Source organism: Mya arenaria, chromosome 12 (genome assembly GCF_026914265.1).
Source record: "Mya arenaria isolate MELC-2E11 chromosome 12, ASM2691426v1".
NCBI classification, from domain to species: Eukaryota; Metazoa; Mollusca; class Bivalvia; order Myida; family Myidae; genus Mya; species Mya arenaria.
In genome coordinates this window covers 17,032,104-17,156,845 of record NC_069133.1, presented here as the reverse complement: position 1 = coordinate 17,156,845, position 124,742 = coordinate 17,032,104, and the positions used below count along the sequence as shown (strand labels likewise).

The window sequence follows — 124,742 nt, the reverse complement described above, 5'->3', positions numbered from 1 at the left end:
GATATTGTTGCTCTCTTTAATGATTTTTACAACAAGAAAATATACGCCAAAACGCACCTATCAAACCTAGCTATGCAAAGTTACCGGGGGTGGGGAGCATGCCCACGGGCCCTCTAAAACGTGGCCTACACATATATTTTCGTCAAGCTACGCACCTGACTACTGGTTGACGTTACATTTCCGAACAGGGCACAAATCCCGAACACCGGCTAAAACACGCGTTTTTTTACTGTGATCGATTATTCGATGATCAAGATCAATACAGAGGCTTGCCTTGACTACACTTGCGAAGTTTCATCTTGTTTTGTTAAGTAGTATTTTTCTAAATAAAATGTCATTTAATGTGTATACCTTAACGATCAAAATGTAGTACATGGGGAATGACATCAGAGGGTGCACGCGGTTTTGCAGTTATGTTGACCTACATTCAAGGTATTTATAAATAGAAATCATGCTTTACATTTGAATTGCATGTTTTGAAAAACATCGGAAACAATAAATAACTTTGCAGTTAAGTGTTTATTTAATATAGCATACTTATTAATTATAATTGTATGACCATGTATTTGCGTTTTTCAAGTGTTCGGTATTTGTGCCCTCCATGGCTTAAATTTAAGGTTGATTTACTGGCCATAAAATGAACAATTTTCGACATGAAATTGATGAGATCGTGAATCTGTACTTTGACAGATATTGTCACATTAACCAAGGATGTTTCATACGCAATTTTTACTTACTGTACAAAATCTCTCCAAGATAATTGTGAAAACCTCAAAAGTGTTCGGATTTGTGACCTTAGCCACGGGTATAATTTTGCCTTCTATTTTGGAAAAACCCGATTGAATTCTAGCAAATTTTGCTCTACCACTACATCGTCGCTTCTTATAATTTGGTATGTTCCAATCTAAATAGGCATTTGCACCCTGAATATCTCAGATGTTAATAAATAAAAGACGAAAAGATACAAATGCCTTACATTTTGTTTGTCAATGTCATGTCATTCTCTTCACCGATGAACAGAACGAGCACTATCACCCATTCGTATTGTGGCTTTTTGCATAGGTGTTAAATTCTCATATTTGGTAATAAATGAAACAATAAAATATTTCCCACACCTGAGTCCTCATTCTGGCACAGTTATGCACCAGTCAATTGTAACAACGGCCCCCCAGGTCTGAGTTATACCCGGGATAGAAGGGGAAATGGGCCGTTTTGTTACCTTCCAGTCGGACCCACAGGCATCTGGATTATTGTTTGTCACTTAAATGTTGTTTAAAACCATTTTGGGTACATACAATGAGATAAAAACACATCTGAAGATATTTAGTGTCTTTGATATACAAAGAAGAAACAAGGGATGTAACTCAAACTTACCCGATTTCACGGTAGAGTCCAGTTTTATGCAAATTTCTCAACCAACATAAAAACAATCCATTTTTAAATAAGTGACATGGAAAGAAGAGTCGATTACCTTTAAAATGGTGTGCGATATGTTGGTGTATCTATAATGTCTTTAGACAAACAAGCATAATTCAATGTCCAATTCTCGTGTTTTTCTTTAGTCGGAAAGAGTACAGCAAATTCAAATCTTAAATTTTCCCCGTGTAAACAGTACTAATGACAGTCCTATTGAAGTTATTTTATGTTTCAGTGTACAGATAAATTAATTCCATTTCTTAATATCACCATAAGACTAACACCACAGTTTAAGAAACAACTGTGTCAGTCTTCAAATAGACAAAAAGATAACAAACAAACACGGATGAAACATTTGAAAAAACAATAAATTTCTGTTGGTTTCCATTTTCTTGTTCATTTTTGCTTGAAATTATTCTGCTTGAATGTGATTATTGTTGCTTAAATTAGAACTTAACACTTTGTGTATATTTAAGGAATGCAAGTGTTCAGATTGCTCATTATTTCTTGAACACTAAATACTATATTGATTGATTGATCGTCTAAATCATTTATAAATTCATGAATATCTTATTCAAAGTGTTCTGCATAGACGATATGAATTTCAGGTCTGAAAATGTTATGAGTTTGGAAAATTACGGGTTTTAAAATAACAGTAACGCACGGTCGGCGCACCGTCTAGAATCTACGTCCGCCATTATCGCCAAATCTGGCGCCAATGGATTGTGCCGGTATTCCGAGAAATCAAGAGTCAGCTTAGAGGACATCGTTTTAATTTATTCCATCAACTGCAAGTTAATGTGCATACAGTGATTTTTTTTACTATTTAAACAATTTGACGCCGAATATCGGCCTTTTCACAATCGCCAAAAAAACGCTAAATTCAAAAATATATGAAGAAAAATTCACAATTCCCAAGAGCTACTTCTGAACAAATGTTTTTTCTATTAAATCGGCGTAAAAACTGGTAAAAGTTGTGTGAAGCTTTGACGATTTTAGTGAAATATTTACCGATCGGCGTTGTGAATTCGCATACACATAGAATACCGAATGACGGCTTTTATCGATACCTGATCAAGTAGACGCACGCACCTAAGTAAAGCGCTGGCCGTAGAGCGCTCGGTCACGCGGAGCAAAATGACAGCAAAATTTGTAAACAATTTGTGATTTATCGGCAAAATGTCAAGAAATGGCAAGTATTATCAGAAAAAAAATATTAAAGATCCACGCTGCCGGTACATCAACAATATTTTTCTCCTTTAAACAGATGACATTTATCTGTAACTCTTTGCATTTAATAAATATGCAATTATCTAAGTTTCATTGTTGTCTATTTTCATCGGTCGGTGGAATTACTGTCTGATACCTATCAGTAATGACACCCCGCTGTGACAGATTCTTATCGTGCGGTCAGTACTTGGAACCATGTGTCACTGATGACTATAATACGATGTGTATTGAACCCCAATGGCGGTCAGGTTCAAAACGGGATGCTCCTGTGAACCAGAAATTAAATCTTGTATTTACACAAAGGAGTATTAGAAGATCAACTTTAAATATTGACTTATAATTATAATAGTTTTGTTCATCCTCACCTGATGTGAATATTTTTTTGAATGTATTTATGATTCTATTTCATATTATGTATAACCTATGTCCTACAATGTGTTTGTTTATTTATTATTCATTTGTGGTTAAGAAGATGATGTACGTTGTACAAGTCTTAATAAAATATCTGTTCTGTTCTATTTACACGAAGGTAACAAGTAAGAGTACGCGGTGTATGAGAGCAACATCTGAAGTCGGAATATTTATTTCTTAATGCAATGCAGTTCAAGAGTACATTGCACGTCAGTGTTTCTATTTATATATATATGTATGTTTTATCAATTATATTCGTATTGTTTTTGGTATAATAATAGTACAATATAGATTTAGTGAATACATTTTAAGAAAAGCGTTGTAAGCATTTGCTTTTAAAAAGAAAGGCGAGGAATATTTGGGTAAGAGTTGAAAGCGAATATGGATTTTAAAATTGGCTAATTAAAGTCGGAACACCTTGAGAACGTGATATGTTAAATTTCACGTTTGGTAAAAAGGTGTGAATTCGCAGTACCTAATGAAAGCGCTTGTTGATATATCAAAGTTAGAACCGTGTATTGAGTGTTTGTAGCAGAATTAACACCTTGGCATGGCTTGAGCACAATCGTCAGATTGTCAGTATATATAAAGGTGTGTTCAAATATATTGCATGTATGTTGTGTTCACTCTTGTTATTAAAAATGAAGAAAGTTGCAATTTTCGGGGACAGTCACGTCTGGCGACTAGGCGCATTCTGCAATGAGGACCTCAAGGTGCGTTGTTTTTTCATGTTCACTCATTATGTACATTAAAACCTAACTTCCTATTTAGTTAGCTTACATCGGCGATTTATACGTGTTTGTTTCTAGTTGTTTCTAGTTGTCATATGGCGACATGCCAATATACTCGTACTAAAAAGTTTTAGGATGGTCAATCTGTAAGATAGCAGCTTGTAGACTTTTTGTAAACACCTACTGTCCGATTTAATGACTCAACCTAATTAAGAGTGCTTTCGGTATTTACGGAGATTTCGGGATTTCGGTAATTCCACCGACCCTATTTTCATTTTTTGTCTATAATGTACAGACACTAAATCAGGCTGTATGTACGAGTATAACACTATTGTATTTCAGAATTAAGATTTTAATGTTTTGTTAATCTTTTACAATTTTGAACTTTAACGCGCTAAAATTTCACAAAAGAAAAGGCATGGGCTGTTTTACAAAAAAGTGAAAAAAATCACTGGCATAATACGATATCCACGTTTTCTATAGAGTGGTATTCGAATATTTATAGCAGTGGATTACGCGCCATGAAAAGTGTGTCAGTGTTGGTGGTAGATACTTCGAAAAAATGTGACGCTTTTATAAGCGCAACGTCACCAACGTCATTGGACTGCGCCGGTCGGGTTTAACCATATATCATTAATGCAATGTAATTCAGCAAATAAATTATGTATTGTTCTGAAAATCTCAGGAATTATACCAGGATTGTTTTATGTATTGTATGTGACTTTTCTATGTTCTATGTGAAATGATATTTGAATTATTAAAAAGTCCACGTAATTTTGGATCAACCCTCGTACACTGCACTTTTTTGTTAAGCATTCATCCAAATCATTTGGGTCAATATTGGCAGAAAAACTGCTTTTGGATTTATACTGGTCATCAAAACCGGCACAGACAAAAACATAAGACGTGTTTAATGAATGTGCAGGAAGGGTATAAAGGTGTCGGCCCACAACGAAATGCTTCTGGGTCGCAGTACCCCTTCAAGTAGTTCTTGAAAAAAAATGATTCTCTGAGGTAGCATTTGATTATGTGTACATTGTATTATTGTATGTATTTTCAAGTTTACACATGATTAATATCATATTTAATACAGTGATGTGGTTTTGAATGATATTTTGCAGGACGTCTTTCTTGGATGGATGGATGGATTAAGAGATGACCCCAGAGATGCGGCCATGACTTTAGCACATGTACATGTACGTTATAGACTTTGCTAGGCTTTGCAGTGTTTAGTAGGACCGCACTCACACACCTTTACAGCCATTGATTTATGGTCTCACACTCATTCACTTACACAAACTCACACTTAATCAATCAATCAATCAATTTATCAATCAGTCAATTAATCAATCAATGCACACCTACCTGGAAAGGTATGACATCCTTTGGAAGAGATGAATCTTGCAGTCTGGTAGACGGTTGCTGACTTAACTTTATTGTCCCAAGCGGCAACTGCAATTAGAAAAAACATGCTGATGTTCGCACTAAAACAAAGCCTAAGTATTGAGTAAAATTAAACATTCAGCTTGTTGGCTGGTGTAACATATCTATATCCCCAAATAGATGATCAGCGAAACATGAATTGCATTGCGTGTCCGAGGTGGGGGTCCCAAGGATATCTTGACGCAACTTACCATAGCCGCCTTGCGTTTTTGTTCACAAAGCCGGCACACACAGTTCATTCTTAAATTGCATGTTGTGTCCAGCTGTTCATGACACTCTTCAATAAACCTATCAATGAATTAAACAAATTAACAAATAACTACCAGGTATTAAATGGAAATAATGTTATTTTTTACCTGAATTATTGATAAATACAACTTATATTGCAGTCAAAATGGATAAAATATTAGAAAAATGTGTCCTGTTCCAAAAAGTCAGGTTTTGAAGTTGCAGACAATAGTCCAAAGCCCAAGAATTTAAGTGTTCAGACAGGGGCAGGCAAATCTTTAAAAAAAAGTCAAAATTTTAAAATTTAAAGAAAACTAAAATTATACAAACATTGGTAAAAACCCTTTTAGAAGCTAGGTGCCTATACCCTCAGAAATTTTGTGTGAAATTTCATTACTGTACACTGCATATAAGCTGTGATATTCCAAAATCTTGTTTTCACTTCTAGGTCACGGTCCATAACAAATTGTCCTTCTTGTTATATATATGTAAAATCACTCCAGCTTACCACTTTTTTTTTGAATTTGCAGAATAGATTTCAACTTTGACACTTTTTTCCGACAAATTATGAACACTTTATTGTCAGTTAATTTAACACCAGAAAACCATATCAGATAGTTTCGTTTTTCTGCTATCAACATTTCTTTACTGTCACTATTTATAACCGGTCCTACTAAACACTGCAAAGCCTAGCAAATCCTAGCAAAGTCAAGCAAAGCTGTGAGTGTGTGCATGCTTCATATATTCTCCGTCCTGGTTGGCATACAGGACCGTCATCAGACATTCTGGCATGAATGTGAGAGAGTTTAAAGCCATTTCATATTTTTGTGTTACTATATTGATGTTTGATTAAATTTACACCGCCGTGTTACTGAGTAACACTTTGAAATAGGGCCTAAATCATCAAGCTAGAGCTTGGCATAATTGTTTACAAACTTCTGCGATATTTCTGCCCTTGAAAATACAGTTACACTTCGTTCAGTATTTGAAAGCTTTCTGATACACTTTTGTTTATTTGAGATATTAATGAGGCTACTTCTAAGTAACTAGATGCTCAAAGTAACTAGATGCTCTGGGTGTTCACTGGGTGACAAAGGCTACCAAGTATTGGTTGTTTCTTTTTTCTGAAAAGATATTTCTAGTGAATTGCCCAGTTGCAGTGGTTTTGACACCACAGAACCAGCACAGCTCCATGACAGATATACATGTTTCGTCATTTATGTCAGTACTGCTGTATTGGAGGCGTCACAATTTCTGTGTGGAAATGTCATCTGATGCACTCATAACGTGTATTTCTAGAATATCTTTTATAAGTGCATGGCCATTCTCTGTCATTTTCAGACACTGTGTTGTGCGAGGATAACAAATGCAGAGTGGTACCACAAGTCACCTAAGCCACCATTCCCCTAACAGACGAAAGGCTCATGGCGACAGTTTCTGCAGTTTACAGCAAAGCTCCCAATTGTAGCCCTACGAACTTCAGGTAAGCGATAAATCTGGGCTTCAAGATATCTCTGTTTTCGCTTTAAGTTTATACTTGATTTGAACAAACTCACAATTTCAGCATCAAAATCCAGGTTTAGATTCCAGACCAAACCTTGTCTCTTTCATAAAACTTAAGTTCAGATGTTCTATAACCCACATACATGTTCACTACTTATGACGGATAAGAACTTTCGCAAATTGATTATAAATGCGTTTTCCCAGATTTACACCCTCCTCTTGCAGATACTGCCGAGGGCGTAGCTTGGGTGCACCGGGCCGGTTTTCCAGCCGTGTGGAATCAACATCTCCAGCTGAACTGGGGCCGGGAATTATATAAGACTCCTCAGCAGCACGGTGAGCTTTTGCATATTTATTTCCAGGCTGGTATATCCGGCCAGACTTCCTGCGTTTAAGCTTTCCTATCGTCATTGTTTTAATAACGTACCTCAAGTCTTTCAATGAAATCACAACTGTAACACCTTTGGAGACTAGATACAAATTAAGGAACCATTATGTGTAGAAAGCCTTTTGGGTGATATAAAATCAGATAAGTAAACAGGATTCTCATGGTTATAAGAGGCCTTGTGGACCTTCATTCTTTTCTTGGGTAAGAGCAGATTAAGTATGTAAGAAGGAGGGATACAGATGTGATAGTAAACAGTGTGTTTTTAGGTATGTTTGTTTTTATTTTATCACCATTTTGAAGGTAATGATTGTATACCTACAATTTAAGGTAAAAATAGTTCAATTATCATAACTTTTTCATTTTTTCATGATTCAAATTTGGAAATGCATGATTTTTTTAGTTTTTTTTTCATATTTAGCTCTAAAATTCACATTTTAAATGGTATGAAGGGACCAAATCAGGGATAAGTAAGAAGTGTTACACAAACACTGCAATATGTTCTTTATTTCAAGTTAATCTATAAATTTATCTCTGGAGAATTTAGTCTGATCTCCATTTCTCAGAAAATGTTGCTGTCCGAGGGCCTATTCCATCAATGAGTATCACTGTCTTTAAATTGCTGTTGCGGTACAGTTTTACATTGCAAAAGTTTTATGGCCCTGCTTTTTTGCAACTCCTCATTCATTTTTGTACAGCGAGAAAAGTAAGGGAATTCTAGAGATTTACTAGAATTATGGATTGTTTTTCTTGAGTTACACAGTACATAAGGAGGATTAAGTGTGTACACAACTCCTCATTCATTTTCATATGTTGTTTGCAGACTTTATGAACAGAAAATTCCTGCTTATTATTTATACATGTAACATAGAAGTGTACAAGACTAACATTAGAAACATGACATAAAAGAGATCACTATGATTTATTTTCTCAAAAAAAGATATTGTTACTGTTAAATTTAGAACTTTTACTGCATAGTAAGAAATGTCTTCTGCTCATCTTTATAACATCATTACATGGAATGATGTTAACTTCCCAAGACACATTTCCACATGGCGCAGCTCATTTATATATTTTGTTGATGGGTTTAGAATGGGTCAGTTTTAACTGAACAGAATGTTTTAATCACCATTTTACAGAGTGCTAGCCAGTCGTTGCCATTCTTTACATTGTTGAGGACAGTCCTGCCAACATAACAGTTCGTTCAATAAGAGGTAAAAAAACTTGTCTCGTTTGCATTTTCGATTGCTAACAGAATTTTGTGTGCACAGTTTGAGATTATTAAAATTATTATACCTGACATCTATTCAACATATAGTAAAAACTCCAGGACAATATGTTCAACTATCACTTAACATTATCACCCTCTGCCAGATTATATAATCTTATATGATGATAACTCCTTTCTTCACAATTGTTGTTAAATATATAATGTTTAAACTAACATAAAATGGAAATTATGCTCTTTAAACCCAGAACCATTATTAACTGTCAGATACTGGTAAGTGAACTGGTCTTGATGTACTTTTTGTGAGATAATAACTATTTGCATATTACTACTTTTGTACATTCAATAGAACATCGTCTTGTTTGTATGGTTAAATGGCTTTATTATGTTCCCCCAGTTTAAGACTAACAGTGATATATCGAGTTTTATCAGTGTAATAACATGATATTTTACTGTTTCATATCCATCAAATATCCTTGTGCTATATGATAATCCTGTTAGTAGTATAACAGGATTATTGATCATTAGCCATTCACATAAAATCTTAATAGGACAGAACAGTTAATGTAAATCATTTCGAGAAATTATGACATTAGTGATGCCTTTCTTGTTTAAATTCATTTTTGTATTTTAAGGTAAAGAACGGGTTGATGATTTCCTGGATATGGCAAGACCCACTCGTTGCAGGGATTAAGCAGAATAGAGCAGTATTGAACAACAAGAACAAAACTTTTTAATGAAAACAAAACACTTTGTTAGCAAGCACAGAAGAAAAAAGCAGCAATGACGATACACTGAAGTGATTGGAGTTTCACCACGATAAAATACTATAAAGAAAGTCATTAAGTTGGTCGGTTTTGCACGAGGTCTGCAAAAGTGCAAAAAAATATTTGGACTAAAGTTTTCAAGATACTGTCTTTGAACTTTAAACGTATGTTCGCATGAAGTGAAGATGTATTTGACATATTTATGATATGGAGCAGTCCAATATTTGTTAGAGGGGGAAAGGATTTGTAAAAATTTCAAGATGCAAACAAATAATAATTCTCAAGACAATAATGAATTATAAATATTTAAAAGATACATACTGTGGAAAACTTTTTATACTTATTCACATTATTTAAGAAAATTTGGACTCAGTTTGATCTGTACCTAGCAAGCTATAATATGCAAATAAAGTAACTTTATTATTCATATAAATTTAGTCTGATGCCTTGATTAACAGGTGTGAAATAAATAGCACAACAGCTACCTATTTGTTTGACTGACCACTGTGCACACACTATGATATATAGCCATATCAAAGTGATCATTAAAGCTGCACAAATTGACAATTTTGGCCTTTTTTTATTTTTTGGTCTCAGAATCTATATAATCATATTATGATAACACAATTTAATAGGTATTTCCAGAATTAGTGTGTCACTGTATGTAAATACACATGCAAGTATAAAACTGACAGGACATTTTGGATATTTGCTCAGTAACCACAACATAATGTTATTCTTGTTGTATTCATCAAAAGCTAATGTAGCTTTAAAATTTATGTACAATTTTCCACCATTCTGTCAACTGCATGCTGCATTTTTGCTACAGTTATAGTGAATTTTTATAAAAAATGAGATGAGACAATACATAAATCAGTCAACAATTATTAAATGGAGTTTTTTTGCATTGATGAGATATTGTTGCACCAGATCTAGAACATTGGAGCCTTAGGCCATAATAATACAAAAACCATCATTCAATATAATTATTTTAAGAGATTTGGTAACATGAGTGCTTAATTATAACATTGTGTCAACGTTTGTGAATGTTTGTTCTTTGGATGTTCAGTAAATATTTCTAAATATATTCCGGTATTTATTCTTTCTAAAACCAAAATAGGTTTTCAACTGGTATGGACAGGCATAGACTAGCATAGTATGAACAGTGACCCAGTATTTTCCATAACCCTCAGATTTACTTAATGTTTATAAACATAATATGATACAATGTAACATGTAGCATAAAACAGCATTAGAGCGTAATGAAGGAGTGAACTGTACAAATACAATTTCACTATAAGAACAAAAAGTTACTGCCTGGAAAGTTTGAATTTATTTTAACAATACAATGTAAGTTTATATCAGTTCTTTTACCCCCACCAAAGGCAGATGGATATTCTTTCAGTGTTGTCTGTCCGCCCCTTCTTCCCCCTGTTCGTCCGTCTGTAACACTTTTTCATTTGTCCCGAGCCATATTTTGGTACTTGATAGTAAAAACATTATTGGAACTTTGAATGAATGTATATTTGATAAGGGAAATGATGTGTTGAGAGATTTTACATTCCAGTAATGTATCGCAGATTTATGGCCATTTGGAACCGAATAATAGCTATTTCTTTAAGGAAAATTTCCACCAGGATCCATATACTTGTGGGTCATATATCACTTTCCATTAGGTAATATACAGGAATGGGAATGATGCATGTCAAATGCCGTCAAAATCTATATAGTAATGTATAGTAGAGTTATGGCCCTTTGTTACTATTATTGAAACTTGTCAGAAAAATATGGAGTCAAAATTAAACAAATTACTCAAAACTGAATCGAACATTACAAGTATTTCAAATCGAGTGACATCTTTAGAAACTAGAGTTAAAAGCGTGGATGAGCAAGTTATGGAAATGAAAGCTAGTAGATCGTTCGACAGACAAGTTTGCGAAGATTTAAGAATGAGTCATGAACAGTTTGAAAAAATACTTAAAGCTGAAAAATCGCAAAATGATAAAATTTGAACGATATTGACCAATTGAAGCGTGATAATGATATTTTACGCAACGATGTTATTGACAGCCAATCTCGTTTAATGCGTGACTATCTGCTTTTTTTCAATGTGCCTGGAGAAACAACCCATGAGGCGCGTATATCTGAGAATTGCCAAGCTAAGGTAATTCAATTTTGCAAGAATGACCTTTAAATTCATGATGCCGAGACACGAATCAAATTCGAACGAGTACATCGAACTGGCAAATTCGAAGGGGGTAAAACTCGTCCTTTAGTCGCTAAGTTTCACTTCTATGGTGACAAGATGGAGGTGAAACAACGTGTACGCGATAAGCAGGCGTACCCACACTATGGTCAAACCCTTCCAATGATCAGCGATCAGTTTCCGAAAGCAGCCCAAGAGCGCCGTAGGAAGATGATTCCATATCTCGTGCAGGCCCGTTACGCGCATAAACAAACTGTTTTAGCATATGCCACTCTATATATCGATAACCAGAGGTTCACAGCTGATCATCTTCCCCCAGGCCCAGACCCCGGAACTCCTGCCGCGGCAGCCTAGGAACCAGGCTGCTACCGCCAAGCGGGATACCCTCCACCCCCGTCTGGTAATAGTGCTCTACGTGCGGCCGCTGTTCAACATAACGCGCCCTACCCGGGACTGGCGGCACACCCAGACACGGACCCAGGGACTCTGACGGACCGGAATCAAGCCCTGGGACTCCAAGACGGTACCCAGAGCAACACGGATACAGCGTAGGACAGCTGTGAGAAGCAGCTCATTTTTCTAGTTTGGAATATTAACGGTTTATGTTCAAAACTTGATGGTAATGACTTTCTAAATATTCTATTAAAGTATGACGTATTGTTCCTTACTGAAACTTGGAATCATAAACACAAAAATGTTAATATAGAAAATTACGAAGTTTTACCCTGTCCGAGACCAATATATAATAAAAAAGCTAAACGGTATAGTGGGGGTGTCGTCATATATTATAAAAGTAAATTCAGTGGTCATATAGAGCTCATTAATCTAGATGAAAAAGGTATATTCATGAAAAGAGACAATACGATTGGTGGTAAGACACTGCCCCGTGTTCAGCCATCGGCTGTTCTATTTTTTCTAAGTGTTTTCCCTTTATTAATACTTCATTTTCCTGGACCTTATTAATACATTTAACGTAGGTATACCAAACTCTTGGACCCCACAATTGTAAAATGCTAAGATGATGTCGAATAGTACTGACACTAGGCATTTGTTGTGAAGCCAATTGGCTGTTCCTTAACTTTCTTAGTGTTGATTTTAGTAGTACTCTATTTTCCTGGACTTTATAAATAAATTTATGCAAGTTTTACCTCTAATTCATATTAACGTAGCTATATCAAAACTCTTGGACCCCACAGTTGTACAATGCTGAGCTGATGTCGATTAATACTGCCACCAAGTATTTGTCAAATTTTGCCCTTTAACAATCATGTTCCACTCTAAATATTTATGCAAAAAGCTACAGAAACAAGCTCAGTAGCATAAACCCGGTTTAGTGGCACTGGGCACAGCCAAAGACAAAGAACACAAAATCACAATAAAGAAACTTAGAAGAACAGCATAAAATCCCACAAACAGCACAGTCCATACATACTATATATATAAAAGATAGGTATGATTATCAAAAATTGTTAGGTACCGCCTTGGAGCGGTCAGTAAAATGTAAAATTACTAGGGGTTAAAACCAGTTTATGTGCACAAACCTCACTCTTGATCAAGATAAAACGCAAAAGGTAAATCTTATCAAAGTATGCATTAACTTGAGGAAACTTATCAACAAAACAAATAATAATAAACGTATAGGCAAACCCCAAGTACTTCTATGATTTGAGACCCCAACCCCCAAATCTGCAGACGGAGGGATACAATTCAGAGCACCTAATGCAAAATCTTTAAAGATACGATGCAGTCATTGTTTGAAACTATGAAGATCCCACGCAGTTTGCCTCATAAAATAAAAGGTACTAGTACTAGACTAGTAGTACTAGCAGTGTTTGTTTTGCAGAAGTATTTTTCCAGAATGTCTAATGTATGGCATCTTCACTAGGGTCGCAACTATTACTATTAGCTTGTGCTTTATTTTAGTTCAACCGTATCTGCATTACACTAAATATCTTCCTTGGAATGCCTGTGCTAATTACATCACTTTGACTTTTCTTGTTCCTGTTTGTTTTCATTGCTGTGTTGTGTTTGTTAATAGTCACTACTGATCTTTTCATAATGTTTTACTAATATGTCTGGCTCATCTTTGACATTTTGTATTAACTTATCTCCAATTTTCAATGGTGGTTAATCGGGCCAGTTCCATTTACGTTTCGTAAAATAGCTCCTTAGTGATTGTTGTACAAGTAAACAGTAACCAAGAGTCGTTAAATAAATAAAATGTGACGGCCTGCGAACTGCAAGCACCTTAACAGGTCGTTGCGGCAGTGATGCTGGTATCACTGATGATGATAACTGCTCTAATACGTTTCTCCGCTTGCGATTCTTTCAGGATTTCGATCTTAAGCTATCTAAAATAGCTAAGGGTGATTATTTCAGCAGTAACTGAGTCTTTCAAATCATGAATACCGTCGAATGGTTTTGCATTCAAATATACTTTCTGCTGGGTATAAATGTCAAATAATAAATGATCAAACGTTTGGTATTCGAATGTCAAAATCGTTATTCGAATATTCGAAAAAAAGAGTAATAATACTAATTCTCAATAAAGAGAATAAAAAAAAACTTTTGCCTACAACACTGTTGTTGTTTATAAAGTTCGTTTGTTTTGTTTTTACAACGACTGGCCCCTTCTGCCAGAGGTGTGAATGTGATGACAATACACTAAACACGTGTCATATGTCATTTATGGACATATCGTCGGGTACTGTAAATAGTCCCCCTACTGTTACAATATCTTACTAGGAATCGGCTTTAACACTAATGTTTTGTCTTTGCTGGAAATTAAGCTGTGCAACAAAGGTCAAATTGCCGTGATGATATGAATGCCATGTGCTACAATAATGTTGTTACATATATGTGCTTTAAACTGTTTTCCATGTTTCGATACAATGTTCGTGCTTTGAAATGTAAACATATAGTATAGCGTTTTAGGATATTTTTCACTATTGTTGTTCAATAGATGAGTCAAATCCAGATATGTATTCGTTTTATTATTTTACTACTTCCCGAGTTATTTGCGTTTTCCAAAGTTATATTTCGTCAATTTAGAGGTCAATCTCAGAACGAGGCCGCTTGTCCTACGGAAAGACCCTCCATTGGCGCAAAACGCTATTTGACTAGTTTGACTTGTTACACTTGGTGACCCGGTGAGAACCTCACTGAAGTCACATGATTCCACACACTGATAAAATAAATAATGTTTAAGCTTATACAAGAACGAAACGCTTTTGACATAGATGCTGCTTGTGATGCATAATGAGGCTTACGGTAGTGATTTTGGGGCTAAGACTTTTAACCGCGAATAAAAAGAAAAAAAAATATGTGTATGAAATATTTAACCGACTTGTGTAACAGTATTTTATATTGACACGCTCGATGTGCGACATAGCTTAGTAACATTCATTTATTCAACTTTATCAAACACAAGAAGGGACAAACACAAGGTAGTATTAACTATATAAAAAAACACTCTAAATGAGTTAATTTCTTTAAGACGACAAGCTTATTATATTGGTTCACAGATTCAATTAATGTTGTTGATTCCGCCAATATTCCGATCGTTTTATCATTGTAATGATCTTTGTTTTGCATTTGACAAACCAAATGACACTCTAGAAATTAATTTTATAATTAAACAAAATTTTAGATGTAAAAGAACTGTTCTTATTAAATTCAAAAGTCATTGTTAGTGTCAGCGAGAGATCAGAAATGTCGACTGGATATAATATCGGTCTCAATAACAGTTTGGTTAAGTAAATGTAGAGTATTTTGAAAATGAGCACCATGTATAAAATGAGAGCTGAAGTAAGATTGTTAATTTTTTAAAGATTTTCTTTGAATACTTTGTAATATTAGGTTGTGGCTAAGTTAAAGTTAAACAGCAAACAGCAAACGACGGTATTTATATTAAGTGGACTTTTGTTGTGACACATTGTGCTTCTCGTCCGTTTGAAATTTTCTTAAAAGGAGGCGACAAGATGAATCTACAAATAACAGTTCTTAATACTCAAACAGAAAAACTGTATTATGTAAAATATTAATTTAATTAATTCATGTTCCAGCTATTTATAAGTGCATTTTTTATCAATCTAGTTAAAGGAAAATTTTATTTGTTAACTTAAATTATCCACTGTTGCATTTTATATTTATCTTTAAAGGTCTGATATACATTAAATGACCCTAAGATTGATTCACAACTCGACAAGGAAATATGTCAGTACGCTCGCCAAAGTTGGCTATCTAACATTTTTTCTGAACTCGCTTAATGAAATTGTGTATAATATGACGACTCGTGACGGGTCGAATCTGTCTGGTTTAACATTATGTCAGGTATTGTTGTGTTTTTTTCAGCTGAGTAGAAATATACTTGGCAATGGCAGATTTTATTGTATATTTTATCAAGAACAATGCCCGTTTTAACAAAATACGTGTTATAATATGATACTCCTTAAAGAAAAAGTTTTTCTTGATGCAACTGAGAAACAATCTTAATTTAATTAAAAGCTTATTCATATGTGACACATGCCCGTCTGTATATATTCCAGAGCGGGTCTGGAAAAGCACGGGAAAGAGTAGTAACATAGCGGAACTTCCATGGAAAAATATGGTTTTCAATAGAATTTCCAGTGATTTCCGCAGATTTCAAAAAAAAATGTCCAGAGTCACTTCTGGAAAACAGTATTGAAAACTTCTGGACATTGTTTATATTTTCCACTGAAACCCTGGAAACCTGTGGAAACAGAATGGAAAGTTTTCTGCCTGCTATTCTCTGGAAAAATAACTTAGTCATTTTTCTACAAAATTTGGACTTAGCTTTTTTTGAGAAGATTTCATGAGTTTCTTCTTTAAGTTAGATTTAGGCATTTTTTACTAAACATTTTTGTGGAGCGAAATCGTGCACTTCGAATGGTCAACACAAACAAATCATAACAGCTCGAATTTTAAATTATTTGGAATGAAATCATAACATTGAAAACTAATAATTTCTACAAAGATTCTATAGTCTGAAATTGACAATTTTATCAGATTGTACAGTTTTATTCTTTTTAATTTATTGGTTTAATTGGACAACTTGTAAATGATTTTAATTTGATTTGATTTAAACATGTTTATGAAATCATTTTCCAACCAAAATTAAAGAAAATTCCTTTCCTGACAGACACTTTTTATGCTATCAAAATATTTTATAGAATCTGTCAAAAGTAGTTTAAATTGTAAGAACAAATACGATTTATTTGGTTTCAGATTTTTTAATAAATTTCATAGTGTAAATAGAGTTTAATTATGTTCAATATGTTCAATCTTCATTATAATTCAATGAGGACTAATTATGTTTCATTGGTGCAAATATAGAAGTTTTTCTCAACTCTGGGCATCTCTTGAATAAACACAAGATACCTTGTAGTGATGAATACCAGCTGTCTCTTATCTAATTACTAAGAAAACCGGCTAGTAAAAGGTCAAGGCAGGAAGTATAAAGATTAAGCTGTGTGCGCCAAAATCAACTGACTTCCAACTCCATTCAAACTTTTGAAAATAGCTCATGTTTTGTGATGTAAAAGTGGCTAGATTCTTAAGGTTGTACATTTATGAGCATTGGAATATCAAGTATTTTAAAGTTGACATGCAAGAATACATTTTGTAGCTGTGAAAAGGAGTTGTATTAGAATTAACAGTGAATTTCATCAGGTAAGTTTAAAGATACAATTTAGACATTGTGTCATTGTTTCTGCTGTGGCCATTCAATCTTTATAATGTGTAAATGTATCTAAAGAATGTAAATTATTTAACAAATCATACTTAGTATATTGTATTGATTGACTTTTTAAGCAACTGTGTGTGACATAACATAAACTTAAGAAATAATGGAAATATAAAATGCTACTACATTTGTTTTTATTTAAAGGTACTATGCAGCCTTATTTTAAACTTTTCGGTATAGGTTCTATTCGGCATCATATTTTGATTGGTAATTTTCTTACGAAAATTTACGATCATTTTACCTGTTTCCGAACGGTATATTACGCTACATTTCATACCTGTACGGAAAATGACGGAAATATTTCCGGAAAAGTGCGAAGTCGATGATCAGACTGTGACGTCACAGTCGTGAATCCAAAATGTCTGACAGCGAGAATTACACAACTGACGGAGATGAATCGATTGATTTTTCGGATACTAGCTCGTATGACGCTGAAAATAACATTGTTCCATATCAGTTTGAACCATTAAATAGGGATGATTTAATTGAAGACGACATTAATCGTCTAGATCTTCACGACGGAGATGATGGAAATCGAATTGGCAACACGAACTGGTAACCTAAAGTTACTAAACTTAATTTGAACTTCTTTATCTATGCGGAATCGATACCCAAAAATGTTAAAATGCAAATTCAATTTGAATACAAGTTTGGTTTTAAGTCATTCAGTGTCACTGTTTTTATATTTTGTAATTCATGTGACAATTAAGAATGTCGTGTAATTCAACATTTGTCAAAACTGAAATGTCTGAAAATACATGAACGTGACTATCTGTACTATAATATTTTCATAACTATTGCTTGGTTTATAAATTATTTTGTACATCAAATTTCTAATCTAGATTATCATTTATAATCCCATATCCAGCAAAAGAACTTGATTATAGTAATTTTGTAGTTTATTTGATGATTTAATTGTTTTAGGTGCAGATGCAATAGCTGTATTGCTATGCATACAGAGCGGGAATCGGTATGCTGCCGTGATGTTGAACAAACAAACTTCAAACTGGATGTGTTCAATGAAGAAGGCCATGACATTGAATGTATAACAGACCACCCCGGGTTTGGCACTGTTTGCCTGGACCGCTATGTGCTAGAGACTGCATACTACCAGTACAGACAGCAGTATGGAGTGCCGCAACAGGAAGATAATGAGTAAGTCTTAGTTGTATAAAAGAAATAATCAATGCATGTGGTTCAAAGTTTATTTACATTCTGTCAGTCACTAGAATGCTATCACATGATATTCTTAGAACTTCATTTTGTTTTAATATCATCAATATTATAACCGCATATAAAAATTAACCCCCTATAATTGGGAGTTACTTGTATAATTTCACATTGGTTTGACATCTTATTTTGCAGGCAACAGAGATATGTGGCATATCGCCAGTTTGTCAGATGGTGTTGGGGATATTTGGGAAGAGAGGTGCGTGTTGTACTTCCATCATGTGCAGTTCAAAGGATTAGGGCGCAGTTTCCATCACAGCAGTATGAGGGATTTCAGGACTTATAGGCAGTCATGACAGATGTTTGCGACATATTGTTTGCTACTTATGTGTCAGATTTCAATTTTACTATTCCAATATTTTACCACAAGTGTTTTGTGTTTTTTGTGATGAATCAATTGAAATAAAATGTTTGACAGGTTGGATTACTTTTGCATTTGTTTGAACTACGAAAATGATTCCTTAGTGCAAGGCCATGCCAATATTCAATATCCATCATATATGCATGAAGCATTTGTTCCATGTTGTCATGTTTTGGTCACTCCTTAGTTAAATGAGTAAAGCTTGTAATGACAACAATTAAAGGGTCTGTCTGACAAATTATTTACTAGTGGAAGTAATTTGAAGAAGAGCACTTTAACATATATCCTTCAAATAATTCAAAGTTGTTTGAGTCGCCCCAGCCCATGTGATAGGGACATAATGGCAACTACATTAAACTTTATCCATCGCAATGCAACAGTTTTAGCTGTAAAATCGACTGATCACTTTGTCTAATTTGACATATTGCCCACTATCCATAAACTGAGTTTCATGAACTAGCTTTGATACTTCTTGAATTATCACAGGAACATATTGGCTATATCTTTAATGTCAAGGGCAATAACTCGCTCTGATGAAAAAATAAACTAACGTGCATAATCTTCATATTACTATCTATCCACATACCAAGTTTCATCAACTTAGCTAGAGAACTCTTTTAGTATTCCAAGGACCGATAATTTTTCCATCAACAGCTATATTTTTATATTTCAAGTCAAGGGCCATAACTCGGCATACATTTACCTGAAGAAAAAAATAAACAAATGTGTATTATCTACACACTGCCCTCTTTCCACATATGTTTCATTTAACTTGGCTTTGATTCTTTTTTCCCTATCACAGGTTCAAATTGGCTATAGTTTTAAAATCAAGGGCCATAACTTTGTCTGACAAAAAAATTAAACTAACATGCATATTGCCTCTCCACTTACTAAGATCATTGACCTTTAATACTTTTTGAGTTATTGCCTGACTGAGATTTTTGTGGGCGGACTGAGGGTAAACCTTGAGCCCCGTCCGATGAAACCGGTAGGGGACTAAAAGAAAAATAAGATGTGGTATGGGTTTAGGTTTGTAATTTATATTAAGGATGATTGTTATTTCAAACAATAAAAGCACCAAATGATATGTACAACAATTCTCTGGCATTGAATTAACAGAAAACAAGGACTAGAATGGCAAACATGCACTTAACAAAGGAAAACAATCAATCTAAACTTTTGAAACCTGATCAAGAGGCTGGATAAGAAAAAAAAGGTATTGCTAATATTACACAGATACTATAAAGTTATTTTTAAGTAACAATATTCAAAACTTTAGTGAAAGTATAATACAAAAAAAACATTCCACTGTCACAAAGATTCATTAGATTATACATGCATATATACAGAAACAACCACCATTACAGGAAATAATATTCAATTAAGATACAGGTTATACATGTAGTGTTAAAAAAGGAAAATGCCAAATTGTTGACAAATCTTGGGATATATTCAAACAGTCACAATCTATGTTTTTTCTTATTTCCCCTACACTAATATTTCAACCTTTTGTTTTTTCCTAAACACCTTGTTACCTCAACCTTGGTTGGCTTTCTTTTCCCTGATGTGAGGGGAGGTGGGGCTGGGGTTGACAGTTTGTTTTTTTCACCACATATTTCTATACACATGTCAAGAAGTTCCTTTACATAACCAAAGGTCATTTCATCATTCACAAACTTGACTGAAAAGTCATCCTTATATTTTGGAAATACTATCTTCAGGTTGAACTTTCATTTTTTGATATTTTTTTACCTCTTTGCACATTTTCATTGAAATGTAGGGCCGCCAAGTATTGGCGACACATTTGTCCGTGGAAGGAATATGCTGTCATTTTTGGTGCAAAGTGATTGATTACACTGTGAAATGATTCCAGTGTTGACGTTTGAAATCCTGTGGACAGCTTTTTGATGTCCTTGCACAGTCTCTTGTTTAGCAGAATGTCTTCCATTTTGGCAGCTGCCTTTGAGCCCTTTTTTAACCATTCTCGGGGTTCAAGGGGACCATGGGTGCACTGCTGGTAGAGGTCACCATGTCCAGTGTGAATGTCTTGAACATGGTTGACCACTGATGTCCACTTTGCTGCAATCATGGAGCCTCCTCTCCCTGGGATGATGCGGCTGACCAATAAAGGTGATTGGTGATACTCTTCATCCACTTGCAGACTATGTTGCAGTCTTTTTCCTTGGACAGTGCAAGGAGCTTCTTTTTCACAGCTGAAACATAGTAAGAGTATGTGAAATATGTACTAAATGAAACTTTTGGAAAGTATCATAAGCCAAATGTTGGGTTTAAGTTTTTTATCACATGTTGGTTTTGAAATGATCACTAAAGAATAAAGTCTTCTTTATGAAATGAACAATGTTTTGAAATGAGATCCTTTGGTTCCCCATTGTGACTGTTTAAGCAAAATTTGGTTGAAATTAACCACACTTTGTCTGATAATGAACAATAACAATTGCTCATCTTTAGCACTTGTCAGAAGTAGGTGGGCTTTCCAACATGCTATTATAGCATTCATGAGACTTATAGACTGACAATCTAGGTCAATCATTATGATTTAACCCTAGATACGGTAATACATGTATGTTTCCACAGCTGAACAAAATATGTGTTACCTTTTCCAATATGCCACACATCAAAGGAATGGACAGTCCCAGGTAAATTCTCTCTAATCCACTTTTGTATTTGCAGATGCCTGTCTGTAATGATTTCTGCAAGGGACAGGCCACATCTGCGTAAACTGTCAGTTGCTCTCTTAAGGCCCTCCAACTCCATATGGTAGCTTGACTTCACTTCATTGGACTGAAAAAGATAGCAGAAATAAATAATTATCATGTTGCTAAATCACCGTGGTATCAATATTCATACAATGTAACTGTTAAACCAGTGAAGACATTTTTTACATAAACACCCTGGACTTTAATTCAATATATTCTCATGTAAACTAGGCAAAAAGGTAATAATCAAAGGCAGTTGTATGTTTATTTACCATCATCTTATTTGAGAAACTAGGACTAGTGCACCAGCCTTCACTATTATGTTATCAAGTTACAGAATGTTTTTGTTCTTGCCAAATCATATGCAATATTTTGTCAATCTTCTTTGTAGCACAGTGGATATGACACTGGACTGCAATTTTGGCCACACCAGTCCGAAACCAGTCTCTACCTCGATTTTTTATTTTCATTATGGTCCATTTTTTTTTACAGTTGTGTTATCTAAGGGTAAAACATTGTACCAAATTATTGACTTTGTGCTAAGATTCTTTACCAATCTGGTGTATAGTCCCTTTACAATCAGCATCTCGAATTGATAATAATTAGGTTTGTTTTTATTGGTGTCTTTGTTTCAAATCAACGATTTTCTATATGTACCTTTGACTGGATCTTAGCATCAGTACTGTGAGTTTCTAGGTCTTGTTGAAGGTTAAGGGCTGAGGCTACTGTTGAAGACTGGTCAACGGGAGGTGGTATTTCAGCGCTCTACATAAAAAACATTGATAGTTGAAAATGATATCAAAATATTTATTGCACACTAAATACAGTCATCGAAATAAGGCTTTTGGATGCACAAGCCCGAATTCACATATCACTGCTTGGCATTACATCTTTGAACAAGCTCTGCTGTATAAAACTCAGACTTTGAGCAAGCCCAGAAAGCATTTTAACAGTGCAGGCCTTGCTGGCTTGTGCTAATTTCGACCACTGTAAATATCAGTAATTGACCCTATAATCCTTCCTTTTTAAAGACAAGTGCCTTTAAATGATCATCACATAAGTGTTTGAATAAATATTACCTGCATGACAGTTCTTTTACTGTTGTCCAACTCCATGTCCATGTCTAATTCAACTGCGTCAACTGGAAACTCAGTGGATGGAGGGTTGGCGGTCATGTCACCCTAATGAAAGGAACAAAGTGCCCATTAGTATTGATAATATATACTCAATACAAATAGTTTTTAAGGAAACAATTACACACATGTACACTTCATTTCCATAAATGAAACTGCAATTTGATTTCATGGTGGGTGTATATGATTTAAGAGGGAAAAATCCCAAACAACTCTAGAAAATCCATTGAAATTTTAAACATCCTACAAATGAATACTAATATAAATACATACTAGATTAACAGGAGATAAATCTGGAACAGCATCTGTATACGTTACAGCAGTTGATTTATCAACTTGGCCTTTCTGGTTGTAGTCACTCAGTATCTGAAGGGGAAGCGATTTTTTATAGGTATATATATACAATAACCCTTTACTCAAACTTGAGATGTTAAAAGTCAAAACATTTATAAAGCATCTTCAAGGTTCTTTCACTAATACTTCTATACCATAAGTTTTTTTTATATATCCGCAATATAATCCAGTAAATGAAAGACAAATTATGAACCATACTTGCAACTTTACAACTATTTTAATCTTATAATATGCCTAAAAAACATGAGCAAAATAAACACAATGCGTTCATCATCCTTTATTTACAGAGCCTCTGGAAGATACAGATTAAATCAAACGGTAGCAGTATAACCCGTTTTCATATCGTACAGTCAGATCTTGCTTTTTCATGAATGTATGTCTATTCATGATTCATTTATATAAAAAAAAATATTACAAATAAGTCCTGACATACATGTTTTGCACATACATTCAGTATGCACTAATTTGTATACATTTTAAAAAGAGTGTTCTGCTCAGGTCTATTTACAAATACTAACCATCCAAGTTGAAGGGCTAAATTGAAATGTTGACTGATTAAGTCAAATAAACCTGTTAACATATTAAAATGTGCAACATACCCTCCTCACTTCTCGTTTGCGCACTACCGGTCTTGCTTGGACTTGGTCAAGGTTGCTTTTCCTAACTTTGTCGCCAAATAATGTGGGGATAGCTTCGTCTATTAAAGCAGTTCTATAGGCTAGACCGAGACTCCATTTAGTTCTGGTAGTCATCGTGAACATTGTCAACTCAAAATGCTCAGAACACACAAGCTGTGCATTTGCGGAACCGTTTTTCGAGGGACCTTGCCATCCGGCCCTTGAACACTCAGACCCAGTCATCTGAATTGAACGAATCCATTGTTTCCGGAGTTTCTCTTCTTTGGGAAATGTGTGCAGACTAATTCCATTTCCTGGCACATTGCTACATCCCCCAACACAACACCGAGACCGTCCCATTGTTTACACTAATTAATATTCCACACTTAAACTAACATCCGTGTCGTTCTTTTCAATGTAAATAAACAATATGGCGGAGACGAGTAACGACTCTGACGTCACGACGAAAATTTACGAATGAGAAACCGGACTTTCCCGATGATGGACAATATCGGAAAAGTACAATATGCGAATATGATTAGTCGGCTACTACATCGTAAATATTCGCAAAAGTTCGGAATTTTCAGTTCAGACGTTATAAATAGACATATCTTAAGCCAAATCAACGGTGTTGACATAGTCACTGCATAGTACCTTTAAAGAAAATTAAAGCTGTGGACTGTTGTGTTAGTATTTTGTGTGCATGTATTTATATATTTTATATTCTATTTTATTAAAAGAAAAAAAAACAAGATGTGAGACGTGTCAAGCTTCCACTGCCAACCTGCTGAGGAGAAATAAAAACGGTCAAGAATCTCTAGAGGTTTACAGAAAATACAGAGTTTCCTGTATTGTGACCTAAGAGAGGTTTGTGAAAATAAGTTTGTATCCGCCTATTTGTTAATTTATAACTGAATATCAGGAATTAACAAATATTTACTTGGTCAGACATCTGCAAATGGTATTTTCTTTTTTTTAAATGATTTTTGATGTCCTAGACATGCCATGCCAAGAAATACCAGCCAATTTTTCCACTTTTCATTTCTACACGAAAGTCAATTTCAGCTACACATTAACCCCTAATTGACCGAGAATCTGACCTCGTGTTTCCAATCATGTCATCACATCTAGTGAGTTGCTGTAGTTCAGGTCAAGATTTGGAAGAATGTATTTAATTTTGCCCAGAAAGACGTGAAGAAGTATCAAGTGTTTTACATAATTACTGAGTACTTAATTTAGTAAAACTTATTATTTACTTATTCTTAAACAAAAATATGTTGTTTTTAATGAGTAACATTATTTTCTTACAAATATGACAGATGTTAATGAAAATGGTATGCTTAACCAACCGTTTTATTTGGAATAAAAAAGTAACCTATTTTACATTACATATGAATCTGGCCGTCTCATAGGTCGAATTATATTTAAGGGTATGCTTTACTAAGCGTATGGATATTGATATTTGAACACACACTCTTATTATTCATTTTAAGGCTTTGTTGTTGTTTTCACTGTAAAAAATATTGAGTTCGTAAGTATACTTTTACACCATGGAAAATGGAAGACACAAACGAAACTTGAAAAATTACATCACATTGGCGAAACTAAATCTCCGAATGTTAAATTTACTTAAATTTTGTTCATATCATCATGAACACATTCGAGGCGTTTAAAATGCATTTTCGTATAACTGATTGCGATTTGTTTTTGCAATGTTTCAATCTAGAAAATTGCTTAGTTATGTGTTCATCTGGCATTGTCTTCATACCGTGACCGGTGAAAGAACATATTTTGACCCACATAAAATCACAACAATGGTCGCTGCCCTTGAGTGACTCCTTTTCTAATAGGCACGGTAGGCCCGGGCCTACACTTTGTTTCCAAAAATGAAAAATACAAAAACGTCCAAATCTGCAATAATAACTGAAAGATAAGGGGGTGACAGCTTAAACCTAAAAGTTAACACTACAGGTTAACTAAGCAAATCTTTTCTAATAGGTTTTGTATTTCCGTTCTTATATTGTACATCATAAGCAAGACAACAATAAAATTTAGTGAAGTGCAATATAAAGCTCCAGATATAAGCTAAAACGCACCATATTCGATCTGGAGTAAAACAAAATCCCGGCGGAGGTCCCCCAAACCCCCCTACCAAGTGGGCCTATACTTTTTAATAGGCAAAGCTACGCCCCTAAGTTATCAATATAATTCTCTTTAGCTGTAAGGAGGCCAATCGAATGTGAAGTACTACGGAGGCCTGTCCTGTATCCTACCTTACCAAAACAGACATACTATATGGTACTTATCTTATATTGAATTTCTAAAGCAGTGGGTTTATTTAACAGAAAGAAAAATTCCATATGTATATATATTGGAATAGGTGATACTTTTATTAGCTCTTATAGAAAGAAAAATACTGAAGTTTTGCCCTTGCATTGTTGCTGGTTGTATCACTAACATTGTGTTAAAATCCATTTATTATCAGCTTAACCTTATCATAAAATAGTTCAGTGTTTTATATTTAACTAAGTAAATTTTAACTTAATAATACATAAAATGATTATATAACTATTATACCTTCCATAAATGTGTCCCTTCTTTGTATGTTTTAAGTCTGTTGAACCGTATATCAGTATATTATAATCAAAATCCAGTTTTATGACGTCAGCTGTCCATGTCATATTTTTTGCTGGTCCGGATCTCGCCAAAAATATCAAGGTTGGGCCTGACCAGTAGATGATAGCTGAAATAGTAAAAACTCATACTCGGGCTCAAAACAACTAATCAATTGTTATGGTTTCGGCGTAACCGCTGAACCCCGAAGGTGAATGGACCTTGGCTAATGCAACAGTCCATAAACAACTTCACAAACTGACAGAGAAACTAATGTTTAGATATTGTTTTTTTTTCAGATTTCATCACAGAGAAGTACAGTGTTTCAACAGATCTGGGGAATGGAAAAAATATGGGAGGTTCTTAAGCCATCAAGAGTGTTGAAAATGTCATATTGAAGACTTGAAAATAAATTTGCTGTTTGTGCACCTGAGGTTTGTTTACATATATCTAAAGTAAGGGCCGTGTTGGGCCCTTGAATTACTGAAAATTGACATTTTTTAACCCGTGCCACCCCCTTTTGTGGGGCATGTGAGGGCATTTGTGTTCGTGGACATGTTTCTATTTATATATTGTTAAATTTGTAATGGCTTTAAATGAGATAAGTAAAATTCAGAACAATACGAGATTTGCATTGTTTAATATTCCAGATTTATTTGTATGTTTTTCCTTAAAAGGAATAGACAGGATTTTGGAAAGTCTACAAAAGTTCCATGGAATCCCCACAAGTTTCCGCACTTTTTCCGCAATGGTGTTTCAGGGAGACCTCTGGAAATCAGTCCGAGTACTCTAGATATTCCGCAGTCCTGAGAAATTTTCCATGGAATGTCCAGGGTATTTTCCATACAATTTCCAGAGTTTTTTCCGCAATACAAGTTCCGCAACTTTTCCACATATGTTCGCCCTTTTTTCAGCGTATTTCCAAAATAGGACTGCGGAAAGTCAGTCCGAATTATCCGGTTATTCCGCAGTCATTTTTTCCATGGAATGTCCATTGCAAGCCAACACAATGTACAATAACATTCCTATGTCTGTCTTGATCAACATTTTATCATTGAATCTCTTTGTCTTTGATAAAAACGGAGAAGGCTTTTTAAAACACACACAAGTTTTAGTACACTTGCAAGACACATTACCTGACATGCACAAAAATTAGGAAATGTTATTTATTTGATTTACAAACGAATGTTACAAGATTTTCTAAGTGTTTTTTCCCTTCTACTCATGCTAGCTATCGTAGTGAGTTTGACTAGTGATATACTGAATGTGCATGTATGTTGTGCAATATTCGCTCCTTTATACTGTATATTATTGTTTGAAATATGTCCAACGCGACATAACATGAAAACCTTATCTTTGAGTTTTCACCTGAACACTTCATAAAAACACACTTCTTACGCTAGGACATATTGTGTAGCCCTATTTCTTGAAAGCATTATTTTTACGACAAAATTAACACATAGACTGCAAAAGGCAGAAGGAAATCACTATCTTGGTTAATGGGTATTTATCATGCTGATTGGTATAAACTGTTGTAAACATTTATATGAATGCAATTGAGTTTTGCTTACATGCGTTAGGAGCTAAGTATTGTATGACTAAAATAGCGAAAACAAAAATTGAAAACGCATTCTGATAAAATGGAAACTACAGGTGGCTATATATTTAACCATGGGGCTGTTAAGAAGTACAAGGCTAAGGTCTAACAGCACCGAACGAGAAACACATGACGTCAGTTTAAAACAAAAAAAGACATCAACAAACCTTTATTAATATTTGCTTGGGTTACCGCCTAGCGGAAAGCAGTTCGCCGGGGTTCTTAACCAGGTTTTATTCAGCCGCACATTTGTCTCAATAATTATCAACACTTGATCAATAAGACCACTTGGAAAACAAAGACGACACCAAACATAACCACAATTAAACCTAGTTTACATGAATAAGACTTTTTTGCTACTAAGGTAGTATATAGAGGTACGTGCACTACTTCTACTACCAGGCTGCGATTGGCTCGATGGAGTAACGATTATTGCGCAATTTCGCATAAATATCAGAGCTTTAACTGGCTGTAAAGATTCAAGTCGTCCGCAATTTATCGTTCTTGATAATGGTATCAACCCGTTTGTATATCTTGTAATTAATGTCGAATACCGTACCTTTCTGACAAAGCATGCAGGGATAAATTAAAGTCTTTTGATATAGAGTTACACAGAGGGGCCAAGAGGCAGCACAGTCGCTTATTTGAGAAACAGGCTCACGACGAGGGCCATTTCTAATGACTTGATCATGATATGAACAAATTAATTAGACGCGACTAGTCAATGTTTTAGTCCAATATTTAAGGCATGTCCATGTTGCTTCTAACTAACAGATTTAAAGTACCTTACTCACCAAATATAATAATAATAATAATAATAATAATAATAATATAATAATAATAATAATAATAATAATAATAACAAAAATAATAATAATAATAATTATAATAATACTTATGATAATAATATAATAATAATAATAATAATAATAATAATAATAATAATAATAATAATAATAAAAAAATATTATAATAATTATTATTTGTTTCATACAATTAAATGTACATTTCCGTGACAATCTGGATGCAAATTAATGCAATAAAGCTTTAAAAAATTATTTCGCTTGATTTTTTTTCTAACTTCTATTATTTCATTTACTAATAAGTACATTTAATACATTTAAGTCTTTTTTTCATATTTAGATTGTTAACTACTGTCATTGACGCAAACTTACCGAAATCATTTAAAGATAAGCGTTTTGCGCGATCAGTCGCTGTCGAAATTGGTCCAGGTCTCCCCTGACAAATACCGAATATATATGACATTGGACCAATTGTTCGGAACTTTTTAAAAGTAAACAAGTTGTCAATTGCATCCCTGCAACTTTCAACTCTTTACTGCTCTATAAATTAAATGGATACACGTTGCAGTATTTCTTGCAAGATTTAGACAACTGTTTCAGTTGTACTTGCTAATATTCAAATATATAAACACACCAGCATATGTTTCACATTTAAAAGTTAACAACGATGTCGTTATTTACGTTGTTAACTTTAACAAAGTTCTGAACAATCGACCCAATATGTGTATGCCATTTTGACAATGTTTTAATGAATGTCCTTTGTCTAACTTTTAACATTTCGAGTTATTATTTGTCATTGATAACATATCTTTAATGGTTGAACAGCCAGAAAAAGTACGATCAATTGTATAATATGTTTCAGTTTATTTCTAAAGCACAATGATTAGCAGTTATATATGGAATCTAAATGTATGCACATAATTACACATGTAAATTACACTCTTTAAAATAAACTCATAATATTGTCTGTGTTCTTATGTCGTTTCGTTTCGTTTCTGAATTAATATCATTTATAAAACAATGGGAACAACAGTGACTAGTCCAGTAGCCGAACAATACCGCTTGCATCATCGACATAAAGTATTATCAGCTGAGTCTGAGTCTAAAATGGTTAGTGAATACGAAATTCAAAATGGTCTCAGCATAGCCTGAGTCTGAGTTTGGGTCTATAAAAATGCTGGTGAATACCGCCCCTGCTTATGGGACAAGAGTCAGGTAGTAGACGTAATGATACAAGCTTAAAACGTTTACATAAGATTATAGTTTCACGATGGGATCGAGTTCCCAATGTGTGTCCATTGACTTTTACTTTTAACAAAAAAGTTAAAACCTAAATTATTATTAGGTTGCAGTAAAATAAATATTTAAAAATACCAGTTCAAAATAGATTTCGAAGATCTCAATGTTGCAGTATGCTTGTTTGAGAAAAGAATAATCCTTAAGATGTGTATCATGTTGACATTTTTGCCGAGCATCGGACATATTTCCGGATTTCGTTCTCCGATAACGGAGTTCTACGTATCAATGCCTTTCGATGTTAAAACAGCCGGACATATGTTTACGCCATTTTCGAAGCAAGAGTGCATATCTGGTGCTTGTTAAAGCTTGTTAAAGCGCAGAGATATGTCAAACTCGGAAGTTGATGAAAGAGGTTGGTGCTTATAAAAGTGCAGAGAAATGTCACCTTCGGAAGTTGATGAAAAAGCTAGGTGGTGCTTATTTAAGCACAGAGATATCACCATCAGATTTTGATGAAATATTCACACTCGGAAGTTGATGAAAGAGGTTGTGCTTGTTTAAGCGCAAAGATATGTCGCCCTCGGAAGTTGATAAAAAAGGGGTGCTTGTTTAAGCGCAGAGATATGTCACCCTCGGAAGTTGATAAACGAGGTGGTGCTTGTTTAAGCGCAGAGATATATCACCTTCGGAAGTTGATGAAGAGCTAGGTGGTGCTTGTTAAAGCACAGAGATATGTCACCATCGGAAGTTGATAAAAGAGGTGGTGATTGTTAAAGCGCAGAGATATGTCACCTCGGAAGTTGATGAAGAGCTAGGTGGTGCTTGTTAAAGCACAGAGATATGCCACCATTGGAAGTTGATGAAAGAGGTTGTGCTTGTTAAAGCGCAGAGATATGTCACCCTCGGAGGATGAAAGAGGTGGTGCTTTTTAGATCTCTGTTAGAGTGCAGAGCGCAGCCAGTATGGTGTACTCGGAAGCGGGGGCAATCGCTGGTAGTCCATCCCCGGAAGTGGAAGTGAAAAGACAGAGTATGTAAAAGGTGGCTGGAAGTGAACATGTCGAATATTTTTGTTTTTCCAAGCAAAGGTATTTACGATTATCTCAAGAGAAGCGATGATTCCGATTATTGGCCGTATGCTGAGGGTGAGCTATTAATATCGATGAATGTCCGTCGTCCGTCGTCCGTCGTCCGTCCACACTTAGTTTGTTAACACTCTAGTAGTCACATTTATGCCTCATTTGTCAGGAAACTCTATCAGGATGTTTGTCCAAGTAATTACTCGGACGATTTCGAGTATGGGTCATCTTGAGGAAAAACTAGGTCACATGGGCCAAAAATAGAAAAATCTTAACACTCTAGAGGCAACTTTTTCAGTCCAAATATCCTGAAACTTTGTCAGAAAGGTTGTTTCGTTGATTTCTAGCTCAAATTTGAATATGGATCATTTGGGTCAAAGGCCACAGAGATCAAATATGGAAAAACCTTGTTAACACTCAAGAGGTAACATTTTGGCCCAAATATCCTGGACATTTGTCAGAAATAGTGTTTCGTTGATTTCTAGCTCAAATTTCAATAGGGTCATAAATTCAACCTTAATATTGTAAGAGTTATTGCCCTTTGTATCTTTTTAACAAATACATGTTCGGCATGTTTTTGCACGCCTGGTAATAAAAACTGGACATATTATAGCTACACCTTTAGGGTATGGAAGGGCAGCCAGGCACCATCTAGTATGTAGTCCGATTTATTACTTTTTAACCCTTAGTCCAATCATGGCCAAATTTGGTCAGAATGTGTATGATCGTGGTGGATAATTAGCAAAATTGCTGTAGTTACCCGAGAGTTATTGCGCTTTAATTATAGAAATTACCTAAATTTTATCTATTATCTTGTCCTATCAATAACTTTATTAAGCATTTGTCCAATCATTACAAAATTTGGGGAGAATGTGAATAGACAAGATACATGAGAGAAACCAAATCCCTGTTACTGCCTTTTAATTATAAACAAGTCTATAGCACGAAGTTTTACTCCGATGAGCGATATAGGGCCATCTTGGCCCTTTTGTTTACATTAGAAAGAAGTTGTACAGGTTTTCTTCGAATTTAAATTATAAATGCACAAGGTCAACTCACGGTGGTTGGTTCTTGGAATATTACATGCAGACGGTTTAGAGCGATACTGGTATGTGTAAATACACTCGTTGCTGACAAAGCAACGTGTATTCTTGTAGTTCCAAGCTGGAAGAGTCCCCCATTGTGGCCATGTTTGGTTCATGAAAAAGACAAACAACTGTTTTGAAAGAATATGGAAAACCGTAAGAACGCACAGAAGGACAGTGTAAGTTTAAAATGCCAACCTTTGGGGGTTTCACAGGTTTCTTTGTTTTTCAATAAATAACTTTAATCATTAAGAATGTCATTGCAATCATCACTCTTATTTTGGTCATACTTAGAAGTTTTTAAATTATCACATGCAGTTTGGGTACATTTTTGTTTTCACTTACTGATGCATGACTCGAAACCCTAACTGATTTGTTTTCCATTTGATTCAAAGAAAGAATAATAATTTCAATAAATCGTTCTCGATTTCCAGATATACAAGTTTTGAGCACAATCAAATAAGCAAATATATAAGAGATAATTATAACGACAAAATCGAGAATAATCTCAAAAGCTTATTCCATGTCTGACTTCAAAATGACTTGCCCCGTTAGTCCGCCAACTTCACCTCGCTAGGCTGCCAACTTTATGCCGCTAGGCTGCTAACTTCGCGTACATTAGCTGCCTGTCTTTGCAGCCATCGAAGAATTTCACCATCAACTTTGCTGGGCGTTCAAGATCATTACGAAACAAAACAAATACATGATTGACGCATCCTTTTGAAAAATTTTTATAGATGGCCACGTTATTGAAGTACATGTACTTTAATGGATTGTCCCGGTCTCTTAAATAGTGTATGGGAAGGAGTTGTCCCTTATTTGTTCCATATATCTGATCATTTCATCTTTTTTAATTGTCATGTACTTTTATCACTCACACTCATTCATTCGTATTCACAACCAATCCTGAGGGCGGTTCTAGTGACCGAACACTCACAAAGGTCCCACTCACGTTAAACACTTGATTCTCTCTCACACCTGTGAATACGGATATACCTTTCACTCGAAAATATCTCGACCGTTATGTGATTACAGGGGATTAATTCATTGAATGTGAGTGAAAGTGATTGTTCTGGATTCGGCCCCTTGTTTAATTATAATTAGTTAAAAATGTGGCCAAATTCAGATTAAAGACTTGTTATTCGCCTGCCGCCAGAATTATAAGCCACAATAATTTTATAAATTTAACCACCAGACTTCTGAACCAGCCTCGAGATAATATGTATGCAAATACACTTTGTTCTATGTGCTCAATTAGAACATATCTTAGTACGTCGGTATACATAGCATTGCCTCCCTCCGACAGGTTGACGCCGTTGGCCGCGAAGAAACTTCGAATATCTAAATCATTAGTTATGGATATGGTGTCGTGTGTGATGTCGATCTAACCTGATTGTGCCCGTGGCGTTAACGCGGTTTCTTTTTTTATTTGTGATGACGTTAATTGGCGTGGGTGTCGTCATTGGAATCTATTCAGTATATCTACCCAGACTAGTACGGTGCTGGAAAACGCGGATCTCATATAGAGTATTTCGCGAGTAATTGGGTTAAATATTTTCAGAAACACGGTTGGTTTCAGAAACAAGACTTTGCCGACGCGTTGCAAAACTTCTACTACGGGTGGGCCGTACAAAAGGAGGTTGGATAACACAGACCTGCAAAACCCTCCCACCCCGACGCCTAACCAGGCAATGTTCGGCGACACCCTCTCCTGTGCGTAGTGTACCGCGCGCTTGGGTAGCAAGTCGCCCAAACCCATATTTCTATATTTGAGAAATAGGCATACCAAATTTAGCGGGAATTTACTATCTATTTTAGGATTACTTAGTATTTGTATGTCGGTGTGGGGTTTGTATATTATATTCGTTAATGCATATGATGCTATTGTACGAATGTAATGCGTGAGGTCCAGATATCACCCCTTATAGTCTACTAGCGGATATAATTAATGAATATTTCTTGAATGTTTGGGACGACCAACACCTCAGTCTCTGGTATGCCGCGTATCGCTGTGGCAGTCGCACGGCCGATATGGAAGCTGTGACCCTTTACGGTTTGGATACCGTGGTCGCCTCTCGTTAGACAGTGTCCTTTTGAGTGACCGGAAGTCCGTTCTGTGACCAAAGGCTGACATCCCGGTGGCTTAAATGACAAGTTATCTAGCATAGCTTATACTGGGCATGGGGATGTTTCTTCCTGGGTGAGTTTCAACGTGATCGGTTGACCATGTTGAGTGAGTTTATGTGTTTGTAAGTCATATACATGACTGTTTGTTGGTTGACATGGCTTCCCTTTCGCTTAATTTGATTCGACGAACCGCTAAGTGTGGTCGTTACTAGTTGACGATGCAAAAGAGGCCAAACAAGCCATTGATAATATTGCCTAATATCCTTTGCTTCGAATTCGTTAAAGCAAACATTTGCTGCGATAATTTCGGTCAATGGTGTATTTGTCTTGCACCCCGCGAATGTCTTTTAGATCTCATAAACATAGAGTGTAAGTCCTGAAAGCTGTAATTGTTTTGTATGTAATGTATGCACGCCATGTTAGTTTAAATTGCAGTTGGTGAGCAGTTATTTTCAAAGCAGTATGCTATCAACCATACTTGATATAGTGCGGGTATCGGCATGCATGTCTCATTCAAGTTATATTTTATCTAAATGCTTCGAATGCGTTAAACGTTGTGGTAAATGTCCAGCTAGTGTTGTCTGTTGAACATCGCAAAAATGCTTCAGCTCCTTTTCGCATATTTCCCAAAGATAAGACTTAATGAAATGGAATACTGTGCCATCTATCGGTGCTTGCAGAAGTGAAAGGGAATCACGTATTTATATTTTTTGTATCAAGTATGTGAGACGCATTAAAAATATTTGAAATGGGGCATTTTAATGTCACAGTCCTTAGAACTTCGGAATCCATCACTTTATCCGACTTTGGTGAAACTGAGTTTAGAGAGGGCGATACTTATATTATCGCAATTATATCTTACGTTCTTATTTCTGAGCTCCTCCCCACAAACGAATGTTATGCAACCATGCTAGGGAAAATCTCAAGGACGGTGATATCTTTGAGAATGGATTTCTTTTCCCATGCCCAGTGCTCCTGGAAGTATATACCAAAGCCTAGTCCTGTATATAACTCTGTGTCGTCGTTATTGGTCATGGCATACTGAAATGCCGTTGAATTTTCTAAACCAATTGAGCCACAATTCTAAGTCTAGCGTAACTGATCCTTTTAAAACGAATGTGATGGAAGGGCCGCATGTAAATCAGTCTCTTGCAGAAGGGGCACCCTAACGGTATAGCACGGCAACAAGATTCAGGAATCCGACCACTGATTGCATTTCATTCAGGGTAGTTGAGTGTTTGACCATGATCATTGTATGTAACACACCATTTTAGATATTTTCCTTGGGTAAGCGTACTGCCATTTCCTTGTCTCAAGTTCGAAAAATCGCACAGCTGATTGAAACTCCAAATGTATAGATTTGTCAATGTATACCTGTCATTGAATTTATAGCCGAGGAGTTCTAAGACATCCAGTCGGATCGGTAGCAACTGAAAGGCGTTTCTTTATGTCGACTTTAAAAATCTTGACAGGCCTCGTCGAGATTTGCATATTGCACGGATGCGTTTTCGGATCGATGTGATCATTTACTGAGGAGCAGGCAGGGTATTAATGTGTTGTATAATTTAAAAATGTTCGAGTCTTTCTTTGGTTTCAAGCCTTTGGGTTAAAGTACAAGATTTTGAAATGGTTTAACAATAAATGGACCCGCTTCTCTGCCGTCCCAAAATATCTTATTTCAGTCTGTTCTGGCTGCTGTTTGGTTTCAGTGGCAACCCTGTCGGGGCCCTGGAATTGCATACTCATGTTTAAACCTCAGCCCATTTGCACCATGTTTGTCATAGGGATATATGTATGTATGTAATGCGCTCAAATCGATTGTTGAAAACCTGTCCAAAATATTTGGGTTAGAAATAACGAGCGGTTGCTTCCCTAATGTTGTGTGTGAATTGGGAGGGGGGCACGAAAGCGCTGATAAGAGACGCTCAACGGTTGTGACATAATAACGACTGGACACGCGTTGATACGCGGTTGGATAAGCTGCATGCCGAAACTGAGTGACCTGTCGGAGGAAGAGCAAGAATGGCGCCGAAACCTTTAGTTAGGCCACGTGCAGTTAGCCATATTGAAAAAATTAAAAAAAGTATTGCCCTTCTCTTGGCAAAGCCTTATTAATATTTGCCTATCATGAGGGTTCGAAGGCCTGTTATAGCTTAAACTGTTCGTCGTAGCTGCGCAAGTCAACCTGCCCTGGCGTCCCGCACATTCCCTTAGCGTCACAAATATTGTAATAGTTCGGACGTTGACATGGACTGACCTGGATGTAGATGGATATGTATACAATACAAGCGTCGGTCTATTTTTCGTTCGTACCGATTTCTGCCGTCAACTGTAAAGTTACTCAAGAAAATAAATCGGTAGGCTCAAGAGAACCTTTCAGAAGCAAAGCCCATTTCACAAATTTTCCCCTCCTGATCTGATTTCTAATCAGGTCGGAAGCGTGGGCTGCTACATCGTCGGTGGCTAGCTGATGTGTTACAAGCACAGGCAGGGAAGGGCGCTGAAAGGCGCTGCTACAAGTTGGGGGGGACCATCCCGCTACTACAAAAAGCATTTGCGTAAACAAACTTTGATTTACGTTTAACACATTTGATATTTGAAGAATCTCTTCAAAGTCAACAACATTTTTTCGTTTCATAACATCGTCCAGCGGGGTCCTTAGGTCCACGTCAGGCTCCGCTTCCGCCGGTCTAGTTTTTCTCCTCTTTAGACCTTCCCACGTTCTGGCATTTTTACAAACTTTACTTTAAACTAAATAAGTATTCATTCTACTTGATGTTCCGTCAAAGGCAAGAAAAAAGAACGTGCTGGGTTAGTCACGTGGTTAAGTTATTGTATGACCGGAGAAATTGTAGATTTTATACCTTGTCTTTATAAATGAAATTATTTCCATTAAATTATTATTATATTATTATTATTATTATTATTATTATTATTATTATTATTATTATTATATTATTATTATTATTATTAATTCTTGCTTTCGCTGGATTAAAGTCTAGAACAGGAAATATGTACATCTTAATATGCCGGAAAATGCTCTGACTTTCATCAACAACAAAAACAAAAAACAAACAATCCGGAACTATAGCACGGGAAAATGTAGTAACATGTACACAACAGTCTACACTATAGACTTTCGTTAAAGTGAGTTGGTAGAACCCGTTACACAAACAATCCGCCACCCTATACTACGCCTTGGATAAACATCTATGTTCGTCTCGCAATGTGTGAGTCATAACTTATTTATTCTTATATAGAAGCCATGATTCAAATCAAAGCAACGAAATTTAAGCAGTATTGGATTGTTTTATTTACTAAGTGTACTAAATTGCATTCCGGAATGAAGTTCCGGCCCAAACAATGAACGGTTTCCCATTTTATAACATCGATGAAATAGCAAGCCTTAAACATTTTCGATAAAGTATTATGCTAATCCAACCTTGCATAAGAAAGTTATAGCGCGGACACTAGAATGTGTACTCTGACCTTAAGCGTCTCGTATGACCTTGACCTTTGAGGTATGGACCCGGGTCAATGTCACTGCATATTGTCGTAATGAGAACAACATTCGTACCAAGTAATATGGTAATCCATCCATGCATAGGTTAGTTATAGCGCAGACACGAGTATGTGTACTCTGACCTTTAAATTTCTCATGTGACCTTGATCTTTGAGATGGACTTGGGTGAAGGTCACTGCACATCGTCTCAATGAGGACAACATTTGTACCAAGTAATATGGTAATCCATCAATGCATAAGTAAGTTATAGCGCGGACACGAGCATGTGTACTCTGGCCTTTAAATGTTTTGTGTGACCTTGACCTTGGAGGTACGGACCCTGGTCAAGGTCACTGCACATTGTCTCAATGAGGACAACATTTGTACCAAGTAAAATGGTTATCCATCAATGCATAAGTAAGTTATAGCGCGGACACAAGTATGTGCACTCTGACCTTTAAATGCTCGTGTGACCTTGACCTTTGAGGTATGGACCCGGTAAAGGTCACTGCACATCGTCTTAATGAGGACAATATTTGTACCAAGTAATATGGTAATCCATCAATGCATAAGTAAGTTATAGCCCGGACAAGAAATGTTACAGCATGACGGACAGACAGACGGACAGACAGACAGACTGACAGACGGACGAAGTGCATTCCTATAATCCCCTACCCACTCCATAGCGTGGGATTTGACGTAAGCGAAAACTATGATGACAAACATGTTTGTTACAAAAAGTAAATAGAACGGCAGTTCCCAAGTAGCTAAGTGTAGTTCTGTTCAGGACTATTGAATAAAATAAGTTTATCTTGTTTCGAGCTAACAAAAAATATTCTTTCAACACACCTGGACAGTTCCTTGTCGTTACAATTGTGGCCGAATAATTATCGACGTAGTTAGAAACAGTCAATTAATTGAAGAATAATTAAATGTACGAATCATACATAGGTATAGTTATCCACACTTAGAAACTGAAAAACCAGAAATGTGTCAAATAGAAAAACATGCTTTTAAGGTACATTTACTGTATAGGTAATTAACGTAGGTTAAAACATGCGCAATGCATGATTCTAAATGGTCAATTTCAAACAATAATAAGAGTTCCTTTTTTCAACAAAAATTGCAAACACTGAATAAATGCACGAACTGAAGACGTTGACCCCCAAAGTTCATTAATATTATCATCTGAGAGCTGATATTTATTTTCTGCAGGCATCTGACAGAAATATCTAGTGTGTTTCTCGACGTTAGGTCTCAAGGCAGCAAAATGTCCGATTTTCGCAAGTATTATACTATTCGCTTTAATGTGCGGAGGTAACTTTTCCTCGGGAATTACATAACAAGTTTCATCGTCTAAAGGACTGTTGTCCAGAAAAGCGTGTGTCATAATAATCTTAAAGTGATCTTCATGAAAAAACTTCAGAAATCATCCAAGGTTTTCCATTCATTTGAAATACCAAAATAGCGTTGTCTAAATTGCCATTAATTTCCTCCGTGTGATTAAAGTCGCGCGTTTTTATACAATCTGCTTTCCTGACATTTCCTCTGCCATGCATATTGATGATGTGATTAGAGAGTCTACAATTACCTGCCATTGATTACACCCTCTGAAGTGATCCCAAAGGTACCGGGTATCATGTCTTGACACTGGCATAACATGATTACATCTCACAAATGAAACAAGAAGAGTACGAGTTGGGGAAAGAGTGGTAGTAAGGTCAGTTAAAATACTGTTGTTGCAGAGTCAAACTACGTCGGATATTTGATAAAGGTTACGACAGAATTGAAGATGGTCGAGTTCGTTTGGTCATTTGCCTCTTTTAAGCAGACCAGAACGAGTTGAAGTGAGGTAGGCCTGAAAGTGGGAAACTTGTGAAGTACGCTTGTTCTTTAATCCTGGTAAAGTGGTTTTTGTGTCTTCAATTTTACTGCATTGGCAACAAGAACTATATGCAATTTTTTTAGAACAGTCACCCGGTACGAGTACTGCAGTGCATGCTTACCTTTAGTGTGTTGCAACTCGACTTCCGATCTCGATCGTTATGAAACTGAGAGGAACATATTTGTTGATTTGGTTCAAATTGCGTTCGAAAGCTTGAAAGGATGGGCCGGATTCATTTTCGTCCGAAAGAGCATTTCATGGCGTGAAAGTGGAAGAAGGAGAAAAAAAGTTCGGCAATAGCTGAGATCTGCATGGCTTTTATTTTAAAATTGGGCAAGCTCGTGTTTGTGTCGTCTGTCCTTTCGTTGTTCTCGAGCAATTAAATGCATATATTGTTAACATGCGCAATATATGTTGCACCAGAGATAATTCTGACGGCATCGTGTTGTTTTTTCTCAAGTTCTTTTTCGTACTCGACTAAGGCTCTGAAAATTAGTTATTTAAAATATTCCTAGTGATCCTTAAATTTGTCGTAGAAAATGGTGAATGCGTTGGATTTTTTATCTTTCGAGAGAAGAGAGGTGTCTCTGTTTCGGCGGATTAAGAAACTAGCCAACAGTATGAACCTTCGTCATTAAGTATACTTGCTTCAGCAATAGGGTCATCGACAATAATGTACATGGCTGTATCATATGCGAACAGGCAAATTTGAACCTAATTTCCTGCATAATATCGTATTTATAATAGACAAAGAAGCGAACCAAAAATGTAGCCTTGAGGAACGCCTGCTGTTACAGATACAATGTCAGATTTGGTACCAGACAGAACAATTATAATGTTTTCTTCTGTTGATTTGAAAAAAAATACCTTTGTGCCAAACAAGGTAAAGGCTTGAGAAATGTCACAAAAAAACTGCCATAACACTTTTGCCTTCGTCCAGAGCAAGACAAAATTAGTCATACAAGGAAACCAATAGACAGTGGAGAATAAAATCAGACAGAAAAAGTGTAAATATTCGGTTGTTCTAAAGAAATTTAAGATAAACTTTTGTAATATACAATCAAGAGCTTTGCTGACAATACTCATAGGGATGAGGTATTTCCGTAAAATTGTATTAAAGAACGTAAGTATTCAGACGAATTGCTTCTGTTGCCGTGCCGATCTCTAGAACCTGAACTAAATCAAAGACTTCTTGGCAAGCTATATCGACGTTGGCGAAGTTGGCCTATCCAATTTAGAAACATAAAGGGTCCTAGTAAGACGATCCGGAAAATTCAATGTTAAATGTGATTGGAAATGGTATTCCATGAAGATAGCCTTATCAGACTTGATTTAAATATTCCTTCAACATGGTTGAGTGAAACTAGAACATAATCTTCTAAGTTTTGGAAAGTTATACAACACTTTGTTTGCACTTTCACTCAATCAAAGAATCTCACTTTATTTTACAAAGTTCTACATGTTAATTAAGCTTTTATAGAACAGTGCAAGAGTTCCGATGCAATTATATTTTCGCCAAACATTTAACCAAGGTTAATATCGTAGAATAATGTAATTTCACTGAGTATTTGCACTGTTGCTTGCGCTGAAAAAATGAGAGCTATTTAAGAACAAAGTGCTCACAGTATACATGTTGTTTACAAATGTTAGGCCTGTAAATCAGACCTTTACCTTACGAACCTTCAACGTTATTAAATTGCAACCCTTTATATTAACCGATGCACGCGTATATTTTAAAGGTATAAGACGGTGTATTACAATCACATTTTCTTTAACACTTACATCTACATATCTAGGCGAGAAGTTGTACAAGAGCCCGCGACACTACATGTTGAACCTGATGCAGACTGACTGGCACGTGACACTTGTGTACGTGATGGCGGCCGCCTAGTAACTGTCTACGACCTGTCAACTATCCCGACCTAAACTTGTCTTCCGCGCACTCTGAGTCAGTGCGTTAAATTGTTCGGATATTGCAATCATCGTTCTTTTTAAGATACTACTATGATTAGTTAATTATCACCTAAACTGAACACTATTGAAGTATTGATCTTTTCTACACCCTAGAACAAATGGCCTGGTCCGGATAGGACTCGTCTTGAGGACAGCTACCTAGGATTGGGATTTCCAGGAAGATAAGGTCATGTGGTTCAACTGGATCCCAGATCAAATAACCAGTGATGACGAAACCGTAAGTCAATGCGTGGCGGCGTCCGTTGACAGATCGTACTATTGGCACGTCATATCATGTGACAAGGAGCTTCCACATCTCTGTCAGTTTAGCAGGTCATCATCATCATCAGCAGCAGCAGCAGCAGCATCGTCGTCGTCGTCGTCGTCTTCGTTGTCGTCGTCTTCATCATGTCGTTTGACTTCCGGCCTAATGACGGCCGTTGCCAGTTCAACAGTGGAAAAGGTGGACCCTGCACCAATACTACACGTTCACTTCCGGCTGGGTGTACTACCATCGCACGTGCAACTCGGGTACGTCTCTTTATAATTGGCTGGCCTTAATAAGTTCGAGTTAAAATTAGCAGTTCCTGCGTTTTTGAGCCATTCCAAACCTTAGCATATGCCCTGTACTGCATTCTGATAAGGAGAAACCTTTCGTCAGTCAAAACAATATGACTTAATATGTTGAATGTGTGGAACGTAATTTTAGTATCTAATAATCTTTCAGACGTTTTTATTTAGGCTAAAAACACTTATTCAATGTCCTTTTTAGCCGAGGTGGTCGGGGAGCTCAATCTGATCACTAGCACGACTCTGGTGAGCAGCATCGTCAAGAGCTCCAGCTTCATTCACACTTCCACGTCATATATAGGTATGCACATGTCGGTAAAATCCGTCGCCGTTCGGTGTGGATTTCGTCAATAATCTGACAATTGATGCTGGATGTAGTTGATGTACCTACGAACACCTTGAGGACCACCTTTAAATATGCTTATACATTAGGAATATTGATGATTTAATCATACTTACTCAAATAATAGTGATTCTTTACAAAACATATCGTATTCGTAGAACCTTCGAAACGTATTCTACTGATAACGGCAAAATACAGAAAGCCTTCCCTCATAAGTCACCCTGTTATTTACAAATGAAAAGTTTAAAGTCAAGCTCCAAATCGATGTGTATTCTGATTAAGGTTTTTACATGACTTCTTAAATGCATTTTACTGATAATCGCAAAATACAGAACACCTTCCCTCATTAGTAAACATGTTTTTAACAAATTTTAAGTTTTAAAGTCACGATGTAAATCCATGCGTAATCTGGAGTAGGATTTAACAAGTGTTCTCGTTTGACTAGGATAATGTTTCCTTTAAATAAACCTTTAATTATTCTTAAATAATCGCTGTATTCAATCGTTCTTTGTCTTTTTCTGTCATTTCAGAATCGTCGTTCGAGAATCGCCCTACGTTTTGTGAGACCAAAGAGGTACTATTAACTCAATACCAAACTTTGACACTTGACATCTTACGATAACACGTGACGTCACATCTACTCATGACCTGACACAGACTTTTTGTCTTACATTTACACGTGACGTCATGGTATCACGTGACGTATTTGTTACGAGGGATGTTTATGTTACCTACAATGTGACAGAGACACAGACGGTATGGCAGACGTCAAACACGACGATAGTTGCCACGTCGGCGCATGTCATAACGTGGACGCCAGTGGTTGCAAACTTCTATTTAAGCAATGAAACTGATCCTGTTCAGGAGCTGGAAGAAATAACAGAGCAAGCAAAGAGAGACAGAAAATCCTTAAAAAGGTCAGCGCCAAGGATAAACGCCCTTCAGCAAAGTACATGGGCTATGTCGCAATAATATTTCTCACATGCGTCATCGGATCATTGGTTTTCTTCGATATGTTGACGATATGTCAGAAGTGTTCGGAGCGGAAAAAGAAAAGGAAAGGGAATCAGAGGTCAAGGCGTGGTGTAAATATTCCCAGCAAACACATGGCGTTGGATCAACGTCGGATATAGGTTTGATTTAGGTCGCGACGTCGGCGACTTTAATACAACGTTGTATCAACGTCAAAACCACGATGTCAGTCCGACGTCGCAATTAGACATCGAACCGACTTTGTGATTTGGTAATTGTTTGTAATAAGTTGTATTTTATAAGTTAATACATGATGTACACATGATGTAACAAGAAGTTGCTCGAAAAATCGTGATAATGCTGCAAATAAATACTAAAATTCGATCATGTTATTATTCAAGTTGCTTCCCTTGCTCTTGGTTTCTGTAATTGGAATTTCCGCATGGTGTCGCATGTTTATATACTGTTTTTCTTTTTCTTTTTTGTTGTTGTTGTTAAAATTCATCTTGTTCAACAAAAATTAGCAGAAGTAATTATATCGATAGCTTCTAATCATGTCATTTAGATACTTCCGAAAAAAATGCATGTTTAATTCCTTATCTTAAAATAGACGCGCGCAATTTTGAACCCATTTCGATCCGCCATATTGCTCATGAGGTGTACGAATATTGACGAGAGAGAAAGAGTCAATTACTCCTCTAGAGACTCGACGGTTCATATTTTGAATAATACAGCAAGGTAAGTTGATACAATGCATGTTTAACGGTTTATAGCAATAATTTTCTGGTGTTTTACCAGGTTGATTCAATGAAATTTTAGCATACATGCAATTCAACCCGATTCGCCCTCAACTGACATCGCGCCGATTTGTACTTTTTTGTATGAGAAAACAATGTTAATTGTTCGCTTGAATAATGTCTGTAAATACTAGTAGTTTTTGTGTAATTTTGATCTTTGATCAGGATCCGAAAGGCCCATGTTATTTACCATTGTTTTTTCTTAAATTCAATGTCATCCAGCAAAATTATATATATTGTTATCAATTCATATTATTATGTACCCTTTTTGACAGGTTTATGACGGATGATGTAATCCCTAGCTTTATCGTGAAGGGAAAAGGGAGAAAATGACTTTCCAAAAGCAGTTTTCAAGGTGTTCAAGGTAATAATTGCCAAGTCAAATCTGCTTCTTGACAGTAATCATTTAATTATGTTATTATTAAAGTGAGCCCCAGGTATAGTCTTGTGCATTCACCCCTTATAAAAAATAGCACTAGGGCCCGCTCAAGGAAAACAAAGCAATTATTCACTGGAAATGATTTCATACGCGATAGCTTTGATCACAGATTCTAGTAACTGAAATAAGTAAAACAATTAAAAGATAATGAAAAAATAAAGCAAATATTGTACCAAAATTGGAAAATTTTCTTGTGTGGAATTTGATATCAAAACTTTATTTTCAGCAGTTTTAAGTCAATATAATTTTATTTGACAAGATTCTTATGTATTTCAGCAAGTGTCACTGTGTTTACTGCTACTGAACATGAGGTTGATGGAGCAATTGGATCCTGTCTGAAGTACGCTCCAGACAGACAAGGAGGTGGAGGACGACGTACTGTTTACACAAGTTAATTAACCTACATCTCTAAACTTATAAATTTACCATGTGACATTTAATTTAATGTGCCTTTATCATTTAATACTTTGTGTCTGTACAGATTTGCTGTGAAAATAAAACTTGTACATTCTCCGAGTTGTTTGTTAATGAATGTAGGTGAATGCTGCGGTAATTCTAATTACCTGTTACCTGTGTGGTATGCATATTTATACTATAGATTTTGGTCGTTATCACGACGTTGACGTTGTTTCAACGTCGTAACGCCGACGTTGTTTCAACGTCGTGATTTCGACGTCTAAAAAACTTTCATTTTCAACCAATATACAACGTTTATCCAACGTCAGTTTTGACGTTGTTACAACGTCTTTCCAACGTCAATTGTTTGCTGGGTTGAGGACCAACCAACTAAACCAGTCACTCCGACAATTGACTGGGCAAAGCTGAAAGCAAACCGTGATAAAAAGCGAGAAGAAGCGGTTCAAAAACGATCAAAAGAGCCGATGTGTTCTGCAAATGTAACTGACGACCAGAAAACTAAGTAACGCTTAAACGTGTGAGGAAACTATCAGACGTTCCTTGTACTAAATGGTGGTACTAAAATGACACCGGAAAGCACAGTTCTAATAGGTCATTATGGAATTGTAAAACTAAAAGGAGTTAACAATAAAAATATCAAAGATCAAAATGAAGAAACAAATGACTGTTTGGTTACGGCGGCAGAGATCCCAGAGACGAAACAAAGGAGTAAACTTCACTGGCGTTCCAAACATTGGAATATGGATGAATTGGAAACTGAGAACAGCGAAGCCGCCATTGCCGATGTTTTTCAGAAAAGAGAAATGACTACATGTTAGATTCCAATGACTCAAAAAGTGGATATACTATGGGAACTAGCGTGGACGTTCCCAACTCGACTGACTTTTAATGCTGTTATCTATCTTACATTATCAAGTCAAGCCAAGTATACTTTATTGAATGTCACAGGTCCTCTTTTTGCGGCAACATGAGCAACGCATATACACAAAACAGTATGCTAGAAGTACACTACAATCGAATCTATGTGATTTGGCAATGTTAATAAAGTATAAAAAGAAATTGCTAACAATACAGATGTAGAGCAAAACAAATGAAATGGAATTATTCTAAATGTAAACATCCATATATTTTTAATTTGTATATGCAGTTTATCGAGTAGGAAAAAAACAGTTTACGATAAGTATTGTTAATCATTTGTGAATGTATTTAGTTGTTTGGAAGTTTCGAGGTTACGTGTGTTTAATAGAGTTTTTAATGTGTAGTGCAAAACAATCATATGGTTTCTATATGTTTAAATTGTTTATGGTTACCATGCGTTGAGATTAAATGATTTTTTCGAGATGTTTGAAAAAATTAGCAACTATACGTAGGAGTTAACAATTGTTTGTTTGCTTCGACTATTAATACTTAATAACATTCGCATGTTTATAGTTGAACATTGGGATGATTTGTTTTCTTGATTTTATAAACTCTGGGCACGACAGGAAATGATATCGCTTTACAATTATTACATTTCCTTTGGCTCAAGTCAATATTTATGCAAAAAGCTACAGAAACATGCTCAGTAGCAAAAATGTCTTTATCTTCCTGTTTCAACTGGAAACTGATGAGTTTCTGTCATTAGGATCATTAAGGAGAGGTTTAGTTAAAATTGGCCTTGAACTTGTTTGTAAATAAATCCTTTAGATAAATTGATAATTGATGTTTGCCAAGTTTGTATAAATTGATCAATTAATATTTGACAAGTTTGTCGATTACTTTTGGAGTATGTGCACTTGCGTCGCTCCATACATATGAATGACCAGTTACATCCAAAATTGATTTGACATGTTTATACCATTTGAGATTGTTTTGTGTTGGAGCTGTTTCACTCAAAACTCAGTTTGTCATCATTACATGTGATTATTGTTCTCCTGAAATTAATCATTTTTTTTTATTCAATTTGAATTTCAATAAGATATCTGCTGGTTTAGCCATAAAGCATGAATGACTGTGTAATTTATTTGGTTTAAGTTAGTCTGAGCAAAAACAGACTGATGCACTTTTTCGATCACACTTAGGTTTTCATTCCCTCATATATCAAAAGGTCACGTATTTAATTTCATTGAAATTTCCCTAAAGAATTGCTTGATGCAAACTAGTAGACGGGTGACATGAGCAGAACTTATGCAGTTGTCCATGCTTGTCCTCGATTTGATCAGCTGTGAATCAAATACATGATTCATATACAATTCTGAGTTTGTTTACATATTTAAATTGAGGGTTTTCGAGACACAACTTGTACATGTACCGGTCCTTGTAAAGTGTAATTCGCCTACACGTACGAGTTACTGAATTTCTGTGTCTATGTCGCGGATTTGAAAAACTAGCGTTTATCTCATTCATTGTAACTTTGTCACATACTAAACCGGGCTGAGTCTCGTAATTACAGTTATTAGAAACATTAAGTCATTTTGAAGGAGCTTATGGATATGTGTACAACGTATCTTGTGATTATGTCTGTAGTTTTCATTGTTCACAGTATACATAACTAAATGAGAAGTGAAGAGAACATGTGACACTCTTATTCAAAATCAATACATACACATGTATAACAAACATAAATTTTGACGGATAAACCTTTTACTACTTACTAAATAATGCATTCATAGAAAATAATTGTTACTGATAACAAGATTGTAACCGTGTATTTTATAGCAGAAAGCCCAAAAATATTATATCATTGGTGAATGCTAAAAGATTTACTGTGTTCTACTATTACAAGTCTCATATGGTACAAGTACTGTGTTTTATGCTCATTTCTTTCCAATTAAACTCGGTATCCATCATATGAAACATTGTTTTCGACATTAATTAACTCTTTTTGGAATATTAAAACAAAATTATTAATTGTGGTAAATCTTATCTGGGAGTAAGAGTGCATCTTTAACGTTCAAAATCGTCTTATAGGTTTTCCTCTTTTTCATATAATCGTTTTGTTACATTTCGTGTGAATTACCAATACATTACCAATACACTCCTCATTACGGTATAACTTGGATAACATCGTAAATGGCTACTCGCTAGTGTATGTTGCCTGCTGTTTTTCGAAATAAATATTGCAAAGCATTGGATTAACGATCAGGCATGTATTCTTAATCTTGCGTTATCATCAAGGCTGTAACATGCAATACTCAAGTTTATTGCGGTTGTCGACAACACCCGTCTGATTTATAGTTGAATACAACCATGTTTCTTTTCTGTTTTCAAATTAAAGAGTAGTTTGGTAAGCTTCTACAAGTATCAATGTCTGCAAAACTATACAATTAATTAGGTTTGCATGAAAAACGCCAATTTGGTATGATTTAAACTATCTTTACACGGACTGTTTTCAAAGGTATCATGCAATAATGTAACAGGAAAAATATGGCACATACGCTTTAATTCAATAAATGATTTACACAAAAAATGAAATATCAAATAAAATGTTCGGCATGCAGGGTCAGAAAAAATGATCTCGCCATTTATTCGATTCTCCACACCATTATATTAGGTACTCTGACAGGTTCGTGGCTTTGATTTTGTCATCCATGGAATATCGTACTCGTTTACACTAATTTAGTATCGCATATGGATGCATTTAATTATCAATGTTTAAAAATCCATACTTATTTATAAACAAGCTAGGGATATTCGGTTACCTGCGGGATCTTGTAGATGTAGATTATTGGTTAAACGATTATATTACTTTCGTTTATTAGCTATCTGAAGTGTTTATAAGCAGCACTTGTCTTATTGTCAAATGATAATACTGTATTTACAAATGTGTGGATAAAATAAGTTATCATATAACTCTTTTCCTGATTAAAATAAACAATCCACAGATGATTTTAAGCAATAATATGGTCTCTGTTTTCTTTAGGTGATGCAGAACCAGTTTTGTTTTGTTTTCCAACGAAAATCGTTTATAACATTATCGTTATTGTGATCACACCACATACTAACTTTCCAAAAACTAGCATGCATACGTGATTATATTTCACAGGATTCCGCATTCTGAACACATCGGCCATTATCCAACAAAATTGACCTCGGAAATAATACGGGATGTCAGAAAACAGTCCATCATGGATGGCCAACCAAGGAGAAGTTCAAACAACAAGGCGATATGTTAGACAAAAAACAGAATGAGGGGCTAACTATTACTACTTATTTGTGTGTAAGTGTTATTTATTATACTTGATATGTTTTTTTGGAGTTATAAAATGGTACAAAAATGGTTCTAATGAGGAAAAAAATAAATGGATATGTTATTTAACTTCAGTAGGTGGGGTGATCTGCCTGAGATAGTATATATTTATTTCTCCAGTGTCCAGTGGCAAATATTACGAACACAAATGCTTCATTCAATTTCTTTTAAAACATATAAGTCTGAATATGACTGTTCATATATTGATAATATGTTTGACTTTCTTAAATTGTAAACTCAGTATATTTATAAACTTCATTATTTATTACAACTTATGCTAGATGGCTCAAACCACAGAAATATGATTTATAATATGCTTATACACTTCATTATTTATTATACGATGTTCAAACCACAGACATTTAGCTGATAGCTCCTTCTCTCGGAATGACATATATAGTAAAGTATATGTATTCATCATTGTAGTGTGTGTCCATAACAATATGCTGCCATGTTGGCATAATTGGTTGCCGGTTTACTAACATAGCTCTCTAACTAATGCAGTATTATACTAGTGGCCCGGCTGTAATCGGTTTGAACAGGTCACAAAGCACAAATCTCTTTCAACGATGAATTCTATTATATCAACTGGTGGTTTCTCATGGCCTCAGAAAAAGACATCAGTACTCGTTTCCATCCAGCAACCGGATTTGAGAGTGGTTCTATAAACGTTCAGTCTCGTTTTACTGACCGTTCCAAGGCGGTACCTAACAATCCTTGATAAACATACCTATTTTTTTATTTATAGAATGTATGCACTGTACTGTTTGTGGAGTTTTGTGATGTTCTTTAATTTTTATTGTTTGTGATTTGTTTTTGTGTTCTATGTCTTTGGCGTTTTCCCAGTGCTATTAAACAGGGTTTATGTTTAAACATTTTGCTACTGAGCTTGTTTCTGTAGTTTTTCACATAAGTATCGTAATCCAACTATAATAATTTGGCATAAGCTAAAATGTTAGCTGCAACTTTACCAGTTTTGTTGATTTGTTTTGCTATCAGTCAGAAAGTAATTGCAACCAATATTTATTTTCTTTATTTTTAACTACAATAAAAGCTAATAATATCGAATTGTATTAAGTTGTAAGATTGCATTTGTACGTTTGTGTGTTAATAAATATAACAGATTTAGAATAATCCCTTAATTAGGATAAAGTTTAATTTAACATAAAGTGGCATGAGATTTTACAGCGCGAATCATATTATTATTTGAAGGTCTGTTCAAAAAATATACCTGCAGGTACCACACTGTTCGGACTAGTTCCAGCTGCGATCAGCAAATATTCGACAATAAGCCAACGATGACAATGATCCAATTATAGTATGGGTGATATTCAATATTGGACTTTATGGATCTAAAATAGAAGTAGCCAATCGGATTATGTTGTTTGAATAACCAACATATACAATTATGAATTCAATAAAGTATGACCACAGGACTACTGTACCATCAACAAGTATGTTCATGTTTATTTGTAACATTTGTGTTGTTCACATTAATTCAAGAGCGACACAACTCGGAGAAAAAATAAGTTCCTGGCACACAACTCAAAAAAGAAGGCATTTTATCCCTTGGCAGGATTGACTCCGCATACACCCGTTGAAACCGAACCTCCTGTCTCGGTAATGGGACTAAGCTTGTATATGATTGAGGTGCGATGAATGTATGGGACAAGGCTGGTGTAAGATGGGTATGTAGGCTGATTACACAATGAACATTCAGGAGAGCCGGCGGATGTATGGGACGAAGCTGGTGTATGATGGGTATGCAGGCTGATCACACGACGCACATACATAAGAGGCTGTGGATGTATGGGACAAGGCTGGTGTATGATAGGTGCGCAGGCTGATCATACAATGAACATTCAGGAGAGGTAGTGGATGTATGGGACGAGGCTGGTGTATGATGGGTAGTCAGGCTGATCACACACCGAACATTCAGGAGAGGTGGTGGATTTATGGGACGAAACTGGTGTATGATGGATATGCAGGCTGATCACACAACGTACATACAGAAGAGGCGGGGGATGTATGGGACGATGTTGGTGTATGATTGATATGCAGGCTTATCATACAATGAACATTCACGAGAGGTGTCAAATGTATGGGACGAAGCAGGTGTATGATTGATATGCAGGCTGATCACATAATGAACATTCAGGAGTGGTGGTGAATGTATGCGACGAAGCTAGTGTATGGTGGGTACGCAGGCTGATCACACAACGCATGTACATACAGGATAAGCGCCGGGTGTATACTCATAGCCGCCATCTTAGCCGATTTTCGACCTAAATGCACTCAAGACAACACCACTACTTCGCGACAGCGCCAACACTAGATCAACAGCGTCACCATTTTATGAATATGAATATATTTCCTGTTATAAAATATGCTTATTAGGTTTGTTGTGTTTCGGGCGTAAGTTCTAAACATAACAGTAATATCGTAACTAGTAGTAATATATTCGAGTGTCAGAATGTTCAAACGGTGTGTGTAAGCAACGAAGTGTTCTTAAAATGATAGAAGATCTCTAAATATGCACAATTCCGATTCGGGTGAAAAGCTTCTAGCACCACAGTTTGCACAATACTGAAATGAAATCGTAGCCAACCTGCAGTTAAAGTGGACACTTACATGGTACTACATTCTCCCATTTTCGAAATATGTCCGTTTAATAAGACTATCAAATAAAATACAAACATACTCACGTGTGTAAAAGTAAAACAAGCGTCAGCTGCACCACGGAAGTGTCAGGCTTATCTTTGCACCACCGATAAATGGTGGAGCTGGTTTTTAGTGGCCGTAGTGGAGGTGCTTAACACAAACATATCTATGTATTTCTATATTTACCATAGTCGTTCAACCGGTTACGTTGGTAAAGCAAACAATAGTGTGTGTTTAGCAAAATAAATGACGTGCACACTCTCTGTATTATTTTTTACCACATAATAAGTTTCATATTAAGTGTTGTATTTCTACAAACACATTAATCTCTCTATTGCCGACCAACCATATACTTAGTTCCATACTCAGTGTGGTATTTCCAGCCATTAATAACCCTATTGCCATCCATCCACATACTAAGTTACATACTTAGTATTGCATTTTCACATACTCATTTATTTACGTATTGCTTTGGTTTGGATTTTTATCAGGAAAGTGCTATTATATTAACATTAACCGAAAGGTTTAAAATGCGACGTGCATTTATCATCGAGTCGCATGTCATTGTTTTTACGTGTTTGGTCCTGTGGTATACTGCCGTCTCTTAGCCTGCCGTCAAATAGGCCCGAAATCCACTTGCACCTGGAGATTCGACTTTGATTGCACTGCACAGATTCGGGAGACAATCTAATAATTAAGCTTTTTTTACAGTAAGTAATATAAATGGAAGACCTCGAAATATGGACGAAACAACATTGACATTTTGTAAAGTTTTCAATTCAAAAGTTCTTGCACATTTTCGGAAAACACTTTCTTCATTGGCTTAACACATGGTGAATTGAGAAGTTTACAGTATTGTCTCCCCATATGAATCAAAATTTTCTACCTTTGAACATTTGAACTTCATTTATTATTGAATAATATTCTAAAACATTCAGTAATTTTTACCACAAACGGATGCTTCGGATGCCATTACAGAATTTCTAGCAGTACAACAATTATGACGCGAGTTCTTTCTCTTGTTAAATTCGTTTTTCTGTTCAATTTGCTTTTATGTCTCAGTTTTCAGTCCTGATGATATCAATTTAACCTCAAGAAACACATAATGTAATCCTTACAAACAACGGGTTCTCCCAGACGTGTTTTAACATGGCTGTGACAAACATTTGTCTTGTTAAAAAAAGATTTAATATGTTAAAATTAGAATTCTGAATCCAATTGAAATATCGGCTTAATTAACTTTAACACCATTTCGAAGCTTTCAATAAGCTTTCCCTATTGACTGACGAAGAGCGGTCCAGAAGATGGTCGCTTACGGTTGAAACCTATGTCCTAATTGCAGAGCGTATATAAGAATATAATCTTAATTAAATTGTTAGAAATCTGATGCCAGCCACTGCTTAGTAAATCTATATCCCTGTACACAAACTATGCATACGAATATACTATTTATTATAGGATCAGTAGTTGACAACAACTGCTTAAGGGCTCGGTATTTTAATGTCAAGATTGATTTTGTTTGAAAACATTTCTACTCACAAATACTCAAAAAACAAACATAAAAATAACGCACACACCCGAGAAAATACACACATTCTGTACATTCTAAGAGGTATATATGTCTTTGAACGCAACAATAACACTAACAAAACAACAGTAACAACAACAACAAAATAAAACATAGGGCGTATATACCATGGTATTTAACATAACAATACATTTTAACATAGATACGAAGAATCATTTATTTATAAATAACATGCTCGTAATTATGGAATTATAATATATTGTAACTGTTGTTGAAAAATGATATATGCATATACACATAGATATACTGCAATTTGTTTGAATAGCAGACGTCACAGGAATAAATTACTTACTTACATACTTACTTACTTACTTTCTTAATTGCACTAACTTACACTTACCTACTTACTTACTTACTTACTTACTTACTTACTTACTTACTTACTTACTTACTTACTTACTTACTTACTTACTTACTTACTTACTTACTTACTTACTTACTTACTTACTTACTTACTTACTTACTTACTTTCTTAATTGCACTAACTTACACTTACTTACTTACTTACTTACTTACTTACTTACTTACTTACTTACTTACTTACTTACTTACTTACTTACTTACTTACTTACTTACTTACTTACTTACTTACTTACTTACTTACTTACTTACTTACTTACTTACTTTCTTAATTGCACTAACTTACACTTACTTACTTACTTACTTACTTACTTACTTACTTACTTACTTACTTACTTACTTACTTACTTACTTACTTACTTACTTACTTACTTACTTACTTACTTACTTACTTTCTTAATTGCACTAACTTACACTTACTTACTTACTTACTTACTTACTTACTTACTTACTTACTTACTTACTTACTTACTTACTTACTTACTTACTTACTTACTTACTTACTTACTTACTTACTTACTTACTTATTTACTTACTTACTTACTTCCTTACTTGCTTACTTACTTACTTACTTACTTACTTAAAATATAGTAGTTTTGTTAGGTCAACCAAATTTTCTTTATCATTTAACAGAAACAGTGAATTTCATTTTTTCGATTATTTACAACCTATTGATATTTTTCTTTAAAACAAGCCTTACATATAACAAAATGCAGACAGGCAAGGACTATAAAAGTGAGTATGCACACGGTTAAAGTGATGTGAAATGTTATAATGTAGTACATTAGATCTAGCAAAGAGCAAAGCTAAAACTTCTGTGCATGAATGCCACAAAAACGTTTCAAAATGCAATTAATTAGAAAAATTGAACCTTCTAAGGCACGAATTATTCTGACATGACAACATTTTGTTTGTACAAAAAAGCTTATTGTTATTTATAATAATTCATCAACTACATGCACACATCGGAATTATACAAATACACTACACGAAATTTTGAAATAAACGTTTAACTATAAAAATAGTTGGTTATTAATTAAAATATTTCGGAACATTTATAAATTCCCACAATTCATACATTTATACAAATCATTCATTCACACATTCTTTACAGTAGGCTTAAGAAAAGATTTTCTAATCGAAATATCACTTAGAAATCAGCTTCCCAGAATAACACAAAATGCACATTCTAGTCTAATAATGCTGTTTGGATCATAGTTTGTAATCCATTTAAGATATTATTATGAACCTCACCAATGCCAAAACGTGAAGCAATGTCGATAACTATTGCTTAAAAAGTGTCCAGTTATGCCCCGTAGTCATTTTTCCTCTTACCCGTTTCAAAAACGCGGCGTCAGGGTAGCCAACTCTGCAAAAACATGACTCTATGGTGTTAACCGCTTTTTACAGTTCAGACTTTCCTTCTGATCATTGGTTTTTGTTAAAATTTCAAGTTTCTTTAGAAAGTGAACGTCCTCATAAAAGTTCACTGTTTCTAGAACATTTTAAAAACTTGGATTTAATTCATTTTTTTTTCATTTTTTGCATTCAGTTATATTTTATCAACTACATGACAACTACGCTTGTGAAACTGATATACTGTAAGCAAAATACGCACACATAACTTATATAATATAGTAATACAGACTTATTTAAGTTTAATAAATTTTTGCCTTTAAATAACAAACCAACGGCTTTCGACAGACAAAAAAAGGCTTTTCTGATTTTTGACGGGCAGTACCTCTGATGTAATTGATTCAATTAAGTGAAATCTTGCGCAGGCACCGCTGAACTTAGATTATACATCATTATTTTTTTGTGTGTTTATAATTAGAATTAGTAACGTAGTAGCGTAGCTTTCAGGTTCGGATAGACAAACTAATTTTGAGTCTTTAATCAAAGAGAATTAACTCTGGTCTTATTGTTCTTATGAAGAATAATCTTGTGTGTTCGTTTTACAGACTCAATGGTTTTAAGTTTAATTATTCCTATCTGTGGAATACATATATTTACTGTTGTCACAGCTGTACACTAGATTACACAATTACTCTTGTTATGCTGATCCAATCCAGGCATTCTTGCGGGTATACAATCACATTAGGGTTTTACACAAATGAATTAAAGTTTATCAATTACAAAGAAATTTAATACAATAAGATTGTTTGATACTGAATAAATTCTGACGAAACTTGCGTTTGCACAACCACACTATTATTATACACATTTCATATCAGCTACAGTAATTTGTAATTGTTTTCTTTATATGTATGGATTCGTAAGCACAGACATAAGCCTTTTAATTAATCAAAGGTCTTAAAATTTGTGTGTTACTGTCCCGATCCAAACGATACTTGAACGAGCATCCCCATATTTATACTGGACACAATTGCAACATGTGACAAAAGTTCATCGACTCATTAAAATGGTATACGAAATATGAAGTGGACAAGGGATGCATGCTCAATCTCTATATCTTATATTGTGACATTGACTTTGGGCTAGCTTTTTTCTTACAATTCGTAGGGTAGAACCAAGTAGTGACTAACATCTCACTGAAATCCTTAAACGAATGTAGGAGAGTGTTACATAAATTAAAGAGTTGCGTAATAATTTATCCTCTGAATGAAGGACTATAACACGTTCACGGCACAGTTATAGTCAACGCTTATAATTTGATTCATAGCAAATTAAGTCAAATATATATAAATTAAATCGCGAAATCACAAAATAAAATATGTTTTGACAATATGTTGGTGCTTTATTTTCTTGAGGTTTTTGTGCCTTTATGCTTTAGAAACGCTCGTGAGAAATTGTGCTTATCAATGAAACAAATTAATGTTCAATATTTACCTGGTTTCATTTCTGCTTCTACTTTCTTAAATGCCTAAAACAAATTTATTCAGTAGATATGACAATTTTGCATTGTGGATTTTATTCATTGAAATTTCATGACATTCGAGTATATTGCTAAACTAATTTATAAACATTTATTCAAAACCTGAAAACATAATAACTGCATCGATCTAATGAAATCCGTGTAAGTTGCAATGATATAAGCACACAAAAGAATCGTTGACAAGTAGGGAATTACCATACCTGAAATGTGTTTTCCTCTGTCTGATATATGACAATTGTTATATCTTCCAAATGACTCCTATCGCCATGAAATTGTACAAAGTCACTAACAGCTAGGAATATGGCCGTTGCTGCATCCCTGGGTTTATAACCCAGATAGCCAGTTCCAAGTGCCGGCAGAGCAATGGAATTGCAGCTCATTCTATTTGCTTCATTCAAAAGCAGTCGAACCGTTGCTCGCATCTTCTGTAAAGGAATGAATAGAGTAAAAAAGCAGTTATTTGTTTGTGTGATTTTATTTTGTTTAAGTAATAATAAGGCAGTTAGTTTAGATTTTTCGAAAAACGTTTCAAACACTATTTTAAACACAGGTTTCGAGTAAGGATATGTGCAGCCTACCTTTTCAATTTAAATACCGGATCTTTTATACGAGTCCTATTTTATATGCTCACTTAAAATATCAGGCTCATAAGATCAATGTTGAAATTTTATTGAAAACCATTTAGTTAGTTAAGTCTACTTATTATCTAGTTTTTGAATTTAATTTTTGACGACGGCTTGTACACTCAACATAGGTACCATATTGCCATTGTTTTGTTTAAAAACCTATAATGTTTGCCGTGAAAGTAAAATGTGAAATCAGAATAACCCTCGTGTGTACGTTAATATAAGAGCAAGTAAGACCCGAGCTGTAACAAATGTTACAACGTCCGACTGTTTTCTTTTTCGTATTCGGTCAAGAGCACAGCTTTTTTTAAACCAGAGTTGTGGGCCTTGCTGTACTTGTGCATATTGTCGAAAGATTAACGTATTAGCACAGCGACGCTGACAACGTCATCCCCAACAACAATGCTATCTCATTAACCCGACATTTTGTCGAACAAAAACAGACGAACTTAAAATCCCAATCGTAATAAAAGTTAATAAAACATCATACCGATAGACAGCTTTTCTCCTGATTTGTTCCATCATTGTCGTTCAATGGTTCGAGAGCACAATGAAATATATGCTTACAATTGCTTAGATCAAAGGCCGAAGTAACAATGTATTCCCAGAAGTTGATCTCCTTGGCTTTTCTATACATAGCTTTTTGCAGTTCTGTTCCTGCAAGTTTATTTATCTGTGATGACACATGTCCACGGTCCAAGTTTAAGTCAACACTTGTCGAATTAACAATAACATCTGCCTGAAAAAAATAAGAGAAAACAATTCATGTATTTAAAATGCAGCTCAACATTCCGCCAATTAACATGAAATAAAAAAAACACTTAGACTTATGGCTAGTGGCACTAAGATCAGGGTTTTGTTTGTCACATTTCAATGAATTTCAATGAATTGAGATGAACAAATGATCAATCATAACTTTTGCTATACTTACTAATGCTGCTACACATTATCAATCAAAATAATTGCTTAGGCACATACTCGATCTTACCTATTGCTTTGACAAGTCATCGATCCTTAAGAAACATTATAAATCCAGATTATTGCTAATACACAGTGCAAATCAATAATATTGTTAAGATACAGTTTCGACTTTTACAATTGCTGGTAAACAATCGACACTTACTATTATCGAGAAATAAATGTGATCTTAACTATTGCTTAGACACTTTATTGACCTTAATTATTGCTGCGACACATTATCGATCCTTACTATTGCTGCGACACATTATCGATCCTTACTATTGCTGAGAAACATTATCGATCCTAACACTTGCAGAGACACATTCTTGATAGAAACTTTTGTTCAGACACATTATCTATCCAACCCATTGCTAACACATAGTCGATTCTAAAGTCTGATGAGACATATATAGCCTATTCGAATTATTGTTGAGATAAATATTCGATCCTTATTTTTGCTGAGACACATTCTTGATCTTAACTACTGCTGTGACACATTCTCGATCCTGACTATTATTGTGAGGCATTATCTGTCCTACTTATTGCTAAGACACATTGTTAATGCAATCAATTGCTGAGGAACACAATCAAACTTACCTTTTGCTGAGGCAAATTATCAATCTAAATTATTGCTAAATACATTATTCATCCTAAATAATGTTAGGACACATTAAAGATCCTGACTATTGGTGAGCCATATTATCGAGCATAATAATTGCTGAGCCACATTTTTCATCTTAACTATTGCTGAGGACCATTATTGGTTCTAGCCACTGTCCAGGCAAATTATCGATCCTAAATATTTGCTGTTACATTTTATCGATCCTAACTATTCATAAGACACATTTTCGATCTGTACTTATTGACACAGATCATATCATTCCTACTGCTGAGACACTATTAATCATAACGTTTGTTTAAACATATTACTTATATCTGTTTTTATGTCAATCAAGTGACAAGTTTTTATCCAAAATATGATGCAATGCAACATTTAAGTTAATCATTTTTCAACGTGTGTGATTTATTATTATACAACGATTTTAACGATAAATTGGCTTATCTTTATAGCAAAATAGTAAGTTATAGTTGCTACACATGTGCTTAATTGTGTTGCTGAAGTCGTCGACAGACATTGACGATAACTGCCAACAATATCACACCTTTTAATAATTACAGAAGTTTCGCTAGACTTTTACCTTGACATTTATTATATCATCTTTCAAAACTTGCACTCTTAGTTTGTTTCGTCCTATGAGGCTTGGTCTGGTTGAGTCATGTGCCGATCTTGAAGCTTCTTTTTCTGAATCGAACAAAACGGAAATAAAACACAACAATTATATAATTTTAATATTCATTAAAAAACTTTAAAGTATGTAACGTAGCTAAGCTTTTGCCTAAAACATTAGTCTTAGAATGCAGAAGAATGAAAACATTTCAGTAATAACAATGTTTCTTCACAAAAAAATAATGACTAGTATTATCATTATATCTATGATAAAGTTGTACCGTGTCTTCAATTATCTGTGTTTTGGAGTAAAGGTCCTTAAAATTATGTGTGATGACTTTTGATCATACGTTGAAAAGCCTTTATAATATATGTGAATATGGATTTGCACATAATGTTCCAAAATATAGACTAAATGTTCGGCAAATTGCTCATTTGTGTACATTCTACTACAGTAACTATGTAACCACATACCAAAAATAACAAATTTTGAAAGCATCCTCTCGAAAAAAAGTGAATCCTACCAGTGTGAACCATCCCCTCAAATGCTGTTGTTTGATACATGACTTGTCACAACATGTACCATTATTATACCTCACGTGACCTGCCCATGTTAATTTCCCATATACCCATCATGGGCAATTTCGTACTGTCAAACACTGACAGTACCGTTTTGACCGGTTGACATGACACTGTTGATATGTATTGTGAATCTGGTAACTTCCGGTGTTTGCATTATTTCTTAACGACATTTGCAGCAAAATGACAATAAATGAAAACAAACAATAATTACAGAATAAATTGATTAAACTTGAAAGTTGTGTATATATGTATATAAATGTAACTTTGTTCTGATTCGCCTCGGGAAACAGTATTTTCCTCATGTTGACAATACGTACTGTCACAGCCATGCAATATTAATATAATATATATATCTATATACATAATAGTGTAAGGTTAAAACATGCAATTAGTAAACACATGTACATGCATGCCTCAAGTCAAATTATCAATAAAAATAATATCAAAATATGAATTTGTACTTGTCAATTTTGTTAAATAACATTGCAATTCTAGCAAATAAGTTGACTCACAAACTTTCTAAAACAATTATTAACATTGTTTCATACCAGTGATTTTGGGGCTCTGTGTATATGCTGATAATGGATTCCCAAATGCTTTACTTTCGACCACAGTTGTATATATAGGATTTCGTGGAGGAAGAGGTGGTGGTGCTTCGTCTTGCTTCTGTATTCCTTCACAATCAAAATCTATATTAATTGAGAACAAGACCCTTAAAATGGACGAAGATTAGAAACATTTTATTTAAAATGAGCGTTTCTTACGCAAAATTCATGTTATAAATTTATTGTGATAATGATAATATTTTTTTTTTCAATTTTTGGCAGAACAACAGAAATTATTCATTCAATTTCAACACATTTATTCTAAAATATGCTTTTGCTGTCAATCAATAGCTACATGTATGCTTTCTCAATTTCAACATGTTTGTGTAAGAACTACAATACATACAATCCTTTGATTATTTAACTTTGTCTGGCAATCAATTTCTCTGATAAAAGGTATATTCGCAAAAATCAATACAGCCATGAGCATAAAATATAAGTTCAAGGGCACAACACATTTCATTGCTTTGACGCAAGTGATAACATATTTGAGGCACACTGATGTACATCAGAACAGTCTAAAAAATGTGGAAGCATCGTCACTTGTAATGACCCTTTTTAATATATTCACAAATTAGTTAAACAGAAAGTTAAATCGAATAAAATATAACATTTGGGCAATGAAATCATTATATACCTGCATGGATTGTTTGAGTCGATTTACACTGGAAGCTCTTTGTAGTGTTATGTAGTAGGTTATCATTATTTTTCGAGATCAATGATTGTTTATGAACACTTCTTAATTCTACTACTCCATCGTCTTCTTTGATTGTATGATATTCATCATCTACAACAACTAACTTCATCCCTTCAAAGTAAATATCATCAGCTTCAAAATCTAGAACGGTTAGCATTTCTTCCGACTTTGCATCAACAATGCACCAATGTCCCCCTTCTTTGGAAAAGGTGTATGTGCCATTTGTCCGACTCCTTTCAGATGAATTGGCTTGGATATCACAGCAAGAGCTTTTAGATTTTGGTTTTACAGTGCTAGAATCTTGCTTAATTTGAAATGCTTGCTTTTTAGAAGCTCCACCTGAACTTACAACATTTGACGATGATTCATACTCAGAATCTGCTGCAGGGTGTGTATTATTTCTGTTGTGCAAATCTGTTTTGCTACCTGATGCATTGTGTTTTGCTTTGATAGCGTCATCATTTGATGTTTTGTTATAACTGCATTCATCGTTAAGCTCATTTTCACAATTAGGGGAAATTTCGCCTGTATAAGGCAATGACTTATTGCCTCTTTTACGAACTCTACCCTTACCTGAAATAAACAATGTCAATATAATCCCTGCATATATTTTGATATTTTTAAACAGCATTAAAATGGGCATCATTTCAAACTATGATCAGCTTGATAATTCATTTCCTGGTTTCAAACCAAATTTAAAAGAAATTTACCGTCAAATCGCGATTTTATTTAAGTTTAAATTACCCAACCCCCATTTTTGATGTTTTTCATTTATTTTTTCAACAATTTCGTAATACATTTGTATCAGAGTAACACAAATATTTCAATAGCCATATGGAATTACTATTTTAACACATAAAAATGTTGAACCTTGGCGTTTAGAAGCAAAATACTAGAAACACTCATGACCTGTTCCTTATTTATTATTAACTTTAACTCTAAAGGAACATTATGCAAAATAAAACAGAATGTGTACTGTCTTGTTTAAAAAAAGTTTGAAATTCAAAAACACCTAGTTCACAGCAATGATTGAAAACAGAATATCTTCAAAGAAGCTAAATCAATGTGTAGAAATGAAATTAAATACTTTTTAATGAAAGTAATCTATAAACTTCTGTGAAAGAAAATGTTAGCTTATGAAAAAAGTAAAGAAAAGATGCTACTGAAGGGATTCGAACCGTTACCATGAAACCCTGAAAAATAGTCCTGTGAATAGGCTAAAGCATTTCAAATGAAGAGTTTTAAATGGAGGTATTCATTAGAGGTGTGCTACTTCAATTGACACTAAACTATAATGGGGTCAAGGGGCATCATCATTTAACATGATTGCACATCGGATACATTTAAGACAAACATGAATGGCGCCATCGAACTGATGGTTTACGACATATACAATCAAGCTGAACTTCAATAGTATGCCATTATTGTAGACATTACGAGTATTAAGATTAAGTATAAAGTTTGATGGAAATAAAATGCTGGTAAACACCAACTGCCAAACTAAGTTTAAGGACCATATGCCATATGTTCAATGTTACAGTGACCGTGTCCTTTGTCAGACTGAACATAAATGCAATAGGAGATAAGCTGGTTATAAGCAACTAAATTGTCTCATTTTTAGTTTAAGGTTTGTTAGGATCGAGCCTTCTATTGTTGTCAATCGGATAATGTTTGGTCATACATAATGATTTAAATATCTCGGGCCAAGACTTTAAAGTGCACATTTATTGTAAACGGACTTTGTTTAGAGCAGGGCTTCAAATAACCATGTCGTTTACACTCACAAGTATGTGAATATATATTGCATGAAAGAAGACGAATGCATTTATCATGAATTATTTTATGATCATAAGTCAAATGTTTGAGAGTTATTGCGGACAAAACTTTCATACTTACAGTTGACCGAGATCTTTACCGCTTTTACCAAAACACTCCGAAGGTAGAAGAGATATATGCCACTGCAGTTTCATTGCCCTGGGTCAAATTGTTAACCAGTCATTGAGCAGACAAGACGCGGAGTTAACTTAATATTATTGACCGAGATCTTGACATTTGTCCTAATGACCTCAAACAAAAAGGATCAATTTAAAGCCAAGGACAACTAATTCCTGTAATGCAAGTTTTCAAATGTCTGTACACCGTGAACTTGATGTTTGATATACTGACTTAAAAGCCTAAAGGTTTAATTTACTGTTCAATGGAAATCTACTACGGACCAAAACAAACCATTTTTAACTTATTGCGCGGACAATGCTTTCAAAAAATGTTGACCACACTATTCCGATCTTGTCTTTGATCCAAGGAAAACCATAACACATTGGTTTTAACTATTCTGTGAAATTCGTTGACTGAGTTTCTTTAATAATTAGATAAACGCTGTTGAATATTTAAAAGAAATAAGACACTTTAACCCAAACTTCTGTCTTAATATTTCACCTAGTATTTTGACCTCAGACGGCCCATATTAACACTGGTTTTAAATATTATGTTAACAAACATTCTGACTGAGTGCTAAACAGAAAGAAGAAAACCAAAGTCATGATTAAAAATATACCCTAGATACCTAGTTTAGACCGAAATGATCAATATCGACAAAATTCATGCTGGCAAGCATTACGGAAAAAGTTTAAATATAACAACACCGAAAGTCATTCAGATTGTCCTTCAGCCCAGTTTTTGCAAATCGTTTAATCAGGAATTTAGCGATGAAAATTTCGGCTTATTAAAAATAGAGAATAATACATTAGCAAAAGGTCAATTCCGTTATATTGCCTCTTTGTTTACTGATGACAATTGAACCATTACTTAAACGTATCTTACCATTATATCCTGTTAATTTTATTGTAGAAGGACCAATATTGAGCTTCTCTTGGAGATCTTGCATGCTTTCTTTCTCAGGCAAATTGCTGTCATCTGAAAACAAAAACTAGCACTAAAAGTTCTACATGAATTTTAAGAAGACAATAACAGAAAACTCTTTATAATAAACAAATACCTAAATATCAGTTACAAAATGACCTTTTTAAACAATTCACATGAAATTGATGCATCTCATAAAAATATACAGAAGATATAATCAGACTTATTGCATTTCTCCGGCAGAAACAAATATTGCTCCTAGCATCACAATAAAGTAAAGATTTCGCAAATACAGCCAAAAGAGTAAAACGTCCTATTTAAGGGCACCTTAGTCTCAGACAAGATAGGCCATAGATCGGAAGATAGACCGGTGGAGTCTTCTTACCATTCATGTATCGTTATGATATCTCTAATATGTGAGGGATGTTCGCTCCATAAATTATAATATAGCCCATATAAAAATCATATAAAATGGCAAATAATTCAAAAATGAGATAGGCTGTATGCATATGACAAGTACTTCAAAATATTGTGTTGATTTATATCAAAACATCCTCCGTCTAAATCTGTGGGATAAGTTCGCTCTATAGTATTTCCCTATATACCGCTCATCCAATACACCCGGCCACCAGCCCACCCCAACCAACTGACTGTATTGTGACTCCAATATATTCACTTCAAACTTTGTTTGGCGGAAGATCGCATAATAGCACAAATACAACTTCTGACGTACTGACCGATTACTCGAGTCCCGTAAATATAATCAGATGAAATTACGAACATAAAACAAGGACTGTAACTTTTGATAAAGATACTGCCGAGTTTTGACCGTTTGACAATTAAGGACAATAGATGCGCTATATAATCCGCTTGTCAAGCTCTTGTTGTTATAAACTTCTTCTTTTTCTATATATGCATTTAGTCCAAACGTCCGTCAACTCTAAAATCAGAGCATATTGAATTATTGCATACCGCTTTGAGTTGCATAACTAAAAATGCTATGCTCAGTAGATTTGTAGATAAAGATATGTTCCTTCCTAATGGCCACCAAAAATGCTTGTTTGAAAACAATTAGCATTTCTGATTTTAAGTCATAAAAACTCTTTTGAAAAGGTCAACATTCTAGGAATGTGGTAAAACGTTCACATCTGAATGTGGCCAATGATCGTCTGTTTTTAAGCCAATAAAGGGCATATCTTGAGACTTTCTTGACGCTTAATATTGTGGATTATGCGCATTGATTCACATATGCATATTCTCATCGGTAATTTGAGTTCGCAGTTTTATGTTATTACCTTAATCTGTTATTCATAATGGCCATGCTGTCTTTTTCCACAGCTACACATGTGTATATTGTCACAAGTACGAATTATGTTGTGAATACCTTTAATTCTTATTAAATTATCACTAAATGTTTGCATGACTTTGACAATTTTTAAGCAAGAGCTAAGGGCCTTGCTGTATATACCGATTGTTTTAGTTATGTGCAAAGCTAAAACACTTGCACCACCAAGCCATTACTGCCGAAACCAAAGTCGAAGATATCAAAGCTATGGCATAGAATGCTATGTTCAATACCTTTGTAAATATGTATATGTTTTTTTTCCTATGGCCACAAAAAAATCGCTTGTCTAAAACAATAAGCTAATTCCAATTCAAAATGGTCATAGTCTGTAGACAAACCTAAGCGCAACGGAGCCAATGCTCGACTGTTCTTTTTTGTCAATAAGGGGCAAGTTTTCAAACTATTAGCGGGCGATAACATACATTATAATCAGGTCGTATACACAAAGTAAGTATATTTGTCGATCTATTTAACAAAGATTTCTTCCCAATTTAACAAATTAATCCAGATTTCCGTCATCATAATGTTATCGCTAAGGATCCGTGATGTTATCACATTGGTAATTAAGTAAACTGTTGGAATTCAAACATTGGGGAGATATTTTCTACTGAAATGGCAGTTGTGACCATGACCTTCATCTGACATACCCAAAATAGTCACTGTGGGTCAGGGCAACTGTCAAGATGTGCCTAAGATATAGAGCAAACCCATCTGTGAACGTTAAAATAAACACAATACAGTAGGATCCTTGGTACATCTAACAAAATACATGTACAGGGAAATCATGTGTCTGATCCTTGGCAAATCTTATTTGTTTAAGTCAGTTTCTCCCTCTCCTTTAATGGATTGTATTAAGTGTTATCTTACAGTGATTATTGTCTGCTCTAAAACACGACTTCTGGGTTCCTCAGAATCTAACAAACTTGTACTACTACTTGCTTCTGAACAATCATCTGTTTTTGACACTGTCAAATACAAAACTAAAGGCATACTCACAAAAAAGATAATAACTTATAAAAATAAATATATTTATAATAATAATTTCATGTTCCTCTGCAATTGGTGGTAAAAATAAAACATTCAAGAATGTTTATTGGAATGGTAATAGGATGGACTAAAAAAATAACACCTCCTTAAATATATGTTGAAATGTTATACAAAAGAGTAGCAGACACTAAAATGAATTACTGTAAAATAATACGCGTGAATAAGAAACTACAAAACTATCGAAGATTTTATTAACCACGAACAGGACGAATAAAATTGACAGCTACGCAACCAGCTTTAAAATGTTTGAGGGGCATCCCATGGGTAACGGCTTAGAATTTATTTTTCAGAAAAGGGTTTGTAAGAAAAATAAATTAAAATACCACTCGTGAAAATATAGTTTTTCCATGAGCACAAACATAAAATCAACAAATATGATATATACCTTGTGTTACATTGTTAAATACAAAACGGTATGTGACATAACCTTGCAATATACGAATATTATCCTTTTTATGAAATTTTTATGACAATACGAGCCACATTGCGCGTTTTGGGGCCTTCGGACATACATTTGATTTGATGATTTCAATGACATTTCTGGTATACAAATATTTATAATGATTTCTCTAAAATTGGGTAAGATTCATGGTTAAAAGAAGGACCATGTATTGCGCTTTGTATGTATCACATTTGTCGTCAAACACAGCACACATAACGTCATCGTAAAACAATAAAAATTGTGGGCATACTAAACATATCAATATCCCAACTGCATTATTATTTAAAGCTAGCGACTTGGGCTTTCACGGAACACGTTCTTTGTTTTCTGATAATTTTACTTTTCTTTTTTAAAATTTCACCATGAATGGCATAGTTATGAAGTTGGCATATGCCATTATCTAACTAACGTTTGTATAGCAATACTAACAGTTCTGAAGTCACACTGACCTTGGAGATAGGGACCAGGACTTGGGCGCCTTACAATGTGTGACAACAAGCATATCTCTGTGTAAGGGCAATGTCTTATGGACAAAAGATTATCTCAAAGCGTGATCAATGTTAGAAAAAAAAGCAAAAGTAAATAAAACAGCTAGACAAATGTGAAGGGACAATGTTGATGAAACATTCCTAAGAATTCCAAGAGTAATAGTGCCTAGGTGTTTGTTATTGAATTGGCCATACAATACAATGTGCACTGTTGGATACATATTCAAATAGATGAAAAGGCAAAGCACATATGATTAAGTTAAAAAAAATATTAAAAATTACAAAAAAATAAAAAAGAGCCCATGTTTGACAAAAATAGGTAGAGGGGATAACTAAAATACTATGCTTGGCAGGACAATGGGTATTATGCACTGCACTTCTTCTCATTGCCATCTATCTATGTTATCTAAGTTTCATTTCAATTCCTTCATTATTTTCAAAGATACCAGACAAGCACCGTTTATATAGTTAAAGGGAAACTACTTTATTTATATAAATGATATGATTATGGTTCCTTACGCTTTGTACTTTCCGACGTTGTCATTTGTAAACAACCAGTCTTTATTTTAATCCCTTAAGTATTTTCAAACAGATAACCTAACAGGCACCATTTATGAGCAAAATATTAGAGGAAATGACTTCATAAATATACAATATAGGTTTATGGTTATTGTACGCTGCACTCTTTCTCATTGCCGTATATCTATATACCATGTTTTATTTAATTACTAATAGCAGTTTTGAGAATTTATTCCGTGTGTGACGAACGGACGGAAGAACAGATGGACGGGAGGCGCAGGTCATTCCTAAATTGCACACGCCATGACGTGATGGGGGTATAATTACAACTGATCATATGTTAGAGGCATCTCTTCTTATGAACTCTTCAAAGTTTCAGTCCTTTAATGTATTTTACACTACATAGGTATACCCTACTAGGAAAACACCAATTGAATCAGCATTTAAAAATTATAAAAGGTTTGTAAAATGAATTTGAATGTACTCTGATAAGTTAGTGTTTTTGAGAGTCAAGCGGTTTCTGAGAAGACGTTTTTCCAAGCGTTTTTGCTTTCGGCTGCCATGGCAACAAGACTTCTGCATGGAACCATCATTGTTAAATGACAGACAGAAATCACGTCAAAAAAGGTGAAAAGCCTAATTCTTAAGTTAAGACGTAAGCGTTTTTGGGGGGAGATTTTCACTGATAGGCTGTATTTCTACCATAACTGATTCAAATAGTTCTGGCCCTCATAGTTGCTTTATCTAGATATTTTTCCCATTTATCAATGGTCACAGCTTATTGCCAAGTTCATCTACAAATATATTTTAACAAAGCTGTATGAAGTGTGCTGCAATTATGATCATGGATCTTGTGTACTTTACAGTGAAAACTATGTATGCACGGTTTCATAAGACATAGAAGAAGACGAATTCCCACATAACTTGCCGTATAAATCATTCCTAACTTAAGTCACTTTTTTAATGTGAGTATCTGACTAATCATATGACATAATAACTTGATGATTTTTGAAGAATTATATGCAGCATTCCATAGTAAACAAACACTAAGTGTGCCATTGACCTTTAAGGTGGGGAAACAGGTCTTGTACAAGACACGTCGTTTTGGTATGTCAAATACATGTGACAAGTTATTATAAAATCTGTCCATACATGAGAAAGTTACAGCATGGACACAACCACCTACACTCTATGTCCTTATAAACAGCATTCCATAGCATTCAAACAGTAAGTGCGGCCTTGACCTTAGAGGTAAGGATACGGGTCTTGCACGCGACACGTCGTCTGGGTATGTCAAACACATGTGGTAAGTTATTTATAAAATATGTCCATACAAGAGAAAGAGACAGCTTGGACACGAGAAGTTGAGCCGAGAACAAAGATGGACGGACGGACGGTGCAATTTTAATTTGCCCACCTTCGAGGACATAAAAGCAGTCTATTTTTAAGATTAAAACTTCGCGACCTAATTTTCGACCGGTGATGACAAATGTTTGAACCTGATCGAAACTTTATCAAGAACAACTTATTCTGGCCAAAGTTTAGAAGCATTGGTAAACAACTATGGCCTCTATTGTTTAAAAGGGTTAATCAAAAATTCTTGCGTGTACACCTTTGCTCCTGCTATGACTAAATAGCAGGGGGAGCACTCTGCCGCCTTTTTCCAGCACCCTATTGTATTTTTACAGCTGGTTGCGGCTGTCCCTTTGTTTGACTGTTTGATGAATATGAACTATATTTGAACTTAATTGGACATAATTCAATTTTTCTAAATTACGCATAAAAATAATAAATATACATAAGTTTAACACTTAAAAGATAACAGCTATTTTATTCATAGCAAACTATTAGTATTGAAAGTACAACACAAGCGCAATATGAATTGAAACATTGATCCTTGCAAGTGCCCCATTAAGGCTTATTCAGCACCTATTGAAATTGCCCTTTCTGGCATAGCGCTCTGCCCTTTTTCAAATCCTAGCTTTTTGTCCGGTATCCGGAATTCCGAGGTTCCGGTTTTGTAGGGATTATTTTACATTGAAAATAGAAGGGGACAACCGGGATTTCGGTTTTGTGGAGATCCGGTTTAGTGAGTTTTCACTGTACTAACTTTTTAACTCTATAGTCAAAAACATTGTACTGAAATAATAAAACTAAAGACAATAATTATAATAATTTCAAAGCAAAATAATGGTATGTTTGCACCCATTAAACAAATTTGGCATCATTGGAGTGGGCTGACTTGCTCTACAATCCTTATTAAAATTAAGTCTAAGTCATGCAAAATCAAAGCAGCTCAATAATATTTTGCACATCAATAAAAAAGGAAAAGTTTCCGACAACTTTTGTTTTAAGTATCCGACTATAAATGTAGGTATTACTTCTACAAAATGTGTTTGTACAGTGTTGAACGCTGACAAAGACACTGATGCAGGCAAAGTAAAACATATATCTCAAGTATAACAAAAAGAAAGTTTAGTCATACTGCTTATTCCTATTTCTTACACATACACAAATAAACATACCTCAGTGGTTGAATTCAGTGTAAAATGCATATTAAGGAAGTTATATCTGAAATCTTAATTGAAAATGGATTCTGTGCTGGTTTTCATAAAACTCCCTTCAGGGAAATCTTAATGATATTATACGGATTACAGCCAGTCACATGGACTAGCTTATCTCATCCCACTCTGATGCAACTTGTACCTGCCTTTATAGTTGATGTTTCCAGATATTACTCATTGGTCACAGCATATTGACAAATATATATTTTATTAGAGCTTTATAAAGTGTGCTGCAATTATGATCATATAATATTTGCATGGCTACTTAAAGAGACCACAATCGGTCCAGGCGCGCGTCACACCGGCACCCCCTCCCCCACCTAAAAGCAACACCTAAAAATTTTGACACATCTATTTCGGACACAAAATTATTTTCAAAATTAATAAATTTTTCGTTTTAAATGTTCATTGATATTTGTAGTGAAATCAAACATTTCGGCCATGATTTGAAGGTTCTCAGACGACGATTATTGGTTATTATTTTTCCGTTTCTATGGTATTTTCTTACCAACCTAAATGCAAACGTGGTAAAGATTGTAGCTGGTTGACCAGTCAAGAGTAAAAGGAAAACCTATGGTATTCGACTGACCAATTAAGATTTCCATCATTCCTGCCCTTAGGTCACTGAGTGTACCGTTTGTTCTGAAGCCTACACATACAACACACTTCAATACATGTCTAAATAAGTCAAATCCTCGAAGTTGATTGTTTGGATTGCAGTTAATGGGACTTACATTATGCGTAATAAATAACCGTTGATAAGTGTGGATAAATGAAAATAATGATTAATGAAATGTGTATTGAAACCTGCGTTTCTGCAAAACATATTGTATAATATACAAAGCCTAATCGTAAGTAAAAAAGTGAATTTGTTTCGGACATGGAAAAAATAAAAATGCGACCTAATTCCAAGATATCTGAATAACATATATCCAATAAAATGCGTCTCCTATGATATATCACATGTGTGGTCAGATTACACCTGTCAGTTAACAGAGATTGAGTGTTAATCGTAGCGAAACAAAGAAGCTGGTCGCGTTAAACTGATGGTTGTATCGTCTCTTTTATTGGGGGTGTTTTGGGCATATGTGAATGTCAAACCGGGTGTATATATTTTAATAATATTTACTAGCTGTATTGGGCTGGAAATATAGAAAATAACTCTTTTTAAGACCGATTATTTAACCAATTAATATTAGTGAAATCAAACTGGCGTGGTCAAAATCGGTCCAGACCGGCATACTGTCGACTTTGAGGTGCCTTTAGCTTGTGAACCTTACAGTGAAAACTATGTATGCATGGTTTTATAAGACATAGAAGGAGAATAATTCCCACGTAACTTAGCGTTTATGTCATTTCCTAACTTAAGTCTATTTCCTAATGTAAGTATCTGACTAATCATACGACATAACTGAACATTTTAGAAAGTCAACTTATGTTAGGAAAATACTAAGATGTTTCATACATACCAGCCCTGGTCTTCTATGGGCTTTGTAAAACCAAAACCAGTATACTGAACTAAATTTAATACTCACATTTGCTAGAATCTCCTATGATTTCTTTTTCCTTTAGAACAACAAAAGCATCTGCTTTTAAATTCACAACTTCTTCATTTGAAACTGTAATGGTTTGGCCACTTCCATTCACAATAGAGTAATGAGCTCTATGATCACTGACTGTAGCATCATTTGAATGGCCCGACTCTTCATGTGTTGTTCTTTGATAATAAAAAATGTTTTGCATCTCTTTCTTGATGTCTTCATATTCTTCTTTAAAGCAAAACATACACAAAGTGTGGTTTCCTTCAGCGTTCCAATGAAGTTCTTCATGTAAAACATTAAATCTTTTCCTCATTTTCTCCCTCCCTGTGGCCAAAGCAGAGTCATCACAATCATAGGAAAGTTCAACCTTTCTGATTGCTCTCTTCAATGTGTGTACCACTTCCTCAGCAGAAGGTGATGTAGTGGAACACCAAACAAATATTTGTTTTTTCTCAGGAACAATGTCCCATAAAACTGTTCCCAGCTTGCCATAACAGTTCGACAAGTAATTTTCCACGATATCAGGCAACTTCGGGATTGTACCACCATTTTTAACTTCATTAAAGTACATTAGACAATACTGTATTTCCTTTATAAACCACTGTGAACAATCCCATGATCCAATTATCCTGATGTTTGTATGATTACCATTAACATTTTCAGCTTTGATTTCAGCACAAGGAAACTTTGTGCTTAATTCTGATTTAAACGAATGCTGCAATATGATTTTTACCACAATCATTGGGACATGATCAATGATATGCTCATTTCTTTTCTGCTTAACAGATTGGGATCCAAAATCACTACAATGGTCATCTTTTTTAAGCATATCGCTGCAGTTCCCCCGTTTTTCTATTACCTGTATTTTGGTTTCTTGACCTAAAAGACTTTGTACTTCATTACACTTTAGGAAGTTCTCATCAACAAACAAATCAAAACGTCTACCATCAACACATAAAAGATCCCCTTCAAAATAAGCATCCTTTGCTCCTCGCAAAGCAAGTTTACATCTCGGATTATGTTTGTCTTGAACTATTAAAAGAGTACCTTGAACTTTGATATTAAACTGGTTATTAGATAAAGGTTTTTCTTGTACTTGTGCAGCTTCTGATTTATTTCTTGGTTGCATGCTATTTATACATTTAAAGGATGTTCTGTCGGGTGGGAATTTATCTTGGGTTGTGTTGTCATTGTTTTCCTGTTCTTTGCAATCTGCTTCTGAATAGAGAAGTTAAATTTAATAAGAGGGCTGCAAATGATATATCTTTTTAAAACTTTACAAGGGACATCACTGAACAATAATCTAAAGCACGAGTTATTAGCCTTAATAATGATATACTCATTTCTCCGACAAAATGTGATTATCTTGACTCCTGTTTAGAGATAAGACCAAAGTGTAAGTTTTTGCATGACAACAACATCACTATCACCCATAAAACCTTTTTTGTTCTTTTGAAAAATAGACAAACAAAAGATCTAATAACGATTTCTATGGCAATCACTTCAAAGTATATGTAATTAGCCAAATTAAAAATATGCGCATTACAACGTTTTTACATGCAGTATTTGTATCAATTCTTAAGAAATTATGCTAGATGTGGCGAAATATGTTTAATTATATATTAGACTGAAAATAAGACACCTTTAATGGTTCAAATAAAAAATCTTTGTGTTATGAATGATAAAAAGTAACCCAATGAAGTCACCATTTTAACTTTTTTTATTTCACTTTTATTCCGTAACACATTTCGGTATGAAGATAAAACCAACCGAACATAAATCCAACTTTAATAGTTCAATATCAGAAAAAAGAAAAATAACTTGTTTTATTATACCTCTGTATATATCCATTTTCATTTTATAAGTTTACTCGAGGAACTCATAGAATACAAAACCAGGATACCCAATGCAGTAACAAAACTATGTAAAGCTCCCACGGAGCAATATAAAACATCAGCCGTTTCGGTATATATCAATAAATCTCGTGATATTAACGACAATAGCATCATAAGTCGCATGTAACATATCCTTTAGTTATTGTGAATTAATACAAAATTATCAACCACAAACTATTTCAATATACACTTTTATAATTTTAATATTGAGGAGTTCTACTTTGCCTGTTTGTGGTACTTCAAGGGCAAAACACTGGTAGTATTGCATGCAGTGGGAGACAAAACATCAGGTGCACAAGTGCATTGCCTGAACAACATTCCCTCAAGGTTACATGACTCGAGGTGAAATCATTTGTAGTTTGAAGCGACACAAAAATGAAACATTTTGCTTATTTAAGGGCCATTACTCTGGATATGTGCAGTGGCAAACAAAACCTCAGATGCCCAGCTCTATTCCCTGAACATCATTCTCCAAAGTTTCATGACTGTAGGTGAAAATGTCAAGAAATCACTTTTTTAGCTATGGTAATTCAAGGCCCATACCGCGAGCTTTACTGAATGCAGCAAGAAACGAAACCCTATCTGTACAACTTCACGCAAACAACATTCCCATGAGTTTTCATAAAAATTGGTGATAAAACTGTGTTTAGGAGCTAGCACATTAAGGATGTAGGCAAAAACATATGAGGAAAATCTGGGGGAAAACATAAAACCCATAGATGGGACGCATTAAAGAAGTTCAAAATAAAAATCCTCTTGTTGTTTTCAGTTACTTTTTTGGGTTTTTGTAAGCTATGCAATATTTAAAAACGTTTGTACTATTGTTTTTTTTACTCTGCTTAAAGGCAGAGGGAGCTTAACATAAAACCCATAGATGGGACGCATTAAAGAAGTTCAAAATAAAAAAACCTCTTGTTGTTTTCAGTTACTTATTGGGGTTATTGTAAGCTATGCGATATTAAAAACCGTTTGTACTATATTTTTTTACTCTGCTTAAAGGCAGAGGGAGCTTTTCACACCTTCACACATTGAGAACATCATTGACAGTGCACAATGAAGCTACTGCATTTTTATTTTTTTTACTTTTTATTTATTTACAAAATAATTATTACATAAAATCATACAATATTAAAACTTTGAAAATAGCTAGACGGTTATTTTTTAATCAAAAACAACATTCTCCTCAAGTGGTCGTCCGAGTTCAATAGTCATAATACGTTTAAGGTTGACCTTGACATTGAACCAAGCACATCGATTCAATATGATAGACATTTTTGGTGAGTTAACACTATCCTTCAGGAGATTCAGGTATCCAGGTTTATTATTTGTGATGAACAGACGGACAGACATCTTAAAACATGTGCTCTGTATATCATCTAAATATGGTATGTATTTTGGAGCGTAATTTCAAAATCCTTCAAGGGGTTCCCGAGATATAGAGTGGACACGAATTGAAGTCATGACCTTTAACCTCAGAGTATCACCTTGACCTTGAGCAGAGCTCGTTTTAACATTTGTTCTGCACATCGTCTCAGTATGGTGAACATTTATGTCAAGAAATTTCAAAATTCTTTGAGGGATTCAAGAGAAATAGAGCAGACCCAAATTATGGTCATATGACTTATGACCTCCAAGTGTGACCATGACCCTGAACAAAGCTGGCTATAACATGCGCTCTGCATATCATATCAATAAGGTAATAAAGTAATTTCAAAATCTTTTAAGGGGTTCAAGAGAAATGGAGCCGACATGAATAATAGTCATATTAAATTGAAATTGCATTTGCATATAATGACAATGATTTGATGACCTCAAAGTGTAACCTTGACCTTGAATTGAGCTGGTTGTAACATGCACTCTGCACATCATTCAGATATGGTTAACATTTGATGTGAGTTATTTCAAAATCTTTTATGGGGTTCAGACAGTAATTGTAGTCATATGACACCTGAGGATTCTTTCCAATGTAGTAAAATCGGAGTTATAATAACATAATTACTCCGATTTTACTACATTGGAAAGAATCCTCAGGTGCACAACTTCAACACATCAATAAAATTCTGCCAAGGTTCCTTGACTATAGGTGAAATAGTTTTGAACGACACAAGTCCAGAAATGACATTGTTTTGATCATTCAAGGGCAATAACTCTGGATTTGCTAAGTGCAGCAGGAAATAAAACTCCAGATGCAAAATTTCATCACCTAAATAACATTCAACCAAGGTTTTTTGACTCCAGGTAAAAAAGGTTTTGTGTTCTGAGCTACACAAGTTTGCATACTTATCTACCAATGGAATAACTGACGAACAGACAGAATAGGGCAAACTATATCCCCCCAAAGAAAATATGTGAGGGGAATAAAAAGAAACCCTTAAACAAAATAAATATTTCGTTTTCTACAGTTGGTATATTATTGCATTTAAAAATATATAATACATCTTTATCTGTCTGAAGGCTACTGGTGATAACTGTGAATAATGCCCAACTTTTAGTTCTATAAGCATGCTTGCCACACTTTTAAAATGTTTTACCTTTCGGATCGAGAATTTCAAAGGACTCGATGGAGCTGATTGAATCTTGAGAGCCTAAAAAGTCTTTGACATCAGCTGTATCTGAAACAGAATTGCTTCACAATAAACTTCAGACAGGTAGTTATAGAACATTTTGAATATGGCTGGTTTGAATTAGTCGTCAATCAAACAACATTGCAGTCCAGTCTACAGCAAATTGTATGTAATACAAAAAAATATTGAGCATTGACATTGGATGCCTTTGAGACAGTTTTAAGGTCTTGAATCATGTTCAGATGGTGACCGATATTTTCCGATAAAAATGTATCCTCTTAGCAGCAGGGAATAAGTCAATATGACGAAATTTTAATGCTGAAGATGAGTTATGACCATGACCATTGACTCTTTGACCACTTAATCCATATGAGTCATCCCAACCTAAATGTCAAGTTTGGGGTCATCTATCGGTCAGGCCTAACCCCAAAATTAAATTTGAGGGCCATGTGTGCGGGCATTGTCAAGTTCTCACTCGAACAATCTTTTCGCATTCAAGGTCACTGTGACCTTGACCTTTGACCAGATGACACTTAAGATCAATAGAGGCCATCTTCTTGTCAGGCCCAACCTCCATGTAAAGTTGGATGAACAAACGTCCAGGTACTGTTTAGATATCACTGGGAGATGCTTTGTTATCTTTTTCTCGTTAAAGGTCACTGTCACCTTAACCTCTGGCACGGCGACCCTAAATATCAATAGGGGTTATCTACTGGTCAGGCCAAACATTCATGTCACGTTTGAGGACCATATGTCCAAGAATTGTCGAGTTTGCCTTCAAGGTCACTGTGATCATGACCTTTACCCTATGACCATTAAAATCAATATGGGTCATCTACTGGTCAGGCCAAACCCCCAAGTCTAGTCTGAGGGCCCTAGGTGCATGCATTGTCGAGTAATCACGCCAACAACCTTTTATTATTCAAGGTCACTGTGACCTTGAACTTTGACCCGATTACCCTCAAATCAATAGGGGTCATCTACTGATCAGGCCCAACCTCCAAGTCAAGTTTGAGGGCTATGGGTGCAGGCATTGTGGAGTTATCACTACAACAACCTTTTATTATTCAAGGTTACTGTGACCTTGACCTTACACCTCTAAAATCAGGAAACAGCTGCTGGTCAGGCTCAACCTCAAAGTTAAGTTTGAGGGTCATGGGTGCAGGCATTGTAATCAATGACCCCTTAAATCAATAGTGGTCATCTACATGTCAGACCCAGCCTTCGTGTAAAATTTGATAAACAAAGGCCTACGCAATATTAAGTGATCACTTGGAAAAGCTTTAAAATCCTTTTACCATTGAAGGTCACTGTGACCTTGACCTTTAACCCGATGACCACTTAAATAAATAGGGGTCATTAATCTGTCAGGCCCAACCTTCATGTCTAGTTTGATGACCATACGTCCAGGCACTGTTGGGTTATCACTTGGACAAGCTTTGGTCTACAGACAAAGTTGTTTGTTTATGTTTTTGATAAAAGGGACATTCATTTCTTAAGCTCGTGATTTTTTGTTTATGTATCAATCATGGAGATTTCGATTCGATGAAAATCTCAAATTGGTCTAGAAAGAGCAACTTTAAAATGCCATATGTAAGTTCCACTGCTCTGGTCAACCAATTCAGAGGACCCGATGTAAAATATTTGTTTTATAGCTGTGTTTATGTAATCGATAAACATGAATTAAATAAAATGGACACAAATAATTATTCTTTTTCAATAATAGGTTAGCTGTTTTCACGACAGAAATATATTACAAAACCGATTCAATTGAGGATTTAAACATTAGACATGACTAGGACTAAATGTATTGGGTTTGGTGCTATATTTTTGTATTGCGGATGTGTCGTTATCTCAGACATTTTTTCCTATGTCTCGTTGAGTTTGACATAACGAGTTTAGACTGTACCTTACTTTATGAGTTTTTGCCATTCATTAGGTTAGGTTGTTTTGCATTACACTGTTGCCAAAAAAGGTAAGCTAAACATGTAATCATAACAAAAGAAACCTAGCGGGAATTTTTTTTAAAAAAAAATGCTAGATTGTACGTAATGGGTGAAGTCTATTTAATACCAATGGATCTGTTAGATAATTTTTGATTGTGAAGTTTGTATACAATGAATGATTATCATTTGAAATGTCTATCTTAATCGCTGTCGAACTCTAGGGTAACCAAGTATATGAAACAGCGTAGTAAATGCCAAGGCTTGGCTGTTGTTGTTATTACAACAATTATTAAAGCCAGAGTTACCGGCCTTACTATTTACACTCATATTCTTTCTAGCAACACGTGTGTCAAGTTTGTTTCAACATCTTTAACAGTTATGGCCAAGGTTTCAGATTTTGCACTTTAAAGCAACGAACGACAGCGCCAACAAAACCAATACTGTAACAATACCTCAATGTTTTTTTCTTCAGAAAAACAGAAAAAGTAAAACCTGCTTACCTTCTTTATCAGCAACTAGGCTCATTTCTGGCTGTTTTGTTAAACTATAAGCTGATTCTGCTGTGGTCTTTGGATGTGGTCTTTGATCAACATTTCTTTCATCGCCTGAACTTTGTGGGTGAATAGCTTGAATACCAGAAAAATGATTGATTTGTGTACATTAGGCCACAACCAGTTGAATCGTTGTTCTACATATTTTCCAAGAAAAATAGGAGCAAGGGAGCGAAAAAAAACTACCTTTTTTAATATAAGGCAAATCAGAGAGTGAAAAGCAAAAATTGTATATTTCTTACCAAAAACATCATACAATTATGTAAAGAAATGTTTTTTTTAATTGCAAGTAAAGGTTCTCAGTTGAAAATGATCAGGTTTTGATTGTATCATAGGAAAATCTGTCTCATAATTGAACAAATGGCAATATCGAGACGACTGCTTTCTTTGCCTCAGCACTTTTATCATGCATATATTGTAAAGACAGCAACAATTGTATTCGTGGCATACTAACTTACTATCTCAATAAGCATTTCTAGACTTAGTAAGAGTAATTAATCATTTGGACTTTTCAAAAGTATTGGGTCGGATCTAAATTTGATCCACTTGAAGTCAATGATAAAAATGATGTGACTTTGAAATGGCAGAAGATGGAAAATGTTAATAACACATGTTGTTGTTGTCGTATATGTTAGAAATGTATTCTTCGTGGAATGTCTTTTATGAAAAACATTAAATATGACGAGAATGAGCATTTCAGAATGCGCTCAAACCGACGGAATGATTGATGCCGACACCCAAACAGACAGGTACATGTGTTGAGCGTCGGTTTCATTATGCTGTGCGCTGAAGTACCCATGCACACGTAAACTCTAATAGTACCAATTCAAGGAAACTTGAACGCGATGGAGTATCAAAATTACGTCATTCGACCGGTTCTTCTACCTTATATCCTTGCCAATCGCGGTATGATGCTGGCACAGGATAACGCACCATGTCACGCGATTAGTAGCACACAAGTAATGATTGTAGCAAACAACGTGCGAGCACTCCAGGGTGTGGGACCTTTTGAAACTCAAATAGCGTGCTGAGGCGCTGCAACCAATTCTTAGGGTGCTCACGCGTGTTATTCATCAGATTTGTGCTGCCATTCCACAACAGTATCTTCACAGATACTTTATATCTATGAGGACAAGGTGCCTTGCTGTATATGCCGTAGCACGTGGACATACAAAGTAATATTAACACCTCAACTTCCATTCCTTAAATGAACTGCCTTTCGGCAATTGCGTTTATCAATCGCGTTTATCAATCGATGAACGCAACATCTTCAGATATGTTCGGATTGCAATTCATCGCATAACAATATACATGGAAACTATTGATCTTGTTTTTGTTTGTGTTGTGTCAGCAGGTCCCCGTAAAATATAAATCAAAATTTTAGAAAGTGTTTATTTATTATACTTTAAATGTATTGTTGCCATAAGTGTTTCAATTTTACGTTTAAAGGTGTTTTCAATTGAGTGGTTGATCTTTTCCCGCGTTACTGTGACGTCATGTGAAAATAAATCAAATGTTTTTCAGTTACAGTCGGATCGTTCTATTAACAGAATGGATAGGAAAGGATTACTGAAAAGTTTTCTTAAATGAAATGAAGTATTTTTTAACAATTATTGAATGAAATAATGAACTCCACACACTTTGACCAACCCAGATTGCGTTTATACCCCGATAATGACATCAACCCCGAAATTCATTCCATAATTAAAACAAAATCAAATATGACGTGCAGTTTTTGTTTTAAAGGTGTCAATGTTAATCCTCTCTGTTAAGTTTGTTCTCGTGATCAAATTTCAATGAAGTTTTGTTTTACGTATTAAAAATAGATCGTTTTAAACTTATATTTGGTTATTTGTATTTTTCTCCGAACACTTTTCCTAAAAAATGATAAAAACTAGGTGACCCATTAGAAATTCGTCGTAGTGTATTTTTCTCTATTATTTACCACCGCATTTTGAGTACAAAACATTGTGATACTTAAAAGCTGCACTTTCACAGATTTACCATTTTTACATTTTTTTTTAATTTTTATCTTGGAAAGAGCAAATTTTTGCTTAAATATCTGCAAACCAATGATAAAAGATTGCTGACAAAAGATCAGATCGCAGATTGTTATATTTCCGTTTGAAAATTAATGTGTTATAGCTTAAACCGTTACTTTAAATTAAATATAAAAATCTGCGATGTATTTTTTGTCAGCAGTCTTCTATAACTGGTTTCCATGGATTTTCGTAAAAATTGGCTTGTTCCAAGACAAAAAATGAAAGAGTTGTCAGAACGTTCAATCTGTGAGAGTACAGCTTTAAATACAAATTATTTTTTCTTCGATGCTGCAAAACTGCTGTTGTTTACTGATGACTATAATCAATTGACTATGACATTAGTTTCAACGTAGAACGTGTCCATTAGAAAATTTGAAAATGAATTGAAATCTTTTCGATCGGGAATATTTTGCAGGACACCATATTGTTTTTCTTAAACCGGCATAAGAAGAACAATATTGTGTCTTGCAAAAAAATCCCGTTCGAAAAAAGACCTGTAAATAAACATCAGCTATTTTGCGGTTATCCAAATTGTATTTTGTCCCGACACGAGGACAAATATTTTCTGAAAGTTTGCTCGTGAAAAATGTATAGAATTGATATATCTTTAATAAAAATGCGAAGTCGACTTTGCAGGTTCAAATCTAGGTTAAGCAAATTCAAGAAAGAAATATGGGGGAATTCAGAAAAAAAAAGAATTTTGCATAACCAAAAAAAAATGTGCAGGCGCATTTGTTTTGTAAGATTTTCGATTTTTACATGCGGCAAATCCAACAATCAAATGATCAACTTGTTGTGGCCTGTAATAAACAAATGCTTTTTAAGAATACTTCTAAAACCAAAACATTTGATTTGTTTTTAAAAAATAATACAGCAACAAGAGTATGTTTTGACATTGTCATGGTTTTTCTGAATATCTCATATGTAGGGAATAGTCAGTTTGAGTTTTTCTAGAAAGGGCACATTGCTTTGTGTCTTCCTTTTGGATTCATCTAGAAATTCCCCAGTCTTGGTAGCCTTTTTAAGTATATTGGGTCTTTTTATCCTACCTTCTTTATTATCAACTGTTGAACTATCAGCTGAACTTGCTGTCATCTTGGCATCTAATCTTGGCTTAGCATTTCCATTTCCTTCATCACCTGAACTGTTTTGTTGAGTGGCTTGAAGATCCGAAGCTGGATTTGTTCCTGCCAATAAAGTAAACAATGAAATTGACAGCTTTTCAGGATACTTTAAACTAAGTTCAAGTTCCATGTTTATTGGCAACAGTCACTTATAGGGGTGAATGCGAGAGGGTTCTAAGTGACATTAAATGAAGAAGAAGATAGAACCTTTTCGTTTTCACCCTTTATATGTTTATAAACTTTATATTGTGTATGTCACCATGACTATGTTTTAAGTGGCATTTACTCGTACATGCAACAGTAATTTTCTGATATTTGTTTTAAAAACTATACACATAATCAGAATCTCATTGGTGTAGCTTCAAAAATAATAAAGTAGGTCTCAATGTCACAGGAAAGGACATCCAAGCACATAATTTTTGTTTATTTTTAAACTGAACATATGGTCCAAATCTAATTGCTAAAATTTCAAAAATAAGAAAGTAGGTCAAAAGGTCAAAGTCCGAGCGCTTTCAGACATAAAGATTTTCAAAGATTTCCCTGTATAAGAATCCAAAAAACTTGTGACCCCGGGACGGGGCCAGTTTTGAAGGGGCAGAATTTGAACAAGCTATGTAGAGGACAGCTACACAATGTGCAAACCAAATATCTAAGGCCTAGGCCTCATGATTTTTGTCAAGACAACTATTTAAGTGTTTTCTTGCAGCAACCAAAGTTCTGCATGGAATTCATTTCGTTAAACTTTTTGAAAGGGCACCATCCAAGGAACATTCAATGAGGTTTCATTTTAATTTGCCAAGTTGTTTAGGAGGAGATGTCAGTTGAAGCAATTGTTGAAGGACGCTGATAGCCGGACGGTGGACGATGAGAAAAGCACATCATGGGCAACATTTGCATTTTATGCATAATGTTATCTAAGTCAATTATTCAAGTGTGTATGGTCGTTAACTGTTGTATAAAGTCTCAATTCAATACATCATGTAGTTGCTGAGAAATAATTCTAAATGCATAAGTCAAATCATAAAGGGCAATATTTTGCATTATATAAAAGATGATAAGCATATTCCTTGGCTTAGGGTGTAAGATAGGTTTATCCCAACTCGAGTGTAGGGTGTTTTGCGGGAACAAGGTTTACCCAATTTCCGCAGTACACCCTGCGCGGGGGTTGGAATAAACCTATATTACACGAGCGGCTATTATAGATGCTTCTTTTCACTCCTCAATTAAACACAATAAGTAAAAATAACATTTTTCAATGAAACTGTTTTGAGAATAGTGAAAATATTGTGCATATAGATATGTGTTAATTGCTGGTTGACATGGATATGCGCGCAGCGATTAAGATTATGCAATTATTCAAATCGACCTTTATAGTTCTGAGGAGAGTGTAGCATTAGTTCCTGAATTGAGCTCGAAAGCTTTTTTATTGTGCAATTTGAAGCGAGAAGCAATTAATAAGAATTTTATATATTGCCACTAGACAAGGTTGCAAGTTTCATACGGGTACTTGTTTTATCTTGGCCCGTGAGCTAGATAAGAATTTCCAGCATGGCCACATTTTGGATCTACTGATCTGAGGTGGGAGAAAGAGTATATTTCTTCATTAAATAACTATGTTGTATAGTTGGGACCACATGTCTTAAGTTTCAAAGTATGCATGATATATTTCCTGAAATATTGACATAAACGTGTTATCATGCACAATCTTAATCATATTTTTTATTTGAATAGCGAAGGGCCATGATTTTGCCATATATGCAAAAAGAGTTATCTAGCATAGTTATTAGTAGGTTGGATGGATGAGAGCTGTTGTTTAAAGTCTCAATGCAATAAATTAAGTAGTTGCTGATATATTAGTCAATGTGTGCTAACAAGCAAATAATTTACCATAACCATAATTTCTGAGTTGAATATTAAAGGCCCATAATCAAATCATATTTTAAATACAGAGGTAGTGTTATCTTACTTCATTTATTAAGTAGGTTGGATAGTTAGGAACACACTAAAGTTTCAAAGATGTATATGCTGAGATAATGACTGAGAGATTATACATTCTTATATGCTAAGCCTTAACCTAGGTGGGACGCCTACAGTGTTAGTAGTATAGCTCTACTTATTCTTCAAATAGTCAGCTTAAATTGAAAGACATTGACTTTGAAGCCAAAACACTTCCACGGGTCCTCAGCCGGTCAATGGTAAGACAAATATCATTCCAATCTCTCGTTATTGCCATATAAATCTTTTTAAAAATGTTTACCATGACCATGACCGTTTAGTCTTCGATCTTGGCCAGCTATTTGTTTAAAGGGACTGTACACCAGATTGGCACCAAAAAAAAAGGTTTTCCGTAACGAAACTCAGGAAAATTATCTAATAGAACGTGTTTCGCTTTGATATTATAATTGTAAAGAGTACCAAATTGTAATAAAATAATGTGTCGGAGACCGGGTTCGAACCCGCGTCGCCAACATTGCAGTCCAGCGTCGTATCCACTGAGCTACGACGGCTTAGTCTACCTGGGTGACATAATTAAGCTATACACCTACCTAGGTATTATCACGTGATAACACCGACTAGCCAATCGCGCATAAGGAATGAATTCTACCTGGTAGACAAACCCAGTATTCTTTGTAATGGAAAAATACGAAATAAGTGTTGAACCTAAATAAATTGTAAATTATGTTGTACTTCAGTTAGCACGTTTCAATGCATTGTACACATCGATGCAAAGTTTATGTCAGTTTTCGACAATGTTCTTCTTTTTTCGCTATATTATCATACAGAGTACAGCCCCTATAAAGCAAACAAGTAATAATATTGGACGATTTTCTTTAGGGAGTGGCATGAAGTAATATATGATAACGTCTATATATCTTTTTCTATAATTAAAGGGCAACAATTCTTGGGTGAATTCAGTGATTTCGTTACTTATCGGACTCGTTCGAAGAATTATGCCCATACACATTCTGATCATATTTGATGCTGATTGGACAAACGCTTGAACAATTATTGATCGGACAAGACCAATTTTGGATAATTTCTATAGTTAAAGTGCAATAACTCTTAGGTGACAAATTCGATTTGGCAACTTATCAAACTTGTCTAAGGTATTATGCCCATAAACATGCTCACCAAATTTGGTGTTGATTGAAGAAATGCTTGTTATTGAAGTAATTGATTGGATAACCTACTAGATGCTGCCTGCCCATATGCAATAAGTGAAACTATAATAGGTCCTGTCCTGACAGTTGTTGATGTTGTTTACAGCTGAATAATTATTTGTTGTTTTATTATATTAAATATGCTCAACCTAATCTGGTAATGAAGGACAAGTTAAAGGGCGATAAGTCTCGAATGACCCAAACACTTAAGGTTGGTTATCGAACATATCCGAGATATTATTTCTATACACATTTTGACCAAATTTGGTGATGCTTCAAGTTATTTATCGAACAAGACCATTTTTTGGTTATTTCTATAGTAAAAGGGCGATAACTCTCGAATGATTGAAGCGATATGGCTGGTTATCAAAATTGTCCAAGATATTATCCCCATACTAATTCTAACCTTTGGTGATAATTGGACACTTCAATAATTAAAGGGCAATAACTCTCGAATTACTCAAGACAAAAGGCTGGTTATCGAACTTGTCTGAGATTGTATGCACATTCTGACCATATTTGTTGATGATGGACAGTTGTTGATCGGAAAAGACAAAATTTAGGTAATTTCTATGATTAAAGGGTGAAAACTCTTGAGTGACTTAAGTAATATAACTGCTATGGACCTTGTCCAAGATATTATGACCATATACATTCCGATCAAATTGAGTATTATTGGACAACGCATTTTGAAAATATCGATCGGACAAGACCAACTTTAGTTCATTTCTATATTTTGGTTGATAACTTTGGTGATGATTGGCCAAGGGATTCTGTAGTTATTGATCGGACAAGAATAAAATCAGTAAATGCTCTAATGAATGGGCAAGTGACTAGAGCGATATGACTGGCTATCAAACCTGTCTATGATATTATCCCACTACACATTCAGAGCAAATTGAGTGATGATCGCACAAAGGCTTCTACAGTAATTAAGCAGACAACATATTGGACGCCGCACGACCGCTGAAACCCGTACACTGCAGGCAAAACTATTATACCTCATTTTAATCATTTAAATCATTGTGTAATCATTTAATTGAGTATAATGTGATTTGATTTGCACTATTACTCAAATATGCTGCTTATCTGACACATTGACTTGTCCAACATATTATGACCATACACATTCTGACCTAATTTGGTGATGATTAACCAAAGGATTCTACAGTAATTAAGTAGACAACATATTTGACGCCGCACGACCACCCGAAACCCGTACACTGCAGGTAAAACTATTATTTAAAAACGGGTTTTTAAAGACAAATCGTATGAAACTGATGAAACCTACCATCCCTCAACAGTTGTGTCAACAATCATTTAAATTGAGTATTCTGCGATTGTAATTGCATAATTACTGACATGTACCTGCATTTGTCCTAGTGACTTTTCCCATTCCTGGCTGGTTTGTTGGATCCGTATTTTGATCTCCTGAGGGCTCAGCCTTTTGCTGTTTTACTGCTGTATCATGTTGAACTCCTGAGACCTCGTGACCAACACTTGGTGTGCCTTTAAGTTCATTGTCTCTACGTTCTTGTCGTCCAGGTTGATTAGGAGTGAGTGGACCTGGGACACGATACTTTCTTTTCTCATCTGTAAAATTACATGACAAATTGTATTGTACACGTTGTGCTAACCTGCACATATTTTGCATAAGACTACTCATTTTAAGTGTTTTGTTTTCTTTTTAAATGAGGCTTGGGGTCTGAATTCACATCATCATTAGTTTGAGTTTTAGACTCAGGCTAAAAATCATCTAAAATAAGTAAATTTGCTTTTCTGAGTCTTATATTCAAATTCAGACTTTAAAGACACTAATGTATATTTATTGTTGCATACTTAACATATGCATTGAAAATGTAATATTGTGTAATCTCTGTTTTTCACTGTTAAATCACTTTTACAAAAAACATTTATAAATATTGCGTATAGGTTTTCATGTTTTGGTTAAAATTTTCATCGTTAATGTTATCTATACGGGATATCGATGGAAATGATAAATAGTGTAAATACATGTGCAGTTATACTTAAAGATATATATCAAACAAGTTTTGTAAAATTTATAAAAAAAAAATCGCAGTGGTGATAGATATCAATTCTAATACCGTAGTAAACAAGTAAAATTGAGTTTGTATTGAGTGACACAAATTAGATATTCATAGACACTATTTTGATATTTACTTACAGCGCTAAATACATAAAAAGAAATTATTATATAATAGAATGCTATTTAATTATGACAATTCATCAAATACTGATAATACTAAACCGATGTGCATGGTTAGGCGACTATAAATTAATTGTAGATTTTCATCCCCGATTGTCCCCTCTTTTTCCAGCACAAATTTTATTCAAGCGAGTAACGTTTCAATTAGGGTCACCTTGTGTGTTGGTCCTGTTCGGTCTATGAACAGCATTTATTCAATCCGGCTGAGGTCCATCAAAACTATCACATGTAAAAAGGAGATTTGTTACGATTTCGTGGTTTGTCTAGAAACACATGTTGATGGTCCCTCATGCAACAAAAAAAACACCATAAAAATGAAAAATTAAATGTTAACCTATATTTCATGATAGCAATGTATTTCATCCAGAAATTAATTTATATTGACCTTTTTACACTCTTTATGTATCCAAAAATATAAAGACTTTAACATCTTATGTGGATCTGGTCAATGTTTTTAAAACGCCTTAGCATTAAGAAACTAGAGATTTTTTGAAAAAGGGCTTGTCCCCCCAATTCATTTGTCGTACTTGAGAAATAAATTAATTAATCAAAAAATACAAGAATCTAGAATTGTGCTCATAAAACATGGATTACCCCTAAACCGTGAGTTTCTCACATGAATGCTGTTTTAAAAGTGAGTTTGTGCTACGCACAGAGCAACGTTAAAATTCCGGCTGCTTTGGATTGTTTCTATGGTTTCTAAAATAATATTATAAAACGATGTAGAAGGAGTGTATTTTAAGAGAGTAAGAGTGGAATAGTGGTATAGGTGTCCACCTCTCACCCAAGAGGTTGTGAGATCCAACCCTACCAGGGGAGCAATCTCATGATATCTTATGTAATGGTACTGGTTTCTACCTAGGGAATGGACTTGTGCTAGAGTCTATTGTTTTCAGCTTTCCTCAAATTCAAGCCAAAAGATATTAATGTAAATGACTCCAGAACCAACCTCTTAAAAACAAAAGTTGTATCATACCAGTGTTCAGTGTACTCTGAGGAGTTGATGCTTGGGGATTTCCAACATGCATGCCTTCTTTTTCAGCATTCGCCCTGTCTGTTTGACTTTGGAGAGCGGCTCCAGGTGGACTTTGATCTTGACTTCCGGCTCTGCCATTCCCAGTGTCTGCATGAGATAATGCCTTACAAATATTTCCAAGCAAAGATGAACCAATATCCAATGTTTATATTCACACTCATTATTTGCATACTTTTTGTAGGTAAATCACACTTTTAAGACAATTAGACTAGTAAGTATAAAATTTGATGTTTGAACAGCGGCAGTGTCATTGACGTTACTTATTTCATCAATGTTACATACATTTGATTGCTTTATCACTCTTTGGGAACAGGTGTTTACTGCTTATCTCATTTTGTTCCACAACATTTGATATTGGGGGCGGATTGAGGGTGTTAAACAATGGGGTGAGCATTGGACACAAGTTTAAAAAAAAATCATTGAAGGATGGTAACATAAACAGAACAGATATGACAGTGTTACAGACAGACATGTCATTAAAATCCTTCAAGGGGTTTAGGAGATATGCAACGATCACAAAATCTATGGCTCAAATCTTTGATCTTGAACTGTGAATCTGACCGTTAGCCAGGCTGCTTGCCTGGAACATGAGTTCTAGACTTCAACTGGACATGGTGAATATTTGACCTTGAGTTTCATGAAAATCCTCCAATCGGGGTACAAGAATCTTTATTTAAAGTTGGGTATGTGTTAACAAGAAACATTTGCTCAATGAGCTATTTTCCGACATGAATAACAAACATAACATATCAAAAAAATAATAATGAGCTTGTGACCTGGAAATAAAAGTACAATGAACAAATATTGGAAAAAGTATTTACAAAGTATTTACAAAAGCATTTCATTATTATATTCATGCACACAATTACAAATAGTAAATTGGATTAGAACATTGAAAACAGCGATAACATCACAAGTTTTCCCTGCTGTATGGGCAATTCACACACATACAGTTCCATTAGTTGACATACCACTAGTTGGTAAAAAAAACTTAAAATTAATCTAGCATGATAGGAAAAATCTTTGGAATATATTGCTTAGAGGAGGTATGTTATTTATCATGTAATTTTGATATTACACCTACCACTGTAAAAGAATGTTAATTGAAAAGTAAACTTCTAACACCTGAATAAAAAACTTGCTGAAAGAAAAACACAAGTAGTTGTATGTGTTTGACAGATAATATATAAACTTATAACAGTCATAAAAAGATAGTAGCCCATGTTATTTAATTTGATAATTTGTTATTTTTATTCAAAATGTCTGCTAATTTTTTTTTCTGGTATTTAAATGCCATATCTTGTCCAGTGGGTGTAAGCAATACCACTGAAAACAAAACTCCTTTTCCGTTAAGACAAAGGGTAAAAGATATTCAGTGAAATAACTTATAATTCTCAATATCTTCTAAAAAAATTAAAGCAATAAGGTATTATTCGCACATTGAACATTTACCAGAGGTGCGGATAAGCCTTTTAAATTCGAGGTAGTTTTGAGAACACCTTATTTCCTTTGGGAGGCTGTTCCATACCTGACACCTGGCCTCAAAGCGGAAAGAGTTATTAACAAATTGAGCCATTCTCACAGTTTTAATGTCTGAGATTAAAATTAAATGTCTTAAAAGCTACAAGGTTTTAAAACTTTTTTGGGTGAGATACAATACAGACATTTGTAAGTTTCAATAGCAATGTATTTTTCTCTGCTCAAATGTAATGTTGGCAATTGTACTCTATGAAAAAGATTTTCACTAGTTGAGGTTTATTGAATCTTTTCCAATTTTTCTGTATTGGTCTTGTTTACTGTTTGTAGGATAGCTGTGCATAAGTGTGAGTGTACAAAGTATACAAAATCTAGAACCATTGAATATAGAATCTAGGTTCTGTATGTTATCTCAATGGGGTGTTTTAGCCAAGTTTCATGACAATCAAACCTTTGACCTTAATCTTTGACCTGTATTTTAAGCCTGCACGCACGTAATGTGGGCTCTGCACGGCATCCTTATGTAGTAAACATTGTTCTTGAGTTTGATGAAAATCTGTCAAGCTGTTAAAGAGAAACAGAGCAGACGCAAAATATATGGCTTGAGCCTCTGACCTTGAACTAAGATCTTTGGCTGGCGCATCTGGAATTAGGTTTTGCACTTAATCTTGATGTGGTGAGCATATGACACAAGTTTCATAAAAAATCCTTCAAAGACTTAAGAGAAATTGAGCAGACATGGAATAGTGACAGAGGGACAGACATCAGCGCTAAGAAAATCTCTTCGGCTGCTTAGCAATGGGGGTGGAAGGGGGTGGGTGTTAGGGAGAGACATTATTCCAGTGACATAATTTAAACTAAAATACCTTTAAAAAACCCATACCAATGTGAATTGTTCCCTGGATGTTTGTTGCTTTCAGATTATCAATAGCTTTAACTGGTTTGCCATTTTCTTGCTGTTTACGCAATCGTGGAGAAGGTATTGGTGTTTTTTTATCATGATTTCCTGGGGTTTTATCCACAGCCTCTGGATGATACAAACACAACATATTAAGTCTAAGTAATTTATTTATAATCCCTCATCTAAATGAGATATGACAAGGACATAAATGATGTTGTGAACATGTTGCTCTGCTTTCATCAGTATAAGAGGGACAATATACCTTTATCTCTCACATGTGTGCTTGGAGATACCAGGAAAGCAAGCAATTGCCAAGGAAGGCATTGGTTGCCAAGGAATTCACTAGTTGCTAAGACAACAGGTGGTTAACAATGAAGTTAGTGGTTTGCAAGGAGGTCCATGGATGTAAAGAAATGTATTGATTAATAGAGAATCAAGCCATTGATGAAGTCATTGCTTACTTAGGAAAAAATGTGGTTGCTAAGGATGTTGAAGATTGAAGGATGTCCATGCTTATTTATTGGAGGGATGGTTGCTAAGAAGAAAGCTGCTACTAAGTAAGGTCAATTCAACTTAAAATTGTTGCAAAGGAAGCTTATGATTTCTATGTAGGGTTGAAGGCTCTTTAATATGTTCTCAATATAAGTAAGTCTGTGTAAAACAAATGACCCCCAGACAGAGCCAACGTTGACACCAGGAGCGTGAGTTGATTACCTACCTTTAAATATGTAAGAAAACAAGATGACAATGCGTGTCAAATATCAGAAGGCTGTTTTGGAAAACAAATATTTTTAAAGATTTTAATAATGATTCCCTATTAAATCAATCTCAAAACTGACCATGCCCCCCTTGGGGCCATGATCTATATCAAATTACACTAACTGAAATATGTCTAAATCTGATGAAAAAATACAAGTAGAGAAAAATATGTTTTTGACATCTTTATATGACCCCAAAATGACCTTTTCTGGCAATTATTTAGCCCATAGTAAATGAATATGCACCCAAATGACTGCCTTAAAATATACATACATGCCATATTTTAACCCTATAGTTTTAATTGAACAAAATTTAATTTTAGTTACAGTGACCTTGACCTTAAACCGAGGCCTAATTATCACAAAAGTATTCAAAATAATGCTTTTTTGTAACACTATATTCCATTATCTGATAGTGTAATTTAAATTCAGTCAAAGCACATAACTCTGCTTAGCACAACGTCAAACAATATACACAATATGTACAACCTCAAATGCTGTTTAACATTCCTCTTAAGTTTCATGACTCTGGCTCATATCGAGATAGGGGTGACACAAGATTCAATGCTTTATAACCATTTTAACTGAGTTAATGACAATAACTTTAATCAAACTGGAGGATGCCACACTTTATCTCGATACCCAGCTTCACTTGCTGCTTAACATTCCCATAAAATTTCAACACTCCGGCTCTCATATTTTTCGAGATGTGTGAAACCTAAGATTGCATACCCTATATGATTTTTTTATCTCATTCAAGAGCCATAAATCAATACCTACTGGTTGCAGCCGTACAATCCAATATACTTTTGGAGATACACCAGACACAAAGTTCCATACCAAGTCATGCTGATATTTGTTTTGATTAGGCTAAAATTTCAAAACATATCAAATTGATATTTGAAACAGTGAAATATCATTTTTATTTCACTGATAAATCTTTATAAACCACCTGAAAGCATATCATAGATATAGGATATTTGGTGACTTCAGTGTAAGAATGTATTTTATTACATGAGTGTCATAGAAAGTAAAGTTTTCCGATGATCACGAGTGAAATTAATTATGATCTAAAACTGAAATCAACAAATTTTCTGTTTCTTTTATGCTTATTTCGGAGTTTTATTATTATTCGAAATACTCACTTTCTTAAAAATAATGTTTTTCTATGCTGCAACCGGTGGGACACCCCTCACACAAAATTATAGCTGATGACGTAGCTGTCAATTTTTGATTTTCGTTTCTTGGTGTAAAAATGTAATATAGTTTATTATTAACTGTGTATGTGCTAACATTTTATGAACATTAATCAAATGGAATTGACCAGATTTTGATATTATTTTTTTTTAAGTATTATGTTTTATTATGTACCTATCCACTAAGAATATTGTATTTTTTATATGTACTCGTATTTTAAGAAAGAAATGTTATTAAAAAGTGATTTTATGTTGATATTGAATAATACAATAAATCTAGTCGATGCACTACATTCTACTTAAAGAAATGTTAAATAATTTACATATGGGTAACCATTGATATAAATGTGGATAGCGTTGTATAACTTCGTATAGCTTTGTAAATATGGGTAAATTAAATAAAAAACACCAAAATTAAAATGACTTGCAAGGTACTGGTTTTGGTGAGTGTGTGAATAATTTATACGATATTATCAAAGTTGTTATTTGTTATTACTAATCGTTATTGGCGTAATTAAGTAAATTTTAGCTTTAAATGATTATTATTATTATAATGATTATTATTATTATTATTATTATTATTATTATTATTATTATTATTATTATTATTATGTACTTTGCAAGAAAAATTTAGTACAACCTGTGAAAACTATCTGGACTACTTCAAAAGAACATCAAATGTTTTAAATTAGCCCATGAGTTCTTTATTATATCAAAATGATAAAATACCCTCTGCTGTTGTTTTTTTTCAAATGAAAGATGTTTAAATCACCTCTTCGGTGAAAAGTCTAGAGTTCTATGAGTTGGTGCCACACAAGTCGGTAAGTTATAAATAATATAAGAATAATATAATGTATTAGTTGACAATGGAATGATAGGCATATGAAGTTATTATGAAATGTCATTCACTGTTTGGTTATTTTAATGTATGTGTTTAAAATTGTAAAATTTTAATTAGGTCACATAAAAACTGTTATTTTAATGAATAGTGAAATGAGTTATTTTTTTAATGATAACATACAGTAACAATTGAGTGTAAATGAAAATGAAAATGAATATGCCCGAAATTATAACTACTACAATCCTTTCCATTATGATCATTCAAGCGAGAATTTGTCACTTAGACTTAATAAAACTGTCACGATTAGGATTTAGCACCCCAGAGTGTCGACTTGTCGGACCGCATTTGGTTATGAAATTGTGTTAATTTGAGTACAAATGATGTTGAATTAGAGAACAATATGTGAAGTTATATAGATATCAAAAATCTTTTACATACATACATCAAAAAGACTATGTAAATCATGTTCGAATTACTTTATAATGGTTCAAAATAGCATAAACTAGAAGCAATCATTTAATCCTGTATCTTTTCTTGAAGGTATGAATTGATTTTGTTTGCTATAAACTGGAATGATGATGATGATGTATGGTGATTTTATATTCGAAGAGTATTTTCTGTTTATACTATCAAGTACATGTACATAAATTGAATACTCTTGATCTGAAACTTAACCAGAAATCTGTATTTCTTATCGCTGACCAATACAATACATTGTAGTTGAATACATTTATTTATTAGTGAAACTTTAAGACATAGTGTAATTAGAAACTTTGCTTAGCAGGAACTTAGACGATGTTTAATTAGGAAACAAAAATGTTTCCAAGTCTGGAAATAAAATGTTTCCAAGGCTGGAAATAAAATGTTTCAAAGTCTGTTTAATGCATATATTAATAGTTGAATACATTTGATCATTTGGGAGTATTATGTCATTTAATCAGTCATTCGATCAATCCATCATTAAATCAGTCATTCGATCAATACTTCATTAAATAAGTCATTCAATCAAATCTTCATTCAAACAGTCATTCGATCATTTTTTCATTCAATCTTTTGATCAATCCATTATTCATTTATTTATTCATCCATTAAAACAATCAATCAATCAATCAATCAATCAATCAATCAATGATACAATAAATCAAGACACAATAAATCGATCAAAAACTCATTCATTTTAATCTTTCATCCATTCATTTATTTATTCATGGATTTGACTCATTTCGTTCAGGCTAATCAATTGAACATTAACTCACTCATTCACTCACTCACCCGCTCACTCGTTTACATGGGCCATGTGGTGTTGCCTGGATGTAGATGGATACTTTTCTATCTGCAAATGATAGTAAAAGGCATTCATCTTTAACTTAACACTCTTAAAAATTATAAAAATATTATTAATATATCAATTATGATACATAAAATAGTACAAAGAAATTAAAATAACTCATAAAAATTCATTCAATAGTAAAAAATTCCAATTTTTTTTCCTGGTCAGTCTTTTCTGGCCTGGTCAGCCTTTTCCTTCTATTTCTATATGGTCAGCGCTTATATCAGCCTTTTAGCATGACCCCGGGAAAGGACACCGATGATAAGGCTTCTAGCATACATAATACTTTAAGACAATGAGACTTCCGGTTTATTCCTATTTATCGTAACTAGTAAAAAGCACTACATTACAGGCAAAATATATTGATTGGTGCGTAAAATCTGTATAGAACATCATATTATACATTCTTTTATGGGCACACAGTCAAAAGACAATGTAGTCTCTTTATTTTAAGCTCGAAGGATAGGCATGTTCACATGGCTAATTGGTGTTCTGGGGGTTATGAACTCTCTGTTGTAAACATTACCATGTGATGGTGTTTACATTCCTAGCAGCTTGCTTGTAGCAGACGCCTCACTATCAAATTAATACTGTAGTAAAGTTTGTATTCCACCAGTTTTAAGCATATCCAGATTTATTGATAGATATCTTCAGCTTCTTATGCTACATTTTCAATCTAATTGTTTTCTATGATATTAACACTTTTTCCTTTTGAAGCGTTAATTAATAATTTGGGTGAATCCTTCTCAGGTTTAAATATGTAACACTGTACCGAGATTTATGGTTCCGGAGTACTGCAATTCTCATATATGAAGTTTCAAGTCAATACCTCAAAGACGTTCCATTTTAGGCGCAAGACAAGATCGTCCGGATGCACACACACACACACACACACACACACACACGCGCGCGCGCGCGCGCGGGGGGGAGGGGGTAATAAGAGATGAACACTTTGCAATAATGTGCCCCAGAGTTATAACTTTGGAAGGTACGCAACTTTACATCGGTATTTATCTCTTTTCCAAGTTTCAATTAATTTCTTGTAAAAGTTATTTAGTTTTCTTCCTGACAAAATTTGGTTGCATTAAAAAGGAGAATTGCAAATACAGTATGTCCCTCTTTCAGTCGAAGCGGGGACACTATTATTTTTGTATGCAACTTTAACAATTGTTACCTAATATCTTGAGGTTTTCCAGATCGCCCCATCGGCCAGACACCTTCTTTGAGATATTCAGAGAAACAGCAAATAAACTGACCTTGAACGAGCACTTGTCCTCTTGTGCCCGACCTCTGGAATGTTACAACATTATTGGTAGAATGGTGCCAGCAAGAAGTGTACCATTATGAAAGTTTTCATTAAATGATTTTATTATCTGTTGTTCATATATTGTGTATTTAACCAAACTTTTAAAGATAGAAATATACTTGAATTTTGGAATATTTAAGCACCAGAACCAGTATAATGAAAGTACATGTACTGAAATATCTCTATATCATTCTGATCCTACATCTATATTCTTCAATGACTCTCTCTGTAGAATGATTACTTGAGTCTTATAGTCCAGCTGAACTTTGTTTGCTCTGTGCTGCCCCTGCAAAGCTTCAGGAACTGGGCATCCCTGTAAACACAAGATTTATATATATGTGTTGTATGAAAATACAGTCTTTGCTTTATTTAAACATGATTTCTGGAAATAACCCATTTATTTTTATTATGTGTTCAAATCAAGACACTTATATTTAGAAAATGCATTTTAATTATGCAATATATTGTGTTTTGACATCATGTTAGCAATGCCAAATAATTGTTCTTATGACGTTACGTAGGAGGAGTGGAATATAGCTGTATTGCAATAGTTTGCATAAGGACAAATGAATTTTGAGCAATGTATTGCTTGCTGATTTATGATGCCTATATAATAAGCGATGTTTGTCAAACATTATGGCCCCCTGAGTGCCATGTTGTCAGGATTACTTGGACAATTGAACAAAATATGCATGGACCAAAATGACAGCTGATTTGTCACTGACATTGGATGCCTTTGAGGCAGTTTCAAGATTATGATCATTCAAAGAGGTTGAGCAATAAATGTCTCCTTAATCAAAAACATAAACAAACAACTTTTATCATTCACACTTACGAATTAACCTTCAAATATGACAGTTTGTAATTCTGACACGCACAGTATTTTAGCGACATGCCTAAAAACAGTCATGAACATTTTCGCACCTACAACTCAATTTCGATAAAGTTCGACATAAGGAACAATGAAATTGTGTGAAATTCAACCGCAGGGTCTGAAAATGGGGTTGGACATAACGAAAACATTGTGAAAGAATAATCCGGACCGGGGAAAAAGTCGACACAACCAAAAAACGAGATATCCGACGTCGACATAGCCAGTTTGGACTGTATTTGCAAATAAAAATGTATCCTTTAAGCAGCAGGGAACAAGTTAACATGATGAAATTTTAATGATGAATATGAGTTATGACCTTGACCTTTGACCCTATGACCTCAAAATCTATAGGGGTTATCAATTGGTCAACCCCAACCTAAATGTCAAGTTTGAGGGCCATTGATTCAGGCATTGTCGAGTTATCACACAGACAACTTTTTGCATTCAAGGTCAATGTGACCTTGACCTTTGGCCTTATGACCCTAAAATAAAAAGGGGTCATCCACTGGTCAGGCCCAACCCCAAGGGTCAGGTTCGGGGGCCATGGGTGCAGGCATTGTCGAGTTATCACTCAAACAACCTTTTTGTATTCAAGGTCACTGTGACCTTGACCTTTGACCCAATGACTCCTACAATCATCTACTGGTCATGCCCAGCCTCCATTTTAAGTTTGATGACCTAAGGTCCAGGAATTGTTGAGTTATCACTCGGACAAACTTTGATCTACCGATGGAACGACCAACCTACAGACCGAACAACCTACCAACTGTTCAACATGTGCAAAGCAATATGCCCCTTCTTCTATAGCCTAGGAAAAAAAGTTGTGATGACAAAGGGGGGGGGGGGCATTATAAAGTTTATCAGACTAATGTAAGTACTTATACTATAACCACTTGCCTTTTCTGTCTATCCCACAGGTCAGTTATACTCAACTTTATTTTTAAATAAGGCCTTGTGTATTTACCTAGTCCGGAACTTGACATGTACAGTATCCGGACAGAAGTTGACCATCAGGTTGTCCTTGTCCACTTCTTTAACATACATGTTCACTAAAATCATACCATCCTGCAAACACACAACAGGAAAACAATGTGGAAATGTTTATTCAAGATGGCAGGTATTTTTTGGATGTGGTATTAATCTTATCTGACAGATTATACATTTCCAAGGAATGAATATAAATTATATATAAGTTTTTTGTTTAACATGAAAACTCACAGTTTCAGTGAAGGTGTGGTGGACATGTTGAAGTTCAACCACAGACTCTGAAATATGAACAGGTCAATTTCATGTAAGAAAAAAAGTTAAAGGAATTATCAATAAGCATTTATAAACAACTCATAGGAATATGTTGAAGAAAATTCAATAATTGGGTTAATTTTTACAATGCTCTGTTTTATCTGTCATCATTCAAAAAAATACTGCCTCTAGCGCCTTAGCAATTTGTGGCTTTGTCATTCAAAGGTAATTAATGTACTTAATACAATACGATTCATCCTTTCATTTATTCAATAACCTATAAAACAGGGTGCAAAAAGCTGCTGCAACATAAACAAACCATTTGTCTTTGAGGATCCCTCCCCCTACCCCCACCCCAGTGTGTGGGTGACAAAGTTCATGTTGGCAGTACTTGAGCCAGGTTAACCTTTCAGAGGAAAGGTATCTATAAACTCTTGCTCTTTATTAAGTTTGGTTACAATATGTCAACCCAAACTAAAGATATTTAGTTTCAACCAATTTTCTAGAAACAGTTACCTTGACCCTAGGGGTCCAGAATGCAACCCCAGGAATGGTCTTTATTAAAAACACTTCCTTCATACTAAGTTTTGCATATGTCAACGCATACTTCAGACATTAAGGTTCAACTGTTTCTATTTTAAGTAACACTGACCTTGACCTCAACCAAAGGGGCCCCAACTTCAATGGAAAGGTTTCCAAAAACTATTCCTACAAACTGAGTTTGGTCATAATATGTCAACTGTAAATAAATATATTCTTTTTCAACAAAATTTCTTTTTTTAATTAACAGTGACCTTAACTATGACCCTAGGAGCCTATGAAAAAACACAATCCCTTTTCTATTTATAGTTACAGTAACTTTGACATTGACCCTACTGGTCCCAAATGCAATCCCATGAAAGGTATCAATAAAATATACTTAGTCTGGTCAAATATGTCAAATCTAACTAAAGATATAAAGATAAAGATACAATTTAACTGCTTTGTCTATTTTTAGTAACATTAACCTTGACCTTGACCTAAGGAGCCCCAAACCCAATCCAATTAAAGGTCTTCACAAACATTCCAGACATACAAAGATTGGTGACAATAATTATTGTGTCAACCCTAACTAAAGACATTCAGTTTCAACTGCTTTTCTATTTTAAAGGGACCGTACACCAGATTGGCAGCAAAAAAAAGTTTTTTTCTGTAATGAATCTCATGATATTTATTTAATAGAATGTGTTACGCTTTGATATCATAATTGTAAAAACAAGTATCGAATGTAAAATAAAATGGGTCGGAGACCGAGTTCGCACCCGCGTTGCCAAAATTGCAGTCCATCCTAGTATCTACTGATCTACGATGGCTTATTCTAATCGGGCGACATAATTAAGCTATAGACCCAACTCGGTTATATCACGTGACAACATCAACTAGCCAATCACGCATAAGGAATAAATTCTACCAGGTAGACATACCCAGTAATGTTTTTAAATGGAAAAATACGAAATAACTGCTAAACTTAAATAAATTGTAAACTATGTGGTACTTCAGTTAATTAGTTTTAATGCATTGTACACATTATTACCAAGTTTATGTCAGTTTTCGACAATTTCTTTTTTTTCTTGTAAATTGATCATCTGGTGCACAGTTGCTTTAAGTAGCAGTGAGAGTCTCAAACACAATCCCATGAAAAGTCAGCATTAGCTGTTCCTTTATACTAAACTTGTTCATAATAAAAATGTTAACCCAAACTAAAGTTATCCAGTTTCATTGGTGAGTTTGACCTACTATGTGAAAACCTGGTTAAAAATGAAAAATTACTGCTTTAGGGATAGTTCAAAACAAGTTCAAGTTTGAAGATTTTTTGGCAAAAGTGCCATATACCAGTTAATGCAATTTCAGACATAGTCATGGTGACAAACATGATATAAACATGTACAAATTTCACAAAGAGTAATGTTTATTTCCTGAAACCAATACATTTGGAATTTTTCCTAATTGATACAGCAACAAAACTTACATTATAAATGCTCCAGACAAAAAATAAGTATAAAATTAACAAAGGGCAATAACTCATAACATACTGTACCCAGAGTTATAGTTTCTGTGCACTGCACTTCTACTCAATGAGATCTATCTGTATATGAAGTTTCAAGTGAATACCTCAAAGGCATTTCAAGGTATGCTCTGGACAAAACTGTCACGATGCACACACAAGCATGCACATACACACAACTCACAAGCATACAATTACTATATCCCCTTGGCCTTTTTTGGGGGGGGATAACAAGGGTTGAACTTTGCAATTAAGTGCCCTAGAGATCTTGCAAGGTGCACAACTTCACATTGGTATCTATCTATGTTCCAAGTTTCAATCAATTCCTTCAAGTTGTTATTGAGTTCTAGTTCTGACAAAATTTTGTTGCAGAAAAAAATGAATGAGAAGAAGAATGACAAATACAGTATGTATCTCTTTCAGTTGAAGTGGAGACATAATTCATATTGTCTGCAACTTAAACAACTGTTACCTGTTCTCTTGAGGTTCTCTAGCTCTCCCCAGCAGCCAGACACCTTCTTTGTAATTTTCAGGTTAACAAAAGAAGGATAGACCTCGACCAAGCACTTGTCCTCTTGTGCCTGACCCCTGGAATGTTACAAAAGTATTGGTAGAAGGGTGCTGGTAAGTAGTGTTGTGACGCTGATCGATTATAAACAATTGATCGGAAAGGCCTACGTCGGCGACAATTGATAGTGAATTTTGTACAATCGATTAGAGAATTAAGGGACGTATTCGCTACCGACTAATTTTCTGTTCTAGTTATGTTTGAAATGTTAAGGCGTTTCTATGTTATCTAGTCATATTCTTATCAATTCAGTATGTCCCTTCAGTACCTTATTACAACTTTTCTTTGTAATTTAACTGCTAAAGGATAGGTTCTCAACTTCTAATGTTTGTGGTTTAAAAGTGATTTTAAAACATGTTTCTGTTTACTTTGTACCATATACTTGATGTAAGAATTGTAAACAAAATATAGAGCCTGTGATCCCATGTTCTTTATTAGTAACTTGCAAACACCAAAAGATAGTTACGTTCGGAATAAAAGATGTAATTTATACGAAGAAATGTACAATATTGTAAGCGAACATTGGTGCTTAAAACTGGCAATGTTCTGTATCTGTATGCCTGAAAGATGATGAGCAAAATAATTAAATAATGATTAAATCGATTAATAATCGATCATTGATCAGTTTCATGAACCGATTATCGATAGTATTTTTTCTGTCCGATTCCCAACACTACTAGTAAGAAGTGTACCATAATTAAAGTTTTTAATTAAATGCTTATATTATCTGTTGTTTGTAAATTGTGTATTTTCACCAAACTTTTAATGCTAGTAACATACTTGAATTTTGGAATATTTAAGTACCAGAACCAATGTAATGAAAGTACGTATACTGCAATATCTCTGAATCATTCTAATCCTACATCTATATTCTACAATGACTCTCTCAGTAGATGATTACTTGAGTCTTATATTCCAGCTGAACTTGGTTTGCTCTGTGCTGCCCTTGTAAAGCTTCAGGAACTGAGCATCCCTGTAAACACAAGATTAAACATTCATATATGTTGTATGAAAATACAGTCTTTACTATATTTTAACATGATTTCTGGACAAAACCCTTTTTTTATTACTCGTTCAAATCAAGACACGTTATAAAAAAAGAAAAAAAAAACATTTTAATGACGCACTATATGGTGTTTTGATATTATTTTAGCACCACCAAATAATTACTTACATGTATGACGTAACATAGGAGGAGTGGAATATAGAACAAATAAATTTTGTGAAATGTATTGCTTGCTGATTTATGTTGCCTATATAATAAACTTTATCATACTAATGTAAGTTCTTATTACTACAAACATGTATTTTTTTGTCTATCCCACAAGTAAGTTTTTATCAACTTAATTCTGAAATTAGGCCTTGTGTATATACCTAGTCTGGAACGTGACATTTACAGTATATGGACAGAAGTTGACCACCAGGCTGTCCTTGTCTACCTTCCACAAATGCATCTCCACTTTAACAACATCCTCCTGCAAGCACAACAGGTAAACAGTGCAAGAGAGGAATATAAAAAATTTCATATTGAATTTGATTGGGACCTTAAAGAAAACTCAATTTATGTCAAGTTTTTGTTTAACATGAATACTCACCCTCTCATAGAACCTGTGGTTGACTTGTTGAAGCTCGACCACAGACTCTGAAATATGTGTACATCAATTGTATATAGAAAAAAGTTAAATATAATATGAAATTATGATTTATAAACAACTCAAAGCAAACGTAAGAATATTTCATAACTGGGTAAATTTTAACAAAGCTTTCTACTGTCAGACCTCATTCAAATTAATACTGCCCCTTATACTAAGCAATTTGTTGCTTTGTCATTCAAAGTATAATAATAATCTGGACAAGTTTTTTGTTATAAGCAAACATTTCATACCATTATAAGATCCTACAGCCATTTATTTTTTAACCTGAACTAAGCTCTTAAAACATTACCCTTTCCTTTAAGAAAAACTTGCTGAACACGGCTATTTAAGGACGTCCTATCAGAAACTTTGTATATGTACCTTCAGCTGTCACAGTGTTTTCTTTTATTCCTGGCTGCTTTGATGGATCATCATGTAAATTTCCTGAAGACCCAGTCTTTCGCTGCATTGCAGTCGGGTTTGTTAGATCATCATGCATATCTGAGGCCTCACGAACAACACTTTGTGAACCTTTCTCTCCAGTGCCTGCATTCTCTTGTCCTCTGTGTTGAACAACAAATGATGCGCTTGGAGCAACAGCTAGCCTGTTATCTGTAAATTAAAATACAATTTTTTCAGACAGAATAATTTCTACATTTTTGTAGTTGACTAACATGCAAACCTGCAAAAGTATTTTTCTATTCACTTTAAATAACAATGATAAATTATTTGTATTATGAAAGGGACCAGTATATAAGCTAATTGGTCCTCTGCATTAAATTTGAACTGTTAGACTAAAGAAATAAAAAAGGCTTTTTTAGTAAAACATATAAATCCCGGGTGGAAGGCAATTACTGAAATAGTATATGGTATGTGTCTTTTTTCGCTAATTTGGACCCCAAAAGGGTTAATTTGCTTCTGTTGGGGGTTGCCATAATTAAAAAGTGCCTTCCCAACGGGAGTTATATGTTTAAATGAAATAGCCCTAATAACTTTTTTCTCGCTGTTGTTTCACTTTAACAAGAAAGAGTATCAAAATTTTTATTGGTTAACATACATTATAATGCAAATTTTTATCAAACAAAGATGAATCGCTCATGGATGTTTAATCATGTTCTTTTTGTAATTGTTAATGTTGACTTGAGTTTGGATATTTTTTTTACTCAGTTTTCAACATATCCTCTTGTAAGAGTTTACATTGCAATGATAATAATGAATGTTATCCCATAATTTGTACATAACTGTTGAGACCGTACACTATCATACATATCTACACAATGATATAAAACTTCAAGAGTTTCATTAAATACAAAGTGTATAAAATGGCCCACATTTGAATGATTACTAATAGTTATGAAGTTTGTACAATTAATTCAAAATGTATTACATTTTATCCAACAATGCAGCAATGAGTATATTTTTTTTTAAAAGTATGTTACTAGATTTTTAACCTAATTTATGTCATTCTACAACAATCTTTTTGATGATTGTTGTTAATTTAAACTAGTATACTTGCCGACGATTTGGAACCAAAGCCCTCACATGACCTACTATACCATATATGAATATCAGCATCTTCCACAATGATAAACCTGTATGTGCGACTTTTTAATCCCTCTCTGTATGACATATTTACAGACCAGACATGACCAACAATACTCTTTGTGCATATATGCAGTATTCCATTCCACTCCAAGTGTGTCCTTGAACTTTGAGGTAGGGTTGCGGGTCTTGCACGCACCACATTGTCTTTATGTAACAAACACATGTTCCAATTTAGCCTTAAATCCCTCTGTTACACAAAGTTCTTACAGCCAGACAGGCAAAAAAGTCAAGGGGTTTAAAGGAGATTTCAAAGACCTTTGTCCGATTTTCAAGGAATATCTCAAATAAGAATGTATAAAAACACATACTTTCAAAAACTTTCAATAATAGTAATGTATAAAAATACTATTCAATAGTGAAGATTTCACAAAGATCGAAATTCTTTGTACAGTCTGCACCATTTTTACCTCAGACACTTCATTTGAAATAGAACAAGAAAATGTAAGGTATATTTAAAAAATCACAAGCGCTTTTTAAGCAATTTTCAAGGCAAAACAAAAATTCAAGTAGTTTATATGATTTTTTTGGCAAACTTAAGGACTTTTCATCCAGCAGCCTAAAATTAAAGTACTTTTCAAGTCTGCGCGAACCCTGTTTCAGCCAGGACATGACCAACAATACTCTTTGTGCATATAGGCAGCATTCCATTATGATAAAACTCCAAAAGTAAGGTTCCCATGTTTACATGTGTAAAGGTGTCGTGTCGTTTTCGGCCGTGAACGTTTACAAATTCGCAGACAGTTTAACCGTAACGATCACTTGATTATAAATACAGGGACAATGACGAAGCATGTCCATAAATCTCTTTAACAAGAAACCGTAGTATTTCTTAGTATAAACAGTCAATCACTCACTCGTAATTCAATCTTATAAAATGCTGTTCAATTACAATAATTTGCTTTGTTTCTGAATATAAATAGTAAACACAAATTTCTAAATAAACATTTGTACTAATATTTATTAACATTAATCCCATTTAGAGTACCCCCTATAAAACTAGTAAAAATCATGACGTCACAACATGTGTATTTACGGCCTTCATATGAATCAATGATCAAAAAAATATTGGATTAAGTTGCGCAACGAATTTATGTCCCGTGAACACGTTCACAAAATATCTGTAATCGTGTGAGCCTTGATGCTCTTGTATAAACCTGGTAGCAGTTGTATAGAGATGACCAATGAAATCATTATATTTTATTAGTAAAAATATGTTGGCGTGTTACTCACACGCTAAAGTTTTGCATGTCAGCACTTTTAGGCCAATATCTCAGCAAATACATCAAATACATCATATATTGCATTGAAACTATAGAAACTTTTTCCCATCCATCCAACCTACTTAATTTATTATATCAGATATGTTTTAACCAGGTTTTATCCAAAAGTGACCTTCAACTTGATACAGAGTTTTGTGTTTTACACACAACATATTGTCTTTATGTATTGAACACAATTTATTTCAAAATCCCTCTGTGCAAGACCAGCTATACTGTTTATGCAGAAAATCAGCATTCCAGATTGATAAACCAGTAAGTGCAACCATTTTCTGGCTATCTCACGGTTTAGAACATCTAACCCATTCCAATGCCAAATATGCATATGTTTCCACAATTTCAGGAAAAAAATCCCAAATAGGATGAAATCATGTCACGAAAAGCCTAGCTTTTCAACTTACACCTTGCCCCTTAGCTGGGATTTGCGCAGGAACCAATCATTTAAAAGGATTGTTCATTTACAATTATGAATGCATTGATCAGCACTTTGAGTGACATTCATGGTATAATACATTAACTTCAAAGACAAATGTTGCCCAAAATGATGATTTTAATTCCCAATTATAACAACATACGAAAAAACTCAATCTTTGCAAGCTTTTTATAAATTGACGTGTATAAGTGTGACCTTGACCTTTGAGGTTTGGAAGTTGATCTTGCACGCAGCATGTTGTCCTTATGTACTGAACAAATCTATTGCCTAGATGGTTTTACCTCTGCATGCCTTTTTATGTGTTACCTTCAAGTTCGCTCAAATGACCAAAATGTAATTGTGCCACCATTTTAATGCAGTGATATCCTATTCATGAATGAAACTTTTGCAAGCTTGAACGTCTTTGCATAAAGAATTAGGACACCCTTTTTTACCTTAATTGCAAGTGTGTGTAGCCTGGGCAAGGGGAAATTGGCGTCAAAATCATTTGGGGTTTTAGTCATTTTTTAATCATTTGATGCAGATGTGCAGTATTACAAGAGCAGTGACAAACTATCATATCCCGCACCAAATTAAGGATAGTATTAATTGCGCCTTTTGACAAAGGATACCAATGAACATTACCAAAGCGCAATAACAAAACAACTACTGCAGCAAGAGTTATGGTTCCACTCCACTGCACTTTTACTCAATGTGATCTATCTGTGTAATAAAAATTGAAATCAATAGCTTAAAGACATTTCAAGGAATGCTGAGGAGAAAGAATATCTATGCAAATTATCAAATGCAATAACCGTACCCTGAGTTATGGCCCTTGAATGAACGATAGATGATGACAATACATTTTGAATTAAATGGATTTCAATATATATGCAGCCTGACAGAACTTCTGACCTGCACTCTGAGAGGACTCCTTGCCTGCACTCTGGCAGGATTTCCTGCCTGCACACTGACAGGGCTTTTATCTTTGCACACTGACGTTGCCATAACAATAATATTGTTTGCATACTGATTAGACATATGGCCTGCATAGTCACTGACAGGACTTGATGCAGTGGTGTGCACACTGACAGGACTTGATGCAGTGGTGTGCACACTGACAGGACGTGATACAGGTTTTTGTTTAGTTGTCTGCATACTAACATTACTTGTTCAATTGCTTGCATACTGACAAGACTTTGTTAGATTGTCTGCACAATTAAACAAACGTTTTTCAATTGCCTGCACACTGACAAGATTTTGTTTAGTTGCCTTCGAACCGATATGATTAAATACTGATGCCTTGCACACTGCCCATACTTGATACAGTTGCCTGCACACTGACAGGAATTGATAAATTGCCTGCATATTGATATAGCAAGCATGTGCTTGCTAAAGATGACATCACAGAGTTTGAACATCATTATTGTACAGCTTTAACACGGATATCTTCCAAATATTCCCTACATATGGCTAATGGAAACACATAAAAATATCATGTATTAATAATACTGGCTTTTGTTTCCAAAATTGTTCAAATTATCCAAATAGTAATTATATCTAAGCTCATGGACTCTCATGGTCAGACAAGAAAATATTTTTAAGTTAACCCTATCTAAACTTAATAAATTATAAATGTTTTATGTATTTATGATTTAAGTATAAAACATAATTGACCTTTATTATATACATCACAATAAAGTCAAATTCGTATGAATCATCGTCTGTAAAGAATATAAAACCTCTCCAGCTAATAAAAATAAGAACCAAGACACTTACATATTTACACTAAGATTTACAATTTCTCTACATCGAATGTACACAGCAAAGTATGTATACATTAAAATCATGTTTATACAAGATGTGATAACTATCAAAGCGATATATATGATCTGTACAGGATTAAAGTTTTAATGCAAGCCTAGAATGAAAAAAATGGTATAAAATATAAACTTTAGACTCAAGTAGAGTAAAAGGCTATCTAGGCCAAGTGTCCATCGGTAATTGACCTTTACCTTCACCCACTGACCTTAAAATCAAAAAGGTTCATCTTCAGGCCCCGATTTCTCGAAACCTCTTAAGCTTAACAGGCTTAAGTCGACTTTTCAATTAGCAAAAATACATCCTGAAAATGGATTTTGATAAATGAAAAATGGTTTATTCTGATAATCATACAGATTATTCTAACATAATTTCTAAACTATCTCGAAGAAGTAAATATAACAAATTTTATAGACCAACAAAAATAGTGAGATTAGCTTAATCCTGTTATAAGGGACTTAAGATATTTCGAGAAATTGGGGTCTGGTCATAAAAAATCTGCCTACCGAGTGTGAGGTCTCTGTGACCGAACTTCATTCAGTTATTGTTCAGAAGAAAACAAACAGCTTAAAGTGACCACAAAATTGACCCACTGACCAAAAAGTGTTTATGTTACAGTTAGGACCAACCTGCCATCCATGTTTGAGGTCCCTAGGAACAAGTTCTTCAGTTATTATTTATTGGAAACGGATTTTCAGCTCAAGCTCAACAACAACCTTGACCTTTGACTCACTGACCTTAACATATGTAGGGTTTATCTTCTGATCATGATCAACAAGCCTACCAAAGTTTGAGGACCCTTGGACTAAGCATTCTTCACTAATTGATGGAAGCGGTTATCGGCTTAAGTTAACCTAGACCTTCACCTGTTGAAGTACAAATCAATTACATTCATCAATTGGTCATGACCAACCTGCGTACGAGGTTTGAGGTTCCTGGGCGTAAGCGTTCTTCAGTTTTTGATAGGAAACCACGAGGACAGACGGTCTGATTACTTTATGCTGTCCTTCGAAGGGCATAAAAAATTCAATTCATTTTTTTATAAACACATTGTATTCATTTGACCATTTTTTGACGTCATTGGAGATAATCAAAGTTTGACTGTTACAAAATGAAGATATATTGTGAAAAATGTTGGAATACCAATGACAAATAAAACAAAGGGTCAAACTTATTGAAATCAAATTGCAGAAGCAAAATGTCACAAAGATTGTTTACATGTTATATTTAAACAGATATGAAAATTGACATTTTCGGAGGAGCGTTTCCGCCTTTATAGTCTCTTTTTAAGATATATTTTAGTTTTAATTTATTTTTATTTAAATACTGTACTCTGAACAAAGTTTAATAATTTAAAAGAAAACATTTCACCAAATCATGCTACGTGTAAATTCTACACCATGTTACAAGAATAAGGTTTATCCTGATGCATTATATAAGCATATTGTTTTTATAAATGTGTATGGTTACAATACTTACTTTTCCCCGCTTTTGATGGTCTTCGGTGAGGAGATGGTGACTCCTCACCTTGCATGAATGCTCCTTTATTTTCAATCTCTGCATTAGATTAACAACATTCCTAATGCATTATATTAGCAAAATGGATGGCTAAAGTCATGCCACTAAATATATATTTATCAAAACAAGCTGGTACACTATCATACGTTGTTTCTTAAATTAAGCACATTTTTGAAAATATGTTCAATTATTTCTTAAGCTGACCTCATATTTAGCTATTTATGAATTTTAAAAAAGAACTGCTTGAAATTTTATTACATAGGACAACTCTATGTTAGAAAATTCATTTTCCTGTTAACTGATGTTTTGCCAGACATTATTGTGTTTTGTCTAATAATATCTGATAATGATTAAAATATAGACTTAATCTGTACTTGCCGCTTTTTGTAGTCCTTGAAAATTAGAGGGTGCAGGCATAATTAAACACAGATAACCTTTTAAGATTTCAAGCTTTTATCTTAATGTAAGAGCATGCATTACAACGATGGTGATTGTTATAGTTTAATGTAAGCATAACAAATAAAGACCATTTAATACTTTCAGCCCTAAATAAATTTGAATAATATCAATCCATTATGAATAACATCAAAAAATGCAGCAAGACTGATCGTGATAATAATAACTACATGTTTAATAAAATGAATATTTAAAATAAAAATGGGACTTGATTTTTCGTCTATTTTTTGTCTAGTTGTTTTAAGATTTTTAGCGGACAAATACAATTGAGCTTATGTTGTTTTTTCTAAGGGTTTTCCGACAAGTAAGTGCCTTGACATAAAGTTAAGTGTTTTTATTTTTTTTAATCTTCTATACGAAGGTTGTTACCTGGTCTGATGTTCTTTTTTTCATCAATTGTCCCGGAAGCTTTATTTGTAGGTCGGTCTCCGGATAGGCTAGGGCTTGGAGATAGAATTCCAGATTGTATCTGCTGACCATCTCCCTGTGAAGAGTAGTCTGCCCTCGCAACTCCCTTCTTTTGGCAGCCTGGTGTTGACTCTGACATCACTGAAATATTTCATGAAACGCTTAAACAAATGTTTTTTTCTTAAGAATTCAATGACGTCAAAACCTATCTATGTTTGTTTCTTTCATGATATAATGTTTGGTAATAAAGGAAAGGTATGTATAATAACATGATATTTAGTTCCAAATATCAACGCAAATGTGACAGTAATTGAAAGAACCATATCGGGGAGTAAATTAGAACAATATCTAACTACGCATCCATTTGGTCAATTTATTCCAAGGCAAAATGTAACATTATCCGACAAGTTGTGTGACAATGATTTTGCTTAAATGATAATGTAATGTAACTACACACTATGTAGTAAAACTAGTGAAATTCATCAATGATTTATCAAACATGTAGAATTTCAGATGATGATGATGATTATGATGATGATGATGATGATGATGATGAAAAAACAAACAGTAGTCTAGACAAGACCAGCTATATGTATCCTAATGAGCAGGCGCCAAGATACCACACAACGGTCATCAAATAACTTCCTCTTTCGTAGGTGTTTATTTGTTTATGTTCATTGGTCACTCATTCAATCAATTTAGGTTATATTAACACACTTTTAATTCCGCAATTGGTGTTGATAATATTATTGTTTCATCTTACCTGAAATATCACTGATGACTTAACATGAGCTCTAAACGTTCTACTTTCGCGTTCAATCGATTCACTGATGAGAAGCACTTGAATTGCACAAAGATGTGTAGTAATTTGTGTCGTGATTTGCTGAGTGAAAATATTCATGTGAACAACTACAGAAACAAGCTCAGTAGCAATATGAACATAAACCCGGTTTAATGGCACTATGAAAAAACGAAAATATGGGAGCTCAGGGATGACTAGAGGACATTTTGGCCTGTCGTTTGCTCGCTTTGATGATTGCTTACGTACTGGTCTCCACAGCCGACATTTTTATACGCATAAATGTCTCTGCCACTGACACAAAACCATTTAAGTTCAGACTTTTGTGACTGATGCAATCATTTATCTGGGGTTCAATGTGCATATGGCACTTTCGTCCGCGTCCACCTTTTGTCACTCCACCAAAGCAGATTAAAGATTCTCAATAATCTCTTCTGGTTTATGCATCCCTAATGACAACCATTGTTGCTTGTAATGCTTACTCTCAGATACTTCGAAAAAAAGTCATCGATGACTGTCTTGCTATTGACTTGATACTCAGCACTACAATTCCCCTCGTCTTGCAACTCAGTATGTTCTGATAAGTCGTCATGACCTTTCCATTGTTCGCTGCAGTGACGAAGGTAAAACCTACCCAAATCAATCACACTACTGGTTGTCGGCATGAAAGTATTTCGTGATTAACCACTAGTGATCTTATTTACTGGTACACCAGTCTAGTTCAGGAAATGTCATGTAACACTGTGACAATTTTCCTTCCATCGAGCAGACTGACCCTGCGGCCAATTGAAACTGAGTAGACAAATTAGGGCTGACAAGTCGGTTCTGACCTTGAACGGTTTTCCCAGCAAGTAATGCTTAAAGTGCCAGGAGCAACAAGCTACAGCAAGGAGCAAGGAGTTCCTTTCTCATGGTGAAATACCTCTTCTCCTTCTGTGTCTTCAGTAGACAATGCAAGCTTCTTCCAGCTGACCTTTCTTGCAAAGAACCTTTACCACAGATAGACCGTTTTAATATTCAACAGCTCTTTGTGAGCCACGGAAATATTGAATGAATCCGTTGATCCCTGGCCACTACCTTAAGGTAGTATAGCAACTGCAGCTTTTCACCCGACTCCACATTGTCTTTTCTCCCTTCCTTCGACACGGATCCCATACGCATTTTGTCGATGCCTGTTGACTATCCATAACCGCCGCGCTATCCTCGCCACCACAGGTAACATAATGCGACCTATTGTGCGCTTTGGAGAATTGAACGAATGTTTACAATAAATAATAATATGTAAAATGAGATAAAAACGATAACAAAATGCGCTATGGCAGAGTGCATGTTTTTTATTGCCAAATTATTGATACTACAAGTTTCGTATCATTATATTTCTTACATTGTATTTATACGCTTTAAAGTACCGTATAAGCTTAAATAGTGCTGAGGCAGTGTTATTATGTATATATGTAGTTTTGTCTTTTGAAAAAAAGCAATTAAGCAATTTTCAGTTTGATAGGAATTTGCTATCGGATGCCGATCAAAAAACATACGTTCGATAGTGTATAAAAGTTAATTTGCTATTTATCTGATGTATTTCATAGTTGGTGTTCGAATTTTTGTGGGCCATCGGTAGTCAAAATTTCGCTAAATTTCATTGAGATCGATACTGATGTATTGCAGAAAATCTATATCATATAAATTCAAATTAAACTTTTTCCTTCGAAGGGAGCGACAATACACCTAACGGTTTATTTGTTATAGTTTATAGAAAATCAGGTATAAATATCATTTAGTATGACGTCACCGACAAAAACATAAATCGACTCACTCATATAGACCAATAACCAATATAGATTACGGAATAATAGGCTCTTATATGTCTTTTGGAACCCATGACCTGTTAAAAAAAGTCAACAGCCAAGGTTCACGGCTGCTTTAATTATCTTAGTTAAGAATTAGGGTGACCCATAAGGTTTCAAGGCAAATACTACGTGCTCTATTTGTAAATAAGAAACCTATTTATAAACAAATGAATACATCGTGAGAATTTCAAGTCTAAAAATAGATCTGGATCAAAACTAGAAAAAATATCGTTATCTAATAGTTCTAATTTAATCAAAATACAGGATCTTAATTCTTTTAACGTTACTTATGTTGACAAACTTGAATATAAGAATAATTGTAAACACTTTTATCTCAGTCTCGTATCACTAAACGCCCAAAATATTGCAACGGAAAACGAAAGTAGAAATAGCATTTTGTTATTATTAAACGCAAAGGAATTGAATCTACCAACAAATCACAGTAAATACGTAGATGCTTTAATAGTGTGTCTTAGTTGATTACCTGTAATGTTTTAAAAGATGATTAACAACTTCCCATACAATTTACACATCCAGCAAGACAGTCGATTTACTTCCTTGTTCCAATTTTTAAAGGTTATATTGATCTAAGCCCAGCTGATAAAGTTAACTTAATAACCGGGCTACATTGCTTATATGCAACTTTATACGGAGCGCTCAACAACTATATGCTCTTTTATAGGCGGGGCTTTAACGTTCCCGCTCTTTTTCTAGAAAGTAAATTTATCTATATAAGTTGGTTGTTATCAGGGGCGGATCCAGGAATTGATGTTAGATTGGGTGTTACTTAGGGGCGCAACTTTTGACATGTTCCCCTCCCTCAGAACCGAAAGTATATGGGCATGAACTGTTTGTATTGTCACTTGTAAAACAATATTTAATCTCAAACACTCCCATTTGTCTGTACTCGTATTTCTAAGACGTTCGTGTTAAAGGTAACCTGTTTCCAGATTTAATTTTTAAAATATAGGAGTTGCACCTCTAGATAATATGAATATCACCATGTGTGGTGAAAATAAAAATAAAAGTTGAGTTTGGTTGAGTGCATTATCAGTATTGCGCAAAACACCCTGCGCGAGGGTTGGGATGATCCTATATTACACGAGTAGCTATGGTAATTGCTTTGTCTCCTACCTCAGTTAAACAAAATTGAGTAAATATTTATTTTTGCTGGAACTATTTTGTGCAAAGTGAAAATAAATGTGTATGGATATGCGATAATTCGTGCTTCTCATGGAGTTGCGCTTAATGATTTAGAGTATGTTAATAGTCAAATCGGTCTTTAAATAGTTAAAATGTGCGTGAAAACCTTTTTGTGGCGACATTTGAAGTGAGAAATAATTAATTAGCATTCCAAATATTGCAACAAGACAAGGTTTATATGATGCTGCAGATGACAGTCTTCAACAAGGGAGGTAATTACAATGTACGGGTACTTGTATATTTTTGGATGTACTTATCTGAGGAGGGAGAAATTGTATTCTTTTATACCGCACGTGTTTTTCCGGTCATGTGACCAGTTTAGAATATAAGTATCTTCCATGGCCAAGAGTGTAAGATAGGTTCACCCCGACCCGAGCGTAGGGTGTTTTGCGATTTACCGTGTTTCCGCAAACCACCCTGCGCGAGGGTCGGGATGAACCTATCTTACACAAGCGGGTATGGTTGATCCTTTTTCTCCCACCTCAGTTAAACAAAATTAAGTAAAAATGTATTTTTTTGCTGTGACTCTTTTGTTCGTAGTGAAAATAATGCGTATGGATATTTGATAGTTCGTGGTTGTCATGGATATGCGCGCAGTGATTCAGATTATGTTTATAGTCAAATCGGTCTTTAAATAGTTCTGATGAGAGTAAAGCATTATTTCTTGAAAGGTGCGTGAAAACATTTTTATGGTGGCATTTGAAACGAGAAATAGTTAATTAGTGTTCTAAATATTACCACAAGACAAGGTTTCTATGATGGTACAGACGACTGTCTTCAAGGGAGGTAACTTCAATGTGATGACCATTAAAAAGGAGTTCCATACGGGCATTTCATCTTAGCCCGTAGGCAAGATAAGAACCGCGTCATAACGGAAGACGTTTAAAGCTGGTACAGGTAGCTCCCTTGCCTGGCGCTTGGCATTTAAAGGGTAGAGCTTGGAAAAGTGGTGTACTCAGTACTGGTTCAACCCAGGAAAGTTGTATCCCGTGTATCGGTGCTTTACACCGAGCACGTTAAAGAACCAAGTGGTCTCGTTGCAAAGAGCTAGGGTATCGCACCTGGATCTCTTGTATCCAACTCTGTGTCTTCAAGTCTTCAAATGTCTGGATTTGACTGCGAATTGCTGTCACTTCTATCTCATGTCACCTATGGCATTTAAAAATACAATTTAAGTCGTGATGGCGCCACGGCGGGTTCAAGCCATAATGCAGCCAATGGGCGCGGGCAGACCTTGATAAACTCAAATAAACAAAACAAACATTGATGTCGTGTGAATCATTTTGCAAATGATGCGCAATTATTTAGTTTGTGTTTTATTGTTATTTTTTTCGTTAATTTTTTCAAAGGCAGAAAAAAGTCATGGATATTTACATACTGTTGCACGACTATAGCATCACGCATACTGATTCAAGGTTAAAACATTTAAATGATCATGTTTAGACTATGTATAAAGAATGTATTCCTAAATTTGTAATATGAACTTTCGATTATTGTCCGATAGTAAATCGAAATACCTGGTCCGATTCGATTCGATTATCGATAGCAAATTGAGACCGATTTTCAAACACTATGTTTAAGCAATATCATGACAAGGGCATCGCAATGAAGGGGAACAACTCGACAACAATATTTATTACTAAAGCCAGATTAATAAGCCTCAAATTACATTTTTCATGTTTTCACTGGTAACTTGTTTACTACTTATATTATTTATAATGTAAAGTTAATTCAAACATTATGTTTTAATCGATAGTTACATCGAAACAGACCAGCCACTATCTTTTGACATCATACTCGACTGTCTCGTGTGTACGTCAGTTCATATAGATGAGAAAACTTTGATTCAAAGCCTACGTTTAAAAAAATACGAATTCAGTTATATAGAAGTACTCTTCTTATACGAGTATAACAATGCAAAGTGTGGTACACAAATGAAACAAGGGTGGTACTCAATATACAACCTAATTTAATCTTATCGTCATACATTATCGATTTCATCCACTCTTTTGGTCAGTTTTTAAAAACAAGTAATCCGATTAGCTACATCGTTCTTAGATCTGATTATTAAGACCAATATTGAATACCAGTCGTGCGCTCACAATTCTCTATGGATACACCTGTTTTCTGGATCAGTCCACTGGAATGCACCTGAAACGGGCAAATATATTGAATATGACTATAACAAAACTAGTATATGGCTCATAAATATGCACGATGTACTGTATATAATTATCATATTCCCTTAAAATAATATTATATAGACAGTAGAAAGTGCATGTTAATGAAATTAAAAAAAAAAAAAACTTTTTTTTAAATTTTTGCATAGTATACTTTTTAGTTTGGATTTATAAATATTTTATTCCTTTTTAAATAGTATTTATTTGAATATGCCAGTGGGAGAGTTGTATTGATCTGTTGTGTTATCTTGGAGGGGAGGTACATTTTACCGGTCGTGGTGTTATTAACATACGGTTTATTCTGAACAAAAATAAATAAAATAAAGTATGTTTGTATAAATTACATGTTAAACTGTTAATACAAACATTAAGCAATAGTCTATTAGGGTTGTTTTTTTCTAGGTATATTGTTGTCCAACAAATTAACTGGTAATATTTCCCTTGAAATCAGCCCAAACACTTGCAAAAAAACTAAATTCATACCTCCATATACCTTCTTACCTTTACTCGCAAACTTCCAAACCATCACATTCGCCGTGCCGTTCACTGACCGTTGAGCGTTCGTTCCGTTACCAAACACGCTGGCAACGCAAACCAGTCCGCCATTGATGACGTCAGTAGGACGCCAGAAGCGCACCGCCTCATGCGAATACGCGTACGTCAGACCTCCATATGTACAAATTGGATCCAGCAGGGTGGCGCTGTACGCCATAAGGCCACTTCCGGGGAACCGATAGCCGACGTTTGGACCGTCTAAGGCTTCCACCTGACAGAACAAGGATACAGATGTTTTAAACAACATGCCCATGCTGTGTATGCCCATTTATAATGATGAATTAACCAGATTGAAGAAGAAGAAGAAGAAGAAGAAGAAGAAGAAGAAGAAGAAGAAGAAGAAGAAGAAGAAGAAAAGAAAAAAAAAGAAGAAGAAGAAGAAGAAGAAGAAAAAGAAGAAGAAGAAGAAGATTATGTCATAGAAAAAAGAATTTCTGCACATCAATGACAGGAGCATTATGGAATGTCCATACATAATAATTACGGACGCACCCATGCTCTGGTAAGAGACTCCACGCTGACGGAAGTGAGCGGAATCTCAAGTTTTTCGTCGACTACATCCGGTCCAAGGTCTACGGTGGCATTGACGGCCGGCTGGATGGACGAGGCGGCCCACGCGTACATCTCTAGCATTCCAGAGAAGGCAGTAAGTTTAATTCCATAGCCGTCCGAAGCGCTCGCCAGGAAGCCTGCACCAAAACATACTAGTACCGGTAGAATACTGCAGATATTTTAATCAAATTGTGGGCATGCATTTAAGAATAGATGTAACTAGTATACTTGATGTTCATTATAGCGTACAAGATCTTCAACATCTCTGGTAAAATAATTGTTCAAACTATATGTTACAAATTAAAAATTCTCCTGGCCAACTTAAATGTCCCTTAAAGGTATTTCAATTATACTTGCCTGTCAAGGACGAATAAATTGCTTTCAATGTTTCTATTGGTTGGATTTGTTTAACAAATTTCGAAATGTTCAACGAATTACACACCTGTGTCAGAGACCCAGACCCGGATGTTGGTATCGTTGAAGGCGTGTATGAAGTACGCGTTATTAGTGTTACCGCCCGGAAATGACACGAAACTCGCACCTGAAGAAAAAAAAGAAACGTTGATTATTGAGAATTTGATAAAACGCTACTTGTACCTGTACGTGCACGTGTTGCCATCGCTACTTGTACGTGTTGCCATAGCTACTTGCACGTGTACGTGTTGACATTGCAGCTTGTACGTGTTGCCATCGCTACTTGTTGGTGAACGTGTTGCCATCGCTACTTGTTGATAGTACTCACTTGAGTGCTGAAAAGAAAGTACCACCTAGCAGTTGTCTTAGTGGATCATCCACCTGCCAGTTGCCTTAGTGAATCATCCACCTGCCAGTTGCCTTAGTGAATCATCCACCTGCCAGTTGTCTTAGTGAATCATCCACCTACCAGTTGTCTTAGTGAATCATCCACCTACCAGTTGTCTTAGTGAATCATCCACCTACCAGTTGTCTTAGTGAATCATCCACCTACCAGTTGCCTTAGTGAATCATCCACCTACCAGTTGCCTTAGTGAATCATCCACCTGCCAGTTGTCTTAGTAAATCATCCACCTACCAGTTGTCTTAGTGAATCATCCACCTACCAGTTGTCTTAGTGAATCATCCACCTACCAGTTGCCTTAGTGAATCATCCACCTACCAGTTGCCTTAGTGAATCATCCACCTAGCAGTTGCCTTAGTGAATCATCCACCTAGCAGTTGTCTTAGTGAATCATCCACCTACCAGTTGTCTTAGTGAATCATCCACCTGCCAGTTGTCTTAGTGAATCATCCACCTGCTAGTTGTCTTAGTGAATCATCCACCTGCTAGTTGTCTTAGTGAATCATCCACCTGCTAGTTGTCTTAGTGAATCATCCACCTACCAGTTGTCTTAGTGAATCATCCACCTGCTAGTTGTCTTAGTGAATCATCCACCTACCACTTGTCTTAGTGAATCATCCACCTGCTAGTTGTCTTAGTGAATCATCCACCTGCTAGTTGTCTTAGTGAATCATCCACCTACCAGTTGTCTTAGTGAATCATCCACCTACCAGTTGCCTTAGTGAATCATCCATCTAGCAGTTGCCTTAGTGAATCATCCACCTAGCAGTTGTCTTAGTGAATCATCCACCTACCACTTGTCTTAGTGAATCATCCACCTACCAGTTGTCTTAGTGAATCATCCACCTACCAGTTGTCTTAGTGAATCATCCACCTACCAGTTGCCTTAGTGAATAGCAGTTGTCTTAGTGAATCATCCACCTACCAGTTGTCTTAGTGAATCATCCACCTACTAGTTGTCTTCGTGAATCATCCACCTTCCAGAATATTAAGGGAATCACCCACTCAAACTTGTTTACTCTTTTAAAATACTCGTACACGTGGACTTAAACCGATAAGAACTCGAATCCCGGCTTTTACTGAAACTTACTTAAATGAAAAAGGCGGAATCCCAAATAGCAGATGACCCGCCCATCTCCAATCCCATAACTAGTAGTTTAGTACATTCTGAACGCCTTGACCAGTTTCAATCAAAAGCAACCTCGAATATATGTTGGTATATCAGACGAAGTAGTTTAAATAATTTTAAAATGAAAGTATTAATGGATTTTAGCATTTAAACGTGTACTTTGTATATCAAAGTTGAAATTGATTGTTTGTTAAGCGATCTATTGCATAGATAATTAAAATTCCCAAAAGTAAAGACATTATTAAGCGCTCCTTCTAAATTGAAATTGCTATTTGATGTACTTGCAGCGTAGGTAAATGTAAACAAAACCTCTGCAAACCGTCCATATACATCTAAGGTTGTTTTCGGTGGAAAATGGCCGAGGAGTTCCTAGTGACTTAAGTAGTGATCATCCTAGAAAAAACTCGTGTTTTTTTGTTAATAGCACTCGAAAGCTTGGCCAATAATCGGTAGGAAGCCCCGACTTCCTAATGATTTGGCCAATATGTGGTGGAAGATTGACGTTTACTTTACCACACCCGGTAGGTGAATACCGCCGACTTCCCTGTAGTGTGTACAAGATCCACTGGAATTCGGGTTTAAACCTGTTTCGAGTACGTTTATCTAAGCAAAAAAAGAAAAAGGTTTGGTTTGAGTTACATCCTTTTCAAAAACAGGCTGGGTAGGTAGGATTTATTTATTTATTTACAAGTAGGGTAGGTAGGATTTATTTATTTATTTATTTATTTATTTATTTATTTATTTATTTATTTATTTATTTATTCATTTATTTATTTATTTACTTTTAATTTTATTAGGTTTTATTTAAGAACGTTATTGTCATCATTGGAGAATAGTGTTAAAGTGATCTTCTGTTTAAAGCTTAAAACGTCTTAAACTTCATATTAAAACACACTCTTTTTTTACTTTTAACAGCTTTTTATAAAAAGGTAGGTTCAGCGACTATTTTGTTGGTAGGGTCGGGAAACCCGAACCAAATGTATTTTTTTAGGCCCCAGTTAACGAGTTTTCGTAGGGTGGAGAAATATATGCGCAGAGGGGTGTCGTGTTCTCTTCCACACACCCATCTCAAATCCCATAATAAGGATTAATTGTTAACGCTTTCTGAGGGTAGTGACCTATATGTCATGTGTGATGTCGGCATTTTCAGATTCACGCAGATATGAGAGATAAAAAAAATATGACTCGAAATCTTTGTTGCATTGTGTATCTTACAAATGTATATTAAACGAATTAACAATTGATGAGCAGTGCGCCCTTACAACAATGGGAATGTTTAAACACGACCTCCGTTCATTGTCTGTCCAGGAGCACAGGTTTCAGATTAACATGTGTCTGTGAAATCATATGTAGTCACACATCAGTGTTCCTTTACATTGCATTAAACATTTATATCTCAAATATTGTTTAGTCGCTGATGGAAATCTATACAGTTTCAATGCTTACAGAATTGCCAATACGCTGTTCTTTTCAATGTGTTATTCAAAATGTATTGCTACGTTCTGTAACAAAAGGTTCGAATTTGTAATTTTCCACAAAATATGCATTATTAATAATGGAACGAAACAAAAGAAAGATTGCGTCACACTACATTCAGATTTAAAGCAATGGTATATAATGAAGTTTTACATATTTTACAAATGAGGATACCGTTCAATTTTCGTTTCATTGAAATGTCTGAGGATATTATAGAAGCAAACTAATTATAAAACATCGTTTTCGTCCAACCAAATTGACTATGACTGCTACAAAAAATTAAGGAATGATTTGCGGGATTGATGTCATTATAGGGGTATGAACGCAGTTGGACAATTTAGCGTATGTGGAGTCCGAACCTACTTTAACAAGCCCAAATGCGTTCATATATCCGATAATGAAATCAATCCCACAATTCATTACTAAATTAAAGTGCGTGGGGTCCGAACGTACTTTAACCAGCCTAAATGTATCCATATCCACGATACAGACATTAATCCCACCATCAATTACTTATATTAACACCAATAGTTCATTATTTCATTTAAGAAATCCTTACATTAATTTGTTCTCACTCATTCGGTAAGTAGAAGTACCCGACCGTAACCAGAAACGGTTTATTAAATGACGTGACGATAACGCGGGATAAGTTCAACCACTTTAAATCACGTTTAAACGTAAAATTGAAACACTTATGATAACAATACATTATCATAAATTAACAATTTCTAAAAAGTTAATCCAAGTTTTTCAGGGCCTGCTGACACAATACAAACAAAAACAAGATAAACAATGTCCAAGGGGGAGGACGTTATTTCGTTTCATGCAAACATTAAGTGAGAAAAATGTTTTATGGCAAACAAAATGGCGGATTTAGAATGAAAAGTACCAATAATTGTACCAACTTCTGCCTGGTAAGTGGACTTTTTCTTTAAATTTTGAAAAATGTTTGCGCCAAGTATGTTTCGAAAAACATTTTTTAGATCGACATCATTGTTTGGTACCATAACTTTAAAGATAAAAAAGTTATTGAACAAATTGTGGCTTAGGAGCACATGTTTACAAATAAACGTGTTGATTTTATCCACAACTTTTCGTATTTTCTCGGCAAATATGGCATATCTGTGCATGTTGTAACTGTGCTTGCATGAATAGATTCCTATTTTCCAAACTTCATGGTTTTAACTCGACTGGACATGGTTCAACGCCGAGTTTTGCACCTTAACCCCCTTATCATGTTTATTGCAAGCATACTACACACTTTTTGAAGAAATGCAAACAAACTTCTGCACAACTGTTTAGCCTTGAGATGATACGTTTTTCGTTCTGAGAATATTCTCAGCTAATGATCACTAGTCTTTCAGTTTGGTATATGCTATGTATAAAAATTTGAAGTCAACGACTTTTTCACTTCACTTGCCGAGTTACCGGTCACGCAGCGTGCCCGAGGGTCGGATTTTTCAATACGGACCGGAAAAAAAAGATTGATATTTTCTTGCATACCTAAAATTATGAATTTGTTGAAAATTTGACGTAGAAAACGCACTTTTGAACATTTCACCAAAAAGCGCGCGCGACGTTGTGTACTGACGTAATAAAACGCAGTAAATTTAAATCACTATCGTCGTCAAATAGTTCCTTTAAAAATCGCGCTTTTACGATAATTTATTTTCAATTTTAAATTATAGTTTTGTATAATTATATTTTTGATTCCGCTTCATTGAAATTGCATAATATACTTTTCATAAACCATACACTCAAAGAAATAAGAAACGGCGCGTTGTTGCGCGTGACTCATCTTACATGGGGGTGTAAGTTTAATAATATCTGTCATGTGTTCCCGGCTCGGATAGAAAAATCCGACCCGAGGGCACCTGCGTTGCCATGTAACGAGGCTTGCCGAGTTACCAGCTCCGCAGCGTGCCCGAGGGTCGGGGTTTTCTATCCGGAACGAACACACATGATAGATATTTTTTCTAGCATACATTAATTTACATATTTTGTGAATAAAATACATAAAAAAGCGCATTTTTGTACATATCACCCAAAAAGCGCGTGCGATGATGTTAACTGACGTCATGACATTCACTGCATACGTCAATAGGTTCCATCGACATTACGTCTTTAAAGGGTTATTTTTAGTTTTGTAAAGTTAACGTTAATGGAACTCATTTATTTAAATCTCATAATTATGGGTACAAGTGTATTATAAAAGAAATTGAAATTATTACGTCACAGCGCGTGACTCATCTGGCATGGGGGGATACCAGCATTCGGAGCTCCTCGGCCATTTTTTCAAAAACAACCTCGGATGTATATGGACGGTTTACATACTTAAAAAGTGGTACGTTTAAGTCCGCTGCAAATAGATCGCGTAGTAATCTTATTTAGTAGTTAAAATTTATGACTTAACTCTTGGGAATCGTAATTATGTTTGCAATAATACACTTCACTGGCAATCAATTTAAACTGAGAGCAATGAATACAACTCTTAAACACTACATTTAATTAATGCTTTTATTAAAAAAAAATACGGAATACTTCAACAGATGTACCGGCATACATCCGAGGTTGTTTTTGAAAAAATGGCCGAGGAGTTCCGAATGGGGATACCAGATGAATTCACCGGAAATGCCTATCCGTTGTGCTAGAAGAGTTTTTTCCAGCAACGGTCACATGACCGGAAACACACGTCCGGTGTGCAAGAAACTTCAATATATATATATTCGTCTATTCATTTGTTTAGATCAAACTTGATGTCACATTTTTTAACACGCAATGAGTAATGACGTCATCGTTTATTACAATATTACGATCCGATTAGATTAGCCCGTCGTCATTTAACCAATGATATACGACTTTACAAATATCAACTTTCCCTCATGACAGCGTATGTTGTCATTTACATTTCTTTAAAAACAAATAGGAGACTGTCAAATGTAAATATAACGAAAGGTCTCATTACGTCAATACGCGCTTCAAGGAATATTCTCACATGCCCTACTGCGTGCATACATCACAAACGCAAGAAAAAACACGTCCAACCATTGTGTAGTGAGTGTAATAAGTACTATATATACGTAAAATGAAGGAACAATGAAGAATTTGAGTGTATTTGTTTACAAAGCTTTCCACATTATGTCAAATAAACATTTTGCAAGAGCCTAGTAGAATAGGCATTATCATAGTTTCTGCATGAACTATTCTGTTGTAAAGATATGATTTCATGCTCGTTGATTTCTAATTTCTAAAGAATATTGTTTATTGTACATAATTAATTTGAAATGTACATATATATGTATTACAATTTCCATTTCAATCCTATTTCAACATAAGCATATAACACGTCACAAACTTGCATATCAAAATTGTTTACCTTAATATATTTCCAGTATACGCTCGAGGTAATTACATTTTCGCACCTCTTGAAAGGGAAGATGCATTATAAACTCGGAAATGTAAGAGGAAAATTATTCAAACATTTGATTTATAAATGTATGCATGTTCTAAATCTAATTTTGTATATACTTTATTAGTTAATATGTTACCGCACAAGTTCATATTTAATGGTATTTGTCACCATTGTGCTCT

At 34.8% G+C, this 124,742-nt stretch overlaps 3 protein-coding genes and 1 pseudogene across 6 annotated transcripts; 1 reads left to right on the top strand and 3 right to left on the bottom strand.

The window, feature by feature from the left end:
- Positions 1-17,606: 17,606 nt before the first annotated feature.
- Positions 17,607-18,964, top strand: LOC128211086 (P2X purinoceptor 7-like). Its single transcript, XM_052915506.1, has 3 exons — positions 17,607-17,867; positions 18,237-18,467; positions 18,678-18,964. The coding sequence occupies exons 1-3, from the start codon at positions 17,671-17,673 to the stop codon at positions 18,826-18,828; spliced, it is 579 nt and encodes a 192-aa protein (XP_052771466.1). The 5' UTR covers positions 17,607-17,670; the 3' UTR covers positions 18,829-18,964.
- Positions 18,965-19,921: 957 nt separating this feature from the next.
- Positions 19,922-21,956, bottom strand: LOC128211085 (uncharacterized; annotated as a pseudogene).
- Positions 21,957-22,256: 300 nt separating this feature from the next.
- On the bottom strand, positions 22,257-24,357 carry LOC128210503 (uncharacterized). Its single transcript, XM_052914852.1, has 4 exons — positions 23,707-24,357; positions 23,027-23,119; positions 22,700-22,801; positions 22,257-22,385 (listed from the first exon to the last, which is right to left on the bottom strand). The coding sequence occupies exons 1-4, from the start codon at positions 24,082-24,084 to the stop codon at positions 22,257-22,259; spliced, it is 702 nt and encodes a 233-aa protein (XP_052770812.1). The 5' UTR covers positions 24,085-24,357.
- Positions 24,358-53,521: 29,164 nt separating this feature from the next.
- LOC128211084 (uncharacterized) lies at positions 53,522-113,862 on the bottom strand. 4 transcript variants are annotated; one of them, XM_052915502.1, is made up of 27 exons: positions 113,724-113,862; positions 110,552-110,731; positions 109,688-109,765; positions 103,475-103,705; positions 103,055-103,101; positions 102,834-102,934; positions 102,361-102,432; positions 101,364-101,479; positions 98,827-98,873; positions 98,573-98,673; positions 96,976-97,047; positions 96,603-96,718; positions 91,286-91,429; positions 88,867-89,013; positions 87,032-87,256; positions 82,428-82,565; positions 79,286-79,411; positions 76,807-76,887; positions 72,375-73,598; positions 64,396-64,488; positions 61,516-62,148; positions 60,822-60,962; positions 59,663-59,766; positions 57,994-58,242; positions 57,078-57,302; positions 56,832-56,865; positions 53,522-55,350 (listed from the first exon to the last, which is right to left on the bottom strand). In XM_052915502.1, the coding sequence occupies exons 2-27, from the start codon at positions 110,727-110,729 to the stop codon at positions 55,322-55,324; spliced, it is 4,752 nt and encodes a 1,583-aa protein (XP_052771462.1). In that variant the 5' UTR covers positions 110,730-110,731; positions 113,724-113,862; the 3' UTR covers positions 53,522-55,321. The 4 variants fall into 4 exon arrangements, with proteins under 4 accessions (XP_052771462.1, XP_052771465.1, XP_052771463.1 ...); XM_052915505.1 differs by lacking the exon at positions 91,286-91,429; XM_052915503.1 differs by lacking the exon at positions 109,688-109,765 and having other exon boundaries at positions 88,867-89,029; positions 91,269-91,429.
- Between the last annotated feature and the right edge of the window lie 10,880 nt (positions 113,863-124,742).

Coding starts and splice junctions, on each gene's coding strand:
- LOC128210503 (XM_052914852.1), bottom strand. CDS start 24,084: ATGGGACGGTCTCGGTGTTGTGTTGGGGGATGTAGCAATGTGCCAGGA. Junction 23,120..23,706: donor GCAAACGAGAAGTGAGGAGG/GTATGTTGCACA, acceptor CTTCCCCTTCAG/ATACTGAGTGACTACAACCA. Junction 22,386..22,699: donor GTAAAAGAACTGTCATGCAG/GTAATATTTATT, acceptor TTTTTTATGTAG/AGCGCTGAAATACCACCTCC.
- LOC128211084 (XM_052915502.1), bottom strand. CDS start 110,729: ATGTCAGAGTCAACACCAGGCTGCCAAAAGAAGGGAGTTGCGAGGGCA. Junction 79,412..82,427: donor AACAGTTGATAATAAAGAAG/GTAGGATAAAAA, acceptor CTGGTATTCAAG/CTATTCACCCACAAAGTTCA. Junction 76,888..79,285: donor CCTAGTTGCTGATAAAGAAG/GTAAGCAGGTTT, acceptor ATTCTGTTTCAG/ATACAGCTGATGTCAAAGAC.
- LOC128211086 (XM_052915506.1), top strand. CDS start 17,671: ATGTCTGACAGCGAGAATTACACAACTGACGGAGATGAATCGATTGAT. Junction 17,868..18,236: donor CGAATTGGCAACACGAACTG/GTAACCTAAAGT, acceptor TAATTGTTTTAG/GTGCAGATGCAATAGCTGTA. Junction 18,468..18,677: donor CCGCAACAGGAAGATAATGA/GTAAGTCTTAGT, acceptor CTTATTTTGCAG/GCAACAGAGATATGTGGCAT.